This window comes from Eurosta solidaginis, chromosome 5 (genome assembly GCF_040869045.1).
Source record: "Eurosta solidaginis isolate ZX-2024a chromosome 5, ASM4086904v1, whole genome shotgun sequence".
Taxonomy (NCBI): Eukaryota; Metazoa; Arthropoda; class Insecta; order Diptera; family Tephritidae; genus Eurosta; species Eurosta solidaginis.
The window spans coordinates 274806656-274942925 of NC_090323.1; the positions used below are offsets into that span (position 1 = coordinate 274806656).

Below are 136270 nucleotides of genomic sequence, written 5' to 3' on the forward strand. Positions count from 1 at the left end.
GAACAATTTGTGATCATTAATATTAAAAAAATCCGAAGACTTATTTCTGTGCTAGGAAATACATCGGCTAATTTATCTTCCATTAGAATCTTATACAAATGACTATGAGTTTTTAATGAATTCCTAACAAGGACGCTTATGACTGCGTATAACAAAGCTTGCCCTCTAAGAAGATTCAGAGGAAAAGCAAAGCCGCCATGGTGGAGAAATGAGCTGAGTGTTCTAAGAAGACAGGTAAAAGAAATGTTTAAACTCGCAAAGACCGCGGAAAGCGAAGCGTGTCGGGACGAGTACAGGGATCTACTGAGGATCTACAAGCGTGAAATTACCAGGGCGAAGAGAAACTCATGGAAAAGTTTCTGTACGGACATAGAGTGCTCCAGTGAAACAGCACGGTTGAAAAAAGTCCTAGCAAAGGGAAACATAGTCCAGGGACTAATAAAGAAAGAGAACGGGGAATGGTCACGTGATAGTGAGGAATCCCTTGAGGTGCTTCTCGATACACATTTCCCATCGGGAGACGGTTTAGAAGAACCAGCAGACATCACTCACACTTCGATCACGGAGCTAGTGGTGCCGGGCTTGGTGACCGATACCAAGATCGAGTGGTCAGTGAAGACGTTTTCTAAATTTAAATCGCCGGGCCCAGATGGTATATTCCCGGCCATGCTACAAGTCTCAAGTAGGGCGGTCGTGGAATGGCTTAAAATAATATCCGATGGGTGCATACGACTGAATCATGTACCGCACTCTTGGAGAACTGCTCGTGTAGCTTTTCTACCAAAGGCGGCGAAGATCGGTCACGTGTATCCCAAAGACTATAGACCCATTAGCTTAACTTCATTTCTGCTCAAAACCTTTGAGAGGCTGATAGATGTGTACATAAAGTCCAACGTGGATGAAAAGCTGCTCTCCATAACACAGAATGCGTACACCAAAGGCAAGTTGGTAGACACCGCATTGCATAGGGTGGTAATAAGCATAGAGAAATCCTTGGAATATAAGGAGTATGCTCTAGGAGTCTTCTTGGACATTGCCGAGGCTTTCAATAATGTTGCAAAATGGGCGATTATGGATGGTCTTAATTACATTAAAGTACATCCTGCCTTAATCAGATGGATCGGCTGCATGTTAAATTGCAGAAAGATTACATCACAATGGGGATTGTACGAGGCCACGAAATCAGTGGACAGGGGCACGCCGCAGGGAGGGGTGCTATCACCTCTGCTTTGGACACTGGTCATCAACCAAGTGCTCAGGCAATTCGATGAGGGACCCGTAAAACTTACGGCTTACGCAGATGACGTTGCAATTGTCATAAGTGGAAAATGCCTTCCAACGATTAGTTCTTTGATGGATCGGGCGCTTGGGGATATTCATACCTGGGCATCTAATGTCGGGCTGAAAGTCAATGCGGAGAAGACGGATATGGTCTTGTTTACAAAAGGTGTACAAGGTCCCAAATTGGACCAGGCCTAAGTTAGGAGGGGTGACCTTACAGGAGAAACCTTGCACAAAATATTTAGGAATCATCCTAGACAGTAAGCTGTCATGGAAGCTCAACGTGGAGGAGAGGGTCAAGAAGGCCTCAACGGCACTCTATGCATGTAAAAGAATGCTGGGGTGTACGTGGGGCCTATCGCCCTCACTTTCTCATTGGGTTTTTACAGCGATTGTAAGCCCTATTCTATACTATGGAGTTCTTGTTTGGTGGAAAGCCACACAAAAAACAACATACCTCAAAAATTAGAGGGGGTATGCAGACTATCGATGCTTTGCATTACGGGAGCCCTGAAAACAACCCCGACGGCTGCACTGTATGCCATTCTGCACATTCGACCTGTAGACCTGGTAGCAAAGAACAAAGCGTTAACGACCGCAACCAGGCTCGATGCTTCAGGGCAGCTTGAGCGCCGACCATATGGCCATAGTAGTATAGCGTCCTCAGTCACAAGACGAACAGACTACATGATTCCCTACCTGCACTTTGAGGGAGATCTCAAGGCCACAATAGAGGTGGACGGTTGGCGCAAGGGTGCGCAAATGGCGGACGAGGCGATACATGTGTACACCGATGGTTCCAAAATAGTGGAAGGAGTAGGGTCTGCGGTATACTGCGCTGATCCGGAATTAAGCAGATCCTACAGGCTGCCGGATTACTGTAGCATTTTCCAAGCGGAAATATTAGCCGTAACCAAAGCAGTAGAAACCCTGGAAGAGAATAGCTTAAGCTGCAACCGTGTTAACTTTTATATTGACAGTCAAGCAGCAATTAAGGCAATAATCTCGCATAGCACAGCATCTAAATGCGTGTTAGAGTGTAAGCAGTCTCTGGAGAGAATCGGGACAGGGAGAAGCATACATCTATATTGGGTCCCAGGGCATATGGGAATAGATGGGAATGAAAAAGCGGACGAATTAGCTAAAAAGGGCGCATCCCTTGAAGCTTGCTCCGTAGACGTCCCAATTAGATTGGGCGAGATTAAGCGAAGGCGAGAGGTGCACATGATCCACCAAGCAGAAAAGGCGTGGGTTCAAGCGCGGGGCTGTAAAGTGTCGAAGATTATGTGTAGGTCTTACAACCTTAGACTAACACAGTTGCTCCTATCATTAAAAAGAGAGGACTGTAGACTCATGACGGGTATTCTGACTGGACACTGCCTTCTGGCGTCACATGCCTTTAAATTAGGCTTGGTCAGTGACAGCAGGTGTAGGAAGTGCGGGTTGGAGGAGGAAACGATCGAGCACGTTCTGTGCTCGTGCCCTGCACTTGCCAGGCTAAGACTCCAGCTATTAGGAGTGATACAGCTGTCAGATCTAGAAGCAGCAAGTGGCTTAAGTCCTAGGAAGCTTCTAGTATTTGCCAAGAGGACGGAGTTATTTTATATCATAGGTCCTGGTTTTTGATAGGGTTTTTCAGTTTGGTCGTTAAAACAAACTTCTGGTAACACTACGGACTTAATCAGTCTATGTGAGGTCCTAATGGACCGGCCAGTTCAACCTACCTACCTACTATGAGTTTTTTATGCATCAGTGTATCTGGAGTTCACGTAACTTTGGAATTATTTCATTTCAGTGAAAAATTCTTCCAAATCTCTAGAATAAAAACGAACTAAGTTATTTATAGCTTCGTGGAGGTCTCCATCACTTAGAGAAAAGTTGATGAGAAATGCAAAACTCTCTGAACTTCCATATACACTTTCGCACGTCGTTTGATTTCACTGTGAAGATTGTCGATGATTTCGAGGAAACCTTTTGTCCTAAAATCATCGCGAGGCGAAAATTCTACTTCTGGACTTCTGGAGCATTTTCGTCATTACGTTGGTATTTTCTACGACGAGTACGTTTTACGATTTCTGTATAATCTACACCAGGTAATAATTGTTTTGTTTTTTCTTCGAAATCATTTAACTTTTCACGGAATTAAACTTAAAACTTGTGAAAAAATTTTTGGGAGGAAATATCGAAAACCTAATGCAGTTTAAAGAACAATATCTTCAATCACAAATGGATTCTTCTACAAACAAAACAATAAAAAGAAGTTTTTGGGGGCGAAAAAGCGCGGTGAAAATGGTAAAGAAATACGAGATCTTAGCACTTCCGGTACAAATATCTCGAAAACCAGAACCAAGTTGAAGATTCTGGCTCATTTCTAGATCTAAAATTTATCGGCTTATGTAGTTTAAAAATTGGATTTTTACTTAAAGTCTAAAAATATTTAGTGTTGGAGTTAATTTATCCGGCATCCATATTGCAGGTTATTTTGCCTCAACCGAATATCGTCGAAAACTGAAGATTGAACAAGATTGGGACGAGTATATCGGCTGTTATGAAACTTTTAAACAAAACGACGAAAAGGTCGTTAGGTTCTTTTGGATAAATCAAAGATAGGCATATGTTTTTAATCAATAGATATTAGATAATACCATTATTCCTCAAAACCTATTATCACTGAATTAAGTGTCTGTGAAGTATTTGCACGAAATTCATCAATCCATCACTCACCAAATTTTAATAATTTAATATCGACTTGGAAAATTTCGCTGCGGTAATGACGAAAAAATCTTCCATTAATCGTTAATAAACAACAGAGTTGCTTTAAATTTCAAAAATAACATACCATTTATTCTTGTATTTATTTATAACCATTTAACAGGTGCAATTATATATTTTTATTATCGTCAATTCGGAATTACTTCATACCCTGCCAGAAATGGCACTAGTTTAGAAGCAATAAAGTAATCGTCGTCACGAGTGGACGTGTTTTTCGGTGTGTGTGGGGTGCGCGCATTTGATTATTTCGTTTCACTAAACTGATTTAGTTTTTTCTTTTACACTAAATAATTTACATAAATAATTATGAACTGTCAAGTTTGCAAGCAAAAAATTGACCGCGCAGATCCTGCCAAAGTCACCTGTGCAGACTGTAAGTGCATATTTCATTGTTTGTGCGCCAAGATGGACAAGGCTGATGTGGAATATATGAAAGCCAATAATCTTAACTATAGATGTGAGGGATGTTCCATCCTCCGTCGAAAATCGATGCAGACGCAGTCCCTGGCACCAATGCAAGCTGTTTCTGATCCACCTGTCGCCTCCACAACTCCCACTGCGCTGTACACTAATTCGGCTACAGCAGGTGCAGAGGAACAAAAACAACGTGCAGCTCAGTGTAACACACATGCCAATACGATTAGCATGAAAAATAAAGGTAACAATCAAATAAAAGAGTCAAATTCAGGCATCTACGAGTCAACAACCTTGCGGATTACCGAATAGCAGCAAAAAGCCAATAACTCTTCAGCTGCTATATGAAGAGATAGTTGCCCTCAGAAGTGTTAACTCTGAAATGCTTAGCACACTGAGTATGCTTGCTGATGAAAACAAAGCATTAAAAGAAAAGGTGACTACGTTAGAGAGCAAGCTTAACTGGAGAGACCAGAGAGACCTTAACAACGTGATTGAAATTGCTGGCATTCCACAAGAACACAGCAACAATGCGGAAGAATGTATGCAGAAAATCGTGGACACTTTGGGAATCTCAGTAACACCATCTGAGATTGAAAAATGCGTAGTAAGAAGCATAAAGCAAAAAAATGACGCTTCGCTCACCCGCAGTGTTATACGCGTGCATTTCTCCTCAACTGATACCAAGAAGAGAGTTATGGCAGCGAGAAAAACAAAAGCACGTAAGCTGACAGCGCGAATGTTTGATGGAACTAGCAATAACAAAATATATATTAATGATGCACTCACGGGTTTTAATCGAGCTTTGTTTACGGCAGCATATAAATTAAAGAAAGAGAAACACTACAAATATTTATGGTTAGGGAAATCGAGCTTCCTATTAAAAAGAGCAGAAAATGAGAGGGTTATCAACATCAGAACTTTTGAAGACATAAAATTTATTGTTGATTAGCTACTCTGTAGCTATACTCTTTGTTCTTTTTTTCTTCATTTATTTTTCTTCGATGTTTGTTGACGTTCTGATTGATGATAACCCAATCATCGCTAGCAAAAATTTTTTTCATAAAGCGCCCTCAGTAGGTTCTAACGATATAAAAGTTGTGCATCAGAATATACGTAGCCTTAGGCAGAATTTTGATTTATTTTTAAGTCATATCGATGCATTAGGTTGCCTACCAGATATTATATTTTTAACGGAAATTTGGATATATTCTTATGAAGTAAGTGACTACAGCATACCTCATTTCAATTTTTATGCCAATGCGAATGATAGATACAGTGCGGGAGGTGTTGGAGCCTTTGTGCGCGATACTTATGAGTGTACCTCAGTAAGTAAAAATCTTTATAGTGCTGATATGCTACAACTTTCTCTTAATATAAAAGGCGAACAATTTGTTTTCCTAGGGGTATACAGACTACAATCTGTTCCTATTTCTGTATTTATTCAAGAATACTCCAGTTTCGTGCTGTGTGAAGAAACTACAAACTTTTTCATACTGGGTGATTTTAATTTAGACCTTTTGCATCACTGTAATACAACTGATGATTATTTGGCCTTGATGGCTGGAAATGGTTATACTTCCTATATTAATGAGCCGACGCGCTTAAGTTCGGGTACGTGTATTGATCATATTTTTTGCCGCTTTAATGCCGTACCATATAGATATTGTAATAGTTTTAACATTGACTTGCAAGTAACTGATCACACGATGACGGGTTTGCAAATATTTGGAATTATTTTCGACAAACCAAAAGCAAATCGCGTTCAGAAATAATATACCAAAGTTAATTTCCCTATGCTGAACCATAAGCTATGTTTCGAAAGTTGGTCGAATGTCCTCGCTGAAAATGACATATCAGTAGCTTTTTACATATTTTTAGATACCTTAAACGCGCACATTCTCAACTCTTCGTATACTGTAAATGATCGTAAAAAAAATGTGAGACTTAAGCCTTGGATTACTCGGGATCTCCTACAGAAAATAAAGCTCAAAAACCAACTAAGAAAAAAGTGTGCTAAGTATCCTAGTAATAGAAGGCTCCGCACTAGATACAACAAAATAAGTAATAGCACCAATAAGGCCATACGACTGACGCGGGAAAACTTCTTTCGAAACAAGTTTAATTCAGCACTTGGTAATATTAGGAAAGAATGGGAAGTTGTCAATAATCTTCTTAATCGAAACGGTGAAAAAGATAATGAGCGAATAGCATTACAAGCTGGGAGTCAGTCGATTACGGATGCTGTGGAAGTAGCTAATAAACTTAACACGCACTTTACAACGGTTGGGAACACAGTATTAACTAACTGCAATTGTCGGTTTGCGACCCATTTACCATCGGGCCAAGATGCTCGAAATAGCTTCTTTTTTGACCCTATCACAGGTTTCGAAATTATAAGCATTATAAAAACCTTAAAAAACTCTAGTTCATGCGGTGAGGATGGTATTTCCAATTTAATTTTAAAAAAGATATATTTTAATGTGGTTGATATACTGATATACTTATTCAACACCAGCATTACTCAGGGTATTTTTCCCGATGGTTTGAAATGTGCGATTGTAATTCCGATCTTGAAAAAAGGGGATAAAAAAGATGTTAATAATTACAGACCTATTTCACTACTCTCGGCCATATCTAAAGTTTTTGAAAAGGCTGTTAAAACCAGAATTGTTAATTTTCTAAATAAAGCGAGCTTTTTTAGCTCCATGCAGTTTGGCTTTCGTTCTGACCTTTCAACAGAAGACGCTTTGCTAGATTTTTGCACCAACGTCTACAAAGCTCTGGATGAAAAAAGAAGTTGTGCTGGTCTCTTTGTGGACATAACAAAAGCTTTTGATATGGTCGATAGGGGTGTACTATTGGATAAACTATATAGTGCAGGATTCCGCGGTGTTATGCATAAGTGGCTTAAATCGTATATATCGGGCAGAACACAAAAAGTTAAAGTAGAATGTAGCTACAGTAGATTACAGCTTGTTAATCTGGGTGTTCCCCAAGGCTCAGTTCTTGGTCCAATATTGTTCTTGGTCTATATTAATTCAATATTTAAGCTTCCATTGAGAGGCAAGGCCACTGCCTTTGCAGACGATCTTGCAATTGCGTACAGTACACCGAATTACTTTGAATTAATATGTGACATTAACCATGATATACATTTGTTACGAACCTGGTTCGCTTCACACAAACTGATTGTAAGTAGTAAAACTAGACTTATGTATTTCAGTCATGTTCTCAAAGAACAACCAACTTATGATGTCATATTTCACTCCGCAGTGTGCTCTCGCTTTAACATGCACCATATATCGTGCACTCAAAGTGACGCGATGAGATCTTTTGATTGTAATAGAAACTGTAGTGAGAGCTGCTTCAGGGTTGAAGTTGTTGAGAATTTCAAGTACCTAGGAATTATAATAGACAACCGCTTGAGTTGGTCTGAGCACATTAATGCACTAAAAAAATACTTTCTATATACCACTCGTCACTTTTATCGTCTGAAAAAGTTATGTTCAATATCCACTTTAAAAACAGTTTACTACGGAATATTTCAATCTAAACTGCAATATGGTATCACATGCTGGGGCGGCGCTTCGGCTAATAAGCTGTCAGCAGTGGTAACAATTCAAAAGGGGATTATAAGGCGAATCTGTAGTGCAAACTATAGGTCTCACTCTATGCTATATTTTAGGAAACTAGATATATTTCCGTGTCGACATCTCTATCTTTACAAAGTTTTAAAAACATTCTTTATACGGTGTGGCTACCTGGAAAGCTTTCCTTCGGAAGTCTACAACTTACGAAGAAATCTACTTCCGATGGTACAAATTCCGCATACTAGGACGTCGCACTTTAGAAGTTTTTACACATACACGTCGTGCAAATTTTTCAACTCCCTTCCTGCCACTGTACAGGTAATAAGAAATGTCAACTTATTTAAAAAAGAAGTTAAGCTGTATCTTTTTGGTTATAATCACTTTGAATTAGAAACGATGCTGAGGATGACCCTATAAACCGTACATACCTTAGGAAGCTGCAAATATTTAGTATTGATTCTCTTTCATATCTTTGATGATTTAATTTAATGTATAACATAAACTCTTTATGAAATTTTTATTTTTGTACACCCCACACAAAACAATATACCAAAGCTAGGACTGGCATTTAGAACTATGTTAAACTTTAATATAAAAAATGCCATATACTTTTCCTATGCTGCATAGTAATTTGAAATTATTTAATGTAATATTGTAATCTTAGGTTAATAAGTATGCATCTGGAAAATGTTTAATAAAATACAATACAATACAATACAATACAAATTAAAAAAGAGGCGGATTGGGATGTGATGTCCTTAAAGGTTCGTTCGAAATCATTGTTCGGGCAGTACACTTTTCATATATATACATATGTACCCAAAATAACTATTAAAATTGCACAAATCTAAAACTATAAGAATTTCGCTTTTGTTTCTGACTTTAGTTCAACAATTTGTTTAAGTTTAAAATTGAGTTACGAACTCTTCTAAAAGAGTTTCCCCCTAAATTCTTTTATTATTGGTTTCCTTTATGATATTGGAAAATTGGTCACTTTCTGGGTTGATCCGTTAAAGTTTTAGATAATTGGTCATATGGTGGCATTTAAGATATTTTCGTTATATCGCACGTTTTATTGTTAACAGATGCAAATCAAAAATTTCATATTTCGAGATTTTATGATACTCCAAAATAGGCGTCTAGTGAGATTATGATCACATGAAGGGCCAAAATGGCCCGCCATAACTATCTTTGAATAAAATATGTTTAATAAAACTATATGTAAATATAAAACTTCATTTGCGCTTTCCAAAAAATAAAAATTTTGGATTACTTCTGTTAACAATAAAACGAGCGATACATTTATACTCAAAGAATATTGGAGAAAAAATACATCAAACAATTTTTTAAAAAACTTAATGCTCTAGACTTTATAATTAAATTCATTTGAAAGGGAGGCCGTTGGGCACTTGTGGGTTGTTCAGGATTAGAAAAATTTTTTGGCGTTCCAACTCTAGAGCAAGCAACATGGGAAAAGCACGGACTCTCTAGATTTAATCCTGCAACAGTAAGCGATTGTTATTTTGCTTTGTTGATTGTAATTGCAAAAGCAAGGCGTAAAGGAAACTGTATGAGCCTAAAATTGAATGGCAAAACTGTAGGAATCATTGGGACCCGTGGAATGAGCACATCTTCACATTTGCTTTTACCGCTGATGATTGTTGCTTTGATTACATTCGGAATTAATTTCTTAACGCAAAGTCTGTTTCCATTGCACAATTTTGGTGGGTTTGAATTCCGAAGAAGCATGATTGGTGATTCCTTTTGGTTCTAAGGAGTATAGAAATTCATTTGGATAATTCACAATTTTATCTTCATCTGTAACTGTGTCGATCGATTTATATTTCGTCACTTCACCAGGAATTTGGTTTTGAATGCGATCATTGATTTTGTTAACGTGATCATTTTTGGGAGCTAAGATTGCTCGTTCGCATAGCCAAAAAAAACTTAAATTTAAAATTCTTTATTCTGAAATGTGAAAAACCTTCGTCTTGATTGAAGGAACCTCTAGCCAAAATTTGGTGATGACTGAAGTGTGGGAAATACATTTCCATAGGGACACACACACAGAGTTTGATTTTTATATATATAGATTGTAGGTAAGAAAGTTTCTTAAAATTAGGGCAAACGGGTTGGAAATTATGAGTTTTTCTAAGTATAACAAAAACAAAACCACTCAAAAGTGTTTTTTACTTTATCATTATCTGAGTTCCAATGAACACAGATCCAGATCCCGATAAAAATTTAAGATACAATTGCAACCACGACGTTGTGATCCTTAAACTTATCTGGATCAATTTCCGATCCACAGACTGGCAGACTGGTTCTTTGTTTTAGATTTTTGACAGCTAACTTTTTTTACTTCGTAGCACTTACAGACATTTTCGCTACGGGACCGCTATTAACCAACTTTTTGCACTCGATACCCTTTCGACGCACTTTCATTTTCAATACAAAGAAAAAATAAATAAATACTTGGCATAAGTCGTGGCAACCCTTTTAATTTTTCCTACAAATGGGAGGGACGAGACTCCGAACGGCTGTTGCAAGGCAGATTCTTTCTCACTGGGAACTTTTTCAATCAATACAGAAATACACTCGGAGCTTTTGCCAAATCACTGCCGGTAGGCGACCCCGCCTGGGAAAACCTGTCTCTAATTCAATATACCCGTGGCTTGGAATATACCCGTGGCAGTTATGACTGCTATAAGAGGCGACTAAAATGATGAAATGATTCAAGGGGTTGTGTAGCGCAATATTACAGGTTCACCAACCAAATTGTCCCCCGTGGCGAATCCTGTTTCTTTACCAGCCGAGGCTCTGGCGACCCCGAATTCCTAATAGAACTAGGGGGTGCGTGCGGGATGGCTTAGATGGTTCAACGTGGTCATATTAAATCGTTCCCGAGATGTTCTTCCTTGTACCTTAATGGTGCTTGTTACCGGAACCTACTGAATTTATATCCAGCAAAGGACCATTAACTTCGATAACACTCCCCAAAACTGTGGATTTCAATTTTCAGAAAATCAGGCAAAATCTTTACAGTTGAGATGGCTTTGCCCAACTTCAATATTTCCTTAAGTCTAGCCGGCCAGGCTCTGCTATTCGGTCGACACATTTCAATGGGCTTTTTATACGAGTGTAAATATGGTACGACTTTTTGCTAGTCATGGGATTTTTGCTAGTCGGCGGTTACGGGTCGGTGGCTTCGACATTTCCAACTTGTTTATCCATTCTTGGTGTTATTTTGTGGCTTCTGCGAGACGCTTTATTTATTAATATAATTTTCACCTTAGTGACTGACATACGGACGCATTCATCCAGACGTTGGTTTGTTTTTTTTTTTTTTGATATTCGCGTACATTGGACAAATGTGTCCGTTTGGGGCGATTTATTTATGTATATATGTACATATGTATATATGTAAGTGTTTGCATTTCTGAGATGTTCTCTCGTGACTACCAATTTTTTATGTAAATTTTGTTGTTTCTTCACCAACGGTTTACTTAAATACTTTTTTTCGTAAATGACTGTTTTGCTCTGTCATTATTGTCTGAAATATTCGTGTTTTCATCTTAAACGACTCCATAAACATAGGATTGACTCTGGCAGGTTGCTCTTGGTGTGGCTGTGAATATTGTCGGTTGTTATTATTGCTTTATTGCTACTTAACAATGAATTATGAATTCAAAAATTGATGATTATTGATTATGCAAATGCATTTTCACACTTTAAGCAATTCGTCAGCTTTGTTTTTTTTTTACTTTGTAGCTATGTCCATAACCAATTGACGAAGTGAACGGTAAACAATGCTTTTAGTCAAGCTTCAATGATATGGTTCAGTGAAGTTATGAAGACCGACCTCTCCGCAGACCATTTATGTAGTTATTTACATCATTTTGCGTTGGCAAGATAATTTTGTAGTTGAGAAAAGTGTGTCGAACATTGGTTAAGCAGGCCTCATCTTATTTGCTTCGCAATACTTTGTGAATAAATGCTGAATTATTCAAAAGTTCCTTGGAAACAGATGACCAGTGCATCGGTGGCGAAGTTCGCAAATTTAATAATACTTTTTTTTTTATAAACAATTTTGTATCTTCCCCGCAAAGGGTTTACGTACGAGTTGTGGTTCTAATTGTAGGAACTTCGTCCATATGGGAAAATGGTGGATTTTGATTTGTGGTGAGAGTGAAATAGAGAAACTGGAAAGTAAGTTTGCAGTTGAGAAGAAGAAGAAGAAGAAGAGAAAGAGGAGAAGAATCAGCAGGGGAGAAAAACCCACTTTCTTAATGACAAAGCGAATCTTTGGGCAGGACAAAGTCTGCCAGAGTTGCAAAGCTATCGGCTTTATTGTCACTATCGGTAATTAATTTTTTTTAAACTATCAAGAATTGTCGTAGTTGTATGATTTCTGAAAGAATTTTCCAATAGTCCTATTTATAGTTTCTTCTGTACGGGTACTTGTGACAGAACCCCTCTCAAACGACTTTGGTACAGGGTTACGTCCTTCACTAACTTACTAATTGAGGGACTTTTCTTTCCAGAAGTGAATCAGAGACCGCCCTCATATTGCGAATTCGGAAGGAGTATCTCTTTGACCAAGTAAAAATTTGAGAAACTTTTCATTCCAGGAAGTAGACCATAGGTCGACCTATTCTAAAAAATCTTATTTACGGCGTGATTTGTTTTAAATTTATTATTAGGCAGCTTATATAATTACTAGAAGACCCGGCAGACGTTGTCCTGCCCTAAATTTGGCTTATCTGCATATATTTTAATAAGCTTATTCCGTCTGACTCTGCCCCCCCCCCCCCCCCTCTTCACTTTTGCCTAATCCTTTTATTCACTCCTCCCTCCGTCTTTTTCGTTTCATCTATCTCCATCTTCGTCTCATTCTATCTCTTTCTCAATCTCCTTCTCTCTTTTCTCTTCTCTCAATTCCTTCTCATTCTTCTGCATCACTTATTGCCTGTCCCAAAGGGTGATATGTATTTTATTCCAGTCCCAGTCCCAGTCCCACTCCGAGTCTCAGTCCCAGTCCTAGTCCTAATCCCAGTCCCAGCCCGTCTCTGGATAATATATTAAATAAATAAATAAATAAATAAATGTAAGGCGCGATAACCTCCGAAGAGATCTAAGGCCGAGCTTCTCTTCCAATTTGCGTCGTGCTCCTCTTGATTTTCCCTACAAATTGGCCGGACGGGACCTACATGTTTTATGCCGACTCCGAACGGCATCTGCAAAGCAGATGAGTTTTCACTGAGAGCTTTTCATGGCAGAAATACACCCGGAGTGCTTGCCAAACACTGCCGAGGGGCGACCCCGCTTAGAAAAATTTTCTTCTAATTGAAAAATCTTATTTCTAAAATTTTGATGTTGCTTTGCCCGGGAGTTGAACCCAGGGCATACGGTGTGATAGGCGGAGCACGCTACCCATCACACCACGGTGGCCGCCGTACTCTGTACTAAAGCACTCATCAACTACTTTCATTTGATATCCATATTGTATAAACACTGTCTAGGCATTCACTGGCCCACGTTTTGGCCTATATCTATGATACCCTAGTCCCCCAGGGGTATGAAAATTACCCTCTACACAACTAAAGACTCTCCTGAATTAAAAAAAAATGTCATAGTACCTCTAAATCGCGGGCCCCCTCAATACAATTTTTCCTTTTATTAATAAATATAAATATTAAAATTAATTTAAAAGTACCTTTAAAATGTAGGAACATAATTTTATTCAAAAAACGTAGTTTCTATTAATCATCTGTCGGAAACATGTTTCCAAAAACAACCAATATAAACCTGTTACAGCAACAATGCAATACCGCATCTGTTTAAAAAATTTGCATAGCTGAGATTATCTAGGACTATAATGATAAACTAATTAATGAAATTCTGATCAGGAGTTTTACTTTCGTATTTTGTAAAAGAAATACCTGAGGCGATAAACCTCAGGCGAGATCTATGCCGAACTCCATTTTTTTTTTTTTTTTTTTGCGGAACGGGATCTACATTTTATGCCGACTCCGAGCGACAAGACAGCTGAGAAGGGTTTCATCGCACAAATTTACTCGGAGAGTTTGCACACCACCTCCGCGTAGACATTTTTGTCTCCAATTGAAAAACTACGCCACCACCACAAGTACAAGATAAAAAAACAAAAAACTGTTGTAATATCTGTCGTGCTACGCAGCAAAATGAATTTGTTTATGGTGGACCACAATCCAGTTTGGTGCAACTTAAAATAAAAATCATTAAAGCAAACAAACCAACAAAAACATTTCACATACTGAAACTGAATTTTCTATTTATGCGAGCACTCGAACGTTGACACGAAGAATATCCAAACAATTGAAAATGGGAAAAATTCATTTGACAATTTGCTGAATCCTTTATTAGTGTCACTCCAAATGGCAACACAAGGACACAAATGCTTAAGAAAATAAGCAAATAAGGATAAGTGTAGATTAATCGGGAGTAACAAATTGTTTTATGATAACAAAATAAGATGAAAACTGTGCAAGTACGTACATATGTATGTATGTATGTAGGCAGACACACAGTACATATTTTGATCCTTTTGAATCGAACTGCATAGAATTGCTATCCAACACAAATATTAAAGATTGTACACATACTCATTATGCATCTTAAGTAATTTCTTTTAGCATCCAAATGCATTCTTATTTGTGAGCACAATACATGCAAACGTAAATGTTAGAGGCGTATCGGGGGGAAGAGGTTTCAGGGTTAAGAGGAGAGGTCCTTTTTGATATAATCACTGCAATGGGATTATTTTATTGGTAGTTAGATTCACGAAAAATATCCAACTGCTGAACGCTCCATCACGTGTAAATGGTCACTCACAAAAATTCCTCAAAGCGTATGTGAAGTAAGAAGAGAGTCCTCCAAAGCATGATTTCGTGTAGAACTACTATTTTGAACGAATTTTTTGTCCCCCGGCATCCAGCTGCGCTACCGAAACAACAACTGAAAATAATTATCAAATTGGAAAAATTATACTTTTTAAATGGGGAGGAACTGCATACGGAGAGTTTCGATTATACTCGCCAAATCTGAAGATAGTGGTGAAAATCCTATTTTCGTAGGTTTAGTAATATATTGGAATATAACTTTATTTATGTTAATTCAACGATCATAATTTTTATGACGCTGAAAAGGCGACATTTTTACTTTTCATACAGTGTGCGATAACTATTAGTTTTACTGGTCTAACTGTTTGAGAAACAGCACAAAATGTACAGAAAATGTATATTTCTAAAAATGAAAAAAAAAAAATAATAATGCAAGGCACGTCGTTACACCTCCGAACAGAATTCAGGACGAGCCTCTCTTCCAATTTGTCGTCCTCCTTTTTTCCCAACTGTTACCTACAACTTTTTAATATTATCTACCTACATATATGTTTTACGCGAATTTCGAACAGCATCTGCAAGACAAATGAGTTTTCACTGAGAAGCTTTTCATGGTAGAAATACACTCGGAGAGTTGGCCAAATCACTCTCTAGGTGTGATCTCGCTTAGAAAAACTTGTTTCTAATTGAAACATCATGTTTCTAAAAAATCATTCAGAAATACTTATCATCTAGGAATCAAAATTGTTTAAGGTTTTTATGCTCAGCTGAGCAGAGCTCACAGAGTATATTAATTTTGTTCGCATAAGGGTAATACGTAACGGCATAAACTAATGGAGATAGATATAGACTTCTGTATATCATAATGATCTGGTCGAGAAAGGAAATTCATTTAGGCATGTCCGTCCGTCCGGCCGTCCGTAAACACGATAACTTGAGTAAATTTTGAGGTATCTTAATGAAATTTTGGTATGTGAGTTCCTGGGCACTCATCTCAGATCGCTATTTAAAATGAACGAAATCGGACTATAACCACGCCCACTTTTTCGATATCGAAAATTTCCAAAAACCGAAAAAGTGCAAAAATTCATTACCAAAGACGGAAAAAGCGATGAAACTTGATAGGTGGGTTGACCTTATGACGCAGAATAGAAAATTAGTAAAACTTTGAACAGTGGGCGTGGCACCGCCCACTTTTAAAAGAAGGTAATTTAAAAATTTTGCAAGCTGTAATTTGGCTGTCGTTGCAGATATCATGATGAAATTTGGCAGGAACGTTACTTGTATTACTATATGTATGTTTTATAAAATTTAGCAAACTCGGATAACGAACACGCCCACTTAAAAAAAAAATTTTGTAAATCAAATTTTAACAAAAAATTTAATATCTTTACAGTATAAAAGCAAATTATGTCAACACTCAACTCCAGTAATGAAAGGATACAACAAAATACAAAAATAAAAGAAATTTCAAAATGGGCGTGGCTCCGCCCTTTTTCATTTAATTTGTCTGGAATACTTCTAATGCAATAAATCGAACAAAAATTTACCGATTCTTGTGAAATTTGGTAAGGGCATAGCTTCTATGACGGTAACTGTTTTCTGTGAAAATGGGAGAAATTGGTTTGAAGCCACGCCCAGTTTTTATACACAGTCGACCGTCTATCCTTCCGCTCGGCCGTTAACACAATAACTTGAGCAAAAATCGATATATTTATTTGAACTCACTTTATCTTTGTATAAAATATTGCCGAAATCCGACTATGACCACGCCCACGAAAACGGGATGATACATGGTGATTGGATCGGTTTTTTGACGAAAACTATAACTTTGGAAAAAACTTTCTAAAATGAGTGTGACACCTACCATATTAAGTACAAGGAAATGAAAAAGTTCTGCAGGGCGAAATCAAAAGCCCTTGGAATCTTGGCAGGAATACTATTCGTGGTATGACATATATAAATAAATTAGCGGTACCCGACCGATGATGTTCTGGGTCACCCTGGTCCACATTTTGGTCGATATCCCGAAAACGCCTTCACATATAAAACTATGGCCCACTCTCTTTTAAAACCCTCATTAATATCTTTAATTTGATACCCATATCGTACAAACACATTCTAGAGTCACCCCTGGTCCACCTTTATGGCGATATCTTGAAAAGGCGTCCACCTATAGAACTAGGTTAGGTTAGGTTGGGTGGTAGCTTCCCTGATAGGGGAAGCTCACTTGGACAACATGAAGGTCCGTTATGATACCACATATAATAAACTAAAATAATGGTGACGTAGATACAACTACTTCGAGAATCGTTGGGTAGCAACGATAAAGTTCCGAATGATCCCGATCTCAACCTTGGATAACTCTTCGGGAGATCCAAGTGAGTCGCGACCGAAATACTTTCGCCTAGTTATGAAAAAAGCTGGTCAATCAAGCATAAATTGATTTGGTGATTCCACCTCATCATCCTCTATACTGCTGCAGCAGGATGGAGTTTCCAATATATTGAGACGTACCGCATGGATACCCATGGGACAGGTCCCTTTCAAACCCCCAATGACCATTGATAGGTGAGCTTTAGTGAACCCAATTATTTCAGCAGACCTCCTGCTAACCACTTTCGGCCAGAAAGATCTTGCTACCCTGCAAGACGTGGTATCCGCACAACGTTTGCTGAGTTGACTCGAGGCGCAGCTATGGAGGAGCAAATCACAGGTGGCCAGCGGAATCCCGAAATCCCTACAGCCATCTTCATCCGATTCAGTTGTACCGATTCGGGCTAAGAGATCCGCTTGACAGCTACCCGGAATATCACTATGGCCCGGGACCCAGATAAGCTTAATTGCAAAATAATTCGATGCAATCGCATTTGAGGTCAGGCACTCCCAGACCGCCCTCGATCGCACTTTAGTTGAGCTCAAAGCCTTTATAGCCGCTTGGCTATCAGAGTAGATGTAAAATTCCCTAACCGTAGTAGCACTGGATAGCATTTCATCCACCGCATCCTTAATCGCAGCAACTTCCGCTTGGAATACACTGCAGTGATCAGCCTACTTAAACTTGCGGCTTACACTTAGCTCTTGACAAAAGACCCCTCCGCCAACCTTTCCGCCCCACTTCGACCGATCCGTGAACATGTTAACCGGTTCCATGCCCCAGATAATTCCTCTTCCCACTCCTCCCTCGGGGGAATGACTGGGGTGAAGGTTGCATAGGGAGCGGTTATTGGCATACAATAGTCCGTCCTGTCCGGGATAAAGTCGAAACTAGTAAGAAGGCTAGAGTGTCCGAAATCAGAAAGCATATAACCCATATCACGAAGCATGAGCAACGACCGGGCCGCGGCTGCCTTTCCCGCAATATCTACTGGATGTATATTCAGCATGGCATTCAGTGCCAAGGTAGGCGCTGTTCTCAGAGCTCCACTGATACCAATCAGCGCCGTCCGTTGCACTGACACTAACATTTTGGAGGTGCTCGCCGTGTCCAGTGCTTTCCACCAGACCAGCACCCCATAGAGCAGAATCGGGTTGACCACCATCTCATAAAGCCAGTATACTACTCCTGGCGAGAGCCCCCATCTCTTTCCGATAGCCCCCCTGCAGCAGTGCAGGGCAACCGTGGCCTTCCTGGCCCTATCTTCCACGTTGGGCCTCCAAGACAGCTTCTTGTTCTGAACAATCCCCAAATATTTAACCCTGTCAGTAAGTACCAACAGTACCCCTCCAATCGAAGGAGTTCTGAAGTCGGGTATCTTATATCTCCTTGTAAAAAGAACCAATTCTGTTTTCCCGGGTTGATCGCCAATCCACATGATTCAGCCCACCTAGCCACAGTATTCAGGTAGCCCTGCAGAACATCGCGCAGGGTGCCCAGAATTTTGCCTCTGACTAGGATAGCGAGGTCATCTGCATAGGCAACCACCCGACAACCATTGGATTCCAGCTCCACAAGAAGCTCGTTGACTACCACAATCCAGAGCAGAGGAGATAGGACACTCCCTGTGGCGTGCCCCTGCTCACCTTCCCCTTAATGGCCCTTCCCCACTCCGCTGCGACAATTCTGTCGCATAGAAGTTTGCTAATAAATTCAGCCAGAGCCGCTTCGACTCCTAAACCCACCAGAGCTCTTTCGAGTGCCACCGGTAAGACATTGTTAAAAGCCCCCCTCGATGTCTAGAAAGGCACCTAGAGCATACTCTTTGTGTTCTAGGGACCCCCCCTATTTGCTTTACAATTGAATGGAGAGCCGTTTCCGTCGATCTGCCTTTGCAGTACGCATGCTGTAAAGCCGCTCAAACGTCTTAAGAAGAAACGACGAGAGACTGATTGGCCTGAAATCCTTAGGTGATACATGAGAGTTTCTGCCGGCCTTCGGAATGAAGATGACCCTATCCGTGTGCCACGACTTAGGGATGTAGTTAAGCCTGAGGCAGTTAGTGTAGATGATGGCCAAACAGCGGCAGGAAATCCGTAAAGACTTTTGAAGTTGCGCAGGAATGATGCCATCCGGGCCGGGTGGCTTATAGTGCTTGAACGAACTTATAGCCCAGGATATTTTACTTTCCCGTAGTGGAATGGCAGACATTTCTGCATGACCAGCGACCGCCGACCATGCAAGCGAAGATCCCTGTGCAACTGGAACCTCGGGGAAATGATTGTCCAGTAAAAGTCTTAGGGACTCTTCGCTACCCATCGACCAGTCCCCACCATCATCTCTCAGATACCCTGGAGGGGCGGGATTCCTAGAGAGTATTTTTCTAAGCCTCGCGGATTCATTGCAGCCTTCTACGTTTTCGCGGAAGCTTCACCATGAATTTCGCTTGGCTATCCTTATTTCATATTTGTAAATCCACAGACCCACCTTATAGAGCTCCCAGTCCGAGGGTAATTTACTCCTCCTGGCTCTGTTAAAGAACCGCCTACTGAACGCTCTTAGGTCGTCAAGAGAATCAGACCACCAGGGCGGCATGCCCTCCCCCCTGTAAGTTTTCAATGAGCAGGACAGTTGAAAGGCGCTATTGTTTGCCGAGGTGAAGTTTTCCACCAGATCGTCTATCTCAGATTCGGACAGCTCCGAACCAACGATAGGCGCCTCAGGCAATGGCTCTTTCAGCTTCCTACAATACAAGTCCCAGTTGGTACTTTTAGGGTTCCTAAAAGATATTTTACCGGGACGTTCTTCGTTCACCGAGAACTGAATATATCGGTGATCGGAGAAGGAGTGCTCGTTGAGAACCCTCCAGCCAGATATCCGATCTTCCAGTTCTCTGCTAACCAGTGTAAGGTCCAGGACCTCCTCCCTTACCGCAGTAATAAAAGCCGGGTCATTCCCCCTATTACATATACAAAGTCCCTCATCTACAATAAAAGCAAATAAAGACTCACTTCTGGTGTTCGTATCCGAGCTACCCCATATGCTATGGTGTGCATTAGCATCGGCACCTATGATTACGCCAACGCCTCTCCGCCTTGCTTCAGCGGTGATTTCGCCCAGTATCACAGGTGGTGGTCCCGTTACGTCCCCATGGGGCATGTACGCTGAGACCACCCACATTTCGCTACTGCCTCGCTCGAGGCAGACCGTGGTTACGTCAGAATTGCTGAAATTAGAGAGAATAAAAGCTTTAAATTCCTTTTTAATAAGCACACAGGATCTAGGCCTACCTGCCTCCCCATGCACCAAGGTGTTGAATTTCTCCGTCCTTAATCCAGAAATTTTTCCGCCGTTACTACTCAGCCACGGCTCCTGGACAAGGACTATATCCACTCCGCCTTTTTCAAGACAGAGCAACAAGTTTTCGGAAGCCGCCTTAAAATGCTGAAGATTGATTTGATGGATTTCGATTAACACCACTCTTCTTCTTCTGCATCCCATCCTTGGCGGATTCGCCCTAGGAGACTAGGAGTCCCTCGCACCATGACGACCTTCGCCGTCACTCCTACTCTCCTTTTTGTTTGTGTTCGTGACCTATAGAACTAAGGCCCACTCCCTTTTAAAATACCCTTTAATACCTTCCATTTGAAACCCATGTCTAAAAACACATTCCAGGTTACCCTAGGTTCATTTTCCTACATTGTGATTATCCCTTATTTTGTCTCCAAAGCTCTCAGCTGAGTATGTAATGTTCGGTTACCCTCGAACTTAGCCTTCCTTACTTGTTTATTTTATCAAAGATAAAAGATGAGAAATTTGTTCATACATCACGCTAAAATATGCTTATATTTTTTCTATATAAAATATATAAGTAAAGTATAAATTTGGTCTTGGCTGGGTGCGAGTTCGCCTAAATTTCAGGTACCTAAACTAATATTCCACAGGAACTTTCCAGCACTGCAATAATTTAGGAAAAAGCTGTCAAAAATGTGCGAGCTGATTTGAAAAACTAAATTGTTTATTTCTGCTAAGAAAATAATAACAATACGGGAAATTTGGCATTTTTGATACGTTTTCACGCTTAAAAAGAACAGAGGTCAATTGGGGTCCGCGGTAAGTACCTATCCCAAGATAGTAGTTCAAGAAAATGCAGTGGCTCCGTTTTACAAGGTATTTTTCGGACATAGTGGAGCACGTGCACAATGACCTTTTCTACAATCTCGAATTCAATACCTTGATGTTGGTACGCCTCCAATAACTTCTTTAGACCAATTAGTGCACTTGGCTGCCAAATATGTACATATGTTCAGATTGCGGTCCATATTTGAGAAGGATCCAATTCTTGTGTCGCAAACATCAGCCTTAACAAAATTGAGCTCACAATCACGTACAATCGATCGGACCTTAATCGCAGCAGGGATCATCGCTGTATGATCTATGATTTACTTGAATTGAATGGACAATAGCAATTTATTTCCATATACAATATTGAAAAATCAATATTTTTGTTTTTGAAATTTGACATTTGAATTTAGGTTGAAAAGTATGCTCATAAAGATTCAAAATTTTTATTTTGCACTGCCTTACCGACAGTTTCCAGTGATTTAGGTTTTTCCTCTATTTAGGTCGAAATTTAGGTCAACTCGCACCCAGCCTTAGTTTCCGCTTAAAATATTATACATAGTACACCGAATGTTGAAAAGATGTACATATATAGTTTGTAAGAAGTCCCGCCCGTCAGTCTTAAAAAATTTTTATTTTTCATGTAAATGCATACCTCATTAGCTTTGTATCAAACAAATATTCACTTTAAAGTGAAACAATTTTAAAACTCCTTAAATCACTAGTTTAAGAGAAACTACTTAACACTTGAAACAAAGTCGAGTTGAAAGTGCCCACGCATCATTTTGACATGCTCTATCTTCTTTCCAGTGACTTAAAAGTTCTATTCGTAAGCAGAAATACATTAAGATACCAATATATGCCTCACCGTATGAAGAAGTTAGCCCTAGCCTTAACTTAACTTAAGGCATGTCTCGGAAATAGTTTATTCAATTTTTTTGTCACACAGTGTTATCTACGGGAGTTGTTTATCACCGTGTCAAACTTTTGCAGTACACATATCAATTTCAAATAATAATCTTGCTTCAAGTTTCAAAAGAAACCAGGAATATTAAGTAGGGCATGAAGTTTTATTTGAAAACAAAAGTAGAGGATATTCTGCAAAGATTTTCAACGCAGAATTGCAATATCTCCGATATGTTGAAATGTGTTAGTGTACATGTAAACCCCTTTCGAAAAATGATTGGCTACACCTCTGATGTACCTACATGTTTGAGCGCATACAATTTGTCAAACTGCAACATTCTTAAGTATGCGAACACAATTTGTTAACGAATGCGCCTCCGAATGCCTACAGTCCTTGTGTGGTAAACGATTTCCATTATGAGCCACTTAAGTAGGCGCACAAACAGATTACACAGCTACTGTGCCATGCCTACACACAATCCCATTCAGCTCTTTATGGTAAAATCAGCACATAATTATGAGAATAACAAGTCCACTTGAGAAGCTCGCAGGTAGGCGTTCACCTGAGAGTATTATTCTCAGCCGATTGTCCACAAAACACAAACGACTAATGAAATTTCATAAAGAAAGACCAAAAATTTAATTGCTTCACCAGTTTATGAGAACATACATACTTTTTTATGATTGCGGGGAAAGAAAATTGTTTAGATCGAAAATACGAAGCTTGCAGTTATCCGGTGCTGTTCGCAGGTTTGCCGACAAGGTCTGGCAAAATTCTAAATAAAATTGGAAATCTTCAATGCACCAAAATCATTGTCCCAGCAGCATCTCAACAGAGAATTGTTTGGCTCAAAACCGCCGCCCAGATGAACAATTAGGTACTTACATGAGCAGAATATTTATATACGGCAATGCATAAAATAGTCCTATGATCGGACTTGGCACCGTTTAAATTAAGTAAGTTACTCTATATGGGAAGATTGACCACCACTTAACATGATCCATTAAAAAACTATTTCTGCGCTAGGTTACTGTGTTGCGACCCTTGAAAGGGAACGTATTCTAAACGACTTAGGCCTCATCTACCCACTACAATCTGCATTTCGTATCGAAACGGCTACCATGGGTCATTGTAGAAGTCCTTCTCAAACCTTTCGGACACTGTTTTCGTGGGAACACATTAACATATGCATGTATATGATTTTCCATGTAGTATATGTGCATATATGTTTCTCGATTAATACAAATTCGTGTTAGATAAAAATTAAAGATTATAATCTTTATCAAGTCTTTGAAGATCGTTTTATAAAAAAATAAATAAAATCTACTAATGCAAGCGTGTCATTTAAAAGCTGTCGATGCATCTATTCCAAGCTCTGTTGAAATAGAAAAAAATCAAATGAAATTAATGCAGTCCATTATTGGGCAATAAAACAAACTTGGCGGCAAGAGAAAATTACCTGATTACACGACAATGGAGACAGCGTTGACGATGTTGCAGCACAGATGGATATGGTGGAAGCTATTTAGTGAATAAAAGGCCATACATGCTTCTGTCTGAATGTGAAGAAAAAAGCCAGTAGTCGACAGCAATTCTTCGATAAGACATCCATTATGAGTAACAATTTGACGGCTTCTTCGTCGGCTTTTTCAATGCTACATTTGGTCAAATGCTTTTGATGTCGACCGCCACGTTGATGCTCCATCTTATTTCATTGTAAATATGCATATAAATATATTTACTTATATAGCTAGATATGTATGTATGAATGTATGTATATAGTATTAAAGTATCTACATTGTTATTAAATACATTCAGGCGCATACATACATACAAACTTCTTTCATTTGTTTGAAGTGACTGATAAAAAACAAAAGAATATAGAATAGGAGTCGTCTTTTAGATAGATGACTTATTACCTATGGAAAGAGTATAATTTCTAAAGCGCGAGACATTTCTATTAAAATAAATATTTGTTTTAAGGTAATCCTTCGCAGCCAAACGGGACGAAAACTCGATAGCTAAGGACTCAGATATATTTCCATTTTTCAGTCTCTTTCGTTATGGCATTAACCACAGAATTTAACTTTAAAATGTTATAGAGCTTTGCCAAAACACCATGTATATGTGCATAATATTTAGAGCAGATTAAAGCATAAAATTTCCTTTTCGCTGCAGATTGCTCGCACATTTTTTTGGCAGATTTTTGTGTATTTATTACGCATGCTTTTTTATTAAAATCATTCAACGCTGTAAATATATTGGAATATGTTGGTAAATTCCAAGTGGAATTCCGTATTTTTCAGCAAACATCTTTCACCAAACTCTTTATTTAACAAATTTGTCCATAAAGAAAAGGGGAAATTCCTTCCCAGCGACACTGCAATTGTCTAATTTTTTATGAAGTTTGTTGCTTCAGTCTTTTGATACAATCGAACGTTAATGTATACTTTTGTAATTTTCAATAAATGTTGTAAAGAATTATGGTGGAATGACGAAGTTTGCAAATCGAGGCTCTTAGGAAAGACTTTGCTCTTTCATACATTTCAAACATACATATGTATTGTGCGTTGTTGGCTGAACTTGTCTAAACACGCCCATTCATGTATACAATAATGTAGTCGTGATCGATTGCCTTTATCGTCGCAATCTCAAACATAAACTGAACTTTATTTCGGATTTCAAAGTACAGAGAGCTTAAAAAGTAAGACTTAAAATGTGACTAGCTTAAACGTTACGATAAGTACGATAAGTAAGAGTAAGAAGAAAGTTCATTTTCCTACATTGTGATTATCCCTTATTTTGTCTCCAAAGCTCTCAGCTGAGTATGTAATGTTCGGCTACACCCGAACTTAGCCTTCCTTACTTGTTTTATTATCTAGATAATTTGTAGTTACGGCAACAGCTGGATTTTGTTTACCCAACAAACATCGAAAAAAAGTTCTCCAGCGAAATATATATCTAGTTCCGGAAATGATTATCATTATTTAATTATGCTTAAACCAGATAGTTCTCGAGTTGATATTCAACGTCGTTAATATTTTCCAATTATTATCCTAATTTCGAGAGATTTTGAGAAATGTACAGTTCTCCAATGAATATTCAACACATTTCTACAGTTGATATCCTACATTACATATCGAGTTGAGGTGGAGTTGAAAAAAATCTCCAAGGTGGTACCACCAAAACCAACAGCAGTTTATTGTGAGAAATAAACTCCTGGTTGATAGCAGTAATGAAGCGTAATTAATCAAAAATAAATTATATAGGTGGCCGCCGTGGTGTGATGGTAGCGTGCTCCGTCTACCACACCGAAGATCCTGGGTTCACCACCCGGGCAAACCAACATAAAAGTTTTAGAAACAAGGTTTTTAAATTAGTAGAAATTTTTTCTAAGCGGGGTCACCCCGCTCCAGTGTTTCGCAAGCACTCCGAGTATATTTCTGCCATCAAAAGCTCTCAGTGAAAACTCATCTACCTTGCAGATGTTGTTCGGATTCGGAATAAAACAAGTAGCTCCCGTCCCGCCATTTTGTAGGAAAAATTTTAAAAAAATTGGAAGAGAAGGTCGGCCTATAATCTCTTCGGAGGCTATCGCGCCTCACATTTATTTGTTTTTTAAATTATATATGTATATTTCATTTCAGTTTCGTGAAAACCCAGTAATATGGAATCTTATATTTAAGAATTCATGAACTTAACACCGGTTTATAATAATTGAATTTCAATTATTATGTTTTCTAAGAGAAACTGAAAAGAATGAAACATTTACTGGCATATTGCTATGGAACCATTTCGAAAACCGCCAACGTAATCTCCATCAGGCAATTTTGTAATGTTATCAAAGGTTTCAACGGGATTCGAACCGTGAATCACATGGTGGAACTGCAGTAGCCTTTAACCACTAGGCCATCCTGCTGGTATTTGTTTTCATGCTTAATTCAGTTTTTCTCATTTCTACACTAACATCACAATTGAGTCATGTTGTCTCTATATTAATTTATGTGCCATGTAGATTTGTTTTTGTAAAGTTCTTATATTTGAGTGCAGTTAGAGAACCACAAGTTGGGAATTAAATCTTTTCAACTTCAGTAATAGCATTTTTTGCTTTATAAAAAAATCTCCTTTTTATTGAGTACGCTATGATTCTCGAGTTGAGCCACTGTTTCGTAACAACTCTTGAGATTTAGAAGTATGCCTAGTTACCAACATGAGCTCTACTGGTACTCAAGCCCAAATGCTTGTTGGGTATATTCGACTCCATTTCGAACGAACGCAAATCACCTATGAGTTAACTAGAGTTTAACTCTACCAGATCGGCCGCTTAAGCTCAGCTTAAACTTCAGTTAAAGTGGACTGAAAAACTACAGAATATGTTTAAGCGTAGATTAACTGACAAACTGAGTTGAAGTTGTACTGAAAAACCGCACCTTAATGAAATCCAAGTCGTATGAGTCTGATGGAAAAAATAACTCGCTCAAATTCAAGGTAAATACTGTATAAAAACTTAACCCCATATCGACGGTTCCGACGAAAACTATTTCCATGAAAGACTAACACGTATCATATTCAGCGTGCAAAATAATAGCATTCATTTTTTTTCGAAGACTAGCACATTTCAATTATGTTGAAGGCGTAGAATTAATTATTGTCGGCATCCTCCTATGGAAGCAGAGGCAGAAAGAGTCTCCCATTCTGCTTGAAGAACCTGGTGGAAAGCAATGTCAGTTCCCTTGGTCTTTCCAGGGTACCAGGTTGCTTAGCAAAGAAGCGACTTAAATTTTGTAAGATACTAGCAGACCCGGCAGACGTTGTTCTGCCCTAAATTTGGTCTATCTGCATACATTTTAACAACCTTTTTCCGTCTAACTCCGCCCTCGCCCCTCTACACTTTTTTCTAAACTCCTACCACCGTATTTTTCGCTTCATCTATCTACATCTTCGTCTCATTCTACCTCTTTCTCAGTCCCCTTCTCTCTTTTCTCTTCTCTCAAGTTTTTCTCATTCTTCTTCATATCTTATTGCCAGTCCCAGAGGGTGGTATGTATTATGTTCCAGTCCCATTTCGAGTCTCAGTCCCAGTTCCACTCCGAGTCTCAGTCTCAGTCTCAGTCCCAGTTCTAGTCCTAATCACATTCCCAGTCCCTCTCTGGTCTACTTCCCGGAAAAAGCATCGTAAATACTAATAGAGGCAAATTGATATACCAAGTTTTAGGCAAATCGAATAGGACGTATGTAAATAGGTATGTGGGTATTATTAATTCATGTCTTTATTTCGGCTTCGCATGCATATTTATCAGTTTTGCCAGGTTGATGCGACTAAATCGAATATCACAATGAAAATTACTTTAAAGCTCTCAGCACCAGCTTTCATTTGATATCCATAATATACACACATTCTAGTGGTGCCCGGGTCCACGTTTTAGCCCATATCTCGAGACCTTCCACGCTAATAATGAAATCTGCTATTCCTCTGTGAGACCGAACAAATATTGCACAAGGCCCCCTGGGTTTCTGTCCACAGCATAGATTCCCCTCTAGGGCTTATACATACATACATACATATGTATGAGTGTGTGCATATCGATACACTTATGTAAAATATACATATGTTCGCTTGTATTAGAAGTTTCTCTATACATATAGATATATATTCATCCCTCCATTCAAGGCTATGACGGAATGTTCAGCAATTCCCTCACAACTGAGATGGTCGGCAAGTTGAAACGACGGTGCGATTAGAATAAAAGTCTCGCTTCAATGATCAAAGTAAGAAGCAGCAGCCACCTATTTCAACACCAGCAGTGATGAAAAACTCGCCTAATGCAGCAAAAAGCCGTTTGCGGGTAAAGTAGACGGTTGCGGTTGCAATAGGCCGTCGGTACATCAAACTTTAGTACGCATACATGCATACAAGTACATACGTATGTATATGATTAGGTGGTGATCTATTTCACTTTCTGCCCAGCTATTTTGACGGAAGACTGAAAAGGTTCCTCAACAAAGATGATGACGATAAGCCTGTCATTGATCTCACTTCACAATGTGCTCGGGACGCTCTGATCCATTTTCGGCAACAATGCAACGCACTCCATCCATATTGTTAAAGCGTCTCAAATATTCACGCATTGTTTCTCACACATATATGTACACACATATTTACAACATTTTTAAATGATAACATAAATGCAGGTAAGTTTGTCACAATCAAGGATGATGCACTTAGTTTCGGTTGTGATTGCCTTCCCGAGATTCAGTGTGTCAATTGGGCGGACAACGATATTGTTATGGTTATTACACTTAGTCAGCTACCGTCTTTAGTGTTAGCGAAGATCACTTAGAATTCAAGAGTACAGAGGAAATACCGCCAACGAAATTGGTGCACACCGGCAGATCTCTTTAATGTCGAAAAATGCCTACGTCGGATTATCTCTTTATCGGTCCTAATCTCAAGTAGTTAATAAAGTGCACTACTTTGTGCTTTGGCCGCAACTGTGCATTCTTCTTGAATGACTACGACAGAATAATAATTGGAAATGATGCATCATCTCATCACTAAGGTTAAACATTATTTTAATTGATAGTACAAACAAACAATGATTGACTTTTTAAGGCCAAACTTCTTCAAAAAACCATGGGTCACATTAAAGATCACATTGCAGAGTAAGCATGTTAGTTATTCAGGAATTTTTTTGATTCATTACTTCTAAATTTCGATCTTGAGAAACACGAAACCATTCAATTTTGCCCAAAGTTAATCACAAATGCTCTCATGGCTTTGCGAGCGCTTACTAGAAACTATTGAAATGAAAATTGCTACAGATGGTAATTTTATTCTGCTCTAGTTTCAGTGTAGCTGCAAAAAACCTTTTTAAGCGGTCGTGCCTCGAAAAAGCGCCGGTTGGTAAAAGCTCTATAAACATAGTTTTCGTTCTCAGAGTCGGCAGTGGTGTGATCATGTCAGTGGAAGTCAAAATTCAACATTTACGCTGATCGACACAGCCACAGCCATCCACACTCCACACCGCATTTCTTCATATCAATGCTTAAGGTATGTGTGTTCTGCAAGGCTCTCAACCCATTTTCATGAAATTTTGAGAATGGCTGCAACTGGCCACTGGCCAAAACATAGGCTATGGGCACACAAGTTTGGAAAAGTGGGCAGAACACCGTTCCTACTTAGAAATAACTGCCTCCATTATATCTTCATATGGAAACTCGAGCTTCACTGAATATAAATTTTGCTAAAATTAACGAATACGAGCAAAATGTGTCATTACTTGGTAGAGTAAAATGTAAATATTTGTTTAAAAAACTTATAAAACATACAATTTAGGGGCCATATGCAGTTCTAAAGCAGACGCTCAAAAAATATTTTGAAATATTTCTTAGGCGTGCAAATCGGAGTAGCCAAGCATTTTTGAGGTTTGACGTCGCATGGTGATTCAAGCACAATACGGCTCTTTATGTGTTAACAATATTCAGTATGGCAAAATGGTCTTTATTTACAAATTTATTGTGGCAGTAGTACTTCACAATTACAATTATCGCGTACTTCACTAATAGCGTGTTTAAATCAAACTGATTGCTGATTCCTCAGCTTGTGCTGCTTTTATACTCTCGGTTACCTCGGTTGCGAATTTTTCTTAAGGTCTAGACTTTCACGAACATGCCTTCTAGAACAGTTGTATCTCATGCTTGGTTATTTAGCTATATACGTGTAAGGCCATATGCTTTATTGCCGTCTATGTGTGCGAAATATCCCTGCTATTCCTGGTGCATTAGATCGCACCTTTTGTTTGAATATTAGTAAATGCTTTCACGTAATCTACTGTAAATTGCGCATCAAGCTTAATAGTTCATATACCATTGATAATAGTCCACCGCAGACTGTTGATAAAATCAAGGATCTTGGTGTGGTTTATGATACCAAATTTTTCTCCAACAGCCATGTAAACTTTATCATAGCCAAATCTTATGCAATGCTTGGTTTTATTCGGCATAATAGCTCGGAGTTCTCTGACCCGTATACACTTAAATTGCTTTACAGTTCATCAGGCGACCGTTCCAACAGTTTGCAATTAACAGGATTGAGCGAGCTCAAAATATTTTCTTAAGTACTGTCTGCGATCACTTAGATTTACTTCCCTCTTCCCTCATATAATCCACGTTTACTTCTTTTAAATATTAACCCTTTAGAAGCGGGAAGGTATATCCGCCTGACCAAAGCTCTCCTTCAATATCACCCGTCATATGCACGGCATCTAATGTCCTCCAATGGATTGGACCGCTCACTTGATTTGTCGTCTACTATTCGTACTATTCCAAATGCTCCAACACATACTGTGTCTTGTTGGATCCAGTCACAATCAGGAACTTGGTGTCGTACGATCGATGAAGTGGCTCCACATATCCTCGTTCTTGCCTAGCGTAACTTCCGACAATATTATATCTTATGTTTCTAAACATGCCTCAATTGAGAAGCGGTTTCTGGTGTGCGTTAAGCTTGTGAAGAAGGATGTTATTGAAGGTGATCTAAAGAAAGTCAACTTTAAATTGGGTGGTGGTGCTATGAGAAGCTGTTAAATGCCGATATTTGGCCTGCGAATGTTAAACTTTGTCCCTTTCAGTTTTTTCGAAAGGAGGTGGTGTCACCACTCAAACCATAAAAGCCCAGTCTCCGGTCATAATGCGTAATAAGCCCTTGAAAATATATTTTCACAACGTGTCTGGTTTAAGAACAAAATCAAAAGTACTCTTTGATTTGAGCTCTCACTCGGACTATGATATTGTGGTTCTTATTGAGAGCTGGCTCAATGAACATTTTTTTAATAACGAATTCTTCGATCCTAAGCTCTATAATGTTTTTAGGAAGGACAGAGACTTCGCGAAAACCAAGACTTCAGAGGTAGAGGTGTACTCATTGCACTTTCCACGAAATATCGCTGTTCATTGGTTCCCTTGGCAAATGGGGACTCGCTCTTAGATCAACTTTGTGTATCAATTTGCGGAAGCTCTAAACTTCTAATCTGTGCATCGTATATTCCAACGTCTAGTGCTGGTGGACTTTATAAAGCACATATTGATAATATTTTAGCTTTATTTACTAAGCATTCTAACAGTAATTACTGTATTATTGGTGATTTTAATGTGTGCAATATAAGCTGGAATAGACTAGATGATAGTTTTTCTTTGTTTCCTAATAATGTTACTAGTTTCGCTGGTTTACTGGACACTGCCTTCTGGCGTCACATGCCTTTAAATTAGGCTTGGTCAGTGATGGCAGATGTAGGAAGTGCGGGTTGGAGGAGGAAACGATCGCGCACGTTCTGTGCTCGTGCCCTGCGCTTGCCAGGCTAAGACTCCAGCTATTACGAGTGATACAGCTGTCAGATCTAGAAGCAGGAAGTGGCTTAAGTTCTAGGAAGTTTCTAATATTTGCCAAGAGGACGGAATTATTTTATAACATAGGTCCTGGTTTTTGATAGGGTTTTTCAGTTTGGTCTTAAAACAAACTTCTGGTAACACTACGGAATCAATCAGTCTATATGAGGTCCTCATGGACCGGCCAGTTCAACCTTACCATATGTAATTGATAATTTGTTAAGTCTTAATCTTGTCCAGGTTAATAGTTTCATTAACAGACTCTTAAAAATTTTGGATCTTATATTTATTAGCGATAATACTAATTTTTCATTAAATGAGTGCCCGGACACTTTGTCGGCTGCAAATCAACATCATGTTCCACTAGTGTTAAACTTGGAATTTTATAATTTTAACTCTATTTGTGAAGATGTCCATTCTACTAGTTTTTGTTTTAAAAATTGTGATTGTGATTCTGTCAACTTTGAAATGTCCTCTTCAGACTGGGATTGTCTTTTATATGGTCTATCTTTACATGACTGCTTTGACATTTTTATACTCAGCTGAGCAGAGCTCACAGAGTATATTAACTTTGTTCGCATAACGGTAATCCGTAACGGCATAAACAAATGGACATAGATATAGGCTTCTATATATAAAAATGATCTGGGCGAAAAAAGAAATTCATTTAGCCATGTGCGTCCGTCCGTCCGTCCGTAAACACGATAACTTGAGTAAATTTTCAGGTATCTTGATAAAATTTGGTATATAAGTTCCTGGGCACTCATCTCAGATTGATATTTAAAATAAACGAAATCGGACTATAACCACGCCCACTTTTTCGATATCGAAAATTTCGAAAAACCGAAAAAGTGCGATAATTCATTACCAAAGACGGCTAAAGCGATGAAACTTGGTGGGTGGGTTGAGCTTATGACGCAGAATAGAAAATTAGTAAAATTTTGGACCATGGACGTTGTACCGCCCACTTTTAAAAGAAGGTAATTTAAAAGTTTTGCAAGCTGTAATTTGGCAGTCGTTGAAGATATCATGATGAAATTTGGCAGGAACGTTACTCCTATTACTATATGCGTTCTAAATAAAAATTTGCAAAATCGAATTACGAACACGCCCACTTAAAAAAAAAATTTTTTTAAAGTCAAATTTTAACAAAAAATTTAATATCTTTACTGTATATAAGTAAATTATGTCAACATTCAACTCCAGTAATGATATGGTAAAACAAAATACAAAAATAAAAGAATATTTCAAAATGGGCGTGGCTCCGCCCTTTTTCATTTAATTCGTCTAGAATACTTTTAATGCCATAAGTCGAACAAAAATTTACCAATCTTTGTGTGTTTGTTAGGGGCATAGATTTTATCACGCTAACTGTTTTCTGTGAAAATGGGCGAAATCGGTTAAAGCCACGCCCAGTTTTTATACACAGTCGTCCGTCTGTCCTTCCGCTCGGCCGTTAATACGATAACTTGAGCAAAAATCGACATATCTTTAATGAACTTAGTTCACGTACTTATCTGAACTCACTAATCCCACTATGACCACGCCCACTTTTTCGATATCGAAAATTACGAAATCAAAACCCCTTGGAATCACGGCAGGAATACTGTTCGTGGCATGACATATATAAATAAATTAGCGGTACCCGACAGGTGATGTTCTGGGTCACCCTGGTCCACATTTTCGTCGATATCTCGAAAACGCCTTCACATATACAACTAAAGCCCACTCCCTTTTAAAACCCTCATTAATACCTTTAATTTGGTACCCATATCTAACAAACACATTCTAGAGTCACCCCTGGTACACCTTTATGGCGATATCCTGAAATGGTGTCCACCTATAAACTTATGGCCCACTCCCTTTTAAAATACTCTTTAATACCTTCCATTTGGAACACAATCCAGGGTTACCTTAGGATAATTTTGCTAAATGGTGATTTTCCCTTATTTTGTCTCCATAGCTCTCAACTGAGTATGTAATGTTCGGTTACACTCGAACTTAGCCTTCCTTACTTGTTAAATTTAAAGTTAACATCATCTGCAAGAGCATTATTCCTATTAATAAAAAAAGATCTTATAAAATTCCATGGTATACTAAAGACTTAAAGAAACTAAAGAAATTATAAAAAATTTAAGCCTTCGGACTTTTCTTCCCATAGAGATCTATATCTGCGTTACTCGAAGGAGTTTAAATCCATGAGTAGGATGTTATATAAGAATTATGTTCAGAAATATGAAACTGAAATCAAAACGAACCCTAAGCCGTTTTGGCTTTATGTTAAGTCTAAAAAATCGTGTTCTATTATTCCGTCTGAGGTATTCTATAAACAAACCATTGCTTTGACCTTCTATGAGGCTGCAAATCTTTTTGCGGACTTTTTCAGTTCCGACTTTGAGTCTGCTATTGAAGAAACTGAAAACCAGAGCCCAGTCGTTGACTCTCCTATTAATTTCGGTGCTCTCAACCTAATAATTGATGACGTAATAGATGGCATTAGGAATATTAGTTACACAACACAGACTGATGTCGATGGTTTATCGGCCTGCCTATTTCAAAATTGTCCAGCTTTTGCTTGCCCTCTTTTAATTTTACTCAATAAATCGCTTGATAGTGGCGAATTTATCAATGCTTGGAAGATTACTTCTACCCAGGGCCGGCTCTACCATATACGCGTACTACGCGACCTCCTAGGCCAAAAATTTCTGGGGGGCACCAAATTCGATAAACACTTTTGTACTAAAAATCCTTTTTGCAAAAAAAAAAGAAATTTTGTAGGGCCCTATATTTAGTTTCATTAAAAAAATTTAATTTTCACCTTAGTTATATTTTACAACACAACTTGTCTGGTCTCATGCCCAATTTAGTATTTTGTTGACGATACCAATGTCGGTTGCGAGTGGCGAGCGTAGCTTTTCGAAACTGAAATTAATCAAAACGTACTTGCGTTCGGCCGTGACTCAAGAAAGGCTTGTCGGTTTAGCATTGCTATCAAAGAGCAGGAAATTGCGCAAAAATTAGATTTAAGTAAAATTATATCAACTTTCTCTGAGTTGAAGGCGCGGAAAATGAAGTTTTAGTAAACTCTAAGATAATTAAAAATACTTTTGTGTATTATATTTTCGTTCTTTTGTTGAAAAAAAAAAAAATATATATATATATTTAATATGAAAAAGAAATATTTTTTTGTTTTATTGACACTAAGTTTGAATTTAATATTTCTGATCTCCAATTTCTTTCTATAAATACGGGAGAAAGGGGCCGCAAATAGTAACTCGCCTAGGGCCCCAAATTCTCTTGAGCCGGCCCTGCTATTACCCCTATTTTTAAAAGCGGTAACAAGAATGATATTTCCAATTACAGACCCATCTCTAAATTATCTACGGTTTCTAAATTATTTGAGTACATCGTTAAACAGAAAATGTGGTTTGCCGTTAAGAGCTTGATATCACCTAATCAGCATGGCTTCCTGCCAGGAAGATCTACCACGACAAATCTAGCTATATTTTCAGAATTCTGTTTATCAGCTTTTGGTAACCCTTGTCAAGTTGACACCATCTGTACGGACTTTTCGAAAGCTTTTGATAAAGTTAGTCACTCGCTTTTATTATCCAAACTAGCCAGTTTGGGATTTCACTCCATTTTTTTATCGTGGATAAAGTCGTATCTTTCATCTAGAAGCTGTGTAGTTGACAATACTTCATCACGTTCTTTTGTTGCCTCCTCTGGTGTTTCCTAGGGTAGTATTTTGGGTCCGGTGCTCTTTATTATTTTTATCAATGACATATCAAGCTGCTTTCGACACTCAAGATTTCTGTTATATGCTGATGACCTGAACATTTTTACGGCTGTCACCAGTCACCTGGACTCTGTTAAGTTACAAGAGGATCTTAATAACGTTGTAGCCTGGTGTAATAGTAACCGATTACATTTGAACATAAAAAACTGTTTTCATATTTCGTTCTCAAAGTCTCGTTCTCCCATTACCACCTCATTTTGTATCGAGGACTCTCAACTTTGCTCCCTTAAAGAAATTTCGGATCTCGGTGTTGTCTTTGACTCCAACTTCTTATTTCTTGGTCATATAAATTACATAATTGCTAAATTATACACTGAAATTATTGTATACGAGTTTGGTACGTTCAAAGTTAGAATATGCTGTTTTTATCTGGAGACCTTATTAAAAAAAAAAAAATAATAAATGTAAGGCGCGATAACCTCCGAAGAGATCTAAGGCCGAGCTTCTCTTCCAAATGGAGACCTTATTATGATTGTCATATCAATAGGATTGAACGAATTCAAAAATCCTTTATTCGATTCGCTCTTTGGCCGATTGGGTTCATGGATCCGTTACCTCCGTACACTGCTAGATGCCAGCTAATTAACTTAAAATTGTTATACTCCAGAAGGATCATTCTGTCTCTTTCTTTTGTTTATGACATAGTTCGTGGAACTATTGATTCCTCTGCCTTGCTAGAATGCATTTCATTTCATATCCCAGCCCGAGGCTTGAGGAGTAATGACATCTTTTTTATTGATCGAGTTAGAACAATGTATGCCTTTAATTCTCCCATTCTAAGAGCATTAAGAGAATTTAATTTGTACTCAAGTGTACATGATGTTGATTTCTCTCTACCAAAAACTAAATTTAAATTGTTATTAAATAGGATCGTTAATTAATTTGTAATTTAATGTTTTTATTCTTCTTAGTCCGTATGAAAATATATATTTTCTAGATGTCTTAAAAGCCTATGACTTGAACGCTGAAGCGGCGTAAAGCAAGTGTTAATGAGCCGCAAAATGTTAATGCAGCAGAGATAGTGAAGGAACATTATAAAACTACAAAAATTAATAATGAGGATTCCTTTTTGATTTTTACAATTTCTGCGATAGCCGTTGGCATGGCTACTGAGCCTTCTGCTTTGAATTGCTCCTGTTTGATGGCATCATAAACGTCTGCGGTTTTTGGGTTTGTGGGCTCGCCTTGGCATTGCTAGCCGAAGGCTGAAGTATGAATTGTCGACAAAATGCGTTCGGTTCCGACAAAACTTTATCGCTAAAAGAGGTTAATATTTCTTCGTTGTCGTTTTGTCGGGTTTGACAAGGCCTTTACCAGACCACAGTTGACCATAGTTCACCAACGCCGCTAAAGAAGTTTTAACAATAAATTGGCGCAGAATACCTGTGCAGGCGCTGTCGGGCAGGGCCCCTTTGTACCCCTATGGGTAGTGTCGGCCAGGCCCTCTTTGTATGCCTACTGATACTGGCGTCCCTTTTCTACTCTGATTTATACGCTTAAGGGGTACTGTTCGAAGGTACCCTTTGTACCACAAAGGGTGATGTCGGGCAGATCCTCTTCTTGCCTCTATGGGTGCTATCGAACAGATACTCTTCCTTCACCTGCGAGTACTGTCGGATAAGTCCTCTTTCTACCCATACAGGAATGGTTACTGATTTTATAATTCTTTTAACTTTAACACAATTTTTTTATTTTCGTATTGGTATTGTAGAAAAATATAACAAAAATAAATCCTGCGATAATGAAACCTACGATACTAGTATATTGGGGTGGGCATGCGGCTCCGGATATTTATGAAACAATTCGTTTCATATCCATTTGATTACGCACTGTAATATAAATATAATTTATACATACCTATTTGTAAATCAAACATATTTGTACATACATATGTAAATAGAATGTATTTATTTTATTCGTACACAGGGATGATCATTGATTCGTAGACCGTTGGTGGCGCCTACGTGTGGTATGTTTGCCAAACTACGCATACGCCCATACGGGAGTATGTATATTCTTCACATATGTACATACATACATATGTACACAATCGGAAATTTCAATGTGCATTTAATAATAAATAAAAACGAAATAGCACCCCTTAGTAAAATCTATACATCGTCGACTTAGAGTGCAAACCTGCTCAATACCATTTTTCTAAAAATGACTTTTTGACGCAGTTTGATAAAGTAGGAGCTCATTCTCACTCTAACTCTCATTCTCCCTCACACTTCCACTGGGGGTGCAGTATGAAAACTATATAATCAATTTTGGAGATAAAACAAATTTAATATTTTCCGAGTAGGGGCGTGGCACCGCCTTCTTTTTCAAACATTCCTTGAACCATAACGAATAAAACAAAAAAAATTCGAAATCATTCAAGCCGTTCTTGAGTTTTAGTTTAAGTTGATGTACTCTGCTTGCGGCCAATATTGCATTTTACTGTTATGCCAAGTTGGCGCATTATCTAATTTATATAAAAAACAGATGTTGCCAAGCGACATTTTGCATAAATATCACACAAAGTTTCAGGTTATTGTTGTCTAAATGAGATAGATATGACGATGAACCTCTTATCTGAACAGCAGGTTGTATGGGGTATATACTAAATCTACAAATGATCTAAACAAATTTTTCAGACATCAATATATGTATGCCTTATACGAAAGCGTTTGGTGAAATTTGAAGTTATTATCTGATAAATTGAGAGCGAAATGACACAAAACAATGCTCTCACTGTTCGAATGTAGGCGAACCAATTTTCGAGCAGGACAAAGTCTACCGGGTACTCTAGAAAACTACTTTCGGGCGAAGCCGAAAATTATAAACCTAGCTATGTGTACTCTACACATTAGAGGCTTACGCCGATCACTTTATCGGCGGCGGCGGCGTAGGATCTATTATATACCGGCGGCGGCGGCTTACTCCAGAGAGGCTTCGAACCTTATCCCGGTCTTTGGAATTGGTACTGCTGCGTCTGCTGAAAAGAAATACAGATACATAAAATAGTCACACTTTTGTCTGCATATCTCGTGCAAAGCGTAGTTTCACCTAGGGTTAACTCCTAATAATCATCGAGAACACAATTCCTTTAAATCATTTGTGGCTCCTTGGCGGCCACGCACAGAGGCGACTTACGGTTGCTATTAATGGTCTTTTAATACTCATGATTCTCGTGGTACAGGGCACCTCCAGTTGTTTTGGCTGATTTTAAGAGCTATTCCCGATGTGCGAACAGTAGCAATCCCAACCACCAGTCTCTACCACGCATCCTGACCCTCACACCATATACCAGCACAGAAGCTATAGGACTGCGACTTCGAACTCATACCTTCGTTGACGTCACTTTCCTAGAAGCTCTAGGTGTAGCTCCAAAGACTTTCCAACGGATGCTTTTGTCACGCTATGCTGCCGAGCTACACCAGAGAAACACCTTGAAACGTTAGGGAGTGACTATTCGGCCAAAGATGCCGCCCTCGAAATCATAAGCAGTCTAAGTGGATGTCATTGCGTAATGGGTGAAAATCGTATAATCTTCGGCGCATCTACATAATTAATATTTTACAAGGAGCCTGGATAAAATTTTTAAAATGTAGACCAAAGTTTGCAGACGTTTGTTTTCACAACATTGATTTCAATAGTCTTCGTTAAATCAAAACGATATTTTAGAATGAAAGTCGACCTATTTTAAGTTGAAAGATGTTAACTTCCGATAAAAATACTTTCTTAGCCGGAGCGTCATCTTTCGTTCGCATAGCATCGCCTAGGCAGCGTAACTGCGCTTTAGTTCGCTGGACTATGTTGATGTCTGCGTAAAGCTTGTACAGCTCATCATTAAATCTTCTTCGCCGTCGCCAATCGCCAACTCGTAGAGGTCCGTAAATCTTTCGGAGAACTCTCTCTCGAACACTCCCAGAGCCGCGTCATCTGACGTTGTCACAGTCCATGCTTCTGCACCATATAGTAGGATGGGAACGATAATTGACTTTTAGAGCATGATTTTCGTTTGCCCATAGAGGACTGTACTTTTCAATTGCCTAGCTAGTCCAAAGTAGTATTTATTGGCAAGAATCACTCTTCGCCGGATTTCAGAGCTGATGTTGTTGTTTGTGTTAATGCGGTTTCCCAAATAAACGAAGCTTTGTTATTTCGAAATTGTGGCTGCCAAGGCGCAAATGCGCTGACTCTTTGCTCTATGACTGCAGGTACCCCGTTTTGTCCTCATTCCCGATCAATCCCATCTAGCGCCAGTAATTGCACGCTTTTATAGAATATGGTCCCAAAGCAGTTAAGTTCTACAGCTAGTATAATTTGCTCTAGCATCAAATTAAAGAAATCACACGATAGGGGGTCACCCTGTTTGAAACCTCCTTTAGTTTCGAACGGCCTCGGAGAGGTCCTTCTTAATTCTGACTGAGCTGATGGTTTTGCTCAACGTCATTTTGGCAGCTCATTTTAATTAATTACATCAGCATCGATTGCGGGAACGACTTCATAATCCCTGTGCGGTAAATCGCTGTCTCCATTTAGGAGTGTAGAGAAGTGTTCCCTCCATAATCTAAATACTCTGTGTTACAAGGTCGCTGTTTTCGTTCCTACAGGAATTTTCCCCGGACTTAAAACCTCCCGTCTGCCGCCAAAATTTACGGGTTTGCTCAGATCTTGATGTAATACCAAGATCCTACTTCTGATAATACCCAAGGCTTTTGGTTTGCGGATTTCCCAACTTTTAAATTATTCTAAATTTTTTTTCTTAAATTTTACGTGGTTTCTAACCGATTACTCACATCTTTACGAGAAACAGTTGCCAAATAAAAACCTTTCCAAACTTTGTTAGGATTGGAGGCCGGGCCACTCGCATTTTCAAATTTTTATTTGAATTCTCATACTTTGCTTCATTTCATTATTTATGAGATGAAATATCAATACAATATCGCAACTATTTTGAATTTTTTGTTGCCTTTAGACATAAATTTTTTTAAATTGGTAGTGGCCGTCAACCATTTTTTAAATTTTCACTTAGTACAGTACAGTACTATATACATAATAGTAAGGAAACTCTTCCTGCTAAATTTAAATGAATTCAACGGCTTTTCTTTTATGGCTTGCAAAACTTTAAAATTTTCTTGTTTTAAATGTACACTCAGACAAAAAATCGTTCTAAAACGAACGAAACAAGTTCAAAATTAAGAACATTCGTTGACAAAAGTCTGTTAAGTACGTTTTTTCTTAACTCGTGACCGATGGGCTTGTTTTAAGAACAGTTTTTCCAAGCACGCCATTCGTATTTTATGACCAGTTTGGTATTGATGTTAGAACCTTCTGTGCTCATTTCAAGTCCTACTTGGGCTTGATTTAAGATTTTTCGTTCTCACGCTGCGAGAACGATTTGTGGTCGATTCAACATTTTTCAAGAACGTTTTGTGCTTGACCTTTGGGGGTAGTGGGAAGGTAATTTTCCTAATTCGTACCCATCTATTATTTTTATTCATGCATTTATCTTATTGAGAAATTCTTGTTTTTATTGAAGCAATCTGAATATATACTTAAAACATTTCATAAGAAGTTTGTGGATAGAACTGAACGAAAAATTAGAGTTAAAAAAATATAACATAAAAAATTGATTTAAAAAACTTCAGAGTTTAACGGTGATCGAACTCGCGCCACATGATCGCAATCGCAACATCATAGCCGCTGGGCCACCACAACTGCTTGGTAGCTTGTGCCAAATGTCGCGTTTAACATTGTAGAGCACACGAATTGTACCGTTTCTTTTTTCTTGAACTTAGTTTAAGAACATCGTTCGCATTAATAGAACATTTGTTCATATTTTAAGGCTAACCGTTCTCTTTTCAAGAAAATGGTGTCAGTTAAGAACAGGTCGTTCGTTTTTAAAGAACAAAGAAAATCTTGAATTGAGTCCAATGGTTTTTGTTACCGAGTCTTTGAGAGGCAGGGCTTCTTAAGCGCCGAGGTCTAAAATCGCTCAGCTACAGAGAAACTCATCAGCTGAGAAATATAGATTCAGAAAATACAATAGATTAAAAGTATAAATATAATTTTTTAATTATTAAGAGAAGATAGAACCGTCTTTTTTATGGCAAAGAGCGAGTCCGAAACATCAATTATTCTCGAGTGAGAGTTATAATCTTCACACAAACATAGAAAAGGTTCGTGTAGTTGGAAATTGCTTTTAAGAATTATAGGTTTATAATGCCTTGAAACTCGGCATGGAACATTCAAGTTTACTTCGTTCAAAAGAAATGGGCTTGAAATCGATCCATTTAAAAGTCTAGCCATAAATAGTACACCTAGCATTTCTCTACGACTTGCAAGGGTAGGAAGTTTTATTAGTTTTAATCGATTAGTGTAAGGAGGAAGATTATACGGGTCCCATTGAAGATTTCTCAAGGCGAAAAGTAAAAACTGTGTTTGAATTGATTCTAGTCTATTCTCTGAGTTTAGGCGATGCCACGTCCGGTTTTATCAAATCTATAGTTTGCGTCATAAAGTTAAGCCACATATCAAGTTTCTTCACTCCATCGACCGCCTCAAATAAAAGTTCATACATACTTGGGATTTCTAAAATCCACGGTATGCTTCGCATCTGATTGAAAGTGCTTTTACCGAACTCCATTTCCGATTGGGTATGTATTCACATATATTTTCCTGCAGTGGCTGGTCTACTCACACCACCACACTATTAATATTGAAACATATTCAAGAAACAAAACTTCGTCGGATGATTTGGCGCCAGGTCAACTTTATCGCACTCTTAATGAAATTTCTTTTCCTCTTCAACAATTGTTTTAATATCGAAGAATATTTTTTTTTTTCTGTACCATGAATTGAATTCATATCTTCGAATGTATTTATGTATGTAGGCATATATTTGTGTATTTTGTTGTGGCCTTTTAGACGGTAGCCCTTCGGCAATGTGGTTAAATTGTTGCCTTTCGACCAAATGCCTTTTGGAGCAATCGCTTTCGATTTTTGGGCTGCAACCGTAAAAATGCTGTTGGCGCTAACGAGCATTCTGACAGGTTGATTCATAGTTTTCGACTCTCATAAGTGTGGCCCAACAATTCCACCAAGTCTCAACGGAATTTTGTGAATATGGCGAGACAAGAAGCTGGATGCTGCGATACCGTCAGCGCCACCCATTCATTCAGGCAATATTAGTGTCGTTCGTTTAATTTACTATTGTTGTTCTTGTATAGTTGTTTCTCATTACTCAAGAATCGTATTAACAATGTAGCAAAATGTTTAAAAGTTGGAGAAAATATGTATGTATGTATGTAAAGTGATCGGCCACCAATAAATACCAAAATAGTTCACGAACTTCAATGTCAATATGTCACAGATCGAATGTACAAACCATTGTGATTGTGTGAAAAGTTGTTGTTGATGTTGTTGTAGCGATAAGGACACACCCCAAAGGCCTTGGAGAGTGCTATCGATGATGCAGATCCGGTACGTTCCGGTAACAAGCACCATTAAATTACTAGCCCGACCATCTCGGGAACGATTTAGTATGACCACATGAAACCTTCTAGGCCATACCGCCCTCACACCCCTTAGATCCATGCGGAAGTTATGGTCGACAGAGCCTCGACTGTTAAAGAAACAAGATTCGCCACGGGTAGGTGAGGTTGACAATTGGGTTGGAGAAGCTATATTTTGCGCTTGAATAAATTTGCTATTTTAGTCGCCTCTTACGACAGGCATACCCGCTGGGGCAAATGTGTGACAAGTCAAATATGTATATTGGTACTTACATACATACCTTCTTACATATGTTTGTATGTTTGTATGTATATATGTTAGCGGTAAGAAATGTTAAGACTTGAAGAGTTCCCCTTTTATTTGGTATAGTGAGCGGGATGAGGTTCACAGGCTTTTGCTTGTACATTTATCACTCCTAAATATTTTGTGGCATTTCACAGCTTAACGCGATCGCACAATGGACTCATAGACGATGATCATTTGTTATGCCAACAATTTCAGTAATATTTTCATGGAATTTCATCTCATTCTAAATCAATTGCATTAATTTACGCCTCACGAATTGCTGTCTCGCTACTACCTTTGAATGTATGTATGTATGTATGGATGGATGGATACGTTCATTTAACAAAGTAGCCAAATGTACATATGAATGTATCAAGTAGAACATACCCAGCAGGAAAAAAAGCTAACTAGAAATTAACTAACAGTTGGTGTCTAAAAAAGCAACGTGCATATCCCTGCAGTCAAAAGCCAAAGTATGCAGCAAACGTTCTAGTTCATTGACTAGAATTGTGTGGGGTTATTCGCAAACGCTTTCTGCAGGCAATTAGCACTGCATATATACTTGAGTCAACAAAGCTAGACAAACAAACCAACGGGCACATAAACACAAACACGATCACAGAATACCTCTCCTTTACTTCTGCTGACTATCAATAGGCCCAGACGGAATGGCTATGCCGATGCTAAAACACCTTGGCCATAAGGGCATCAGCTACCTGACGCAAGTTTTATACTTGTCTTTTTTGCTTTTCCATTCCAGAATAATGAAGAATGGAACGGATAAGCCCTCTACCAAAGCTTGGAAACCTAGCTAACAATGGTGAGACGTTATCATTCCTTTAGTCAATAGCGAAGACGTTGGAAACCGTTTTGCTTCCTTCATTTAAACGCAAGTCATCAGTTAGCCATCCATCAGCATGGCTTCCGTAAAATGCATATCACCACCCCCACGCTCAACGCGGTTAACACCCAGATAAATTTCGAACCACTCAAACCTCCATCATAGGATGGTGCTGATGGTACTTTGGCAACAGTCAACCACCGCACACTACTCCGAGATATAGACGGTTGACCCCTTCCTGTTTGTCGAAAAAGATGGACCGCAAAATATCTGAGTGGTCGGCAAACGTCGGTTCAATTTAGGAGGAGTGAAACCTCATAATCAGGGAGAATTAAATAAAGGGTTTAATTTATACATATCAAAGCTATCTTCAAATATTGGACATTCATCTCGATGGGCTTACGCTATCGACTGTCAGTCAGAGATCTTAGGTGTAACGATGGATGTTAATTGGTATGATATTTGTGTAAATAATAACTATTATGACATTTGGTATAATGCTGATGCAACTGGTACATTTGGAAAAACTTAAAGGCTGACTGAAACACAACAACACAAATTGAATTCTTGGGCAATTCAAAGAATGAAACATTTAAATAATCATGAAAACAAAAAACAAAAAAATTTGAAAAATTAGGTAAATTTCTGTAAATTGTCAATAATAAAACATTGACAGGGATACTCACGGTCTTGATTTGGTATTGTGGTTAATTTAAAAAATTTTAATATTAAAAATTGACTGTGAGTACCCTAATTTTAAGATATGGAATGTTGAGTTACATTTTCATTCAATTGAATTTTTCGTTCTGTGACATTTTGTTTGATGGAGTTAGCAGCTTTTACAGCATCGGCGACGATATATTGGTACTGAAAATGGTCGAAATCAGATTATAACCACGTCCAGTTTCTTAAATTTCGAAAAATGGAAAATGCTTTAACAAATACGTGGTGAAACTTGGGAAGTGCGTAAACTTTATGATGCAAAATAGAGATTTAGTACAATTTTGCAAAATGGCCGTGGCGCCGCTCACATTTAGTTAAAGAAAATTTAAGTTTTCCAAAAAAATTTTAAAAAGTAGCAAAACCCTTGTCCAAAAATTTATCAAATTTTCTTTTCATTTTTTTTTTTAAGTTCTGAAAAATGCCACAGGAATCATTAAAACATTTTTTATGTACATTGAAATTTGATGGCCTAAATATTAAAAAAAGTGCATGGAAAAAAATTTAATTTTTGACACCCTGTATCACCGCAATCCGTTCAAATTTGGGCCATTCCGTCTACAATGACAACATTTTCGCCAACTTTGGTAGATTTTGAGAACTGAATTCGTCGCGTTCAAACACTTGACATGAAAATGTAAAAAACTTAAACTTCCTTACTTGTGTTCTACTTAATTTAAAATATACCATCTCATTAAAAAGGAATAAAAAGAGTACAATCGATACCTTTTACTGATTATGAGTACCAGCATCGATACTTAGATGCGAGCATTTTAAATGAGTACTGGTATTGATACTTTTTCTAAAAGTTCTATCAATAGTTATACGTAGCTCATAGTAAACACATAATCCTAACCTTCGACATCCAACGAAAATCCATCTACAGATGGCCTCTATTCTCGACGCCTGAAATCGGATCTGGACAAAAAAGACTAAACACTTGTTAACATATTTCTTGCAATTTTTTCTTTCAAGGTCCAACACAATGTGAAATTCTATGTAAAAAATGCCCAGCATCTCTGGTAAGCGCTGGCTCGCACCTTGATTGACGTTGCATGACATTATAACCAGTTAGTAGCTGATTTGTGCAGTTAGCCAAAACGGGATACTTTTTTTCTAAAGGGTGGGTATATAAATACGTGTCTACGTAAATAAAAACACCATAAAACTTAAAAATTTTAAAGAAGAAACTGAAAAAGTGGCCAATTGCTCACAGTTGGCTTTTATATATGTATATAGTATGTATATGTGCGTATGTGTGTGTATTACCTACTAGTCTTCGAAGGTGTTAAAATGAATTTGCATAATAATTTATATTTTGATCGGATCGGTTTTGTTTGCTTAGGTTATTTTTATATTTTTGTATATTTGTTATTATTGACTATTTATTTTGTTATGGAAAGTTTGATTTGTTGGAAGAAAAACTTTGCACCATCTCGGCTCTGGTCGTAGTCAGCTAACAAAATAATGAGGTAAACAGGTTTATTGTCGCATATACAAACATACATCCAAATATTTGTAAATAGATATCTGCTTCTTCTCTAAACTTTTAATTTTTTTCATCTTCTGTGGAGAACGAACCTAAGTAGATATGACATAATATTGGAGAAACCTGTGACGGGAGGGATAGACATTCATAATCATCATTAATTGGCGCTTGACCGCCTAAGCATGTTTGACCGTTTCGTAAAAAGTCACACCAGCTATCCCTGTTGCGTGAAACTTATGCCAATTGGGAGCACCAAGGGCAGGCTTGATCTTAATTGATCATGTCAAGTGATAGACATTAGTGGTAGAAAACCATCGATATTTGTGACCATCGATTTTCCGATGTTTTTGATGAAACATATAACATACGACGTATGTATCCATACAAGTTAAGTGAGTTAAATTCGTGATTTGGTTTTATAAACAAAGTCATTTACTTATGTTGTTAGGCAAGATATATAAACGCTTTTCAATTCACTTATAACTCGTATTTAAGTTGTTTAGTTGAGGACAGGGACTATTTGCAACGGGTTTTATTCCATTTAAAAATTTTTAAAAATATATGTCAATATATTAAATACAGGCAATAATAGTTGAAATTAAAAAAGTTTCGCTAATTTCGTGACAAGTATTCACAATTCTGGGTCCATGTCTCGGGCAAAGCAACATCAAAATTTTAGAAACAAGTTTTTTCAATTAGAAGAAAATTATTTTAAGCAGGATCGCCCCTCGGAAGTGTTTGGCAAGCACTCCGATTGTACTTCTGCCATGAAAAGCTTCTCAGTGAAAACTCAACTGCCTTGCAGATGCCGTTTGGGGTCGGCATAAAAACATGTGGGTCCCATCCCGCCAATTTATTTATTTATTTAATTCATTCAGTCTAAAAGTACATGCTTTCTTACAGACTAGTTAAAAATAGAAAACAATTCAAGCTTAAACTAATATAAACTGTTATTAAAGTTAATAACACTACTGAATCTATTTGCTAGATGTATAGTCCTAGTTATAGGTTCATTCATAGCATAATTTGTTTTATGAGTTATTTCGATAAATAATCTGTTATGCCGACGATCGCGCAGTGGAATATATGGAAAGAAGAGATTAGATAAAAGGGAGCAATTTATGCTCAAGTTTATTACATTATAGGCAAGCATGAGTGAGATACAAGTTCTTCTGTCGTGCAAAGCCTGAAGGCCAAGCAATTTGCGCCTGCTGGTATACGATGGGAGGCCGTCTGGCCAGTGAAGCATCCGTAAGGCAATTTTCGTAAAAAATTTTTGAACTCTCTCAATTTTAGATTCCATATTATTGAACAATATTCAAGGCGATTTCTGACCAAGGAGATATAAAGTGCGCTCAACGTCATTGGGTTCTTAAAGTCACTGGTGTGGTAGGAAAAATTCAAACGAGCACGACGAAAATTGGAAGAGAAGCTCGGCCTAAAATCCCTTCGGGGTCTATCGGGCCTTACATTTATTTATTTATAACTGGGTTTTTAGTTTCCGATACGTAATCTCTTATATAATTTTCGAATAAGATTTAAAAAAAAAAAAACAAGAAATTAATTTGTTATGCTAGATGGCGCTGTAAAGCAAATTGAATTGAAATTCATTAATGTTTCGTATTGAGTTCATGTGAATTTGTATTACAAATAATCTTATATCTTTGCAGTATATAATATATTTGGTAATTATAAATGGTCAATTACCAATATTTTATATTACAAAAATTTAATTATCATTGATACTTGGTAATGAAAAAATATTTTTTCGATTCCTCATAAATTATTCCAACTTAGATCTTTTTTGTTAAACGGTAGCCATGTTATTTTTCAGAACAAATGAATACTTGGCGGGATATACCTACGAGGGATATAGGCCAAGCTTCTCTGATGAATTTTCACTGAGAATTTTTCATTGCAGAAAAACACAAGTAGTGTTCGCTACTAAAAAATTTGTTTCTAAATGTTTGATGTTGATTGAACGCAGTACTTTCGGTGCAGCAGTAAGAAGACGCTTCCACCACACCACAGACCTCTTGAATTATAAAGAAGTGCTGACCGCGAATCTGGCGGTACTTAGCAATGAAATTCTTGTTATACTCAGCTGAGCAGAGCTCACAGAGTATATTAACTTTGTTCGCATAACGGTAATCCGTAACGGCATAAACTAGTAGAGATAGATATAGATTTCTATATATCAAAATGATCTGGGTGAAAAAAGAAATTCATTTAGCCATATCCGTCCGTTCGTCCGTCCGTTCGTCCGTCCGTCTGTCTGTCCGTCTTTAAACACGATAACTTGAGTAAATTTTGAGGTATCTTGATGAAATTTGGTAGGTAGATTTCTGGGCTCTCATCTCAGATTGCTATTCAAAATAAACGAAATCGGACTACAACCAAGCCCACTTTTTCGATATCGAAAATTTCGAAAACCCGAAAAAGTGCGATAATTCATTACCAAAGATGGATAAAGCGACGAAACTTGGTAGGTGCGTTGACCTTATGACACAAAAAAGAAAATTAGAAAAATTTTGGACAATGGGCGTGGCACCGTCCACTTTTAAAAGAAGGTAATTTAAAAGTTTTGCAAGCTGTAATTTGGCAGTCGTTGAAGATATTATGATGAAATTTGGTAGGCACGTTACTCCTATTACTATATGTGTGCTAAATAAAAATAAGTGAAATCAGATGACGAACACGTCCACTTTTAAAAAAAAATTTTTTTTAAGTCAAATTTTAACAAAAAATTTAATATCTTTACAATATAAAAGTAAATTATGTCAACATTCGACTCCAGTAATGATATGGTGAAACAAAATACAAAAATAAAAGAATATTTCAAAATGGGCGTGGCTCCGCAATTTTTCATTTAATTCGTCTAAAATACTTTTAATGCCATAAGTCGAACAAAAATTTACCAATCCTTGTAAAATTCGGTAGGGAGATAGATTCTATGACGGTAACTGTTTTCTGTGAAAATGGGCGAAATCGGTTGAAACCACGTCCAGTTTTTATACACAGTCGTCCGTCTGTCCTTCTGCTCGGCCATTAACACGATAACTTGAGCAAAAATCGATATATCTTAACTAAACTTAGTTCACGTACTTATCTAAGGTCACTTTATCTTTGTATAAAATATTGCCGAAATCCGACTATGACCACGCCCACTTTTCGGATATCGAAAATTACGAAAAATTAAAAAAATGCCATAATTCTGTACCAAATATGAAAAAAGAGATGAAACATGGTAATTATGGTAAATATAACTTTAGAAAGAACTTTGTAAAATGGGTGTGACACCTACCATATTAAGTAGAAGGAAATGAAAAAGTTCTGCAGGGCGAAATCAAAAGCCCTTGGAATCTTGGCAGGAATACTATTCGTGGTATGACATATATAAATAAATTAGCGGTACCCGACAGAAGATGTTCTGGGTCACCCTGGTCCACATTTTGGTTGATATCTCGAAAACGCCTTCACATATACAACTAAGGGCTACTCCCTTTTAAAACCCTCATTAATATTTTTAATTTGATACCCATTTCGTACAAACACATTCTAGAGTCACCCCTGGTCCACTCTTATTGCGATATCTCGAAAAGGCGTCCACCTATAGAACTAAGGCCCACTCCCGTTTAAAATACTCATTTAATACCCATGTCATACAAACATATTCCAGGGTTACCCTAGGTTCATTTTGCTAAATGGTGATTTTCCCTTATTTTGTCTCCAAAGCTCTCAGCTGAGTATGTAATGTTCGGTTACACCCGAAAGTAGCCTTCATTACTTGTTTTATATTACGTTTGCTCGGCCTGTGCCAATGTTCAGCCTTTCTTAAACAGTTTTGTTTTGCCGATAATTTTGCAACTTTGCGCTAGTTGTTCCGGTACTGAGACTGCTTAAGCCATAGCCTTCACAAGAAAAATACAACCAAATTTGAGAAAAAGTAGCCTTTCTGAAACTCTTTAATTTTTCCATGCAAGCCCTTGGACTATAATAAAATTGTATCCCGTGCGAAATTTAACAAATAGCTTGTATAAAAAAATAATAATCTGGCTTTAGTTTTTTCTAAAAGGTGTCCGAGAATCCAGTTATGTAGGGTGCTGCGAATTAAGTATTTGTATAATGTGTATCTATAAATAACAACAAAAATAATAATAAAATAAAGTCAAATATGCCACTTTGAGAATCAATTTTGAGGTAATTATTGCATGGATCGGAACTTTTCTTTTCTGATTTCTGCATCTCAAAATCATCAGAACTCCATTACCCTGATTCCATTACCTCTTTTAGTTTGCCATAATATATGCAAATAATTGAAAAGAATTGAAAAATAGAAGAAAATGCATGTATTGAAATTCAATAATTGAATAATATTAGGTACCAACAAAATATATTTATAATGGAAATGGTAATTTTATTTGTTTCTACCAGCTCTGATGTATGTATGTATGCATAAAGCACCAGTGCATATTTAACGTGACTAATTTGTTGTTGTGCATCTACATTCTCCCCTCGTTTATGTTTGTTCGCTGATACAAATGAAATTCATTTTACAAATTTATTAAGATTTATAAAAAAAAGTAAGAAAATTTGCAATATTCGTAGGTAGACACATTTAGATACCTACAAACATACATATATACATACATACATATGCATAGGTGCGTTAGCATTTGTATTTTCGTTTTTTAACTGTATTTCACATATTTAAAAAACTTTAGTCACATCTCGTCTTCTTAATTAAAACAAAGTCATCTGGAGTCGTGCACCTTCATTGTTTTGCACGCTTTTTGGGACTTTCAAAAATGCGAATTTCCTAACAACATGATGAAGAAAAGAAATATTTTCATGTATGCACCTCAACTGATGCATCAGACCACCGAGTGCAAGAAAATCCCAATGTAGTCGAAATGGCAACCATTCAAACGGATGATCGATGCCCAAAAGTAGCCAGGTGAAGTTGTTGTCTTTGGTGTAGCAATTAAAAATGCACATTATTAATTAGCTGTTATAATTGCATTTAAAGATCCATTAATATTTATAGAATTCATAATAAATAATGAGGCAACCAATTCGTGAATGTCTTTAGGCGACATTAAAAATTGCTACGAGGCAACGCAATGGTCAAGTTCGGAAATGTATTTTGGTGCCTCTGTTCTTGGCTGTTTACGTCTTCTACCGCGTGGCTTTGTTTGTTTGTCAGAGTGTGGCATACTTAAAATGCTCACCAAAAAGCGCTGCTTTGACAAATTTCTCAAAAAATTTGTAATTTCTATAGATTTTTGTTTTCGATTTTTTTTTTTTTTTTTTTTGTTTTCTACTTCTTTATTCTTATTTGCTACAAACTTGTACAATTGGCTAAATGAATTTTCGGATGGTCGATTGGGGCCAATAATTGTATTATTGAATTAATATGGCAATGTTGTCGCCACTGCATAGCAAAGAAATATAATTACACTTAATTGCCGATGAGTTTAAGGCGCATTCAAGCTAATTAATTTATATTAAATGCCACGACAAATTCCAAAATACAAGAATGCTCAGTTGCAAATGTTCAAAATGGTCACGGCATAAGTTTTGGTTTCGTAAGTTTTTTAAGTTTATTTCTATGTATAACAGTATGCACCTACCTAATTACATATGTATGTACAAACATAAATAAAACAAGTAAGGAAGGTTAAGTTCAGGTGTAACCGAACATTACATACTCAGCTGAGAGCTTTGGAGACAAAATAACGGAAAATAACCATGTAGGAAAATAAACCTAGGATAACCCTGTAATGTGTTTGTATGACATGTGTATCAAATGAAAGGTATTAAAGAGTATTTTAAGAGGAAGTGGGCCTTAGTTCTATAGGTGGACACCATTTAGGGATATCGCCATAAAGGTGGATCAGGGGTGACTCTGGAATGTGTTTGTACGATATGGGTATCAAATGGCAGGTATTAAAGAGTATTTTAAGAGGAAGTGGGCCTTAGTTCTATAGGTGGACACCATTTAGGGATATCGCCATAAAGGTGGATCAGGGGTGACTCTGGAATGTGTTTGTACGATATGGGTATCAAATTAAAGATATTAATGAGGATTTTAAAAGGGAGTGGGCCTTAGTAGTATATGTGAAGGCGTTTTCGAGATATCGACCAAAATGTGGACCAGGGTGATCCAGAACATCATCTGTCGGGTACCGCTAATTTATTTATATATGTCATACCACGAACAGTATTCCTGCCAAGATTCCAAGGGCTTTTGATTTCGCCCTGCAGAACTTTTTCATTTCCTTCTACTTAATATGGTAGGTGTCACACCCATTTTAAAAGGTTTTTTCTAAAGTTATATTTTGCGTCAATAAACCAATCCAATTACCATGTTTCATCTCTTTATTCATATTTGGTACAGAATTATGGCATTTTTTTCATTTTCCGTAATTTTCGATATCGGAAAAGTGGTCGTGGTCATAGTCGGATTTCGGCAATATTTTATACAAAGATAAAGTGACTTCAGATGAGTACGTGAACTAAGTTTAGTTAAGATATATCGTTTTTTTGCGCAAGTTATCGTGTTAACGGCCGAGCGGAAGGACAGGCGGTCGACTGTGTATAATAACTGGGCGTGGCTTCAACCGATTTCGCCCATTTTCACAGAAAACAGTTATCGTCATAAAATCTATCTCCCTACCAAATTTCACAAGGAGTGGTAAATTTTTGTTCGACTTATGGCATTAAAAGTATTCTGGACGAATTAAATGAAAAAGGGCGGAGTTACGCCCATTTTGAAATTTTCTTTTATTTTTGTATTTTGTTGCAACATATCATTACTGGAGTCGAATGTTGACATAATTTACTTTTATACTGTAAAGATATAAAATTTTTTGTTAAAATTTGACTTAAAAAAAAAATTTTTTTAAAGTGGGCGTGTTCGTCATCCGATTTCGCTAATTTTTATTTAGCACACATATAGTAATTAGAGTAACGTGCCTACCAAATTACAGCGTGCAAAACTTTAAAATTACCTACTTTTAAAAGTGGGCGGTGCCACGCCCATTGCCCAAAATTTTTCTAATTTTCTATTTTGCGTCATAAGGTCAACGCACCTACCAAGTTTCATCGCTATTTCCGTTTTCGGTAATGAATTATCGCACTTTTTCGGTTTTTCGAAATTTTCTATATCCAAAAAGTGAGCGAGGTAATTTTAAATAGCAATCTGAGATGAGAGCCCAGAAATCTACCTACCAAATTTCATCAAGATACCTCAAAATTTACTCAAGTTATCGTGTTTAAAGACGGACAGACAGACGGACGGACGAACGGACGGACGAACGGACGGATATGGCTAAATGAATTTCTTTTTTCGCACAGATCATTTTGCTATATAGAATATATCTATCTCGATTAGTTTATGCCGTTACGGATTACCGTTATGCGAACAAAGTTAATATACTCTGTGAGCTCTGCTCAGCTGAGGATAAAAAAACACGAATGTTTGTGTGTGTTTTTTTTTTTTTGAGAAATGAACCATCGAAATCAGTAAAAGCAGTGTTGGGCTTTAAGCCGACCTAAACCTCCTACTGTCCTAGTGCCGGCCCCCGGTATTACCATTGAGTTTGCCGTGGGAGGGTGGTTGAGAAACAAGGCTTGGGGGCCCAATGCTTTTAAAAATTATTTTTCCTGCTAAATACGTCTTGTATAGACTTGCAAGTTGTATGTTAATAGAATTGCTTATATAATATGATGTCGCCTTAAGCTTACTTGGAGCCTTTATATTTTGCCAACTGTACTTTGACAGCAATAACTATCGACCTATCAACTACTCAATAAACACTGAAGCTAATAAGATTGGAGGAAAGTTAGATAACTACCCTCGTTTTCTATTTTCTAGGGTTGGAACGTGACTCGAGAAAAGCTGGAAAAACATAGCCATCTCAAACATAAGGCGCCCCAATTGTCAAATAGAAAAAAATTATAATTTTCCAATCACTCTCTTATGTATTTCCTTAATGGGAACCCAATGTTATTTTAATTCTATTTTCTCGAGTCGAGATTACAAGAGTCAACTAAAGTGTCAACAAAAGTTTCTCGAACGTTAGGAGCAGTTTTTGCTGGGAATTAGTCTAACAATCTGTATGCACGTGTGTGCTAAAGGCATCCGAAATTCCTAATCGATCTTGAAGCAATTTTCCCAAGAATATGAACAGAAGGAACAAAAGGAAGATAGAGCAGAAGAGGACGCTCTGTACTGAATGATAGAACTTGTCAAATACGACGTAGTTTGTAACTAGATTTTACAGCCTAATATCGCACTCGTCTGAAAAAGTACAATGTCGGTCTACGTCCAAACCTCTTTATTCGTGCAAAACATTTCGTAAGTAATATTATAACATGGGCATTGAAAAGCTATTATTCACTTTCTGAGGTTTTTTTTGAAGGACCTTGGAGTGTACTTTTTCTATTTTATTAACTTTAAAGCCCAGGAAACATCATTAGATTTTGGTTTCTCGCCTATGGTTAAGTCAAGATAGCCTGTAGATTTACTGGATAATTCCGCGCTTGGTACAGAACAAATCGTATGAATTTTTTCAGTTTTCGACCTTAAGTGAAGACAAACAATTTTATGCATTAATATCGTGTGGTACCCCTGTTGCTCCCCTGCTGATCAGCCACTGGGCATGTGAACTCAGGGGAGCAGGGGAAACCCCCGACTATACACATACCATGCCCTTTTAACATAGACATATCATTTGAAGTGGCATCATGCTTTAACAAACTAAATATGAAAAATGAAATTAAATTAAATATCACACCCTTGCCGCTTACAGCAGGGGCTTCCTGCTACACACTGCAGACTTTGGGGTATACATATGTACTTTTTCTCAACATACACAAAATGTTAAACTAAATGTTGAATTGGTTTCGTTTGCTAGAACAACAGGAGGGATATGTTTAAAAAAAATTTTTAACATTTTTATACGGGACGACAAGAGTTCCTCGGATTTTTTTGGTTCCCGTGAGTCAGGTCAAGGAGGCGGGAGTTGCATATGATCCATCAAGCAGGAAGGACGTGGAAAGAAGTGCGGGCTGCAACATTTCTAAGATCATGTGCAAATCCCATGCCATGGAATGCAGATCCCTGATCTAAAGCATCATCCACCGAGCGTTTTTAAAGACTACTGAGTGATAAGCATCGATAGTTTTCATAAAACCACCTGGAAATTTCATAATCGATGATTTTAGAAGCTCGGCCTTAGATCTCTTCGGAGGTTATCGCGCCTTACATTTATTTTTTATTTATTCCCTTACAAACATAATTGTGCTCTTCTTTTATCTGTTGGAGGTATCCGTACGTATAGTTTTCAGTGCATAATATATTTCGAGGGGCTGCTTCATTTTTCCATAACATCAGTTCAATCAAACCATTCAAGATCTTTGTCATACCGTATTTAAAACGGTCGATTACATATGAGTACCGATTCAAATATGATAACCACAACATTTATACAACAAATATACATACATATGTCAGAGTTTTTAAGGGATATACATACATATCTAGCCAGCACAAAAACTGGCATAAGCGGTAGTAAGCAATAAGGAATACTAGCTTCACTCCTGATATACGTATAAGCCTTAGAATAGGGTAATAGGGTAAATAATGCACACCATACGCTATTTAATAACGCCTTATTTTAGGCTTAATTACGCTACAAATAAACCTTATCCCTAATGTAAATATAAATAAAAAACAAGTAAGGAAGGCTAAGTTCGGGTGTAACCGAACATTACATACTCAGTTGAGAGCTATGGTGACAACATAAGGGAAAATCACCATGTAGGAAAATGAACCTAGGGTAACCTGGAATGTGTTTTTATGACATGGGTTTCAAATGGAAGGTATTAAAGAGTATTTTAAAAGGGAGTGGGCCATAGTTCTATTGGTGGACACCTTTTCGAGATATCGCCATAAAGGTGGACCAGGGCTGACTCTAGAATTTGTTTGTACGATATGGGTATCAAACGAAAGGTGATAATGAGGGTTTTAAAAGGGAATGGCCCTTAGTTGTATATGTGAAGGCGATATCGACCCATTTTACAAAGTTTTTTCTAAAGTTATTTTTTGCGTCAATAAACCAATCCAATTACCATGTTTCAACCCTTCTTTCGTATTTGGTATAGAATTATGGCACTTTTTTCATTTTTCGTATTTTTCGATATCGAAAAAGTGGGCGTGGTCATAGTCAGATTTCGTCCATTTTTTATACCAAGAGAAAGTAAGTTCAGATAATTATGTGAAATTCGTTTAGTAAAGATATATCGATTTTTGCTCAAGTTATCGTGTTAACGGCCGAGCAGAAGGGCAGACGGACGACTGTGTATAAAAACTGGGCGTGGCTTCAACCGATTTCGCCCTTTTTCACAGAAAACAGTTACCGTCCTAGAATCTAAGCCGCTACCAAATTTCACAAGGATTGGTAAATTTTTGTTCGACTTATGGCATTAAATGTATCCTAGACAAATCAAATGAAAAAGGGCGGAGCTACGCCCATTTTGAAATTTTCTTTTATTTTTGTATTTTGTTGCACCATATCATTACTGGAGTTGAATGTTGACATAATATACTTATATACTGTAAAGATATAAAATTTTTTGTAAAAATTTCACTTTAAAAAAAATTTGTTTAAAAGTGGGCGTGGTCGTTCTCCGATTTTGCTAATTTTTATTAAGCATACATATAGTAATAGGAGTAACGTTCCTGCCAAATTTCATCAAGAAATCTTCAACGACTGCCAAATTATAGCTTGCAAAACATTTAAATTACCTTCTTTTAAAAGTGGGCAGTGCCACGCCCATTGTCCAAAATTTTACTTAGTTTCTATTCTGCGTCCTAAGTTCAACCCACCTATCATGTTTCATCGCTTTATCCCTCTTTGGTAATGAATTATCGCAATTTTTAAATTTTTCGAAATTTTCGATATCGAAAAAGTGGGCGTGGTTATAGTCCGATATCGTTCATTTTAAATAGCGATCTGAGATGAGCTCCCAGGAACCTACATACCAAATTTCGTCAAGATATCTCAAAATTTACTCAAGTTATCGTGTTAACGGACAGACGGACGGACATGGCTTAATCAAATTTTTTTTCGATACTGATGATTTTGATATATGGAAGTCTATATCTATCTCGATTCCTTTATACCTGTACAACCAATCGTTATCCAATCAAAGTTAATATACTCTGTGAGCTCTGCTCAACTGAGTATAATAAACGTTGCCTAAACTTAAACGGGTTACATGATAAATAAAATCTATATTATGTCCATAAATGATCACAATATTTTTAATAATGTTTTGAAATAGTGATATCAAAGATGAAAAGAGGAATTACAAACACACCTGATTTTATATGTGCGATTATACTTATAATTAGATTGAAATATAGCATATTATTTCCTATTCCTGGTTCATAAGCCTTATAATCAATACAATAACTCAATGTATAATCTTAGTATAACGCCTCACGTAAACCTCATTTTTATTGGGTTATAAACTTTATATAAAAGATCCTAATACAACAAGTAGTATCTTAAATTAAGACCTTATGTAAGCCTTTTTTATTTGGTCCATAAGCCTTATAATAGGGTGGTTATGTTCTACCTAATGGCTTATAATAATTCCTAATGTAATCCTTTTTTATATGGGATATACGCCTTCTTTAAGATAAACCTTACGCCTGATGATATATGTAAGTACAAAAAAATAAGGAGTATTATAAGGAATACGCCGTAGAACTTATAAAATTAAGGCTGCTATAAGCCTTTTGGTCGTATGAAATAAGCCTTACATAAGGTTGTGATGGGTACATATATATTTGGGTATTTATGTTACATGAATGCTGCCTCATGATCATCGATTGACAAAAGAGCAATTTAAAGTGGCAGGTGAGAGTACATCAAAATTAAATGTCGCCGTCAAAAGGAGGGGAGGAAATGCGATGTTATAATAATGAGTAACAGAAAAAAATTTTTTCTTTATTAAGGTGGTCTAAAAAAAAAAAGTTATTAGCCGTAGCTTTCAACTGTTGCAGAGTTTACTGGTTTTCCTACTGAAAAAAATAAAGCGGTCGTTGTACTTAATTTGGACCAAGCAGCTGTAGTAAGGTTTTTCAAGAAAAATTCTGAATTTTCATATTCCCGATAATGGGGTATGTCATACACCATCGCTTCGATTAGGTTTCCAAATTTTTAGGAAGAAAATAAAAATTGGATACCTTAAATTAGTGGAGTAGCTCGACCCTTATCATTTCAGAGGTATGTAATTGAATTACATGGTCAGGGCAGGTAAGAATTTCTGGATAGAGGACCGCGTTTCGAAAACTTTATCGAAAGTACTTTGATGGTGCTTTCCCGGGACTTGCCCGGTAGGCGAGCTATTAGTTTTTGTTCTTAAATCATGTATGTAGGTATGTTGTTGTGTGTGTGTGAAGCTTTAATATAGACTAACTATCATGCAAATAGAAATTTTTTCTTTAAACTTATCGAAAAATATCTTAGACCAAATAGGGTTTGAACCCGAGTACCTCTAATGAATCTACAAATACACATATGTACGTGCATAAAGGAATTTGTTTCAAACAAAAAAGCTTACGGATCGTGCTCACCATAATGCTTACAACGGCATTATTGCATCGGCATTCATTTGAAAACGATGTAAAATAATCTAAACAAACAACAAATAAGTAATCGATATTTAAATAAGCGACAATTTTACAAACGATAGGCCGTCAAAGATTATTTTGCAACAAATATAAAATTAATGCCGCCTATTGTATGTAAGCATAACTTATTATGATGATGATGTTGCGTTTCCCGGGGCGTGAACCCAGGATATTCGGTGTGGTAGGCGGAGCGCGCTACCATCACACCACGGCGGCAAGCATAACTTATTGTTACTCAGTAACTGGCTTGTGAAATTTTATGTGAATATGGCTCATTCAATAGCTATTTACATTACACTACTGGAACTTCCATGAATACGGTTAATATAAAGGTACGGCATATTAAAATTCTACCTTTAGGTTTAAGGTCCTTATGGCCATAAACCGAAAAGCACTGGGTGGGAAACTTTGTAGGGAGAACCTATGTTTACGGAATGAAACTATAATTTTCTAAAAATGTAAAAGAAACCACACACTGTCAATTTTTTTATTATAAATACTAGCATATCCGTCAGACGTTTCTCTGCCCTAGCTTTGGTCTATCTGCATTACTTTTAAGCAGTTCTTACCTCTTACTCTCCCTTCCCCTCTCTTTACCATTTCCTTATCTTTTTGTTCACTCTTCCTTTTTTTCTGCGTCTCTTTCTCCCTCTCCATCCTTCCCCTCACTTCTTTTCCGCTCCATCTATCCATATCCCTTATCTTCGTCTAATTCCATCTCTTTCTCCTTCCCTTTTTCTCTTCTCTCTAGTTATTCTTGTTCTTCTCCATACCTTTTTCCCCAGTACCAATCCCACCCAAAGTTCAAGTCCCAGTTCCAGTCTCAGTCCCACTCGGTCCCTGCTCCATTGCCCGAAAAAAGTGCATAAATACTAATCTAGGAAAAGCGTTATTTATATACCAAATTTCAGGCAAATCGAAACGTGAATAGAATTTGTTCGATTAGATCGGTCCAGGGACCGCTTCCATTTCCCGGAAAGAAACTTCACAGAAACGCTATCCTATCTTGAAGTTGAATCAAACTGCACACGGTGTGCAAATTTGATTGAAATCGGTTAAGTAGCTTAGGAGTCCATCACGGGCAAACAACGTGACACGAAATTTATATATATGTGGCCTGGAATCATGAAACGACCCTATTGGGCGAAAACAAGTTTTCGAGAAAAACGTGTTTAAAGTTTTTGTTTAGCTTGGCTCTGTTTAGCGGCAGGCCGTTGTGAACGAATTTTGTAATTGAAATTAAAGTAAGTTCCCAATAAGCTACGAGCTTGAAACTTGGAATATAGTTCAGAGCCCGATGACAATGCATTAATAAGAAAAAAACTCCGATAGGTGGCGGATGGATCGAAATATTTCAAAAAATCGTATTTGTAGTCCGATTTGGCTTTAAATTCGATTTGTGAAAAACTAAGAAAGATAGAAAACTGCGGAAAGAGCATTAAATTTCCTTAACAATCACTCAAAAAGTGATGACCGGTATTTTCGCACAATGGGGTCGGTTCATGATTCCAGGTCACATATACGAAATGGAGAAATGTTGCATATAGGAAAGGGGTGTAACGGCAGGTATAAAAACAGCCAAATTAGTTCTATTAGCTAAAATATTTATAAATTGAGGGTTAACATTTTTTTTTTCTATGAACCCTTTGTCTGATTGAATAATGGAAAGAAAAAATTATTGAAATCGGTCAAATCGTTTTTGAGTATTGGCTAATATACTTTTCAATTGAGGTTTTTTTAAAAAAAATTTTACCGTAATTAATCCTTGAATCAGATCAAAAATAACAGAGAAAAACCTATTAAAATCGGTCTGGCCGTTTTAGGGCTTTGAACGTACTAACGCAAACAAATTCATTATTATACTCGTATATATAGATTATATTGGCACTAGACCTATGTACATATATACTGCTTAGCTATTATGTACATATTTTTTGCGGCTGCCTTGATGTGGTGGTGCCGTGCTCCGCCTAACACACCGAAGATCATAGGTTCACGCCCCGGGCAAGACAACATCAAAAATTTAGAGACACGTTTTTTCAATAAGAAGAAAGTCTTTCGCCCCTCGACAGTGATTTGGCAAACACTCCGAGTGTATTCTGCCATGTAAAGCTTCTCAGTGAAAACTCATCTGTCTTGCAGATGCCGCTCGGAGTCGAAAATACGTAGGAAAAATTAAAAAGGAGCACGACGCAAATTGGAACCTCTCTTCGGAGGTTATCGCGCCTTGCATTTATTTATTTCATTATCTATGATATATTATGTATATACAGCGCAGTATGCCGACAATATTTAGAGATCTCAGCATGCAATGATATTTGTGAGAATTTTGTTAATCGCTCTGACAGGTCTGGCGGCTTGATGTCCGCTTTATGTATTTTCTTTAAATTACTTCAATTCTGAGCATTAAAAATGTCTTATCCCCATAATCAGGAAATCAACAACCGCTATCCCACAAATGTTTGATTGGTAAAACACATTGACACACCAAAAACTAACAACAAGTCACCAACCACCAGCAGACAGCCACGACGATAAACAGAGACATAAAAAATGATTCAACACACGTCAAGTACTAATATGAATCTTTAAGCTTCCGCAAACCTCCATACGCAACGTCAAAAACTATATAATGATTAAAATGCCCAAATCCACACACACGCCCACACATCTACAAATACGAAAGTATGCCCGGACCGACCCAACAAAAAACGTATACGTGGTTGTAAGCATTGAGGAGCAGGACGACAGCGCTGTTTGCTCTGATAACAGATAATCGTATACTAATGTGAATTGAGAACAATATACTGGACAAAAAGGACCGGGCTAGCTTGCTTTAAATATCATTTTCATGCTGAAAGTGTTAATAAATAAAACCGTAAGCAATTGGAGAATTATCTACAAGTGTTTATGCAAACTTTTAGATATAAATGAGTTTAATAAACCTTGATAATATGGTTCGCCTTACCATAGTCGGTCCAATAAAACGGTGTTATTTAGGTATAAGGCTTTATGGAAGGCTGATATCATTTGTCTTATAAGCCTTATACCAAGTCTAAAATACAGTTTGTCACATTTTATTCTAATGCCTTAGCATAATTCATAAGACTTATAACAAACTGTATACAATGCAAGTAATATCTGTGGACTATCTCCCAAAAAGGTATACTAAATATTTAATACTACTGTGAGGTCAATAGTCAACTACGCTTCCTTAGTTTGGTGGCGGAGACTATGCAAAGAATAGCAATAATAAAATTAAGAAAACTACATCGACCAGTATGTAATGGCATAACGGGTGTGACGAGAGCGATCCCTGCTAAAACACTTAATATATCCTATTCTTAGAGGAAGAGGCAACACTTGCTGCACTAAGACTTCAAGATATTTCTGAGCTAAAGATCGGAAACATGCATATAAAAGTAATAAGAAAAAATATAAAATCCCATAATGCAAATACTCTTTGGCAAACAGGGACTCCACATACTGACCCTGACTCAGAGGTCTGGTTCACGGATGGATCGAAATTTGATAACGAAAAAACCGAAGCTGGTATATATGGGCTGAACTTCAAGAAATCGATACGAAGGGGATGCCACCCCACCATATTTCAGGAGAGAATGTCTTGGAGGGGCTCATACTCTAGGAATATCTATTATGTCAGACAGCTAGGCGGCATTGCGTGCCTTCCAGTCTTACACAACTACTTCTAAGTTAGTCGATAACTGTATTGTAGTCCTTAATTATCTGTGAGCCAAAGCCATATTTGTTAGGATGGGTTCCCGGGCAATAGGGACATTATAGTAATGAAAAGGCAGACTAGTCAGCCAAGGAGTGTGCTATAGCTGCAATCTATGGTCCAGTGCCTTCACAATGGCACACACTAGGCAAAATGCGTAATAGCGGGGAAACAAAGCAATTCAGACAATACTGAATGGACTGTCCAGGGCAAAGACAGGCCAAATTGCTTATACTCTCAGCAGAGAGGGCGTACAATTTCCCACTGAGTACTATACTGGACACTGTAGTCTACGATATCGCCTAAGTAACTAAGTTTTTTCCGATACATAAATCTATCGCTTTTGTGAGTTGGAGGATGAAAAGTCGGTTCACATTCTCCAGAAATGCTGAAGCTCTCCTATCTAGGTGATGAAACCTTTAATCCGCTATGATATGGAGTAAAAAGCCTGACATCTACCTCGTCAGAAAAAAAAGAAAGAGAAAAGCCACGGGTTTTGAAATAGTCGGCTATAGGGTCTATGAACCTTGTTTTTTCTAATTTACTCGTTTTCTATAATATAACTTGCAAAATATACATTTGGTCTTGAAGACAACAAATGAATATAATAATTAATTATTTACAAACGAGTAAACCCAAACATAACATAAAAGCATCCACATACAAGAATGGTCTTATATGAGCCTTATAATAACTCTAATAGGAGATGTAGTATAATTTTATTAGGGCCTTATACATGACAATTTTAGCATTTTGATGTTCTATGTTCTCGTGTCTTTGCAGATCTTTATAACGCCTTCTTAATTTTTCGTTCTGAGATAGTGGCTGCCTTTGATTTATTGACTTAAATACATATAAATCAGACAGAGTACAAGTGCTTTGTGTGACTTTCTCTCATTATTCTCATTATTTCTGCAAAATTTATATAGGCACAAACGAAGGAATAATTTAAAGAATCTTAAAGTACCTTAAATATACACCTACTCTGATAGCCAAGCGGCTATCAAGGCCTTGAGTTCAACTACAGTGCGATCGAGGGTGGTCTGGGAGTACCTTACCTCATGTAAAATGATTTTTCTCAAATTTCCTTTATTGACTACAAAATAAGTTTGTCAAATAAAAAACACACTGATACACTAACAAAATATATTTTTTATTTGGCACAACAAATGCATTTCGGACAGACCTGCTGTCCATCATCAGCGACGCGCTACTAAAACAAAGGAGTCAAGAATATAAACAAAATAGAAAATATTAGCAATATTATATCAATTACAAAACAACGTACATATGTATGTATTAAACTAAAGAAAAAAGAGGGGAATTTATGTTCCCGTTGTCAGCATTCATGGCAATCTTGGTTTTTGTGATGTAGAGAGATTCGTAAGCGTCTAACTTTCTGTTGTTGTGCACCGCTTTTATTAAATGAAGACTCTCTTCTACAGTGCCGATGCTGTGCTTTTTGAGCTGTCGTCATTTGTCGTGTGAATATGCGCTGCTACTGCAGACCGATGAATTTGTTTATTGTTGGCGTGCTTTTCGTGTTCTTTGAAAGGAACAGAGATTTGCCTTCTAGTTTGTCCAACATATTTTGCATCGCAACCCAGGCAGCTAATTTGGTAAATGCCGCTACGCTCAAGCATTGGGACAGTATCTTTTGTGGAGCCCAAAATGTTTTTCAATTTGTTGTTGTTTGTATATACGATTTTCATTTCATTCTTTTCAAATATGTCCGTTAAATTATTGGTGATAGCAGGAAATAACTAAATGGTATGCGTGCTAATTTGTTTGTTTTAATTTCTTTATTTTGAGCGAAGAGAGTAGTTAAATTGTTTTTGTAGTGTAAGTTGGAATGTTTTTTTATTAGTTTATCGATGAGTTTCTTGTCAAAGCCATTGGTAGTTGCGAGATCAATAATTTTTGTATACTCGTTTTTATAATTGATTACGGAGAGTGGTAAATACACAAGGCGATAAACCAATGAATGAAATGCAGCTATTTTGGTTTGATAGGGGCAGAAAGAATCACTTGTGATTAAACGGTTAGTTGAGGTGGGTTTTCGATAAACCGCATAGTCAATTTTATTGTTCACTCTTGTGCATTTCAAGTCTAAGAAATTTAATAAATAAATAGTTCTCACACAGTTTATGTACCTGACCTCGCTTGCGATTGCATCGAATTATTTTACTATTCAGATTATCTGGGTCCCGGGCCATAGTGATATCCCGGGTAACTGTCAAGCGGATCTCTTAGCCCGCATCGGTACAACTGAACCGGATGAAGATGGCTGTAGGTATTCTGGGATTCCGCTGGCCACCTGTGGATTGTTCCTCCATAGCTGGGCCTCGAGTCAGCTCAGCAAACGTTGTGCGGACACCACGTCTTGCCGGGTAGCAAGATCTTTCTGGCTAAAAGTGGGTGGCAGGGGGTCTGCTGAAATAATTTGGTTCACTAAGGCTCACCTATCAATGTTCATTGGGGTTTTGACAGGCACTGTCCCATGGGTATCCATGCGGTACGTCTCAATATACTAGAAACTCCATCCTGCTGTAGCTTTATGGAGGATGATGAGGTGGAATCACCAAATCACTTTATGCTTGATTGCCCAGCTTCTGCCAGAACTAGGCGAAAGTACTTCGGTCGCGAGTCACTTGGATCTCCCGAAGATTTATCCAAAGTTGAGATCGGTATCATTCGGAGCTTTATCGTTGCTACCCAACGAATCTCTAAGTAGCTAGATCTAAGCCACCGTTATTTTTGGTGTATGTAATATCACAACGGACCTTCGTGTTGTCCAAGTGAGCTATCCTTATCAGGGCAGCTACCACCTAACCTAAACTAACCTAACCTAACCTAAAGTACTTTAAAGAATAGTAAATTTGGATACCCCCTCTAAATTATAATTAATTATATAAAAGTAAAAACATTTTTTGATGGGTATCTGTATACACATACATATATCTGAGCTACCTTATTTGGGAAATAGTAGCTGCACGGAAAGCCCTCATTTCTATAAGAGAAAATCATCGATCATTTTGATTTCTTAGCCAGTGGCCAGAAAAGATACGCAGGTATGCCTAAAAGTCATACATACGCACATACACACGTACTCGTATGTGTTTAACAAAAGCAAGAGCAGGAGGAGATCACCAGACGAAAATATTCAAGAAAATTAAATCATCGTTCAATGCATATTTAAGTGATGCGTCGCCACATTTAGCAGTTGTTGTTTTTGTTGTTGCACTACCTCTAGATTGCACGTACCATTAAATTATTTGTATAATGACAATAGCTTCCACGGTATTAACACGAACACGAACACGAACAACAACGGCAGCAATGCCAGTGTGAAGCTCATCATCAGTCCCGTCATCTGTTGATTTTCATTTATGACGGTTTTTTGGGATATTTAATGATCTTAAGAGCACCTTGCGCTCGAACTAACCAATTCACTTACATATACACGTATATTTGATGTTCAGTCCCTCAATCCGCCTCCAGATCTTTATCGATAAATTTAACTCGTTTAACATTTAGTCAGAGGCGCCTTCGTCCCAACTTATCGCAAGAGATCTACATGGTTCAACACAAACATAAAAATGCATATCGTTCACATGCTTAACACTTGTTGGCATTCCCTGTAGGGAAAATCTTAATTTAAAAGGTCAACAATTTTATGGCGATTTTAACATCAAATCAATGAGGCTGAGGCATGTTGTGAGAATAGATGAAAATGATTCTAAAATTCCGTGAAATCTCCAATTGTCTCTGGGTTACAAAATAAAAAGGGGGCTATTTGTTGGACGGCCAAAACCGTTTAAACAATTAAGCGCTTTTATTTGACGTAAATAAATTTTTTACTAATCGAAAGTTTTAATGACGAAAAAGGGCAGAGTATAGAGGAAAAACGCATTTAGGCATAAATATCTCGACAATCAGAGTTAGTTCAGGAAATCCAAAGGCAAATTCAGGTTTAGCGTAGCAAGAACTTTAAGAAAATTATATCTGTGTTTGCAGAACAAACTTAGAGCCCATGGTTTTTTATGCGTACTTAAAGGGCAAAGGCATGTATTTAGACCAAACATGAGCAACCTTTAGAAGCTTCAGCATGTACAGCAAAAATTTCCCCGTTTTGAAATGAACCAAGTTTGCTTTATTAAAAATAAAAGATCTAAATTTGTTGTCCCCTTTAATTAGTTTTTAATGCTCCTATTGCGGTTTACAACTCAACTTAGTTGGACTGTAATTAAAATAACTCAACACCTGTTTGGCATTACGATTTATAACTTATTTCAGTTGAAGATGAATTGATGTTAAAAATTAATAAATGTAAGGCGCGATAACCTTCGAAGAGATTTGAGGCCGAGCTTCTCTTCCAATTTGTGTCGTGCTCCTTTTGATTTTTTCTACAACGACTTCTAACGGCATCTGTAAAGCATATTAGTTTTCACTGAGCTCCTCATGGAACTTGGGGAGGGAGGGATGGTCTGAAGGTTTAATGTGGCCATATAAATCGTTCGCGAGATGGTCGGGCTAGCACCTTAATGGAGCTGTGTTACCGGAGCGTACCGGATCGGTATCCGGCAAAGGACCGACCATCACATCGATAACACTCCACAAAGCCTTCGGGGAGTAACTTTATCGCTACAACAACAACAACAACAACAAGCACAAAATGTGCTCGATCATCTCCTCCTCCAACCCGCACTTCCCACATCTACTATCACTGGCCAAGCCTAATTTAAAGGCATATGACGCCAGAAGGCAGTGTCCAGTCAGAATATCCGTCATGAGTTCACAGTCCTCTCTTTTTAAAGATAGAAGCAACTTTATTAGTCTAAGGTTGTAAGACCTAAACATAATCCTCGACACTTTACAGCCCCTCGCTTGGAGCCACGCCTTTCCCGCACGGTCGATCATGTACACCTCTCGCCTTAATCTCGCCCAATCTAATTGGGTCGTCTATGGAGTAAGCTTCAAGGGATGTGCCCTTTTTAGCTAGTTCATCCGCTTTTTCATTCCCATATGCCCTGGAACCCAATATAAATGTATGCTTCTCCCTCTCCCAATTCTCTCCAGAGACTTACACTCTAACACGCACGCCATGTGAGATTATTGCCTTAATTGCTCCTTGACTGTCAATAGAAAAGTTAACACAGCTGCAGTTTAAGCTATTCTCTTCTACTGCTTTGGTTACACCTAATACTTCCTTGGAAAACGCTACAGTGATCTGGCAGCTTGTAGGACCTGTTTCCGGATCAGCACTGTATACCGCAGACCCTAATCCTTCCACTACTTTGGAACCATCTGTGTAAACATGTATCGCCTCCGCCTCGTCCGCCATTTGAGCACCCTTGCGCCAACCATCCACCTCTATTGTGGCCTTAAAATCTCCCTCGAAGCGCAGATAGGGAATCAGGCAGTCTGTTCGTCCTGTAATTGATGACATTATACTACTATGGCCGTATGGTCTGCCCTCAATCTGCCCCGAGGCACTGAGCCTCGTTGCAGTTGTTAACGCTATGTTCTTTGCTACCAGGTCTACAGGTGGAATGTGCAGAATGGCATACAGTGCAGCCGTTGGGGTTGTTTTCAAGGCTCAGTGATTGTTTTCAAGAAAAAATTCGCGCGATCACTCCAATCCCTTGGAACTACCGGTAGTTCTTTACTCGCACCTGCTAAAGCAATAATATCGACGCATCTTGACATCAGTATCAATAATCCGAAGGCGGAAAATAAAAATTTTAACTCGTTCAAAAGATATTAACGAAAAACCGAAAAAAGACCCAGGACCACGAATCCGAAAGCGCAATTTTATTCCGTCCAGAGATATTTGCAGTTAAAGTTGGCAATTTTCATGGCGTTGTTGTAATGCTGTTGTACACAGGAAAAAATTCTGTGAACAAGGGGATTTTGCACGGATTTAATTGAGATCCCACCCCATTGGTGGACCGGCGAGAGAAATTTTTTATAAGCGCGGCCGAAAGCCGCCAACCCAAAAAGGTGTTCTGCGCAAAAATGCTATGGATCCCACCAAAGGTTTCGGAGGGGCACCTCTCCCGATATTTTTGGACGAGTTGTGAGCTAAAATACAAAATTACCGAACTACCGAACACCAAGTAAGAATACGTTTAAGTGACAAATTATGAGCTTCTAATGAAGTTATTTGTCAGATTATAAGGTTATTTTCGGTTAAGTAAGGAAGCATTTTGCTCCTTACTATACAAAATGAAGGACCATTTCCGCAAACGCGTCCGAGGGACGGCTGTACCCCTATTTTAAAATTAGGCGCTACACTTCGCTTCCTTTCCGACGGCAGCTATCAAAAATGTTGTGGAAATGATTTTAGAGTTGGACTGACTACAATTATTGAAGAGGTTTTAAATATTATTGAGGAGCAGAGTAACGGGTAGTATCGATGGCCTATAAGTCAATAAGCTTTTCAATGTAATCCTTGAATCCGTTGAAACCTTTTTTTTCTATAGATGTGTACAAAATTGGTGATTTTAAAATTTTTTCCAAACAATTTCAAAATTTTCCGAAACAATTGCTAGTAATCAGTTGTGAAATTTTGCTGTATTTGACAACTACACCAACACCAGGTTGTAAACAGAAAGGCCACAAAAAGTTGTTAGACTAGGCAACTTCAACCGACATTTTTTTTTTTTTTTTTTTTTTTGACAGGTTAAGTTGTAATCTGTAATACAAAATTTGCAAAATTTCAACTGAAAGAGAGTTGAGTTGTAAACCGTAATAGAGGCATAAATTGCTCTGAGCTCTGATATTTTATTCAAATTTAGCTTAGTACCCAGAACATAGCAACTTGTCCTACAAGGCACGCATAGGCGTGAGAATATCTGATTTTTTTTCATTCCACTCTCTTTTATGTTGGCGTAGCAAGATAGGAGATAGGTTTATTAGTTACTATTTCGATTTCCATGTTCTTTAACGATGTACATAAGTATTTCATGATACCTGATGTACTTTATCGTTTAGGTGCTAGACTTTAGAATGATTTATCTTGAACAAGTTCAAATTTTTCTTACAGCACAAAACCTAGAAACGTTTATCTACTTATATATAAATAGGCAAGATGAAAACTTCGCGCCCCTTTTACGGTCAAACTATAGCTCTATGGAATAAACAATACGTATCGCAAGAAGCCGTGCTCAAATATCAATTTAAGGCCCGGGGTTTCAGTAGTTGATTAAGCTAAGTTTGCTTACATTCCAGTCAAATTTAAACTCCAGTTTAACTACAGAGCAGTTTTTCAAACACAGTTTAAGGGCGCCTTTGGGGTAGCCTTTTTTGTACGGCAACATTGGTTTTTATTATTTTTATTATCTAATTTGTAGATACGGCAACAGCTGGATTTTGTTTTCCCAACAAATGTGGAAAAAATATTATTCCAGCCTTCAAGAAATATTCCTGCACGTATGTTCATTATTTTCGACTGCGAAAAATTATGAGAGATATTTCGAATTAAAAAATATTTTAATTTCTCTTAAAATATTAATTTATCCAAAAGTGTGCAGAATTTCTTTGTAGTTTGAAATTGAGGCTGTGAGGCTAAAAGCTAAATAAATAAAGTTTTCCGAAAATAGGACCACATCGTCTTGCTTTATGATTTTATTTTTTTCAATAATTGCATCATGTACAGAGTAAATATTGACTGTAATGAAATATATAATACTAATATACATAGTAGTTTCTTATCACAAAACGGATTTTTACTAATTTTGAAATTTTCTTGGTTGGTCTACTATTTTACGTTATCACTATATATATTTAAAAAAAATTAACACCCAGATATATTGCGGTCTGAACCAACCAAAAATCCATCATGGACGGTGATCTATCACTTGACTACACTGAAAGTAATGGTGCTAGTAAAATCAACAAATCGGTTCTGTTGTTCTTACATAACGGAGATTCGGTGAAATTGATCGAATTATGGTTAATTCGACCGAGTTCTTTGTCAACAAATTAGTTTATTCATTTCAACAGAAGAGAAATTGTCGGTCTTAAGCTAACAAAATTTTTTTAACAAAATTTTGCAAGATTGACAGATTCCTAATCAATCTAACTGATTTTTCTGTTAACACAACTTATCTTACAGGTCATTTCAACGGCGATCAACTGTCAATACATTCGCAAATTTCAAAGAGAATTTTACGCTCCATGCGCTCTCTACTTTGTACTTATGACGATGGTGCCACTTGTTAAAAAAAACACCTAAATAAGAAAACGATAAAATCGAAAAAACACACAAAATGGGAAAGCAATAAAAAAAACTAGTTTGTCAGTTATCAATTCAAAACGAAAAAGCTCTTTTTTGAATTTACTGTGCAAAAAATTATCAGGTACAATTTTGCAACTTCTCGTCCAAGCGCAATGCAAAATTGCGCCCTCTTGTTGCAAAAGTTTTGCTTGAACGAACAGGATTTTTCCAAAGTTAGTAACATTTTGTTCAAGTTTTTATGAATTTTCACCCACGCGAACTAATCTAATAAGATAATAAAAAAAACATCCTTTTTTAATGTTGATGTTTCCGTCAAATGAAATATAACAGCAAGCCTCGGATAAATACACTCTCTGTCTAAGCTTTGGGCAATTGAGGGCGAGCAGTTTAATAAGAGTTATAAATGAGTAATTTTATGTGCTTGTAAGCGTATGAGTCGTGGCACAGTGGCTGACGTACCCGACCAAACGCCCGGGGTTGCGGGTTCAACTCCCACCAAGCATTCCTTTTTTTTAAATTTATAAATTATTATTATTAATGGACTGTATTGAGTTTATGGGGTTTTTGATTTAATGTATTCCATTTATTGAGTTGGGTAGTTTTAGTGTTATTGGTGTATTTAAGTCATGGGAGGATGCATAGCATCAGTACACCTTTATTTATTTAATTTGGGGGCGAGCACTGGGGGGCTCTGAGGCTTCGCTCTACTGAGCCACCTCATCCTCTATTTGAAGAACCCTTTAAAATGTGATATGGAGGCGAGCACGGGACGGCTCTGAGGTATTGGCACCCCATTTTCTACAAGAAAAACCTCTATTTATTTAATTTGGGGCGAGAGTTGGGCACTCTGAGGTTTCGCTCTAATGAGCCACCTCATCATCTATTTGAAGAACCCCTTCAAAGTGTGATATGGAGGCGAGCACTGGGCTCTGATGTATTAGCACACCATCCGAAGAACCTCGCTTTTAATTAAAAAACTCAAACTATGTCTTTAGAATATTTCACTAACCAGTTGAGAATTACAAGCACACTCAATGGCTACTGAAACAAACGAACGAAAAATGTTCATAGTTTAAGTCGCTTAAACATACTCCCCCCTTAGACGGCTTAGTCGTCTAATGAAACTTCCATACGAGCCAGTGATCCGGCTCGAAGGACCATGTCTAAGCTTTGGGCAATTGAAGGCGAGCAGTTTAATAAGAGTTATAAATGAGTAATTTTATGTGCTTGTAAGCGTATGAGTCGTGGCACAGTGGCTGACGTACCCGACCAAACGTCCGGGGTTGCGGGTTCAACTCCCACCAAGCATTCCTTTTTTTTAAATTTATAAATTATTATTATTAATGGACTGTATTGAGTTTATGGGGTTTTTGATTTAATGTATTCCATTTATTGAGTTGGGTAGTTTTAGTGTTATTGGTGTATTTAAGTCATGGGAGGATGCATAGCATCAGTACACCTTAATTTATTTAATTTGGGGGCGAGCTCTGGGGGGCTCTGAGGCTTCGCTCTACTGAGCCACCTCATCCTCTATTTGAAGAACCCTTTAAAATGTGATATGGAGGCGAGCACGGGACGGCTCTGAGGTATTGGCACCCCATTTTCTACAAGAAAACCCTCTATTTATTTAATTTGGGGCGAGAGTTGGGCACTCTGAGGTTTCGCTCTAATGAGCCACCTCATCTTCTATTTGAAGAACCCCTTCAAAGTGTGATATGGAGGCGAGCACTGGGCTCTGATGTATTAGCACACCATCCGAAGAACCTCGCTTTTAATTAAAAAACTCAAACTATGTCTTTAGAATATTTCACTAACCAGTTGAGAATTACAAGCACACTCAATGGCTACTGAAACAAACGAACGAAAAATGTTCATAGTTTAAGTCGCTTAAACACTCTCTATTGATGACGACCATGGCAAACGTTTGAAGGACAATGAATTGAGGGCATGCACCTGGAACGTCCGCTCCCTGAATGGGATTGGTGCAGATGCCCGGCTGGTTGATGTCCTCGTCAAAGCAAAATCTGACATCACCGCCATCCAAGAAATGCGTTGGACGAAGCAAGGAAGAAAAAAAATCAAAAATTGTGACATATATTGGAGTCGCCATGCGAATAAGCGCAGTTTCGGCGTCGGATTCGTGGTGGGAGAGAGACTTTGTCGCCAAGTGCTGGCGTTCACGCCTGTGGACGAGCGTCTCGCCGCTATCCGAATAAAAGCAAAATTTTTTAATATATCATTCATCTGCGCACATGCGCCGACAGAGGAGAAAGACATGAGGTGAAAGACACTTTTTATGAACAATTAGAACGCACATACGAGCACTGCCCCCGTCATGATATAAAAGTCGTGCTTGGCGACTTTAACGCCAGGGTGGGCAAAGAAGGTGTTTTTGGCCCTACAGTCGGAAAGTTCAGCATACACAATGAAACTTCTCCTAACGGACTGAGGCTGATTGACTTTGCCGGTGCTCGAAACATGGTCATATCAAGCACGAGGTTCACGCATAAAAAGATACATCAAGCTACATGGCTGTCTCCTGATCGAAATACTCGCAATCAGATCGATCACGTTGTGATAGACGGACGGCATGCCTCCAGTGTTTTAGATGTGCGCACGATCCAAGGACCTAACATCGATTCGGACCATTATCTCGTTGCAGCCAAAATACGCACCCGCCTCAACGCGGCTAAAAACAAGGAACAAAAAACACAAGGAAAGCTAGACGTCGAAAAGCTTCAATCACAACAGACTGCCAATGATTTCGCAACTCGACTCTCACACCTGCTCTCTGAGGGCATAACTCATCCTGAAGGAATACGGGAGCAGTGGGAGCATATCTCCAAAGCACTTCGTACCGCCGCCGAGGAAAAAATTGGTTACCGGCGGCCACGAAAAAACAACTGGTATGATGAAGAATGCCGCGTTGCAACCGAAAGAAAAGACGCTGCCTACAGGGCTACGTTAAAAGCGAGCGCGACAAGAGGAGTGTGTGAACGCTATCGTGAGTTGAAAATGGAAGCGAGACGCCTTTTCAGGAAGAAAAAAGCAGAAGCAGAAAGGCGTGAGTGCGAGGAGCTTGAGGTGCTAGCCACCAGGAATAACGCCCGAAAATTCTACCAAAAAATACGGTGACAGACGGAAGGTTTTAAGACCGGGGCAAACTCCTGTAGGAATGAAAACGGCGACCTTGTAACTGATGTCCAGAGAGTGCTTAGATTATGGAGGGAACACTTCTCTGCTCTCCTAAATGGAGGCAGCAATTCACCGCGCAGAGATGAAGAACCCGATCCCGCAATCGATGATGATGGAATATATGTCCCCCCGCCCGATTATGACGAAGTTAGAATAGCAAAACAGATTGAAAAACAACAAGGCCGTGGACGCTGATGGATTGCCTGCGGAGCTATTCAAGTTCGGCGGCGAGGAGTTGGTAAGGCGCATGCAGCAGCTTCTTAGCAAAATATGGACGGACGAAAGCATGCCCGACGGTTGGAATCTAAGTGTTCTTTGCCCAGTCCACAAGAAGGGGGATACTGCAAAATGCACCAACTATCGTGGAATCAGCCTTCTTAATATCGCATATAAGGTCCTTTCAAGTGTATTGTGCGAAAGATTGAAGCCCACGGTGAACCGGCTGATTGGACCTTATCAGTGCGGCTTCAGACCTGGTAAATCTACCATCGACCAGATTTTCACAATGCGCCAAATCTTGGAAAAAACCCGTGAAAAGAGAATCGACACACATCACCTCTTCGTCGACTTTAAAGCCGCCTTCGACAGCACGAAAAGGAGCTGCCTATATGCCGCTATGTCTGAATTTGGTTTCCCCGCAAAACTTATACGGCTGTGCAAAATGACGTTGAGCAACACCATCAGCTCAGTCAGAATTGGGAAGGACCTCTCCGAGCCGTTCGAAACTAAACGAGGTTTCAGACAGGGTGACCCCCTATCGTGCGATTTCTTTAATTTGATGCTGGAGAAAATTATACTAGCTGCAGAACTTAACCGCACTGGAACAATATACTATAAAAGCGTGCAATTACTGGCATATGCTGATGACATTGATATCATCGGCCTAAACACCCGCGCTGTTAGTTCTGCTTACCCCAAGCTGGAAAAAGAAGCGGTAAAGATGGGTTTGATGGTGAATGAGGACAAAACGAAGTACCTGCTGTCATCGAGCAAAGAGTCAGCGCATATGCGCCTTGGCAACCACGCTACTGTTGGCAGCCATAATTTCGAAATAGTAAAAGACTTCGTTTATTTGGGAACCAGCATCAAACTAGCAACAACATCAGCACTGAAATCCAGCGAAGAATCAATCTTGCCAATAAATGCTACTTCGGACTAGGTAGGCAATTAAAAAGTAAAGTCCTCTCTCGGCGAACGAAAATCATACTCTACAAGTCACTTATCGTACCCGTCCTGCTATATGGGGCAGAAGCATGGACCATGACAACAGCAGATGAAGCGGCTTTGGGAGTGTTCGAGAGAAAAGTTCTTCGAAAGATTTATGGACCTCTACGCGTTGGCGATGGCGAGTACCGAAGAAGATTTAATGATGAGCTGTACGAGCTATACGCAGACATCAACATAGTCCAGCGAATTAAAACGCAGCGGCTGCGCTGGCTAGGCCATGTTATGCGAATGAAAGATGATGCTCCGGCCAAGAAAGTGTTTCTATCGGAACCCGCCTATGGAAGCAGAGGTAGAGGGCGGCCCCCACTCCGTTGGAAGGACCGGTTAAGCGCCAATTAAGTAAGTAAGTAAGTAAGTTTCCGACAAAATAAAAGTTTGAGTTGTTTTGGAATCGTTTCAACTTAAAGTGTTACGAAAATTAAACTTGCCGAATTACATGTAAAGTTACTCCAGTGGTGAATTACCTTCCTGCGATTTGATTCTTTACTTTTCTATAACTTACAAGTTCTCTTTTTAAAATGTTACGTCAAATATTTATACTAAAAGTTTTGTTCGAAACAATTAAGTGTGGCAACTACATGCGAGAGAAGAAATTGAGGATGAGCTGAGCTGCAACTGAAAGAATTGAGAATCAGTTTTGTGACTACATTTTTCATTTCTATATTCATATGTATGTATATGTAACAAGTATGCGCATTTATTTATTCACATATTTACGTATTTATATGGCGGCCGCAAGCCGCCGGCAAGCACTCCGAGTGTATTTCTGCCATGAAATGCTCTCAGTGAAAACTAATATGCCTGCAGATGCCGTTCGGAGTCGGCATAAAACAAGTAGGTCGCGTCCCGCCAATTTGTAAGAAAAATTTAAAAGGAGCACGACGCAAATTGGAAGAGAGGTTCGTCCTAAAATCTCTTCGGAGGTTATCGCGCCTTACGTTTATTTATTTATATGGCAACATAGGTACTTTCGTACAAAGCTGTCGCAACAACTGTTTTTGTTCATTTGACTACTAAAACGGTCAATTACAAATCAACGATTTGTGCGCAGTTGATTCAACATCTTGTTGCGATGGATAAAAATTTACATAAATTTCGGTTGATTTTACCAGTATTTTTCTTTCAGTGTAGGACATCGCCGTACTAAAAATACCAGTTGCTACAATGGAAAAAAGACAGAACTCTAACTAGTTGGGATTTTTGGCAAACTAGTATTATTCTAGAATACTACTAGTTGGTTTGAATGCAGGGATATAGTATCTAGTTGTGAACTTTATATCCAACATCATTCTCCAATCAAACCTTTGAGAAATTTTCTAAAATGTATAGTTCTCGAGTTGATCTCCAACGTCATTCTCAAATTATTCACCAACCTTTGAGAAATTTTGAGAAATGTAAAATGCACATTTCTTTTGTTGATATCCTACATTCGATATCGAGTTGAGGTGAAGTTCGAAAAAAATCTTCCCCAAGGTGATACCACCAAAGCCAACAGCCGTTTATTTTGAGAAATAAGCACCTGGTTGTGAGCAGTAATGAAGCGTTATAAATTAGAGATAACTTATACATTTTATTTTCGTGAAAATTCTGTGGTACTGGAATCTTACATTCGTGTCCAATTAGAGAACCGTTCTTGAATATCCTTTTTAAGTAACAGCATTTTTTGCTTAGTAAAAATCTCCCTGTTTTTGCTGAGAGCGCTATGATTCTCAAGTTGAGCACTGTTTCGAAACAGCTCTTGATATTTTGGATGTAGGCTTGTTACCAACATCAGCTCTAAAGGTACTGAAGCCCAAATGCTTGTATATTCAACGCCATTGCGAGCGAACGTAAATAACTGTGAGGTCAACTAGAGTTAAACCCTGCCAGATCGGCCGCTTAAGCTCACTCTAAACTTCAGTTAAAGTAGTTTAACTAACAAACTGAGTTGATGATCTTGTACTGAAAACCCGCGCCTAAAAATGATAGCACAACATGTGTATGCCAACACAGACGCTATAAGTGTGACTATAAGGTGACGCTGTGTGTGTACGCCTCTGAAGGCGCTTTATTTCTATGGCCGTGTGGTCTGTGTTTAAGCTCCTCCGAGGCATAGAGCATCGTTGCATTTATAAGCGTTATTTTCTTTGTCAGCAGGTCCACAGATGGGATGTGCCGTCGTTGATAGCTTACAAACCCATTTAACAAGGTCTCTATGGTAGAGGTTTACGGCCATCACTTTTCCGGTGGCGGCGTCGACGTTTTGACCATTTTGGAATTCCCACTCCAACCAATTCTGTATACTGGAGTGATTCAGGATTTTCGCCAGGAAAATAGGCTGACATTTCAATGTAACGTATTTCGATTTCTTGTGGAGTGTTCAAAAAATGTAAGGAGTAGCTTCTTGCGGAGGAACTGTCCTTCGTTCAATCACTCCAGGGAGGCTACTGCTGCGTCTCCAAAAATTCTGGCAGTATATTGTCAGATGTCCCCAAACTTTTTGATCCCGCAAGATGGCTAACATTATTGGCAAAAATGCTCCTTCAACAGCCTTGGCTGGAAGGAGCCGATTGGGACGAAGACGTCAAACTCGGGGCACTTCACAAATGGACAATGGGGCGTAACAATCTCCCTGCAATGAATCAAATTACCATACCCCGATGGTTCCAGTTCTCCCCAAACCAGCACGTGCAACTGCATGGCTTCTCAGACGCTTCGGAACAGCCTGGATATATCTCCGCGCTCAACAAGATGAAACCTCCTTCTCGTCCCACCTACTCGTAGCGAAGAGCAAAGTAGCACCCCTGCAAACTGTCAGCCTCACACGACTCGAACTCTGCGGAGCCGTATTACTCTCAAAGGTGGTCAAGCGAATTCGGTCGGAACTACAAATACAGTCAGGCGAACCCTTTCTCTGGTCAGACTCCTCTATTGTGTTAGCATGGCTAGAGAAATCGCTTCACACCTGGAAAGCTTACGTCACCAACAACATCTCTTTCATTCTCGATTATGTGTTGGCATTCTCGAACGCTTCTTTTCCCTACCTAGAGCGCCTCGTGTTATGGCATACGTGTACAGATTTATTAACAAGTCGAGGAAACGGGCAATTCCTACGTCCCTGAGATTGACTCAGAGCGAAGTAAAGCAAGTGAAAATGCATATTATTACTCAAACGCAAAACATACATTACCCACGTGCGGTGCAGTCACTACAAGCATCCACGCCCATCAGTAAAAAGAGCGCCTTGCTCACCTTAAACCCCACGTTGGATCAATTCGGCGTCATGCGAGCTGATGATTGTATGTTTCTCCACTAAAGCCGTGCATCTGGAATTGTGCTGCGATTTGACAACAGAAGCATTCATGGCTGCCTTTGCCCGATTCGTCGGACGCCGTGGTCTCCCTTCAAAAATTATGTTGGACAACGGAAAAACGTTCGTAGGCGCGAACTGAAGCTAGAAAAATGGATTCCGTCACTTTCTTCAAGAAACCGCGAAAAACATTTCTTACAAATACATGACCCATGGCTTTTCTTGGCTGTTTATTCCTCCATATGCACCTCACATGGGCGGTCTCTGAGAGGCGGCCGTCAAGAATTTCAATTTACACCTCACGAAGACCGTAAGAAATGCCAAGTGGAATACCAGATGGAAAATCGAGTATCTCAAGGAGCTTCACAAAGGCATAAGTGGAAGCACCAACAACCCAATGTCAAAGAAAGAGATCTCGAGGTCATCAAAGATGACTTACTCCCCCCAAATGAATGGAGACTCGGATGCATTGTCAAACTCCACACCGGTCGTGATAAAAATACCCGCGTATCTGATATTCGCAATCAGGCAGGAACTGCCCCGCGTAACATAATAAAATGACGCAGAGATACCTACTTCTCATCTCGTCACTAACGCCACTCTCGTATCCACAGCCAGGAAAGAGAGTACACGATCCCAATGCCCGCAGCCACCGTCAACGTTAAAACCTCTTCAACAAAGCAGTAATCACACGGGAGAAATTGCATGAGTTTCAATTAATTAGTCCCCTGTATTTATGTATGTATAAACTGCGTGCGGACGGCAACCCTACCCTTTCATCATTTTCCTTTATATAAAATGTATAAGAGAGTAACGTAACGGCCCTTTAAAAATTGTAAGCGGTCAAAACCCGCTCTAGTTTTTCTTACCTCCATATAAATGAGTTTACAGTTCACAGTTGTCTTTAACAACCGCCGCGTCCGCATCGCTAAATGAAGTTATTAAAGCACCTAACGTGCTGGTCTATTTAAATGTACAATGTTTTTATTCACTTCAGTTTTTGGGAACCCATGGTTTAGGCAAACAAAAGTCAGACATTTTTGCATACCCGTTGTGATATGAAGCGAGGGTTCAAGGATGCTGTCAGCGTCAGATAAGACGAACTTTGGAATATTTTAGAAACAAATTGCCAAATGTGCAATTCCTACCGTGCCGATGGTTACATTACCTAGCTCCGGCTCATAAAGTATTCCTATTTCTGGTGGTAGCAAAAGAAAAGGCCTTAGAAAAATCAAACATTCCTGAACTCTTGTAGTGTTTATCTCGCTTTAACGAGGACAGCCTTCCTCATCAGCGCATTATGCATTATAATAAATACAACTTCCAATTTTTTGAATGCCGATAGGTTACTCATACCCCCCGGCATACCCTTATTTGAGGAAAAATTCATCACTTCTGAACACGGGACATTCTTCAACTTAAAAAAAGGTAATTGGGATGGCTTAAGACAATTCACAGAAAAGGGTTAAGCGAATTTCTCTTGTTGTTGTTATTGTAGCGATAAGGACACTCCCCGAAGTGTTATCGATGTTGATGGTCCTTTGCCGGATGCAGATCCGGTACGTTCCGGTACCAAGCCCGACCATCTCGGGAACGATTTGGTATGACCACATGCGACCTTCTGGACCATACCGCCCTCCCACCCCGATCCATGAGGAGTTCGGTGTCGCCAGAGCCTAGACATTTTAACTTGTCTTGCAATAAAGCCTTTTCGTTCTACTGTGAAATTGTACCTAGAATCCAGACCCGTGACAAAATCCTCAAACATCTTACCGGCAGAAGTGGGGGTAAAGATAAAGATACGTTCATTACCACTTACAAAGCAATTGTCCAGCCGCTTGCATGCCGCATCTCCGATATGTCGCTAACCTAAGGGTTACTCACTGAAAGAAAATACAGGCCTGTCAAAATCAGGGCTGCAAACCGCCTCGAAAATCGAAGCGGTTCGGTTCAGTGGTTCGAACCACTCAGGCAAACTTGAACCGGTTCATGAACCGGTTCGCGGCTACCTCTGAACCGGTTAGGTTCAAGTGGTTCAAAAATTTAATACTAAGTTTTCATAGTATACAACATTTGAAATTCGTCACTTGGGATCTGTGTGCAACCAACTATCGATATATACCTACTAAGCATACAAATAAAATACAGTTATTGATATCTAAACCATGTATGTATTTATTTATAAAACTTATCAAAACGTTTTGTTGATTATTATAAAATGTATGGGACGAAAATGGTAAAATGCATGACTGTACCTATAGGGAGTATTTACACCGCATATATTCTGCACATAAGAAAGTAGTCGTATTTTTAAGAGAAGAAAAACTATTGAATTAACTGCTTTCAATATACAGTACCTGGGCGACCGAGCTTTGCTCGGCAATCTTCCAGTATACCGCATAACATACTTTGTTCTACATGTCATTAATCAAACTGTACTCTTTTTTATGTACATATGTACATATATTATATTTTTACTTACCAGTATTTGATTTCCTTAAAAATAGATTTCAAAAACATATCAAACACTAACCGCAAAATGAACTGGAATGAAAAAATTGAAATGGGTAATTCCAGCCTATAGTATAAGGGAATGTTATGACAATGAAATCGAGAACTGAGTTATTTAGGTCAATTATCTTCATGCGCCGAATTATTAATTTCAAACATATTTTAGTTATACACTATGAAAGTATCACAATTTTATTACATTCCAAAAACTTGTAAATTTCACGGATGACAACTCTCAGCTATGACAACTATCTGTTAGTTTAATTAAATGTCAACTTACTTCCCTAAGCGCCATCTGTTGGTAAGTAGTTAAATGGTTAGATGTCGTTTTCAAATTGAACATATGCATCTAGTGTTCAACGGTAGCAAATTACCATGGTGAGAGATCTTTTTGCTATGGTGCGAAATCTTTCTAATAGTAATCTGTGAGAAATTGCAATTATTCATTTCATATTTGCAAAATAATGCATTTAAATATATTTTGATAGAATTTACCACGGTGCCTTGATATTGCATATCAATTTTATTAGCATGTGTGAAATTAGGAAAATTAAGTCGAATCATGTGTAAGATTTTTTTACGAAGATTTTTAACTTTAATGTTCTCCTTTAAAGCTTTAATAGAATACGAGTAAGTAGAGTGCTATTTCGTCTAACTAATCCAATCCTAAATGGCAACCCTACTCAAAAATGTCCCTATTGTAATACGGAGTGAAATACCTTTCGTTTGATACCCATATCGGCATATCTCATGCAATTTTTTAATTTCGAATAGGTGGCAACCCTAAATGGTAACCCTACTCAAAAATTTCCCTATTGTAATGCGGAGTGAAATACCTTTCGTTTGATACCCATATCTGCATATCTCATGCATTTTTTTAATTTCGAATAGGTGGCAACCCTAAATGGTAACCCTACTCAAAAATTTCCCTATTGTAATGCGGAATGAAATACCTTTCGTTTCATACCCATATCTGCATATCTCATGCATTTTTTTAATTTCGAATAGGTGGCAACCCTAAATGGTAACCCTACTCAAAAATTTCCCTATTGTAATGCGGAGTGAAATACCTTTCGTTTGATACCCATATCGGCATATCTCATGCAATTTTTTTTTTAATTTCGAATAGGTGGCAACAGTTTGAAACATTGTGAGTGGCAACAGCTAGGTAGAAAGTCTTAGAAGGTGATACATTATCTCTGTGCCAAATTTTATTTAAATCGGTTGAGTCGTTCCCGAGATCGTTCGGCTATACAAATATGCAAGAATTGCTCGTTTAAAGTTCTAAGATATAAAACATACCTACTAAATTTTAGATGCGAGATTACTACACAAACTAAAAAATATTCACGAAAATATAAATGTCTTCTTAGCTTTTCTTAGGCATTAAGCTTATAAATGTTGATATACGATATACGGTGATGTGAAAAATAATATGGTCTCCCTTTACAACGATATTGTTCCCAAATTATGTTTATTAATTAGTTTTTAATAATTCCAATTTAAAATATCGTTCTAACTATAACACAAACGATATATATATACATTTCAAAGCTTACACAAAGCTCCGAACAACTGATCAAATTTTCATCAGTTTTCCAGACTTATTAAAAACTTTCAAAAAACGTCTGAGTGTGCAGTTTTGTAGCTCATCTAACTGTATTGTAATAATGTGAAAGTTTCAAGAGGGTGTTCGCATTTTTTTCCATACACCGCATCAACAAAATTTGTTTTTATATGGAGGATATGGGCAACACCCTCGGGGGAAAAAAAATTTAAAAAAATAAGTTTTCTAAAAATTGTTAATAAAAAGTTACGAAAATTGATAAAAATTTTATTAATTTAACTTTATAATTTTTATAATTATACATATGTATGTGGTTTGTGCTATTGTTCGGACTATGTTATAAATGAAAAATGAAAAAGCTCTTTCATATACGGGGTTTGAACTCTTTATGTAAATTTGTTTTTTTTTTTCACAAGCTTTTGACCTCAGGCGCAAACAGTAGACGCTATTACTATCAAAAGTGACAACTCACGGCGTTGCCATCGAGAGAAGATGTATGCAATTTTATCTTAAAGTTATATTTTCAAGCAAAATGGTGAATTAAATAAGTTGATTTTTGTTGAAACTTTATTTTGAACCTAACCGAACCATTTTTTTGTTTTTTTGGTTGTTTTCGGTTTAGTTTTTGGAGAAAAAAACGGTTCGGTTCAAAGCCACAAAAAACTGTTTTGCAGCCCTGGTCAAAACACCGCTCTCAGAACCGATACGGGCTGTCCCCAGAGCACCACCTGCTTAGTGGGGCGAGAGTACTCCCCCTTAGGGCGAGAATGGAAATACTGAACAAACAGTTGAATACACAGAAACCTGGGCATCCCAGCAGGCATCTAATTAAAGGACTCAACTCCCAGGGCTTTAAGAAGTCATCTCCACAAGCATTATCAGGAAATACGGCACCTTATATTCAAACCGTATGTAGAAGAAGAACGCAAAAAGGTCCTCAGTGATATCCACAAAAAGGCGGCGGACCTCTATTGGATGGGCCGAAGCACTATTACAACAACAACAATCAGTAGAGATATGGCAGTGCAAAGTACATAAGTTCTATTTAAAGTTCTATCTAGTTAATCTCTCCACAAAACGTTTCCACAAAGATTAAAAAGGCTTCTCTTCCAATTTGCCTCGTGTTACATATTTCATGATGATTCCGAATGGCATCTGCGAGGCAGATGAATTGTTACTGGGAAACATTTCATGGGAGAAATACATTCGGAGTGCTTGCAAACCACTGGCGAGTTACACCTCTTTTAGAAAAACTTTTTTGAAACTGAAAAACTTTTTTTTAAACGCCATAAATCGATCAAAAAACTTTTAAATCATTTAAAAGACGTTTCTCTTTAAATGTATCCCTAAAATATATGTAAGAGCACACAAATGGGTATATAATGTTCGCTTTCGTCCAAACTTAAACTTCCTTACTTGTTTTCTATTAAACTCAAAACATACGATCTCATTTAAAAACAGTTTCTTCACGTTTGGTAAAAATTCGGAAGTACTCACTTGGATCGAGTATACTCGATACCTTTTACTAAGTATGAGTACTAGCATCGATACCTTCATCCGAGTATTTTAAATGAGTACTGTTATCGATACTTTTTCTAAAAGTTCTATCACTAACCGCGGGTATATTCTACGCCCCCTAACCCGTTGGGGGATCGAATTTCGCTTCATAACAGCTGGTAGAATTTGAAGCCAAATAGAAGGGACGCCTCTGTACGAATTCTAAAAATTGTGACAACTCTCACAACTTTTACTGGTCTGCACAAATTACTCTCCTTAAGTATTAGACTGAAGACCTATTCTATACTATGGAGTTCTTGTTTGGTGGAAAGCCACACAAAAAACAACCTACCTGAAAAAACTATGCAGACTATCAATGCTTAGCATTACGGAAGCCCTGAAAACAACTCAGACGGCTGCACTATATGCCATTCAGATGAACAGACTACCTGATTCCCTGTCTGCGCTTCGAGGGAGATCTTAAGGCCACAATAGAGGTGGACGGTTGGTGCAAAACTGTTCAAATGGCGGACGAGGCGATACATGTGTACACAGATGATTCCAAAGTAGTGGAAGAAGTAGGGTATGCGGTATGCTGCGCTGATCCGGAATTAAACAGATCCTACAAGCCGAAATATTAGAATAGCTTAGGCTGCAACCGGGTTAACTTTGATATCGACAGTCGAGCAGCAATTAGGGCAATAATCTCGCATAGCACAGGGGCGTATAGCAGGAAAAGCGTGGGTCCAATCGCGGGGCTGTAAAGTGTCGAAGATTATGTGTAGGTCTTACAATCTTAGATTAACAAAGTTTATTCTATCATTAAAAAGGAGAGGAATGTATACTCATGACGGGTATTCTGACGGGACACTTCCTTCTGGCGTCACTTGCCTTTAAATTAGGCTTGGTCAGTGATAGCAGATGTAGGAAGTGCAGGTTGGAGGAGGGAACGATCGAGCACGTTCTGTGCTCGTTCCCTGCCCTTGCCAGACTAAGACAACAGCTATTAGGAGTTATACAGCTGTAAAACCTAGATCCAGTAAGGTAGGTCTTAGAAAGCTTCTGGTATGTATATAATATAGGTCCTGATTTTTGATAAGGTTTTTCAGTTTTGTCGATAAAACAAACTTCTGGTAACACTACGTACTCATTGAGACTATGTGAGGTCCTCATGGACCGGCCAGTTCAATCTAACCAACCTAAGTATTATACTGAACAAAACTGTAGCGAAAATAATAAAATGTAACTGAGAATGCACCTAACATCTGTATGAGTGAAGGTGCGAAACAAAATAATTGAGCTTATAGCCACTTGAGAAAATATGAGTTGACTTTATGACCATTTTAGAAAAACGGAATGGTCATAATGTCAATATCGTGGATATTGGGTCATTTGAAATTTGACGTTGTGTTCATTTCATACCTTCGACCAATGACCAATGTTAATTGAAGTTATAGCCTTTGACCTTATGACACCCCTCGGCCTTATCGGCATTTGCCGGCGTCCAAGTCTCCGAGTCAATGAATGATCTATAAGAGAAAGCCAGAAAGTCAGTTTTCTTCACAGTTCAAAGTTGCATTTATTGGCCGATCCTTCAAATTTCGAATTTGTATCTGTTAGCAATGGTTTGAGTTTATAATTAGCTGTGGCAGTGTATGTTCATATGTATGCAATTAATACTAAATAATATATCGTGTTTTAAACACCGTTCTCATGTATGACGGCTTTAAAACAAAAACGACGTGCACCTTTATGTGATACTACTCAGGGACTAATTCGTGCGTTGACTACCCTCAGTTCTGAACCCAACCACATGCATAGCTATAAACTTATGTACATATGTATGCATGCCAATATAATAATTTAATTTCAGGCTTGAGATACGTCTAAACGATCTGTGAAGAGCCAATTGTTAATTTTTTGGTTAAAATACTAAATATGTCTTAGAATTCGGGAGAGGTGGGATCGATGGCGCCACTGTTTTAAATGTGGCATACGGGTTTCCTCCCATACATGCCCCAAGTAGTAAATTTATTTCCTTAAACAAATAAATCGGTGGCGATGTGGCGAGGTGTGGCGCAGGCGAAGAATATACTCACTCGAGCATCTAACAAGTGCACTCTGCGAGCAAATTGTAATGCTGCAGGCCTTGCTTTTAGCAAATGGAGCGAGACAGGGGTGGACAGAATCTATGAAAACTAAAAAATTTATAGCATTTTTGTCGTCGTCGTCTGGTCAACTTTGTCCTTTTCATAAATTCGATTGTATGCAGCTAAGCTGTACATGAATTATGTACTTTTGTATGTTTTACAAATCGAAATATGCCCGTTAGAATCTGGTTGCTCTTTAATTGCAAAGAAAAAATGCACTAAAGACAATTTCGACGGCTTTGATTAATCTACGACGGTCGGAAGAACAAAGAGCACACGACAAGTGACAAAATCTGATCCTTTGCCTTTTGTATCTACCGTTTTACTACTATTTTATATGTTCATGTGTACGTGTATGTATACATATGTATGTATATGTATGTATGTGGATTCAATTGTTTTTGTAGTGCTCATTACGGTCATGTCGAAGAGTGTGAATTTCGGGAACGCGGTGCCTTTTAATATCTACTTAGGGCATGGCATTAGTCGAGTCCTACCTGTAATGACCACACAAACATATTGTACATCAACCCTGCAAAAAATAGTGCGAGTAATCCCCAAAGAGAGTGGTCTCCGATTGATCTCTTTTGTCTACAGTGGGGCATAATCGATCTCTAGTCCCTTTTGGGTACTGTTGGGACTGTAGCCCATTTTAAAACCAAAAAAAAGCGGCAACGAAGTGATTTAAACAAAAAAGTTTATAGGTGATTGATTTGAATTACTTACTTACTTAATTGGCGCTTAACCGTTTAAACGGTTATGGCCGTCCAACAAGGCGCGCCAGTCGCTCCTGCTCTCTGCCAACCGGCGCAAATTCATCACACTAAAGAAGTTTAAATCGTTTCCCACCTGGTCATTCCAACGGAGTAGGGGCCGGCCTCTACCTTTGCTTCCATAGGAGGGTTCCGATAGGAACACTTTCTTAGCCGGAGCGCCATCTTTCATTCGCATAACCTGGCCTAGCCAGCGCAGCCGCTGCGTTTTAATTCACTGAACAATGTTGGTGTCTGCGTATAGCTCGTACAGCTCATCGCTAAATCTTCTGCGGTACTCGCCATCGCCAACGCGTAGAGGTCCATAAATCTTTCGAAGAACTTTTCTCTCGAACACTCCCAGAGCCGCTCGTCTGCTGTTGTCATGGTCCATGCTTCTGCCCCATATAGCAGGACGGGTACGATAAGTGACTTGTAGAGTATGATTTTCGTTTGCCGAGAGAGGACTTTACTTTTCAATTGCCTACCTAGTCCAAAGTAGCATTTGTTGGCAAGAGTGATTCTTCGCTGTATTTCAGAGCTGATTTTGTTGCTAGTGTTGATGCTGGTTCCCAAATAAACGAAGTCTTTTACTATTTCGAAATTATGGCTGCCAACAGTAGCGTGGTTGCCAAGGCGCGGATGCGCTGACTCTTTGCTCGATGACAGCAGGTACTTCGTTTTGTCCTCATTCACCATCAAACCCATCTTTACCGCTTCTTTTTCCAGTTTGGAGTAAGCAGAACTAACGGCGCGGGTGTTTAGGCCGATGATATCAATGTCATCAGCATACGCCAGTAATTTCACGCTTTTATGGAATATTATTCCAGAGCGGTTAAGTTCTGCAGCTAGTATAATTTTCTCCAGAAAGAAATCGCACGATAGGGGGTCACCCTGTCTGAAACCTCGTTTTGTTTCGAACGGCTCGGAGAGGTCCTTCCCAATTCTGACTGAGCTGATGGTGTTGCTCAACGTCATTTTGCACAGCCGTATAAGTTTTGCGGGGAAACCAAATTCAGACATAGCGGCATATAGGCAGCTCATTTTCGTGCTGTCGAAGGCGGCTTTAAAATCGACCAAGAGGTGATGTGAGTCGACTCTTTTTTCGCGGGTTTTTTCCAAGATTTGGCGCATTGTGAAAAACTGGTCGATGGTAGATTTACAAGGTCTGAGCCGCACTGATAAAGTCTAATCAGTTGATTCACGGTGGGCTTCAATCTTTCGCACAATACACTTGACAGGACCTTATATGCGATATTAGGAAGGCTGATTCCGCGATAGTTGGTGCGGTTTGCAGTATCCCCCTTTATGTGGACTGGGAAAAGAACACTTAGATTCCAATTGTCGGGCATGCACTCGTCCGCCCATATTTTGCGAAGAAGCTGATGCATGCACCTTACCAACTCCTCGCCGTCGTATTTGAACACACTCCTCTTGTTGCGCTCGCTTTTAACGTAGCCCTGTAGGCAGCGTCTTTTCTTTCGGTTGCAATGCGGCATTCTTCATCGTACCAGTTGTTTTTTCGTGGCCGCCGGTAAAAAATTTTTTCCTCGGCGAAGTGCTTTGGAGATATGCTCCCGCTGCTCATGTATTCCTTTAGGATGAGTTGTGCTCTCAGGGAGCAGGTGTGAGAGTCGAGTTGCGAGATCATTGGAAGCCTGTTGTGATTGAACTTTTCGACGTCTAGCTTTCCTTGTGTTTTTTGTTCCTTGGTTTTAGCCGCGCAGAGGCGGGTCCTCGGATCGTGCGCACATCTAAAATACTGGAGGCATCCCATCCGTCTATCACAACGTGATCGATCTGATTGCGAGTATTTCGATCGGGGGACAGCCATATCTTTTTATGCATGAACCTCTTGCTGGATATGACCATGTTTCGAGCACCGGCAAAGTCAATCAGCCTCAGTCCATTAGGTTCATTGTGTAGGTTGAACTTTCCGACTGTAGGGCCAACAACGCCGTCTTTGCCCACCCTGGCGTTAAATTCGCCAAGCACGACTTTTATATCATGACGGGGGCAGCGCTCGTGTGTGCGTTCTAATTGTTCATAAAAAGCGTATTTCACCTCATCGTCTTCCTCTCTGAACGATATATTAAAAAAATTTGCTTTTATTGGGATAGCGGCGAGACGCTCGTCCACAGGGGTGAACGCCAATACTTGGCGACAAAGCCTCTCTCCCACCACTAATCCGACGACGAAACTGCGCTTATTTGTATGGCCACTCCAATATATGTCACAATTTTTAATCTTCTTTCTTCCTTGATTTGAATTATTTAAGAATAAAATCATTTAAAAAAAATTGTTTAGTTAAACGGTTTTATTGAAAACAATACTTACATGAAATAATAATAATACGAAAAGCTAGAAAATAATTAGGTAGGTCCTAGGGACTAGTCATCACACTCCTTATCAATCTAGGGCGTTGATCAGATAATTAAATAAAAGCGTTGGGCGCGTGAAATTTCTAAAAATGTGACTGATTAAGGTTCAGTTAGTTTTACTTATGACTATCAATAGAAATATGACGCGTCCAACGCTTTTATTTAATTATCTGATCAACGCCCTAGATTGATAAGGAGTGTGATGACTGATTATTACATTGTCATCGGGTTCTGAACTATATTCCAAGTTTCAAGCTTGTAGCTTATCGGGAAGTTACTTAAATTTCAATTACAAGATTCGTTCACAACGGCCGTGCATGCGGCCGTGCAGCCTGTCAACTCAAGCTAAATAAAACCGTTTAAAAATGCGGAGCCCTATACCATATCTAAATTATCATGTAAATTATTATGTAATTTTTTTTACATAGATGTAATAGATGTATGTATCTAAAAGTTTTAATATTACATAACCTTTTACCATACGAAAACTAACACTTTTATATGAGAAAAGAAATTAGTCTTCATTCGTTCCCATATTTGTACAAAGGGGATTGGTCCTATCGTTCCCGTTCGGGTGTAAATGGGTACAATTAGTCTCTTCATAGGACATATAAAGATATCAAACTCATTCCGGACTCACCCTCGACTAATCACATTTTTTGCAGGGAATCCTAGCTTACATACATACATACATACATATATATGTACAGACGTGACAGTCTCGTCTATGGACAAGGGTACATATGTCGCCAAGTGAGGTAATAATTTTGTAGATCAGCAATAAAATTAAGAGACGAAGATCAAGCAGCAGCCGATAAGTACGATTGCATTCAAATACAAAAACAACAACACTTTCCCACATATTCATGTTCATACTATGTCTGTATGTAGTCAGATCTTCGTTTGCAATGTGTCCTCAAGTGGCATGATACTGACTGTGGGTCTGCCCACAATCGTCTGCTTTTGTTTGCAGTCGTCTGCCCAACCGATATTTTGTCCATCGGTGGCGCCACACTTGTTTACATCGCTTTTGAGCAGTGAAAATGGCCCACAGGACTCGCGCAAATGTACATACACACATTTGTATCGCATCCATAAACACGGTTGTTTTTAGAGTTTAAAACATAACCAGAGTTCGTCTGTCTCTTATCTCTGATTTCGGATCTTTCTTTTATGTGGCAGAGTCATTGTAGCGGCCTGAGGACCTTCGCACAGTAGCTGTGACATGTGTTTCATTGCGATAAGAATAAATTTAAGTTTCAAGTAAAGTAATTTGTTAAGCAGCTTCCGTTTTTTGTCAGATTTGTATAATCATTTACATATACACTTGTTGGACATATGCACTTAAGTTGTGTGTTTGTGTAAAAAATAAAGATATCCAGCAAAAATCATTCCACGTGATCAATTTGTGTCATATTACATCCTAAGGGCTCCTCTGTATCCTCCATCAGCTTACTTTACCCGCAGCATTGATCGAGTTTTATGGGCATTATGAGCATGAATTACTTCTCCTTCCAGTAAAAGGCTGTAAAAGTACGTTCTCAGTACGCTAGACCTGTCAAAAGCTTCTGATATCAATCACGGCACTTTACTGCAAGACATTATGAGGTCGCTCCTTCCGGTTAGTCTCAAAAAGGGAACTGCAAACTATATGATTGGCCGGAAGGCATCTGTTCGGTTTAGAAGGGCAACATCCAAACCAAGAAGACTTAAACAAGGGATACCCCAGGGTGGTGTCTCATAATCACTTCTGTTTAATTTCTACACCTCGCAGCTCCTAAACACAACAGAAATAGTCACCATTGCTTCCTACGCCGATGACTTTCGAGTTAAGCTTTAAAATTACCAACTACCTCCCTAGTCTTTTAAATTTTTTGCCTCACGTATGTACCTAACTTGGCGTTATCACTAATTAAGTCCTCGGCTACCTTATGCATGATGTGGACGCTGCAAATATTGCAATATGGGACATACAAATTGACATTACGCTACCGGCTGTCAGGAACTCAAAAAATACCGGGAGTGACGTTCGATAATGACGTACATTTCCAAGAGAATTCAGCCGCAATTGCATCTTCAGGTCAGAGCCACAACAAAGCCCACATTTAATTTTTTTTTTTTTTTATTTAAATATTTCTACCAAGAAAGCTCCTCAGAGAAATTTCATCTGCATTGCATCTGCCGTTCGGAGACGACACAAAACTTATTGGCCCCGTCCAGCGAATTTGTAGGAAATATTAAAAAGAAGCACGAAGCAAATTGGAAGAGAAGTTCGGCCTAAATCTCCGCGGAAGTAAATCGGGCCAAGTATTTACTGATTTTTTATTCATAAATTTGAGTCATCACTTTTCTTTTTATTATTTATTGTTTGAACAGATCAAAAATATATAAGAAATGTGACTTGGAGTTAAAAAAATGTATTTGGATTTCAAGTTTCAAAAGTATTTGAGAATTTTGAAATTAATAGGTAATTTGTAATCAAACTGAACATTTTTGTTGAAAACGCTATCACATTTTCTGCTTATTCAAGTTCATCTCCGAATTTGTAAAAGGTTTGGTTTTTAAGAAAAAATTTGGCTTTTGATCGTTTCTGTTTTGATAACTCTAGCTTTAACTGTTGTTTTTTTTTTTTTCAGTTTATCTCATAGTGCTGCGTATATTTATCTCCAGTCCAGAGTAACATTCGAGGAACAGAAAAATTAAAAGTTTGTTATACTTGCCAAATATATGTATCGCAAACCATATACATAAATGCTTATATATGTACATACCAGGGCCGCCGAGAGAAAATCCGGGCCCGGGCGCAAAAAAAAAATACCGGCCCCTATACTAACATGAGCATATTCTCAAAATCCAAATTACCATCTTTTACATATTTATATGCATTTGTATATACATGTATATTATATTCAATATATATATATATAGTACGAACTTTAATTTATGTACACATTCATACAGAACAACATATGAGTAAATATGTTTACATAAAAATATACATATTCTTCATAAAATACTAATATATTTCTAGAATATAAATTATTATATTGATTGCGAGAAATATTACACTTTAAAAATGGGTGAGGTGTGAAAACTAATGAAAAAATGAGTACAGTTTATTACTTATAGAGTTTTATTTAAATATTGCATTAATTGTATGAAATAAATTTCTTTAAATCGCTGTTTACATACATACATACATACACGTATATCACTGTATAAGAATTTGCATCATACCGAATTTTTCTGCTGCAACAGAAAACGAATTCAACTCTATAAAATTTGTTGAAATTTAAAATGATTGCTATCTGCGAAATGTGATTAAAGGTGTGGTTTATTTATTTTCTGTAAGCAAAAGGCTTGGATAGCATTTTGAGATTCCCGGGCCCCTCCAAAACCCGGGCCCGGGGGTTATGACCCCCTCACCACCCCCCCCCCCCTCTCGACGGCCCTGGTACATACATTAATGTTCCGTATCTCCATCCCCTCATGCACATGTACATATTTATAGATGTTCACATACATAGAATACTCTTAGGGGCAAATACGACCGGCCCAGTGGTCTTTGAATTTAATTGAATTTAATTTGTTGTAACGAAGTTGTATGTCATCTATGTGTTTACAATAAAACGGGCGATATGTACATATATATGTATGTATATTCAACCCTGTAATCTGGCTAGTAAAAATACGTGATGATGAAACACATTTCATGTGAAAATGGTGGCGATCGACAAACAAATCTGTTACCTGAAGTCATCAAAAGTCTTCAAGGCAATAAATTGCGGTAAATGTATGTGCACCTGTCTTCATAAACAGCAAGAGGAACAACAACAATAGCATGAGCTATTTATGTAACTATGTACTAATGCATGCAACATTCCAAATAACCAATCAACACAGTCAAACCGCCATTCTAAACACCTTGAAACATTTTAACATCTAAGCGGAAATTTAATTTAAATTTTTACAAAGGCCTATGTACATATACATATATGTGTATGTATGTATATATGTATGTGTTAATGTACCCAGCAAAAACTGTTTGAAGTGGTTGTAAGCAATAAAGAATACTGGGGCCGAATCGTAACATATGATCCGTGATCGAATGCCGTTTTTTAAAAACCAATTCCTCCGAAATGGTGTAGCGGATTAATTAAATATGTGAACTAGAATCACTGGATCCATAATATATTATTATTTTTTGAAATAGTTGAATAGCCTAATTTGTATCACTTGCGTGAAAATAGTTTTCGATCCGTGATCGTATGTTACGATTCCATAGCTGGTTTCACTCCTGACAGATAAACCTTAGAATAAGGTAGATATAGTACATCATACCTCATAATGACGCCTTATTATAGACTTATTTACGCTACAAATAATATATACTTTCTGGGGGTCGTAAAATAGTTTTTTTCTTGAACCTAGGAACCGAAAATAAATTTTCGATGATTGATTTCCAATCTATACTTGAAATGTTTAAATAGGTGAATATAAAGATAAATAAAATAATATAAAGCCAGATGGTGTCACATGCAAGTCAGACTTATAATTAGGTTATAATATGACATACTATTCCTTATTCTACCTGACGCATGAACCATATAATGTATAAAAAAGCCTTATATAAGGTTCAGATTTTTTGCTGGGTACTTTATTTTTATATATGTGTCTACTGAGCTTACCCAGCCAGCATTTTTTGAAAATTTTGAACAAAAAATATTTAAAAAAAATAATATTTAAATATCATACCCCAAGATGATTAAAAACGTTCAAATTTAAAAGCATTTTCTGCTCGAAAATTAATGTATCGTCGGGAGAAAAATGTACCATAAATGTGATTATTCTTGAATAAACATTTATGATTCCTTTTTCGAAACGCTTTTTATTAATATTTGATAACATTGTAAAATTGAGCTTTAATAGTTTTAGAGTAATATTTGACTGCTTTTCACAGTAATTTTCTGATCATATTCGTGAATATATTTCAATCGTTTTGGTTGAGATTTTTGAATCATTTCATCTTATTTCATGAGGGGAAGAAAGAATGCGGAAGTGAGCTATTCGAACCACAGGTAACTCGCAAACCAACTTGACCGATATACACCTGTGACTACAAAATGCAACATCAGCTATTATCGTCTATATCTTAAAATACGGATCCGATACGGATCCGATACGGGATGTTGAAGCCGTATCCAGGTACATATGTCAAGATAGTTTCACTTACCTGGGGCTCAAATAGATTTCAACACCTTTGTATTGTCCAATCATTGCGTATTTTTCTGGAAGCCGAAGGTGGAGAAATAGTTGTGGAACTCTTCGGTCACGAGCAGTATTACATTATTTTTTGTCTTGAAGCATATCTTTTGTATAAATAATAAAAATTTTTATATATTTTTTCTTAGCTTCATGATTGAAAAAATATGTGTATGTGAAAAAATAAGATTTTTAATGAAAAGTAAAATTTTAACAAGTATAAAATTCATTATTCAGTCAACAAATATATTCATAAAAGATTCAGAAAGCTGAATTAAAAATGATTATTTTTTGATCACCTAAAGTAAACACATTTAATTCAAATATGATTCCAAAATGTGATTGAAAAACTATATTCAGTTTTTTACCATCAAATGTAAGCAAATTTGATTATTCTTTTTGTTGATATTTATGAAATATTAAAATGTAATCATCAAAGGACTTCAAAAATTATTCCAAAAAGTGATCGGAAAATGATTTTCAGTTTTTGATCATCAAAAGTATTTATATTTGATTATTTCATTTGTTCAATTGTATGATAACTCATTATTTAGTCAGAAAGAGTAATCAAATTCTATTGATATTGTAACGAATTTACTTGCAAATCCTCTTATTTGCAATCCTCTGCTAAGTTCGAATCACTAAACTGTTGAATAAATAACTCCAATATTGAATGATGGAAAAATGGCCTTTATTAAGTACTTCACAATAACACTTATACTTTGCTACTCGCTGGCTTAATAACCAAACTGATTGATAACTCAAATGAAACTCTACTATTGGCCGCCAGATCGCGTGCTTAATCAAACTGATTGATAGCTCAACTCAAACTGAATTACAGCGCCTCTTCATCTGTTGCCTTTTATACCCTTTGGTTTCCTCGTTCGCATTTTTCCAGAATGTACTAGCATTGTCCATGAGCTCTCAAACTTCTCAGCTATAACTAAAATTGCACAATTTTATACATCTTTTAGGCGCTTCCAGAATCTACTAGTCCATTAGCTCTCAAACTTCTCAGATAAGATATATGCATGTGTTTGTGCATTGACTCTTCGCTGCTCGTATACGTACATGGTACATATATGTAGACGCAGTTATTGTTTCGTTTATGTAGATATGTACATAATGATTGAATTCAGGGATGCACCTTAACGTTAAGCTAATCGTTTATCAAAAAATTTCCATCGTTTCCGTTGAAACACTTCGAAATATTATCGATAAAGAAATTATCAAGATAAATTGTATCTCGTTTTTAACCGAAACGAAAAGCTTTCGTTAACGTTAAAAACGTTAACAAAAACGTGATACTTTATGTTTGAATTGTGCTGGCAATGCTATAGCCATGGTGAAGCCGTAAGGTGGTAACAACGAGCGCACATACACACACACAAACTCCATATAATTTGTTTGTGTAATTCGTTGGTGGTAATGTCAAAAACACTCTGAGAAATGTTCGTACTGTCAAAATTCATGAGAAAAGTTGCAATCAGCTTGGCTAATGCTTTCACCTTTAATGACTCCGCCATCAATCAGCTTTGCCAGCATAGTTTGAAATTAATAATCAACATAAACGATTTGATTTCGTTTTGATAGGGCAGAAAACGAAACAAAATCATTTCGTTAATTTGACGTTCTTAACGTTGATAAACGAAACGAAATGGCTTTGTTTCGTTTATTAACGTTAATTATCGTAACGAAATGATATCGGTTCGTTGGTTAAGCATGCCTGATTGAATTATTGATGTGCATTCACGTCACTGCTTAGCATCGGCTTAGAGACGATAGCATCGCTCAGTGCTGCTAACATTCGTTACAATATGTAGGGAAATTCAAAATATAATCATCTAATTGCTGAGTGGGTATGTGTTTGCAAACAAATGATTACAGACTGGAGACGTTGTACTGCTGCAGATAAAATATTTGTAAGAATTTCGCTCATTTATGTGCAATTACAAATAATCTTATAGCACTAAAGCAAACAGCCACATTTTGATACACATTGTATGCATATACAGTGAAACCTCTTATTGCCGATATTTCTTATAAGAGATGATCGAATGTTTGAGCTTTAATTTTTGCATTTGAAAAATCCACATGTGTATGTATGTGAACATCTTTGCTCATCCAAAAAAGTAATCGAAACGTTATCAATTTGATATCGGAAAGTTACCGATTTGTTAGTGGAAAGCTATCGCCTTATTTTCTGTGTGCTACCGATTTGTTTTCGGTGTTTTATCGATCTGCCGACTGATCGGTTTGTTATGAAACAGGTACCGATAAAACTTTTATATAAAACCGATTGCACGTTAATTATTCTGAAGAAAATATTAAAGTCCAAATACTAAAACATAAGTATTAGGTATTTGTGGTCGCCGTGTTGTGGTGGTAGGGTTCTCTGCCTACCACACCGAAGATCCTGGATTCACGCCCGGGTACAGCAACATCAAAATTTTAGACAGAAGTTTTTTTCAATTAGAAGAAAGAAAAATAAGGAAAGAGTGTATTTCTGCCATAAAAAGCTTCTCAGTGAAAACTCATCTGCCTTGCCGTTCGGAGTCGGCATAAAACAAGTAGGCCCCGTCCCGCCAAACTGCAGGAAAAATTAAATGGAGCACGACACGGGGGTTATCGCACCTTTCATTTATTTTTATATTAGATATTGCATATTGTACAGGTTGGGCTAAATATGTATACTTTTCTTTAAAATGAAATGATATATGTATGTGACCCGGTCTATGAAAAGGTGGCTTATGACTCAAGAAAAAAACAGCTGTTTCTTGCAAAACAAACAGTCATAAGCCACCTTTTCATAACCGGGTCACATATTAAGTTTGTCACGAATCTCAAAACTGTGGTCATGGAGAGTATCTTGAGATGGAAACCCCAGCTATTTGATAAAGCTGCAAAACACTCGTACACCGGAATGTACATAACTACTAAAATACCTAAACTTTTCTTTCTAACAGCCGTGCATCAATAAAAGCGCTAGAGCTGCGCTATATACAAGGCCCAAGTTAGTATGTGCGTATAAAAAGCCTTTACGGACATTCTAGATTCTAGGTTCTGGGTAATAAAAGAGTCGAGAGTTATTAGAAGCATGATGTGCTTACTCCGACTCCGAATGGCGGCTGCAAGGTGGATGCATTTTCACTGGCAAACGTTTCATGGCAGAAATACATTTTTTTAGCCAACCCACTGCCGGCCCCGTATAGAAAAAAATTTATATAAATTTTGTATGGTTCTTTGTTTGGTAATTGAGCATAAGACCTTCGGAGCACGCTGTTACCACACCACACCGCCAAGTGATACAAACATTCGAAGTTTTTACACAGGGATGAAAGAATACCTACTTACATATGCAATATACAATAACTATCAACAAATCTGGCTGGCTGCGGCGTACATCACCTTCAATACGATTAGACGAGTTGTATGGCATTGCAGTGGCTTTTTAGTCGTTGCATTCGAGAACCACTTAATGGTATTCTCTAATGTCAAGCTGGAGGTTGCATTTTCAATATGAGATTTTCGGTACTTCTCAAATTAAGAAGTTTCATATTCTTAAGCTTATCTCAGACATAACCGAAACTGAATGGAATCAAAATAGCCTCTTCCAATGTTTCCCAACTTGTACTCAAGTTGAAAATTAACAGCTAGGAAAACGGAAATGTAAAAAATGCTTTGATCAATGTCGTTCTGTTGTTGATTGGATACCTACCTAGCTTTTAACATACGAATTTTTGTGGAAGTGCTTGTTGACTGAGTCATTGCCGGCGGGAGAAATGAGATGCAGCTACTGCAGATAAGCAGACGTATCAGCTATTCTAAAAATGGCGAACGGCAGCCAAGAATTCTTTAATTACGTAGTCATTGCGTTGTTGAAAATCTCACTTTGAAATTATTCCAATAGATAAAATATGTTACCTATATATGTATGTAGATGCATTAGGGTGTCCGGTATAACCCATTTTGGATTTTTTATAAAGCAACTTCTAAGCATTTTAAATTATCATTTACATATTAATATATGTATTATAAAATATAAAATTGAATCGGATTCTGGAACTTTGCAGAAAAGAAACGTGTCTTGAAAGTGTAAATTTACAACATTCAGACACTGATATTCTAATAGAATATTGAAAGCTATATTGTTAAATAATTATTTAGGCAATTCCCAAAAAGCCCCTATTGTAAAAGTGTAAGATTGAAGTCGCTTCCAATATAAACTTTGATTAAAACTCAGCAGATAGATGAATAGGAGACTGTGATTATATAGATTTGAGAGTGTCCAGCCAAAGGCACTCTTCAGAAATTTTTGTATTCAGGATTTTAGTAATAAGCACCCGGATGTCAGTCAGCTCCATGCTAAATCAAATGAATTCAGAATTTTATGATAATTCCCTCAGTTGCATTTCTAATACTTAAACAGCATAATTAAAATTAAGTTACATTATATGAATAACAAAAGCTTTCAGTAAAGCAGTTAAGACCCTGTGGTACTTACCTTAGTCATAACCATATTTTAACTCCACTATATTGGTGCCTTAACCTAAAAAATGTGAAACTTTTCGTAAAAAAAAGCAAACACAAAAAAACAAAATTACCAAAATTTACTAATTCAAATGTTGCTAGATTATAGATATGGCGAAAAACCAAAATCTAATTGGTTGGATATGGTATGGTCATAGCTAAGGGTTTATAGTATGTCAACAAAAATCCATTACATCGATTTCCATAAGGTTGGTTTGATCAGCTGCTTTATATGGATATGGATATGGGAATTTTAAGGTTGTTAGCATGGGAATAACTAATGAATAACTAATGAAAAACAAAATTATTATCAAGGAAGAACATATTAAGGCAGCTCACTCAATCTCGCAATTTCCTCGTAAACTTGGAAACCTCGCAAATGAAAAGGTTTTTCATATACATACGTTTGCTAGGCTAACAAGCAGTGGCGTAACTATACTATCTGGGGCCCGTGGAAAATTTTTTTGATGGGACCCTATCAATAAAATCGCAACGTTCTACTCAGTTTAATTTTAATAAACTTTGGGATGTTCAGCGTATTCAATTAAATGTTGTATATCCCACTAATTTCCATAGGCCTCCTCTCACAGGCAAGAGAGAATGGTCTGTAGTCCATGCCAGCCCGATACGGAAACCAGAATGCATTTACAATGAAACAAAAATAACAATTTAATTTCAATAAGATATTTATAAAGAAAAATGTTTTTGTCGAGATTACTGTTCCGCAAAAGTGTCTATAACATCACTATTTCTATAACATCAATATTTGAAGAGACAGAATAGCCAAGTTACATAACCTGCCTTGTCTCATAGAGTTTTTTAAGTAGGTTTTTATCCATTTTAGTCCTGAAAATGATCGTTCAGCACTAGCTGTAGTCACAGGAATTGTAAGAAAACGCAGTGCATACTTCAGGAAAGCTGCAAGACATAATATGATTTTTTATTATAAATAAATCAGCAAGGTCTCTAATACACGACGATTTTTCTATTTCGTCTCTGAAAGTGGGTCGAAAACTGAGAATTTCTCTGGCAATTGATTCAGATATGTGTGTTTATATATCTCAGCAAATTCTAGAGCTTTTTCTTAAATATCCGTTTCATTTAAAATTTTTAAAGTGGAAGGCTTGAAAACACTGAAATTTGAAAAAATTTCATTTATTGAAATGAAACTCGATTTCAGTTGGTTTATAATGATGTCCAATACTCGATAAAATATGTTCACTTTGAACAAACTTTCTGGATCTCGGAGACGCTCATCTTCGCAAAGCTCATAAAAATGACGTTCTATCATCTTCTGGCGAGTTTTAGAAAATTCAGAGGTGATGGACCATTTTTTTGCTACACTATTCGCTTCCATTTTTAAATTTTCAATTTCATGTCGATACCTTTCCAATTCTTCGAGACAAATTTTTAAGCGTTTTAAGGCATTTGAAAGATTGGTGGCTTTAGACTGAAGTGCTTTAGAGGCTGCATCGAGAGTAAGTAAGATCTTGCAATTGAAGACCAATAACATAACAAAATTGTAGTTTTCTATCTTCTTCAATTTAACAGAATGTTTTCGATAGCGCTTTTTGAACTTCAACAAACCGAACTTTAAAGCAAAAGACATCATAACGTCCTGCCCATAATATTTCGAAGTTGAAGACTCATTTTCTTTATTAGATATAAAACTTGATAAAATGTTCCATCTTTTGATACTATGCCCAAAAAATTATAAATTTGTTAAATTGTTTCCAGAAAATTTTGCATATGATTAACCTCTCTCACGTGTAACGTGTACATCTGTAACAAGTAAGGAAGTACATACTCAGCTGAGAGCTTTGGAGAGAAATGTTGGAGTTGAATGTTGACATAATTTACTTATATACTGTAAAGATATTCAATTTTTTGTCAAAATTTGACTTAAAAAAAAATTTTTTTTAAGTGGGCGTGTTCATCGTCCGATTTTGCTATTTTTTATTTAGAACACATATAGTAATAGGAGTAACGTTCCTGCCAAATTTCATCATGATATCTTCAACGACTGCCAATTACAGCTTGCCAAACTTTTAAATTGCCACGCCCATTGTCCAATATTTTACTAATTTTCTATTCTGCGTCATAAGCTCAACCCACCTACCAAGTTTCACGGCTTTGTCCGTCTTTGGTAATGAATTATCGCACTTTTTCGGTTTTTCGAAATTTTCGGTATCGAAAAAGTGGGCGTGGTTATAGTCCGATTTCGTTCATTTTAAATAGCGATCTGAAATTGCATTAAGATACCTCAAAATTTACTCAAGTTATCGGGTTCACGGACAAACGGGCGGACATGGCTAAATGAATTTCTTTTTCCGCCCAGATCTATCTCTATTAGTTTATGCCGTTACGGAGTATCGTTATGCGAACAAAATTAATATACTCTGTGAGCTCTACTCAGCTGAATATAAAAATAAATAAATATCTCTTTGTGTGGTTTGATTGAAATGCTTAACGATGAACTTGGAAGTGAGTCTTGAGTTGGATCACTTTGAATTTTAAGCAAAACTTATGAAAATATACTTTTCAAATAAAATAAAATACTCAGGTACAATGTAAAAAAATATTTTTGAGCTTTGCGAGGAGTTTGCGACTTGTCATGTGTTGCTCTTTTATTTATGTAATTGCTCGTAAATTCAAAACAATGACGAGTTTTGTGATACCAAGAAGCAAAATTTACATGAAGGCGATTTCCGGTAAAAAAAACTTCGCCATGGCGTGAAAATAAATTTTTTACTTCTGTACAGAGATATTTGCCAAAAAAGCAAACTCCAGCAAAAGTGAAAGGTTTTTTGATTTGCAATAAGAGTAAGCTTTAGCAACCTTCAGATTCAGGCTCATGTCCTTATCGAGCTAAGAAAATAACTCAGGACTTCCGATTCGTACTGTTCCTACAGTCCCGCTAAGGCTGTGTCTCAAAAAAAAAATGGTGGTAAGTAGCGGACACCCTATTGTACCGTATATGGAATCATACCAACAAACAAATTGCAAATGCATATAACATGATCAGGAGGAGGTTCCAATAAGCATGCGGACGTGCAGAGCATTGAATTTTGTCTCACGTTAATGTTGCTGTTGCAAGTCAACAAAGCAAGTAATGTGGTAATTAATTGGTGTTGGATTTTCCAAAATGGAGACTCTCCATACAACAACAAACAACCAACAACAACAACAAAACAGAAATACAACGGTCTCAATTGCCACTAGCCACCTCATTCCGAAAACCAATCAGAAGTCGTTCTATCCAAAAACGTGAGAGAAGAAAACAAATAGAAACGATCGAAATATGAGAGTGTGTGCCACGAAAAACAGGTTTCAACCTTTGTTGGAGATCCATCGCGCAACTGAATTTAAAAATTGAAGTGAGTAGGTATATCCGTTTTCATTTTGCTCTGAAATTGAATCGAAGTTTGTGAAGTCGTCGCCTGAAGATTAACAGCACGGAGAGGTCAGTTTAGAAGTGAACGTCGACGAAAGAAGTAAATAATAACGGGCACAGAAAATTTTAATTTTACAAAGTTAATGAGAATTAGCAAATATTTAAAGTACAGAAGCTAGTGCATTAAACAAATTTTGTGTTCTTATTTAAAAAAAAAAAGTTATAATAAAAATGTTGAGTATGAACGAATTGGTTGAACTGCGATTGCAGCAGAAAATTGCACATGAAATATATCGCCAGCAAATAATGCAACGCATTCCAGGTAAGTGGATGCCAAGAGAAGAAGTGAAAAGTGCCGTCGGCAATGTGTTAACGAGGGATTTAATAACCGATTGTGTTTTTTTGGCAGATCCCTTTCCGCCTATGTTACCATTTCATATGCCTCATCATATGATTGTTCCCCCACGACCAACGTTACCGGACGTTCGTGCAAAATTAGAAAATGATGAACTTTGGAAGGAGTTCCATAAAATTGGCACTGAAATGATCATTACAAAAAGTGGAAGGTGAGTACCTATATATTTCTGCAGTATGTGCAAATATGTAATAACTACCAAGTGGGTTTAAGTCTTCTGGCAACTCGCATATATTTCCGACGGAATCGCTTGATGTCTATTTTTTCAAAACTGACAATGGGAAGAGTGAGCTTGCCTGACGATACCTCAAAAATTACTTGTTTATTATTAATCCCAAACTATCATTTCTTAAAAGTATATTTATACTACGGATCGTGAACAACTTTTTTTCTTTTAAATTTTTTCTTTGCATATTTTGTTTTATTTTGACAGTTGTTAATTTTCTATTCAAACTTGAAAAAATAAACTACGGTTTTTGATGTTCAGTATTTGCCATGACGTAGCAAATGCATAGCCATATAATTTTTGGCGTTTGGTGTAAAAATACTACACCAGTTTACAAATACAATGATGCTAAATCATTTGCACAAAATCCAGAACTCCCTAACTTAGGGAGTATAAGGGTACTTTTTGGTACTTTTCGTAATTTCTGCCCCATTTTAACAGATAGAAGCTTCGAATTTCAAACAATGCTTACATATATTACAAAAAATGTTGTCTAAAAAAATCGTAGAGATCGGTCATATATATAACTTATATCACATGTTTTCAACGCATCAACAAAAATAAACGCTGTTCACTACTACTTACTTACTTACTTACTTACTATTAATAAGAAAGAAAATTTTTGTAGGTACATATTTTCAACCAAGTTCAAATCAAATTGTTTGGGAAATATTTTGGCTGCAATATTTAAATAATGAATTAATAAACTGTAAAATTAATGTCTTGGAAAATACATAATTTTTTTTGCTGCATTAGATAGTAGTAATATTATGGAAGGTATTTTCACGATGAACTTCTATCATTTTTCCTGCAAACTTACGGTTCTGCATGTTTTATGCCCAATCAGAACGGCAACTTCAAGGCAGAAGAATTCGCCAAAAAAGGTTTCCAATGGCAGATATAAACTCGAAGGGGTTTCCAAACCACAGCCGAGGGGCGAACGCGGCTCGGAAAAATGTTAAAGAGTATTTTGACTTTAGTGGAAGCGGGAGCCTTTCGTTAGTTAGGCCATCGCTCTACACCTAAACTGCGACAGGTACACACATACATACATATGTATATAGGTGCCATACCTTAGTGAAAAAACTTTGCGACCTTTTACGCGCATTTTCATTTCATTGCCTGTTTCAGTCATAATTTATATACCTACGTGCAGACAAAATTCAGAAAAGTGTATTTTAACAAACATATATATAATCATTGATACAACATGCATATTTCATGCGTGCATACACATGCCCGTAGCCAGACCTAACCAACTGTACGGGCAGACACTATCGAAGGACGGACAGGATTAAAAGTTTGCAAAAACAAATAATTAAATGAATAATTGGTTAATACTATTTGTGTAATAAATTATTTTTATAATAAATTTTTTTATTATATAATTAAATAGTTATAAATAAATTAAATAAGAAAATTCAATTTTCAAATAATGCTTAAAAGAAACATACACAAAATATTGTTAAGAATGGATACTTAGTTCAATGGCAGTTTACGATTTTTATTATTATTAAATTTTCGGAGAATCATATCGATATTAATTGCACGTGTGCGATGTCTTTCAAAAGCTAAGTAGAAGAGATCAGCCATGCGGGCATGGGTCATGGACAGACGTTGCGGTCTATTAATTGCGGTCATTGCCGAAAACGTTGATTCGCAAATTGCTGTACTGCACCCAAATGTCTCAACAGCTGCCATCAGCTCGAACGTATCACTGAAAGCTTCACGAAATCTGAAAAGTACCTCCAACTTAGTTCCATCGTCAGCCTGTTCCTTTCGATTCTTAAAAAGTTTTTCACGACTGTCAATTCTTCTTCGCCGGGAACTTTCAAACCTGTAATCATGTAAATTTATGAGTGCTAGTAAAATGGAATGGACAAATTTTGTGTTGATGATAAATGTTTCGAATTACCTAGTTCTCTAAAGCTATTCAAATTATCCGTTTTGAATTCGCTAATGCTGGAAATCGCAGTAACTAGCTCTTGACTCTCTGAGAAGCGTCGCCTGATTTCGTTTATTATAAGATCAAGGCATCCATTGTAAATTCCTTCCAGCTTCTTATTTGGCTCTTGTAGGTTCCCATCAGTTGCGCGATTCGCAGAGTATGAAGGTAATCTCAGTTATATAGCTTGGATGCTCAGTTGTTTTAATTTTTCGTTTGGACATTGTTTCGTTCATGGTTCAGTCATGGGTATGAGCTTATACACATCTTCCAAAATTAATTCAAATTCCGTCCGGCTTGATCTCGTAACTTGAAGTTGTTGAAGAAATGACTCGTATGACGTCTAGTCCGTCTTTCAAACTCGCTGTTCGTGACTGCATTGCAGCGTCCGCTGGATGTAAAATCCCCAGAAACTTTTTAGCAAAAATTAAACAAAATAGAAATTCTTCCTTTTTTGTGACTGTTTTGATTCCAATACTTTTTGCTCTTTCTTCTCCATTGAACAATTTAGACTGGGTACACTCGATTTATTTCAGGGTAATTAGATGACACAACCTGTGTAATTGCCAAGTGACCGGACCATCGTTGCGGTAGAAATTGCACTATGGTTTTTCCTTCATATAAAGAAGAAATTTTGGGATGGTGAAAAAATGCATGGAACATAAGACAAATATCGAAAAAGTTCCTCAGTGAATCATTGTCAGACACCGCTTTTACAACAACGAGATGGAGACGATGGTTGAAGCAGTGTATGTAAGGAATTTTACGATTTAGGTGTTGTTCCAGGAGACCAGAAACACCCCCTCTTTTACCACTCATCACATTAGCTCCATCATAGCATTGGCTCAAAAGAAACGACAAATCGATACTATTCTCACGCAATGTTTCAATTGTTTTTTCGGTGAATGTTTTAGCGTCCAATCCCTTAGTTGTAATAATATCGAGTAATGATTCTCGAGCTTTTCCTTCCTTCACGTATCTGAGAGCGATAGCTATATTCTCTCGGTTGTTTTTGCCTTTGGTTCCGTCTACCATTAGCGTTAACCATGGAACATCAGTATTTTTCACATCAGAAACTACTGATTCTCTAACTGATTTAGTCATGATTTCAATTATTTCATTTTGTATTTCTGGAGACGTGTATTTAACAGTTTTGGGAATAGTTTCGTTGCACTTTGCTAAAAAACTAAACTTTTTTAACGTGAACTCGAAAAGTTGTATGAATAAACCACGTTCAGCCTTTTCATCAACGCCATAAGATCCGCGAAAGGGAAGTTCATTGGCCGCCAGGAATTGAACGACTTCAATAATATATTTTATGTAAATCCTATGTTTACCAAGTGTTTCGTCATTGACAAGAGTTGTAATTTCTGTGTTTGTATTTTGCCGATTCTTTTTTTCCTCCCACAAAATCATAGCTTCAGCATGCGATCCTGTCCTTTCATGTCGTGGAAAACCTCTTTTAGCATCTTTTGCATTTTTCCAGTTTCTAAAGCTACTAAAAGTAAATGCCACATCTTTCAAATCTGATGGTTTAAACTGCATACATGCATAACAAAAAGCAGCGTCTTTTGTCACCGAATACATCAAACATTTATATTCGTGGAACCATGATGATAGAAAAGAACGGTTATTACTTTTAGGGTACTGCGTCAAAACTATCTGCTTGGTAGGTTCTCCCTTTTTAGTAAATCTTTTATCTCATTTATTGATATTGTTAATGTTGATTGAGATTCAGATTGCGAGCTAGCCTGGGCATCTATAGCATTTTTGGATGAAAAGGTAGAAGAAGGCACGTCGGAAGTCTCTTCTAAACGGGGACGTTTTCCGCCGAAATAATTCCTTATGTCCATAATAGCTAAAAAAGATAATTATTTCAAAAACCTCAACAGAAAATCGAAATGATACTTACGTTCACTTTCTGATTTGAATATGTTAATGAAAAATGTACTGTAGATAAAAGTAGCTTAGATATTTCAACCAACTTCAGCCAATGCCACCGAAGTTTAACATAGGAACAGTTTTTCAATAGAGAGTTTCAAGATATTTCACACACTTGTTATCGAGAAATTTCAAATTCAATAGAACTCAAGTTGGACCAAAACAAACAAGTGTTACATTTTTCAAAAAAGTTAACATCAAGAGTTTTGCATTTTTTTAAATAGTAGCGACTAAGTTTGCACGATGTAGTGTTATGTTGAAACAAAAAAGATAAAATAAAATATCAGGAACTTTACCTGCTATTTTTTACTCACTTACTAAAAGCTGGATATCTTTTTTGTGCTAATCCAGTCCACAGCCAGTTTCAAGTCAGGCGAACTTTATCTCGATTGCGTTTCACTGGCACTAGATAGATACTTCCTGAGTTGAATTTCCTAAATAGGGTCTTGAAATATTTGACCAAAGTAGGATGTTCTTCGTAAATACCGGGCAGGTTTTTGCGAGAAACGGCTGATCCCAATTAAAAAAATTGTTTGTTTCGGGTAAGCCGTTTCTTTGTTATCAAGCTGGACTTTTATTTTGGCCTTTAAAAGTAAAAGTCCGGATTTAACTTTTATTTCCGGACTTTTATTTTTAAAAGTCCGAGTTTAACTAGTTCTATTGGACTCAAAAAATAAAAATCCGAAAATAATTTTTATCTTGATCCAAATATATTAAAAGTCCAAAATTAATAGTTTTGCAAGGAATTATATTAAAAAAGGAATGGCAGTTTCGGCCCCTGGTTTTTGGTATAATAAAATTCAAGTTTGAATTGGCTAATACTAATTTACGCAATACTAGAGTACCTATTTTAAATTGTTTTTTACCTGCTCGAGGGGCTTTGCATTTTCTTTTTCGTATCTTCTTCAGAGTTATAAAACGCGTTTGATACAAAAATTATCAACTCTGCTTCATCAGTTGTTTATATTCTCTTGCAAATCATTGGCGCCTCAGATGATCAGATCGCGTAAAGATCACTGCGGGAGGCAATATTCAAAAGCCGAAAGCGAAAGGCTTCAAAGAGTGCAACAGTCTTAAGCAAATCTCTTTCTCACATACATACATACATACATACATAGGTGCATACAAAGAGTTCACCATCGTCATCAGTCGCCGGAGCATTGGCGCCAGTACGATCGTTAAAGTACACATAACCGTCACATTTGTTGGCGTCAAAAGCGTCAACAACTACGCTAGCAACATCTTCCCAAATATTTCATTGTCTTTCGCTTTGCCCATCGTTCGTATTTGGTCAGGTTAACACTTGTTCTTTACCGAAATTTGTATGTGCCCGACTAGCCTTCGACAGATGCTCATATACACCTACATAAAATTTCACACATTCCAACAATGGTTAACACGAATAATGTCTTTCGAATTTCGATTGCAACTACCGCGGCAATCGTCACGTCTGCGCAGGGTGCCACATTACATTAACGTAATTACATATTTTGATTATTTTGTTTTTGTTATTTAGGTATCTTTTTTATTTTTTGTATACTGCAGCCGTTCAAATTAATCTAGGCCTCAGCAGTAAAGACCTTTTTGCTTTTTTGACACACTAGTTGGGCTCGATCTGAAGTACGAGTTGGGGTTAATGTCAGCCACTAATTTCTCGGAAGCCAAATAAAATTTATTTGCATAAATAGATACATATGTACGCCTAAATGTATTAAAAAATGCATATGTGTGGAGGTATGTATGTGCGTTTCTATATAGAATTGTATGTGACAATAAATACATACATACATATGTGCGTGCATACCAACAAAATTGATCGAATGTTAAGCAAGATGCAGTTTCAAATGAACCGATCATATCTCCCAGATTATATGCGATCGCATTGCGTTGGGCCAGTATTGACCCTCTTCTCAGCATCATTAATTCACTCGTAACCCATCCGAAGCAACATGTCAAAATCAATTAATCATGTTATGTTTGTTTTGGTAACAAGCCACTTTACACTAGCACATAGTACTCCCGTGAACCGTTGGCAGCGGATATGAGTAAATATGCAAACATGCACGCATATACATACACTCATGGACAAAATAATAGGTGTACCCAGCTTTGGTTCTCTATCATTAGAAGATTTTGCAAATGAAAACAAATTTTGTGTGGTAATATTTATAACTTTAGTTACTTATACTAAATATATGAAAATGATTACAATTCTTCATCCATTTACAAGACATTTGAATCATAATAAAAAAAAATTGGTTGGTCAAAATAATTATACGGAGGAAAACACCCCACTCAGGTTGAGCTATCACCAAGATAACGATGCAAAACAATTATCCCATGTATGCAATGACCAGGTCAATATCCTGACCTCAACCCGATTGAGAACGTATGGAGTGACCTTAAGAGAAGAATGGTGTCCTTTTCATTTCTTAACAAGCGAGTTATTTTGGCAGAAGACGAGGGATTAGGATGGGATAGGATAGCACTCCATTGGAAATATGCCAAAAGTTATTTTAACCCATGCTCAATAGAATAGGCAAATTTATATTAAACATGGAGGGGAGATACTGGGGATTAATAAAACAGTGGTCTAAGGAATTATAATTCAATGGTGTTCTTTGATTTCTAAGTTTCATACACCTATATTTTGACCAACCAAATATATTCATATATTTAGTATAAGTAACTAAAGTTATAAATATTACCACACAAAATTTGTTTTCATTTGCAAAATCTTGTAATGATAGAGAACCAAAGCTGTGTACACCTATTATTTTGTCCATGAGTGTATATGCATGTACATATGTATGTAGGTATGTACACATGTGACGTTCTGCGTCTACTGCTCTTCGGACACTGGAACTCGGTCAATTTAAGTGAAATTTCACGGCGCCAATTTGTTGTGCTCCCTGCTGTTCCACTTTATGACGCACAATGGCCCTTGCCAACCAATGCTGATTCTAATATGGTACTTTTGTTTCAAGGAAGGATTGCTCTTATTGTCGACGGTCTGCCTTCTGCCATGTCATAATTACACACTTGTTAACCTGTCCGACGTACTCGTCTGGAATTGGTCAGCAGCGACGTGGCCGTTACCGTCGCCGTCGTCGTCGTCGTTGGGGTATTAAACCACAAATCACACACGCAACGCCCACATTTGCTGGCCTATTCGAGTGCTGATAGTTCAGTTCCATTTGATTTATCACTTTGCCACTTTTTGAATACAAACATTTACCTATATGGGAATGTATGTATGTATGTATGTATGTATTAGGTCATAGATATTAGTACCCAGAAAAAAATGGGGAAAAGGGGTGGTAGCAACAAGATATACAGGTTTTACTTCTGATATATGTACATATAGAATAAAGTAAATATTTGTAGTACATCATATGCCCTGTTTTAGGCGAATTTATACTACAAGTAAGCCTTATCCGTAAGGTAAATAAAAATAAAAAATTAACGTCGCACAAACTTAAACGAGATACTTGATAAACAAAATCTAAATATAAACGATAAATTTTAGCAATGTTTTTTTTAATTGGCGGGAGCTACGTGGTATTAAAATGGTATTTTTCGTGTTCATTTTCCCGTAACTTGAAAATAGGAACTGAAAATATATTTAAGAATTAAAAGTCAGATGGTGTCTTATTATACATAAGTCCTATAAGCCTGATTTTAAGACTTATAATAAGGTTAAAATAGGCCGTACTATTCCTTTCTACCAGGTTAATAAACTTTATAATAAGGCTTTTTACTCGATGTATTTTCTTATTAAAACGCTTCATGTAAGAATGATTTTTTGTGGGTTATAAGCAGCAAGTTGTATCTCAAAATAAGACCTCATATAAACCTTATTTTATTTGGTGCATAAGCATTATAATATGGTTATTACATTTTGGCTAATGGCTTACAATGATTCCTTATGTAATCGTTATTTTATATGGGCTATAAGCTTTATACATAACGTTATCTTTCAGATAAACTTTTATGTCTGATGATATAAGTACAGAAAAAGAAGGATTATTATAAGGAATACGCCATACAACTTAAATTCCTTATAGAATTAAGGTCTGAGGTCATGAGACTCTTTACCATATGAAATAAGTCTTATATAAGGTTAAAAAATTTTGCTGGTTATATATGTACATATATGTGTATGCATGCGCATGTGCACGTTGATTGCTTTTAATTTTAATAATAACCTACTATTTCTCATTTCAGACGAATGTTTCCTTCGATGCGTGTATCTGTTTCTGGGCTTGAGGACGATGCTAACTATTGTGTCTTACTCGAAATGGTTCCCATTGGAGATTGCCGATATAAATTCTCAGGTTCGCATTGGATACCCGCTGGTGGAGCTGAGCCGCAGAGTCCCCAACGAATGTTTCTACACCCCGATAGTCCAGCCACTGGTGCCCATTGGCAATCACAAGCAATAGTTTTCAACAAAGTCAAGCTTACCAACAATACTTTGGACAACAACGGACATGTAAGTTTTCTTGAGAAAAAAAAAAAACATTTCGAAGGTCGTGTGTAGAACGATTTTGTATTTATTGTAACCAAACAGATTGTACTCGCCAGCATGCACAAATATCAACCTCGCCTGCACATTGTCCGCTCTTCAGACCTTACACAGTTACCATGGGCGCCGCAAAACGCTTTCATTTTTCCAGAAACAGAGTTCGTGGCAGTGACCGCTTATCAGGTTGGTACACTTTCTATCATCGAATTAACCTCCTATCGTTTACCTTGCAAAATTAAATCGCACAAAGGTTTTACAACAAACAATATCCCAGTGCTGATCATGATTGAGCTCATCTTAAAAAGACTCCTGTTTTGTACATATGTACATATGTAGGTACTTAAGCAAAACATTAGCGCGTTAGTTAGGCTAGGAGAAACAAACGCATACGTACAAGTAAATATTTATGTATGTCTTTATAATGAAAAACTAGAATGTGTGCATCTCTCTTACTTACTTCCTACATACATACTTATGATACCATGATGCCACTTGAGTGCACCGAGTTCTTGACATGAGAATCGACCACAAGCTGAGTTTTGAGGCGACAAATTTAACGCCGCAACAACGCTTAGAAATTTAGGCTTTTTGCATAATCAGATGCACACACGTATGCATTCGTTTATGAATGAGTATATCTATAAATCTGTTTTAAAGGCGATTTCGGTAGTCATGATCGACAGACAGGCGACATGATTTTTGTGCCTCTTGAAGGCGCCGCATAGCATCGAATTACCGTTAGCGCTTGTCATTTTCTCATCTTCATTTTCCAGTGCCAACATTCATTTTTGTGAATGCACATTTGAAATTTTTAGTGTGGCTTCTTTCGGAAGATCTAAACCTGTTAGATAAGACATAACATAAAATATGATTCATTTTTCTACTGGGTGCACTACATAAAACGGCCATAATTTTTTTCAATAGAAAGATTTGCCAATGCATTCTCGACATTATTTCGACTGCTGACTGGAATATCATTATGACGTTAGCCTGAGCGTTTATGAAACCGAATCCGGGAATAAGGTGGTTTTGAAAAAATTCTCGTATAGGGCGTTTTCGAATTGGCAGCTGAGATAAGGTGATATGCACTCAGCTGTCGATTTATACCATCTATTAATGATCGTAAAGTAAGCGAAAGCATTCAACTCTTTCCATTTTGCTTAAACTTCAAATTTTTGGTTTTGTCTTCCTTTTCACCGTTTGATTTTGTTGAGAAAACTATAGGCCTTTTTTTCTTTCAATATCTACCGCCTTAGGCATCGGAGAGATGCCGGGCGCGACTTCTGTTCTTCATTTTTCCACCAAATACTCTGAATCTTAAGATACATATACAAACTAAAATTCCAAGACTTTTTTTTTAAATTTGAAACACCTGGATTCCTTAAATCCCTGGAGACCCTTGTAGGGCAAATATCTAGTTCAAAACTGGTGCGCTTCTACTGTATTCGGAGCCCCTACAAGGTCTTCCTCTGTATACTCAGTTGAGCAGAGCTCACAGAGTATATTAACTTTGATTGGATAACGGTTGGTTGTACAGGTATAAAGGAATCGAGATAGATATAGACTTCCATATATCAAAATCATCAGTATCGAAAAAAAATTTGATTAAGCCATGTCCGTCCGTCCGTCCGTCTGTCCGTTAACACGATAACTTGAGTAAATTTTGAGATATCTCGACGCAATTTGGTATGTAGATTCCTGGGCGCTCATCTCAGATCGCTATTTAAAATGAACGATATCAGACTATAACCACGCCCACTTTTTCGATATCGAAAATTTCGAAAAATTGCGATAATTCATTACCAAAGAGGGATAAAGCGATGAAACTTGGTAGGTGCGTTAAACTTATGACGCAGAATAGAAAATAAGTAAAATTTTGGACAATGGGCGTGGCACCGCCCACTTTTAAAAGAAGGTAATTTAGAAGTTTTGCAAGCTGTAATTTGGCAGGAACGTTACTCCTATTACTATATGTATGCCTAAAAAAAATTTGCAAAATCAGAGAACGACCACGCCCACTTTTAAAAAAAAATTTTTTTTAAAGTGAAATTTTTACAAAAAATTTAATATCTTTACAGTATATAAGTAAATTATGTCAACATTCAACTCCAGTAATGATATGGTGCAACAAAATACAAAAATAAAAGAAAATTTCAAAATGGGCATGGCTCCGCCCTTTTTCATTTGATTTGTCTAGGATACATTTAATGCCATAAGTCGAACAAAAATTTACCAATCCTTGTGAAATTTGGTAGCGGCTTAGATTCTAGGACAATAACTGTTTTCTGTGAAAAAGGGCGAAATCGGTTGAAGCCACGCCCAGTTTTAATACACAGTCGACCGTCTGTCCTTCCGCTCGGCCATTAACACGATAACTTGAGCAAAAATCGATATATCTTTACTAAACTCAGTTCACATAATTATCTGAACTCACTTTCTATTGGTATAAAAAATGGCCGAAATCTGACTATGACCACGCCCACTTTTTCGATATCGAAAATTACGAAAAATGAAAAAAGTGCCATAATTCTATACCAAATACGAAAAAAGGGTTGAAACATGGTAACTGGATTGGTTTATTGACGCAAAATATAACTTTAGAAAAAAACTTTGTAAAATAGGTGTGACACCTACCATATTAAGTAGAAGAAAATGAAAAAGTTCTGCAGGGCGAAATCAAAAGCCCTTGGAATCATGGCAGGAATACTGTTCGTGGTATTACATATATAAATAAATTAGCGGTACCCGACAGAAGATGTTCTGGGTCACCCTGGTCCACATTTTGGTCGATATCGCGAAAACGCCTTCACATATACAACTACCACTCCCCTTTAAAAGCCTTATTAATACCTTTAATTTGATACCCATATTGTACAAACACATTATAGAGTCACCCCTGGTCCACTTTTATGGCGATATATCGAAAAGGCGTCCACCTATAGAACTAAGGCCCGTTCCCTTTTAAAATACTCATTATCACCTTTCGTTTGATACCCATAATGTACAAACGCATTCTAGAGTCAACCCTGGTCCACCTTTATAACGATATCCCGAAAAGGCGTCCACCTATAGTATTAAGGCCCACACCCTTTTAAAATACTCGTTAACACCTTTCATTTGATACACATATCGTACAAATTAATTATAGAGTCACCCCAGGTCCACCTTTATGGCGATATCTCGAAAAGGCATCCACCTATACAACTAAGGCCCACTCCCTTTTAAAATACTCATTAACACCTTTCGTTTGATACCCATATTGTACAAACACATTCTAGAGTCACCCCTGGTCCACCTTTATGGCAATATCTCGAAAAGGCGTCCACCTATAGAACTAAGGCCCAATCCCTTTTAAAATACTCATTAACACCTTTTATTTGGTACCCATATCGTACAAACGCATTCTAGAGTCATCCCTGGTCCACCTTTATGGCGATATCTCGAAAAGGCGTCCACCCATAGAACTAAGGCCCACCCACTTTTAAAATACTCATTAACACCTTTCATTTGATACCCATATCGTACAAATTAATTCTAGAGTCAACCCTGGTCCACCTTTATGGCAATATCTCGAAAAGGCGTCCACCCATAGAACTAAGGCCCACTCCCTTTTAAAATACTCATTAACACCTTTTATTTGGTACCCATATCGTACAAACGCATTCTAGAGTCATCCCTGGTCCACCTTTATGGCGATATCTCGAAAAGCCGTCCACCTATAGAACTATGGCCCACCCCCTCTTAAAATACTCTTTAATACCTGCCATTTGATACGCATGTCATACAAACACATTCCAGGGTTACCCTAGGTTCATTTTCCTACATGGTGATTTTCCCTTATTTTGTCTCCATAGCTCTCAACTGAGTATGCAATGTTCGGTTACACCCGAACTTAGCCTTCCTTACTTGTTTTTATATGCTTTCAACTTGCAAATTTAATATGGCGACTATTCCGTGGAAATTGTCCCCGCTAGATAATAAACTCCACTTTAGAAATACAGTAAAATTCCCAATTACGGACAGTCCTTATAACCGGACAGCTCCAATAACCGGACAAATTTTGGGCACACAGGTTTTTCATTCATTTTTTCATACAAATATCATCCTAATAAACGGACACTCTAATAACCGGATGTGCACAAAGTATTTCAAACCATTTTCATAAGAAAATTTCTCATAAACGGACAAAATTCAAAAATATCACAAGCAAGCTTTGTAAAAGGTAAAGTATAGTTAGTCCAAAAATTTGTAGGTAGGTAGGTACACGATTATTTTGCTTTAAAAGGTTCAATATTGGCAAACACAAGCTACTGAAGTCAATATAAATAATATAAAGAAAGTAATAATAAAAATAAAGAAAAAAGTCTTTCTAAATGGGAGTCTGGAGTTAATGTTCATCAAAAGCGACGTTTTCTTAAAGAAGGCGGCTCTGAAAGAGACAAGATGTGTTTTAATTGGTTCGCTAAGGCTAAAAGTCAAAACATTCCGATTTCTGGTCCCATTTTGAAAGCAAAGGCAATGGAAATTGCAGGCAAACTGGGTGTACCTAATTTTAATGCTTCAAATGGATAGTTAAACAAATGGCGAATAAGGAATAATGCTGCTTTCAAATGCGTATCTGGTGAAGCTGCAGATGTAAGCCAGGATGCTGTCGAACAGTTTAGGACAAAACTGCCATCTCTGTTTACCGGCTACAAGCCTCTAGACATTTACAACGCAGACGAAAGTGGGCTTTTCTTTCGCGCCTTACCTGGCAAAACCCTCGCTTTTAATCCGAAAAATACGTGGGCGGTAAACTATCAAAGGACAGACTCACAATTTTGTTCTGTTCTAACATGGCTGGAGATAAGGAGCTGCTTTTGGTTATAGGTAAAGCAGCCCGTCCGCGATCTTTTAAGCATGTTTCAATCGCAAAACTACCAGTGGATTGGAAGTCTAATAAAAGCATGCACGACTCGAGAAATAATGAGTGAATGGCCGCAGCAGTTCAATCGAAGAATGAAAGCCCAGAATCGAAAAATTTTCTTGTGTTTAGATAACGCGGCTTCCCATCCAAAGGAATTAAACTTAACCAACATAAAAATTATTTTCTTGCCGCCAAATACAACGGCAGTTAGCCAACCCCTTGATCAGGATATAATCCAAAATTTTAAAACTTTGTATAGAAGCTTAGTTTTAAAACACTTGCTATCTAAAATTGCCAATACAAGTTCAGCCTCAGATCTTTCAAAATCGATTAATGTACTAGAAGCTGTGTATTGTATTAAAGCATCTTGGGATAAAGTGGAAGCCACAACCGTCCGAAATTGCTTCCGTAAATCAGGATTTTTGGAAACTTATGAGGATCTTCCAGATTTTGATCCCGAAGATGACATTCCACTGGCAATCTATGCTAGTCTTCAGGAAGATTTCTCAGGGGGTCCGCGATTTAGAGGTACTAAGAATTTTTTTTTTTAATTCAGTAGTCTTTAGTTGTTTAATGTGCAAATTTTAAGCCGAATTTCAAAAGCAACATATATTGATAATGATTTTTTGCCTGGGCCCGAGGAGACAATAAAAGCATCAAACAAAAATGTATGTTTACATGAATCCGAAATCGTAAAGTTTTCGTGGTGACACTGATGAAGGTTCATCTTCAAAAAGGTTTCCAACAATACCACCAACTCTGTATCAAAGTCCAGATTATTTAAACGACTTCGATATCGATACCGTGAATAATGAGTTTTTGCGATCTGAAGAAGTCAACGAAATAATTCGTCGAGGTCATCAAAAGTGTCCTGTTATTTTTCCACGTGATTGTCATGGCGAGGGATTTCCTACCTCGTTGTTAAACAGAATCTTGCCAAATGGAGAGAAAGTGTAGCGTGATTGGTTAATGTGGAATACCAGTAGCAATGCTTTTTATTGCCTACCATTTCGTCTATTAAGCACCAATACTTTAAATCGACCTAAAATTTGTTCTGCGGATATTCGAAATTCCAGGTATGGAACAAGCTATACGATAAACTGTCATCATACGAAAATACTCAAGATCACATTAAATGTTATATTCGGTGGCGATCTTTACAAAATCTAATTCAAAAGGAGGCTACAATTGATACACTTATCAATGACCATCTAATCACTGAAACTCAAGAGTGGAAAGAAATTTTTGGACACTACTTTATTTTTGGGTGAAAGAGGCCTAGCTTTCAAAGGCGAAAGTATATATCTTGGTGAACGAAACGATGGACATTTCTTGGGCAAACGTTTACAAGTTCAGTATCTTTCCCCAGACATTCAGAACGAGTTTATAGAAATTTGTGCAAAGCACGTGAGGGAAACTATATTAGATCAATACAAGAAAGCCAAGTATTTTGCTATTATCCTCGATGCTATGGCTGATGCTAGTCACGTTGACTACGTTCATTTTGCGCTAACTCCATTTCAATTCGAAAGCAACAAATTTTACAATTCAAGAACGGTTTTTGGCTTTCGTGAATTGTAACCAAAAAACTGGTCAGAAAATCGCTGATCTAATTTGCCATACTTGATTGAAGATTGTCGTGCACAACGGTACGATAACGGCGCCAATATGAAAGGAGCTTACAACGGAGCACAACGTCACATTCTCGACAAAAACTCGAATGCTGATTACTCGCCTTGTGCAACCCACAGTCCCAATTTATATGGTGTTGAATCTGCAGAATGTTGTACGGCTGCAATTACTTTCTTCGGAGTTGTACAAAAATGTTTTACTATTTTCAGCCGTACTCCACAACGATGGGACATCCTCGAAAAAATATACCGAGCTCTCTTCATAGTCTTTCAGCCAAAATTGACTGCGCAACCATACGGCGATGTTACCGGCATTCTCAAGTACATCAACAAGTTCGAATGTATCTTTCTGTCCTCAATTTGGTTCAAAATACTGACTACCATTAATGAAAGAAACGTGGTCCTTCAAGCTAGAGACGCCACCATAAATGTTGAGGTCCGACATCTAGATGCCTTATTAGCTGATTTTGATCAGGAATCATTGATTCCAGTCCGTGGAAATGTCCTCATCACGTAAAATTTTTAAAAAATTTTTTCCGGAAAAGTATATTTGGCTCATAGGACAGAACTAAAGCTTGTTTTTTTAACGCAGTGTAATGATTCATGAATGAGACGCCATTAATTCAAGTTAATGAAATGTATTAGTGGATTTTTTATAGGGGGCCCGTAAATTGGCTAGTCCCGGGCCCGGATTTTCTCTCTACGGCCCTGGTGACAATTGTATCTTAAAGTGCTTTTACACGTCATAGAATTATAACTGTCATTGCGTAGGGCAAGATAATGTTAAAAAAGTAAGGAAGGCTAAGTTCGGGTGTAACCGAACATTACATACTCAGCTGAGAGCTTTGGAGACAAAATAAGGGAAAATCACCATTTAGCAAAATGAACCTAGGGTAATCCTGGAATGTGTTTGTATGACATGGGTATCAAATGGAAGGTATTAAAGAGTATTTTAAAAGGGAGTGTGCCTTAGTTCTATAGGTGGACGCCTATCGGGATATCGCCATAAAGATGGACCAGGGGTGACTCTAGAATTTGTTTGTACGATATGGGTATCAAATTAAAGGTATTAATAAGGCTTTTAAAGGGGAGTGGTAGTTGTATATGTGAAGGCGTTTTCGAGATATCGACCAAAATGTGGACCAGGGTGACCCAGAACATCATCTGTCGGGTACCGCTACTTGATTTATATATGTAATACCACGAACAGTATTCCTGCCAACATTCCAAGGGCTTTTGATTTCGCCCTGCAGAACTTTTTTTATTTTCTTCTACTTAATATTGTAGATGTCACACCCATTTTAAAAAGTTTTTTCTAAAGTTATATTTTGCGTCAATAAACTAATCCAATTACCATGTTTCATCTCTTTTTTCATATTTGGTATAGAATTATGGCATTTTTTTCATTTTTCGTAATTTTCGATATCGAAAAAGTGGGCGTGGTTGTAGTCCGATTTCGTTCATTTTAAATAGCGATCTGAGTTGAGCACCCAGGAACCTACATACCAAATTTCATCAAGAAACCTCAAACTTTACTCAAGTTATCGTGTTTACGGAAGGGCATGGCTAAATGAATTTATTTTTTCGCCCAGATCATTTTGATATATAGAAGTCTATATCTATCTCGATTAGTTTATGCCGTTACGGATTACTGTTATGCGAACAAAGTTAATACACTCTGTGAGCTCTGCTCAGCTGAGTATAAAAGTTAGTTGAAACCACTGCGAGTGAGGACAATTAGAGCTAGAACCGTCTCTTAATGCGATAGTTCGGCGCTAGTTCGGAAGTAGTCCGATTCGCTGCAGGGATCGTAGCCCCCAACTGACAGCTGCATCCTAAACTTTGCGGTTTTTTTATATCGTAGAATTAGCACTGCGTTGGATATCTTTTAGTGTGTGATACTTCAGGTACCAGTCCCTTTGCCTGAAGTTTCGTTTTAAGAACGCAATATATCACGTTTTTACTTTAATGTGAAAAACGTCCAATCTTATAATTTTAATCAAGAACGCCCTAATAATAAAATAGGTAGGCCCAGGCCACCCTTAATTAGATGCATACATACATATTAATATATATACATATGTAACAATTGCCGTCTAACTATTCCTTTTTAATTTTAACTTTTAGAATGACCGCATTACAAAGTTGAAGATTGACAACAATCCCTTTGCAAAGGGCTTTCGCGAGACTGGCCAGTCGCGTTGCAAGCGAAAGTTGGGTGTATTAAATGGGGACGAACAGGATTTATGCGATAACCCATCAAGCCCCAGTAAGAGCTCTCTTTCAATCAGTGAGGATGATCGCGTCACTGTCATAAGTGGTCAAATGTGCTCACCGACAACAAAACGTCCGCGATCATACGGGTCATGTGATAACGAAAGTTATTCGGCTGCTATCAGCTCACGTAGTTGTGGAAGCCTCTCGCCGTATTATGACGATGCCATTTACTCTGCCATGACGATGTATCAGAGAGAACACTCACAACAGCAACTACAGCTTTTAAGCCCTTCACCTTTAGATATTGCAGCGGCCACATATTTTGCCGCCAGATCCAATATAAATCCTATGGTGCCATCAGTTAATGACATTCCACCATTACTAATGCAGTTACCACATAATGTACATTCACATCTTCAAACCGATTTGGCGTCAAGTTATTTTCAGCCGGGCGTGCCTACTCAGCTCTCCTCCACTACTCCTACGCCCAATTTCACAATACAGAGAAACTCAAAAACAGTGTCTAGCACAGTGCCACAATTAGTTGAGAAAGAAAATGTGGTAGATTCAGAGATGTTATTGCCCAATTTCATCAGTACAAATAATGAAACTGTGGCCGAACCTAAGCAATCAAAGCGTAACAACTTCAGTATATCAGCTATTTTAGCATTTTAAATACAAATAAGTTAGGCAATTTCCCAGTAATGTTTAGGTTAAATTTTAAAAAGGATTTATTGTATATGTATGTGTGTAAATACCAATGTATAAATATGTCTTATTTGCCTCTTTTGATTACCTTACAAAGAATCCACCTTCAGGACTCCCATGGATTCCCTTCCATGCTTGAAGCTCATTAAAATAAACGAATATAAAAAAAGTAAAGATCAAATTGTTCTTTATGTCTTATGTATGATTTTTAATGCTTGCAGCCAACTCCTGTAGACCCTTAGGCTAAAAATTAGCAAACATTTCCATTTTAAGCAATAATTGTTGCAAATATTATTTAACAGCCAGATTTGCGACCCTAACTGCTACAGTCATAAAAAATAGTACTAGCTCATGGTTCCAGCATGGGACCATAGAAAATATAGGGAACTGGATGGGTACTTTTATAAAGTAATCTTATTTAATATTATAAATTCGAAAGTTTGGATGTTTAGACTCAATCACGAAAGAACGGCTGGACCGATTCGAATGAAATTTGGCACACATATAGCCAATGTCTAGAAGGATCAACTAGCTATAGGTTTTTGAAAAGGGGCGAGGGCCCACGACCCCTTCGAACAATTACAAAGAACAAAGTGACCAAATGTAAATAGATTAGCTCGTTCTCCCTTAGATATGTAGATTAAAAAACTATAAAACTGCATCGCAGAAGTCTGTTTACGCGAGCTGTTGTTGTTGTTGTTTTTGTAGCGATAAGGTTGCTCCCCGAAGGCTTTGGGGAGTGTTATCGATGTGATGGTCCTTTGCCGGATACAGATCCGGTACGCTCCGGTACCACAGCACCATTAAGGTGCTAGCCCAACCATCTAGGGAACGATTTATGTGGCCACATTAAACGTTCAGGCCATTCCCTCCCTCTCCACCCCCAAGTTCCATGAGGAGCTTTGGATTGATTGAAGAGGTTGTGTAGCGCAACCCTTTCTAATTGCTAACCTCACCTACCCTAGTTTTCATGTGGTCATACCAAATCATTCCCGAGATGTGTCGGGCTAGTACCTTAATGATGCTTGTTACCGGAACGTACCGGATTTGCATCCGGCAAAGGACCATCAACATCGATAACACTTCCCAAGGCCTTCGGGAAGTGTTCAGCGTGCCTTTCGTATAATGCCCATATTGTGAAAACACATTTTAGGCTTACCACTGGCCCACATTTAGGTAAATATTTTTTGAAGAAATTAAGATATTGATTGAAGATGTCATACGCCAACACCTTTTTTGATACTTATTTGGTTAAATACATCCAGTGGTATCCCTGATCCACTCGGAAACGGGTTGAGATATCGAAATCAGAGTTACACAGTTTTTAAGCCTTCGTCAGGATTCATTTTTTACCCATATTGTGCAAGCAACAGAGCTGGGTAGTAATGAGTACTTTAGGTATTCAATTACTATCAATTCCCCATTACATATACTTGAGGAAAGTAATCAATTCCTTTCCTCCACAGCAAAGGAATTGATTACATTTCATTTACTCAAAAAAATATACCAAAAGCAATTTCGTTTCTTTGAGGCTCGAGCACAAAAAATATTTTGTTTGTAATTAAAAACAAATACATTGCTCAAATGTAATTTCTGCCCCAGTGATTTCCAATTATATTACAAGGAATGCCAGAAGTAATTAAGAATTTCCCATTCCCCAAAGGAATTGCAAAAGTAATTGAAAAATCATTAGTGTAAAAAATAGTTTTGCGATTCAATCGGTGATTTTATGAGGCCATAGTAACTCCTTGGACCATAACAAAATGTTTGTAAAACAGAAGCACTGTCTCATATGACTGGCAGTTCATTTCTCCTCTCCTGATTTGTCTAGCGACGACCAAGATATTGCTAATTTCTTTGCACAATTTTTCAAGTCCAACTATTCCGCTGAACTTAACTCTTTTTCAAATGAATATCCATTTCAACTTAACTCACTTAACACAGTTAATATTCCAGCAATATCTCCTTATGAAGTTTTTTCATATTTAAGGTCTTTGAAGGAATCTTACAAGTACGGTCCTGATTTAATTCCCATTTGCTTTCTTTAAAAATGTGCTGAACACATTTATCAGCCCCTAACTGATTTATTCAATCTGTCCTTAAAACGTAGAATTTTTCCTTCTGCTTGGAAGGGATCTTTTCTCATACCCCTCCACAAAAGTGGCAGTAGGTCGTGTGTGGAAAACTATCGAGAAATTGCAAAGTTGTCGGCCATCCCAAAGTTGTTTGAAGTTATTTTTACCAACCAGCTAACTTTTTCCTTTTCTACTCTGATTTCAGAACAGCAACATGGATTCTGTAAAGGCAAATCTACCATTACTAATCTACTTGAATTCATAACTCATGTTTCTAATGGATTTAGGAAAAATCTTGACACCGATGTTATTTATACCGATTCCAGTAAAGCATTTGACAAAGTATCCCACTCCTTACTTATCTACAAGCTTAATCGGCTTGGTTTCCAACCTGGTCTCACCCAGTGGATCTCGTCGTATCTCTGCGGTCGAACCCAAAAAGTTACTTTTAAAAATACTCTTTCCAATGTCATTGATGTTCCCTCTGGCGTCCCACAGGGCAGTCATCTAGATCCAATTCTGTTCTTGCTATTTATTAATGATATTTGTACCACAATAAAATATTCCAAAATCTTAATGTATGCCGATGATGTAAAACTTTTTAGGTCTTATGCGTCTATCGAAGAACGTCCCTTGCTTCAAGCGGATTTAAACTGCCTAGTTACCTGGTGCAACGTGAATTCAATGCCGCTTAACCTCAATAAATGTAAATTCATGTCCCTCTCTCGGAGATCTTTGCCAGCAGCCTCTTATGTAATTAATAATTTTTGTCTTCTATCAGTAAACTATTTTGTGGACTTGGGAGTCACGATAGATACTAAACTTAGTTTCAACCTTCATATTAATGGTACTGTCAATAAGGCTAGAGGTATTCTTTCATTCGTGAAACGGTGGTCCAAAGAATTTAGTGACCCTTATGTAACTAAAGCACTTTTCACCACTTTAGTTAAACCAATACTAGAATAGGGATCAATAGTCTGGAATCCTAAATATCGAGTTCATGCAGATAGATTTGAATCAGTACAAAGCAATTTCTACTTTTCTCTTTAAGAAATTTTCAGTGGGACTCTGCGTATAATCTTCCCCCTTATACTAGTCGGTTGAAGCTTATCAATCGTCCAACTCTTGCAAGTCGTAGAGAAATGCTAGGCGTAATATTCATTGCTAAACTACTGAATGGATTAATTTCTTGCCCAATTCTCTTAAACGAAGTAAACTTTAACGTCCCATCACGAGTATCAAGACATTACAAACCTCTTCTTTTGAGGCAGTGTAGAACTAATTTCGAATTAAATGAATCTTTTCGGTGTTTGTGTCATGATTTCAACACCCATTCTAGTTCATTTGATATAACGAATTCACTTTTTACCATAAAGAAAACTGTCCTATCCTATCTTAACTGTAACAAAAATAAACAAAAAAAAAATAAAAAATTTTACGTACTAAAAAGTTCACTTGCTTAACAATGTAGTATATGCATAATTTCTAGCTGTTATTTATAATACTTACCCAGCCAGTATTTTTTGAAAATTTTGATCAAAAAATATTTAAATATCATACCCCAAGATGATTAAAAACGTTCAAATTTAAAAGCATTTTCTGTGCGAAAAGTAACGTATCGTCGGGAGAAAAATGTACCATAAATGTGATTATTCTTGAACAATCATTTATAATTCCTATTTCGAAACGCTTTTTAGTCATATTTGATATCATTGCAAAATTGAACTTTAATTGTTTTACGAGTAATATTTGAATGCTTTTCACAGTCATTTTCTGATCATATTCGTGAACATATTTCAATGGTTTTGATTGGGATTTTTGAATCATTTTTGAATGCGTTTATCATATATTTATTCTTCATATCTCATACAAAATAATATAGTACTACATAGTAATCTTATTTCATCAGGGGAAGAACGCATGCGGAAGTGAGCTATTGAACAGAAGGTAATTCGCAAACAAACTAGACCAATATACACCTGCGAAAACAACATCCAGCATCAGCTATGATCGTCAACATCTTAAAATACGATATGGTACGGGATGTTGAAGCCATATCCAGGTACATATGTCAAGAGAGTTTCACTTACCTGGGGTTCAATAATCAACCTTTGTATTGCCTAATGGTATAATTTGTATTTTCTGGGAAGCCGATGGTGGAGAAATGGTTGGGGACATCTTTTGTTAGGAGCAGTATATGTATACATACATTATTTCTTGTCTTGAAGAATAAAATTTTAATATATTTTTTCTGAACTTCATGAATGAAAAAATGTGTGTATGTGAAAAAAATAAGATCTTCAATGAAAAGTAAAAGTTTAACAAGTATAAAATTCATTATTCAGTCAACAAAGATTGTCAGAAAAAATTCAGAAGCTGAATGAAAAATTATTAAAATTTTTTATCACATAAAGTAAACACATTTGATTCAAATATGATTCCAAAATGTGATTGAAAAACTATATTCAGTTTTTGATCATCAAAAGTATTCATATTTGATAATTTCACATGTTCAATTGTATGATAACTCATTATTTAGTCAGAAAGAGTAATCAAATTGTATTGATATGCAGGTAAATTCAAAATTTAATCACCTAAATGCTGAGTGGGTAGCTTAGATCTCAACGCTTAACAAACCTCCGCCTATCAACAAATCGGCAAAAACAAATCCGCGCGTCATGCGTATGCGCCCCTCGCATCGGTTGGGCGGGCTTAGCGGAAGAGTGGCCGATGTTCATCAGCACCTATGAGCACAGTACGTCCATAGCAGGGTTTTCGAACGTAGAAAATATGCTGCGTTTGCAGCGTTGCCTAAAAGGTAAAGCACGCGAGTTGGTGAAGGACAAGTTGCTCCTTCCAACTATGGTACCCGATATTCTCAGCACACTAAAGATGTTTTTCGGTAGACGAGAATACATTTTGGAACGAGTCATCGCTAAAGCAAGGAAAATAGCTCCTCCAAAAGACAAACTTGAGACACTCATAGAGTTTGCACTAGCTGTCCGTAATATATGTGCGACAATGCAAACTTGTAAGCTGAACGAACACCTCAACAATCCGATGCTGGTGAAAGAACTTGTTGACAAATTACCTAATCATCATAAGCTGGCTTGGGCAATGCACCCGCTTGACGGTGCACCACACATACAACAATTTGGCGAATGGCTTTATCGTATTGCCGAAGCAGCATCAACCGTAGTATCACCTGCCGTCGTTTACAAACCAAGCTCAGTTAATACACACAGCAGCAACAATGACATACGGCCAAAAACCAACGCACAGCGTAACCATGCTCAGGGTCAGTCAAAGCAGTATATGTCGGAATGTTTCGCGTGCAATGCTACTGATCACTACGCTGCTCTTTGCTCAACATTCAAAGACTTGCCAGTAAATGAAAGGTGGTCTATGGTAAGAAGGGAAAAGGCATGTTATCGCTGCTTGAAGACTCATCGCAAAGGCTGTTTCTCGAAGAAGGGTTGTGGTACGAACGGTTGCACACAAAAACATCATCCACTTCTGCATAGTGGCGGCAATGAAAATGCAATTAAGGCAGAAAACGGCCAGGCCATTGTAAGCACACATCGTGCCGATAACAACAGAAGACAGTTCTTTCGTATAATGCCAGTGAAGCTGCATGCGGCAGGTAAGACAATCGAAGTGTTCGCGTTCCTGGACGAAGGGTCGTCTGTGACACTCATCGATGAGTCAACATTCAAAAGGCTCGGCATGAACGGCGTACCAGCACCAATATGTCTACAGTGGACGAGTGAAACTACGCGCAGCGAAAGCACATCGGTGCGAGCGTCAATACAAATATCCACAACAGGTAACAACAGACTGCTTTGGTTAAATAACGTACATACAATAAAAAATCTAGCTCTACCGAAACAATCGATGAACGCAAGCGAGCTGCGTCGCGCATACCCTTATTTAGGGGACATACCTTTACCATCTTACGATGATGTTCAACCAATGTTGCTTATAGGAGCCGACAATTGGAAAATCGCTGTACCTCGAAAAATACGCGAAGGTCGTCGTCACGAGCCAATCGCATCTAAGTGTTGGTTAGGGTGGAGCATCCAAGGCGCTTCGACCGCAGCAACATATGTAACCATGTATCATTGTGAATGCAAATGGCAAGAATTACACGACGTCGTTAAAGAAAGCTTCAGCTTGGACGCCGTGAAACAACAAAATGTAATGTCAAGCGACGACAAACGAGCTATTGAGATGCTGGACCAAACGTGCGCTAAAGTAAATGGGCATTTCGAAGTCGGCCTGTTATGGCGCTACGAGGACTACAACCTGCCCGAGAGCTACAACAACGCACTTCAGCATCTCAACTGTTTAAAGGCTAAAATTAAACGCGAGCCGTCACTGTACGAAAAAATCGATAACCAAATCCACAATTTAATACAAAAGAATTACGCGTTTCAATTCTCGGAGGCCGATATGGCTATCAACAATAAGCATGTCTGGTATCTACCGATTTTCATAGCAACAAATCCGAACAAGCCTAATAAAATCAGACTAGTGTGGGATGCGGCAGCGAAGTCGCATGGTACGTCATTGAATGATCATTTACTCACGGGACCAGATCTGCTACAACCTCTTATCGAAATTCTACTGAGGTTCAGAGTGGGGAAGGTGGCAATATCCGCCGACATTGCTGAAATGTTCCATAGGATAAATATTCGAAACGCACACTACGTTGGCGATTACATAGATAGCACCGAAAACGAAGAAGCCGCATTTGCGGTGGCAGACGAAGTTCGCACTGTTCATCGCGCTGGTGGATTTGACCTTAGACACTGGGCTTCGAACTCGTCTAAAGTCCTTCGACAGCTTTCAAATATTGACCCAGCAGAACAAGTCCCAGTACAATTCGGAGAGGCCGAAAAGGTTCTGGGTATGTATTGGGACCCGTATAACGACATTTTTAAGTATATTTTCAGGTTCGCACGGCTGCGTAGAGATGTCTTAGCAGAACAGGCCGTTCCAACAAAACGTGAGGTTTTGCAGGTCCTCATGTCCATCTTCGACCCGTTGGGGCTGGTCGCTTATTACACAGTAGGCCTGGAAATACTTTTACAGCGCGTGTGGCGAGTTAATATTGGCTGGGACGAAGAGCTCTCTGAGGAGCTTGCCGAAGGTTGGCGACATTGGAAGCGTATGCTGCCTTTAATACAAGCAGTCGAAATTCCGAGGTGCTACTCACAACAATTTCATGATGGGGCGCGTGTAGAATTGCATACGTTCGTTGATGCAAGCGAGTACGCGAGTACGCTTACGCAGCGGCTTGCTACTTAAGAGTAGCGCAAGAAGATATTGTCGATCTTTCGTTAGTGGCTGCGAAAAGCAATTCGCCCCTCTAAAACCTCTTTCCATTCCTCGTATGGAATTGCAAGCTGCGTTAATCGGCTTACGCTTGTCTCAACGTATTATCAATGTGCGCAAACTCAACATACAAAACGTCACATATTGGTCAGATTCGAGGACGGTTCTACAATGGTTGAAGATGCACCCACGCAAATTTCAACAATTCGTTATGCATCGTATTGGCGAGATACTTGAAAACTCAGACGTCAGGCAGTGGCGATGGGTCCCAACGAAATTTAACGTTTATCGGTATAGATGGAACTTTGCTCACTGCATATACATGTTTCCGCAACTCGCTCATATCGACGTCATCAGTGATGGTGCACTCGAATTCGGGCCATTCAAAGCTCGCCTTCCGTAGAAAATCGGGACCGTGCAACCACTGTGTAATTGGCACTGGACTGCTGACCTTGGTTGCTGCGTCTGCCACATTAAATATTTTTCCGACTGGCGCAGGCTTTATAGGGCCGTCGCCACATTTATCTTATACATTGCCAAGCTAAGAGCTGCTGTACACAATTACGTCAAGCCGAACACAATTACGCCAGAGATGATCCAGAGCGCAGAAAATCTTCTCATTAAGCAATTGCAGCTTGAATCATTCTCACCTGAGATCAGTGCATTATGTGCTAAGCAACCACTAGGCAAACGAAGTCGATTGTCTGGGCTAAACGCTTACCTGGACAATAATGGAGTAATGCGCATACAAGGAAGAGCCAATTCCATCGATTGCCATATGGATGCTATAGTAATACCGCGAGAGAGTCATACAACATTCCTCATCGTACGAGCTTATCACGAAAATTGTCACCATATGTCTCACGAAACGGTTATTAACAACATCAAATCTTCATACTATATACCCCGTTTGCGCGTGTTGTACCAAGCGGTACGCCAATCATGTCAAAAATGCACCACAAATGGCGCCTATACCCACACTATACCGGCGTAGATTATTTCGGGCCAATTCTCGTGAACGTTGGCAGACACAAGGAGAAGAGGTGGGTCGTACTTTTTACGTGCTTGACACTTCGTGCGGTACATTTTGAGATAGCTTACAGTTTGGATACTAGCTCATGCATCATGAGTATACGTAATTTTATGGCGAGGCGCGGCACTCCGTTGGAAATATATTCCGACAATGGCACGAACTTTAGAGCAACGGAAAGGCTTGTTCGTGACCAAATTATCAAAATCAATTTCGACGAAATTACTATTAAATACGATCGCAACAAGTGGCACTTTAACCCGCCAAGCGCCCCACATATGGGAGGTGCATGGGAACGCCTCGTTCGATCAGCGAAAACCACGTTACGAAGCATCTGTCCATCTTACTCATTCAACGACGAAAGTCTTCGTTGTGCTTTGATGGAAGCTGAATTCGTCATTAATTCTCGGCCGCTCACCTTTGTAAGCCTCGATTCGACTGATGACATTGCCCTGACCCCAAATCATTTGCTTATTGGGGCAGCCGACGGGTACAAGCCTGCGTGTATTGATGGCATGAACATAACGCAGCGGTGGCGTCAAGTGCAACTATTCGGAGATCGTTTTTGGCAACGGTGGGTGAAGGAATATACACCTGTACTTACGAGACGTGTTAAATGGTTTAAGAAATGCACGCCGTTGGCGGTGGACGACATCGTAATCGTGGTAGATGAAAACCTGCCGAGAAATATGTGGCCCAAAGGTAGAATAGTGAAGACGGTGGTGGCGAAAGACGGTCAAGTAAGAAGAGTAAGCATAAAGACGAGCCTACGAGTGATGGAAAGACCAGCGACGAAGGTGGCTAAACTGGATGTCGGCACTGAATATGGTGGTAAATAATCCGTAGTTGCCGTCAAAACCAGGCCTTATCGTTCGATCACGATGGCAACCCCCGCGCGCACAATAATACTTCTTCTGTTGCTACAATCTGTTCGTTCGTACATTTTTTGCACTCGCTCGTGCATACATATATACATATCCGGCAACTTGACATTCAATTCGGAACAAAAGAAAGAAGGAAGAAACTAAAATTTTTTAAAGCGCTCCCGCTATTTTTTATATACTTTATTAAATACTTTATTAATGTGTTGAATTGATAAATAAAATTATAGCTGCTATTAAACATCAAATATTTCTCCTTCTTTGCCCGTAACAGGTATTATTATTATTATTATATATGAGGACGGGGAGGACGGATATGGTAAGAATGTATCATTGTAGTTTGGATTTGCTGTTGAGCGTCTGGCCAAGTGCTTTGTACGTGGCCAGCAACGTTTCTTTATATTTTCCGCAAGAGGATTTTGTCTCATCGATCTCATCGGCAGCGTTTGTACACCTCTAGGTGCGGCTGCAAGCGGGCGTCTGTCTTGGAGCAAGCGGCTCGCTATATAAACGTGCAAGTAATCCCCGCTGAGCGGGTTGTGCGCTGGGCTTAGGACCCGCCACGTAAAACAATACTCCAATGAAATATACCAACAAGCCTCGGATAAATACACTCTCTGTTGATGACGACCATGGCAAACGTTTGAAGGACAATCAATTGAGGGCATGCATCTGGAACGTCCGCTCCCTAAATGGGATTGGTCCAGATGCCCGGCTGGTTGATGTCCTCGTCAAAGCAAAATCTGACATCACCGCCATCCAAGAAATGCGTTGTACGAAGCAAGGAAGAAAGAAGATCAAAAATTGTGACATCTACTGGAGTGGCCATACGAATAAGCGCAGTTTCGGCGTCGGATTCGTGGTGGGAGAGAGACTTCGCCGCCAAGTTCTGGCGTTCACGCCTGTGGACGAGCGTTTCACCGCTCTCCGAATAAAAGCAAAATTTTTTAATATATCATTCATCTGCGCCCATGCGCTGACAGAGGAGAAAGACGATGAGGTGAAAGACTTTTTTTATGAACAATTCGAACGTACATACGAGCGCTGCCCCGTCATGATATAAAAGTCGTGCTTGGCGATTTTAATGCCAGGGTGGGCAAAGAAGGTGTTTTTGGCCCTACAGTCGGAAAGTTCAGCCTACACAATGAAACTTCTCCTAACGAACTGAGGCTGATTGACTTTGCCGGTGCTCGAAACATGGTCATATCCATCACGAGGTTGATGCATAAAAAGATACATCAAGCTGCATGGCTGTCTCCTGATCAAAATACTCGCAATCAGATCGATCACGTTGTGATAGGCGGACGACATTCCTCCAGTGTTTTAGATGTGCACACGATCCGAGGACCTAACATCGACTCGGACCATTATCTCGTTGCAGCCAAAATACGCACCCACCTCGGCGCGGTTAAAACCAAGGAACAAAAAACACAAGGAAAGCTAGACGTCGAAAAGTTCAATCACAACAGGCTGCCAATGATCTCGCAACTCGACTCTCACACCTGCTCCCTGAGAGCACAACTCATTCTAAAGGAATACAGGAGCAGCGGGAGCATATCTCCAAAGCACTTCGCCGAAGAAAAAATTGTTTACCGGCGGCCACGAAAAAACAACTGGGACGATGAAGAATGCCGCATTGCAACCGAAAGAAAAGACGCTGCCTACAGGGCTACGTTAAAAGCGAGCGCAACAAGAAGAGTGTGTGAACGCTATCGTGAGTTGAAAAGGGAAGCGAGACGCCTTTTCAGGAAGAAAAAAACAGAAGCAGAAAGGCGTGAGTGCGAGGAGCTTGAGCTGCTAGTCACCAGGAATAACGCCCGAAAATTTTACCAAAAAATACGGCGACAGACGGAAGGCTTTAAGACCGGAGCACACTCCTGTAGGAACGAAAACTCCTGTAGGAACGAAAACGAACGACCTTGTAACTGATGTCCAGGGAGTGCTTAGATTATGGAGGGAACACTTCTCTGCTCTTCTAAATGGAGGCAGTGATTCACCACGCAGAGATGACGAACCCGATCCTGCAAGCGATGATGATGGAATATATGTCCCCCTGCCCGGTTATGACGAAGTTAGAATAGTAATGACCAGATTGAAAAACAACAAGGCCGTGGGCGCTGATGGATTGCCTGCGGAGCTATTCAAGTATGGCGGCGAGGAGTTGGTAAGGCGCATGCAACAGCTTTCTAGCAAAATATGGGCGGGCGAGCGCATGCCAACCGATTGGAATCTAAGTGTTCTTTGCCCAGTCCACAAGAAGGGGGATACTGCAAAATGCACCAACTATCGTGGATTCAGCCTTCTTAATATCGCATATAAGGTCCTTTCAAGTGTATTGTGCGAAAGATTGAAGCCCACCGTGAACCGGCTGATTGGACCTTATCAGTGCGGCTTCAGACCTGGTAAATCTACCATCGACCAGTTTCTCACAATGCGCCAAATCTTGAAAAAAACCCGTGAAAAGAGAATCGACACACATCACCTCTTCGTCGACTTTAAATCCGCCTTCGACAGCACGAAAAGGAGCTGCCTATATGCCGCTATGTCTGAATTTGGTTTCCCCGCAAAACTTATACGGCTGTGCAAAATGACATTGAGCAACACCATCAGCTCAGTCAGAATTGGGAAGGACTTCTCCGAGCCGTTCGAAACTAAACGAGGTTTCAGACAAGGTGACCACCTATCGTGCGATTTCTTTAATTTGATGCTGGAGAAAATTATACTAGCTACAGAACTTAACCGCACTGGAACAATATTCTATAAAAGCGTGCAATTACTGGCGTATGCTGATGACATTGATATCATCGGCCTAAACACCCGCGCCGTTAGTTCTGCTTACTCCAAACTGGAAAAAGAAGCGGTAAAGATGGGTTTGATGGTGAATGAGACAAAACGAAGTACCTGCTGTCATCGAGCAAAGAGTCAGCGCATCCGCGCCTTGGCAACCACGCTACTGTTGGCCGCCATAATTTCGAAATAGTAAAAGACTTCGTTTATTTGGGAACCAGCATCAACACTAGCAACAACATCAGCACTGAAATCCAGCGAAGAATCAATCTTGCCAATAAATGCTACTTTGGACTAGGTAGGCAATTGAAAAGTAAAATCCTCTCTCGGCGAACGAAAATTATACTCTACAAGTCACTTATCGTACCCGTCCTGCTATATGGGGCAGAAGCATGGACCATGACACCAGCAGATGAAGCGGCTTTGGGAGAGTTCGAGAGAAAAGTTCCTCGAAAGATTTATGGACCTCTACGCGTTGGCGATGGCGAGTACCGAAGAAGATTTAATGAGGAGCTGTACGAGCTATACGCAGACATCAACATAGTCCAGCGAATTAAAACGCAGAGGCTGCGCTGGCTAGGCCATGTTATGCGAACGAAAGATGATGCTCCGGCCAAGAAAGTGATTCTATCGGAACCCGCCTATGGAAGCAGAGGTAGAGGGCGGCCTCCACTCCGTTGGAAGGACCAGGTGGAAAACGATTTAAACTCCCTTGGTGTGACCAATTGGCGCCGGTTGGCGGAGCGAAGGAGCGACTGGCGCGCCTTGTTGGACGGCCATAACCGTTTAGACGGTTAAGCGCCAATTTATCAATAAAGTTTGACGAATTCTAGGAAATATTTATTGATTTATGAAATGGCCATATATGTTGGTACATATAAGCAAATCCTTAAAAAAATTCAAAAAGCATTCCGCTAAGGCCACGGTTGATATGACGGATCGCCCCTCGGCAGTGTTTGGTAAGCGCTCCGGGTGTATTTCTGCCATGAAAAGCTCTCAGTGAAAACTCATCTGCCTTGCAGATGCCGTTCGGAGTCGGCATAAAACATGTAGGTCCCGTCCGGAAGAGAAGCTCGGCCTTAGATCTCTTCGGAGATTATCGCGCCTTATATATTATTTTATTTGCCTTCACTCCGCTGCATCAAATCACGACACTACAGCTATTGTAACTTAATCAAACGGACAACCGTTGCCAAAAGCTAGGATTTATATTTTAAAATAACTCCTTAAAAACAAAGTCAGGCCCAAGAAATATTTCTGTAAAATTGTTCGAATTTTGAGACACATTTTTTTCAAAGATTTTTTTTATTTTAGTTAATGCCTGGATACTGATTTCATTATGGATAGTTTAAAATGTCACATATGTAAGTTATACAATTAATTGTCCTTTTTATAGGCTAAATATGCACTGATAAAGGTACCAAAAATGTGTGTCTGCCGCATAATGGCAGTTTTGCTGTTTAGCTGGTAGCCATTTTTGCCAATTCTTCTTGTAGCTCTGCTGTGTCGATTGGCTCTCTGACAGCAGAAGTACTCGTGGAGGCTGTCACATTAGAAGTCGGTCTAGCGCAAGTCTTTTTATGCATGAACCAATGTAGCCGTTGACACTCCCGATCACAATATTTGACTTGTTTGCATTTTGAACACTTCTTGTCTGGTTTTTCATTGCCACACGAGCTACAATAACATGTCTCATCCTATGCATAAGAAAATAAAATTGGCAAATTTAAACTGAATATTGCAAAGAGGGCAATTCTTTATATAATTACCGCAAAACTCCGATGCCCGTTTATAGCATTGCGAAATACAAACAATGCTGGATGTGGATCTTTAGCTGCCAGTTCAGAAACAACTCGGCGGAATACTGTACATTCTCTGAACGGAAACTCACGTACACAATCGCGCAATGTAAACTCCAAGTAATCCAATTGTCCCAATTTGTTCTCTTTCAATACTCGTTTTATGAATAATTCTATAAAATCATGTTTTCCACCCTCTCCCTCACTAGATTTTTCTTTGCGCTGTGCTTTACATTGCTCTTCACAACGCATCACTTCACCAACAATCCAACGCAGGTAGTGAAATTTGAAAGCCATTAATTCATTCACATCATTCGTTTTTTTCATCTCCTTCTCACACATATGCTCCAACGCTTTTTTCAATCCCGGCAAATGCTTTACAAGACCAAGCGATTGCAAATTAAGTGCAATACGTACTGGGTGCAAATTTATTTCTATAACAAATTGATGAAACGCATCCAATAATGCTGGCAATATGAGCGGCTCTTTATGCTGGCCCTGCGGTCGTGTGTAGTACTCTAAACCTGTTCGCGGCACATAATTGTTAATAGTTTCCACGCAGGAATGATTACCAACAAAAGCTGCCATTTGCGAAGCTGTCCGTGATACACTATTTAAGCTATTGGGATTTATCCCAGCATCTAGAACAAGGCGACACACCTCTGTGTTGCCGGATAAAGCCGCAAAATGTAATGGCGTATAGTCAGCGCCGTGTTTATTGAAATTGATATCAGCACCCTAAAATTATTTACAATCAACATAAGCCGTTGCACGTGCTTATAGTTTTACGTTAACTTACCATATCCAGTAGGATCTGTACAGCCTCTCTGTTACCTTTGCAACAAGCATGTTGAAGAGGAGTCATCCCATCATTATCCACGAAATCAACACTTCCTTTGAGTTGGGTTATCAGTTGCTTGAAGCCATTTATATCGTTTTTTGATATCCTGTCGAAAATCTGCGATTGTACGTCGTTCAATTGATTTTTATTTTCTTGGTCCATTGTTCTCGGTTGTGCACAAATATTG

The 136270-nt window shown here is 38.1% G+C and overlaps 2 protein-coding genes across 4 annotated transcripts in view; one reads left to right on the forward strand and one right to left on the reverse strand.

The window, feature by feature from the left end:
* Positions 1-50223: 50223 nt before the first annotated feature.
* LOC137251913 (T-box transcription factor TBX6-like) lies at positions 50224-121514 on the forward strand. Of its 3 annotated transcripts, none has more exons than XM_067786910.1 (5): positions 50224-50382; positions 50447-50571; positions 111571-111838; positions 111917-112054; positions 120536-121514. In XM_067786910.1, the coding sequence occupies exons 3-5, from the start codon at positions 111575-111577 to the stop codon at positions 121298-121300; spliced, it is 1167 nt and encodes a 388-aa protein (XP_067643011.1). In that variant the 5' UTR covers positions 50224-50382; positions 50447-50571; positions 111571-111574; the 3' UTR covers positions 121301-121514. The 3 variants fall into 3 exon arrangements, with proteins under 3 accessions (XP_067643011.1, XP_067643008.1, XP_067643007.1); XM_067786906.1 differs by lacking the exons at positions 50224-50382; positions 50447-50571 and adding exons at positions 102456-103138; positions 103226-103382; XM_067786907.1 differs by having other exon boundaries at positions 50224-50571.
* Positions 121515-134726: 13212 nt separating this feature from the next.
* Positions 134727-136270, reverse strand: part of LOC137251914 (ankyrin repeat and MYND domain-containing protein 2) — a 1685-nt gene continuing 141 nt past the window's right edge. The window contains exons 1-3 of the mRNA XM_067786911.1: positions 136042-136270; positions 135213-135980; positions 134727-135140 (exon numbers count right to left, since the gene is read on the reverse strand). The exon at positions 136042-136270 is cut by the window's right edge and continues 141 nt beyond it. Of these exons, the coding sequence (XP_067643012.1) occupies positions 134904-135140; positions 135213-135980; positions 136042-136245 (1209 nt within the window). The 5' untranslated portion in view covers positions 136246-136270 and the 3' untranslated portion in view covers positions 134727-134903. The remainder of the gene's footprint in view (positions 135141-135212; positions 135981-136041) is intronic.

Coding starts and splice junctions, on each gene's coding strand:
- LOC137251913 (XM_067786906.1), top strand. CDS start 103,048: ATGTTGAGTATGAACGAATTGGTTGAACTGCGATTGCAGCAGAAAATT. Junction 103,139..103,225: donor AATAATGCAACGCATTCCAG/GTAAGTGGATGC, acceptor TTTTTTTGGCAG/ATCCCTTTCCGCCTATGTTA. Junction 112,055..120,535: donor TGGCAGTGACCGCTTATCAG/GTTGGTACACTT, acceptor TTTAACTTTTAG/AATGACCGCATTACAAAGTT.